Source organism: Phodopus roborovskii, unplaced genomic scaffold (assembly GCF_943737965.1).
Source record: "Phodopus roborovskii unplaced genomic scaffold, PHOROB, whole genome shotgun sequence".
NCBI lineage: Eukaryota > Metazoa > Chordata > Mammalia > Rodentia > Cricetidae > Phodopus > Phodopus roborovskii.
In genome coordinates, this window is record NW_026126636.1 from 15,669,344 (window position 1) to 15,807,115 (window position 137,772).

Sequence of the window (137,772 nt, forward strand, 5' to 3'; positions counted from 1 at the left end):
ACCTTTATATGCATATGAAGTAGTCTATAGAAATCTCGAGGGGACCAGTGAGATGATTCAGAGTTAAAGGTACTTGATGTCAGGGCTGTTAACCCTGACACCCACATGATCAAAAGAAGAGAACAGGCACTCTTTTCGAGACAGGGTTTCTCTGTTTAACATCTCTGGCTGTCCTGGAACTCACTTTGTAGACCAAGCTGGCCTCAAATTCACATAGATCCACCTGCCTCTGCCTCCCAAGTGTTGGGGTTAAAGACGTGTACCACCACCAAAGGGCAAGAACAGGCACTCTTACATTGTCTTCTGACCTCCACATATGCCCATGGCACATTCAGGCCCACATACATATGCATGTATACATACAATAAATAAGCATAATTTAAAAAAAAAATGTCCAAGGCACAACTTAGTGGGATGCAAAGAGGCAGACGCCTGAATCAGAAAGACCAAGTATAAAGCCCCAGGCCTGGTAGTTATTAGTTTTGTGACCCTGGGCAAGCCATTTCCTCTTCCCTTTTCTCATCTGAATATAGGAATAAAAGTTCCATATTCTAAAGGTTGTTGTCAGGACTCAAAATACATTTATTCAACAAATTTACTGAGAACTGCCATGTAGGAAACAGAAAAGCCAAATAAAATAAGAGCAGTCTCAACTCTGAACAAGCTCACAGTTTGGAAACAGAAAATACAAAACAACACAGGAAAACAGCCTTCAAACAGGAAAACAAAAAAGCTAAAAAGGATGTAGTGTTCAAAACTGTGGAATCAGGCAGGGCGGGAGAACACAAGCCTTCATGTAGACAAGCTGGGGTGACCATCCAGGAAGGTTCTTACAGCCCACAGCCACACCCCGCTCAGCCAGCAGCTCACTGCAGGCTGGCCCACTGTAGGGAGGTGTAGACCACCTTCCCATCAGGCTGAGGGGAGCAGAGAAGCAGGGTCTTCCTGACACTGGTTCCCAGGCGGCCGGCAGAGACCAGGTCCTGGAGAGGGATGGGGTCTTCAGCAGCCCAGCACTGAGCAATGTAGTGAGCGTGGAAACGCAGCGGGTCACCTGCGGGAAAGAGACATGTAAGGTTCCCACCTGCAGGGGCTGGGGCTGGGGCACTGACTGACATTTCATCCTTCGGCTTATTTTATTGCACATTTGATTCCTTTGCAGTGCTAGGTGTGGAAGCCAGGGCCTTGTGTAGGTTAGGTACTCTACCGCTCTCTTTTTAATCTATTTATTTGAAGGGTATGAGTGTGTGCTTGCTTGCATGTATATGTGTACCATGTGTGCTTGGTGTGTGCATAGCCAGGAGAGGGCACTAGGTCCCATAGCACTGGGGTTATAGGTGGTTGTGAGTCAGTACGTGAGTGCTTGTGTCCTGTGCAAGAACACATTTGAGGCATCTCTCTAGCTCCCTCTTTGTACTTTTGGAGACAGGGTTTACACTACACGTACTAGTCTTGAACTTGCCCTATGGTCCACACTCACCCTAACCCTGGCATTCTCATCCTCCTGTCTTAGCTTTCAGAGTAGCTGGGATCAGGAGTTACACAGACATTTTCAGCACACATTGAATATTTTGAAACACATACCCTTGTACCCAGCTACTCTACTTTTTTTTTTTTTTTTTGACACGTGGTCTCTCTATATACATATAACTCTGGCTGTTCTGGCTGTGGAACTCACTATAAAGACCAAGGCAGCCTCAAACCAACAGAAATCTGCCTGCCTCTGTCTCCTGAGTGCTGGGAATGAAAGGTGGCATGCAACACCACACCTGGTACAACTACTCTGAAGGATCTTCTCTCTCTCTCTTTTTTTAAAGATTCATTTATTTATTATGGATACAACATTCTGCCTCATGTATGTCTGCAGGCCAGGAGAGAGCACCAGATCTTATTACAGATGGCTGTGAGCCACCATGTGGTTGCTGGGAATTGAACTCAGGACCTCTAGAAGAACAGCGAGTGCTCTTAACCTCTGAGCCATCTCTCCAGCCCCAGACCTTCTCTTTTTATCTATCCACTTTCTCTATTTTTGTTTGTTTGCTTGTTTGAGACAGCTGTTTCATGTGGTCCAGGTTGGTTTTGATGGCCCCAAATGGCTTCACGATTGCCAGAAACAAAATAGAAAGCATAGAATGGGGGTCTGGAGAGATGGCTCAGTGGTTAAGAGCACTGGCTGCTCTTCCAGAGGACCTAGGTTCAATTCCCAGCACCCACATGGCATTCCACAAGTGTCTGTAACTCCGGTTTCAGGGGACCTGACACCTTCATACCCATGAATATACAATAAAGTTAAATTAAAAAGAGAGAGGGAGAGAGAAAGCAAAAATATGACTACCTCTGTGGTACAAGATACATGTATAAGAATAAACAATACACAACTATCATGATTAAAAGATATGATAAGACAAGCTTGTAACCTCAGGCAATTAAGAGGCGTAGGCAAGGGGACTTCTTGAGCTTAGGAGTTCACAAAGGCAACCTGGGCACCATACAGACATTTTACCATGCAGAAGGAAAACCAGGATTAAAAGATAAGCCACAGTGCTGGTATGTAGCTCATTAGTAGACCACTTATGGATCCTTAGCACCACAGCTATTAAACAAAAACAGAACCTATTTGAGACTTTAGTAGGCTAAACAGGAAAAGATTTTATACCAGGATAGAACAAAAATTAAAAGTCTCATACTAATCCCGGCACTCAGGAGGCAGAGGCAGGTGGATCTCTTTGAGTTCCAGGCCAACCTGGTCTACAGAGCGAGTTCTAAGACAGCCAAAGTTACACAGTAAAACCCTGTCTAGGGGGAAAAAAAAAAAACATACATACAACTAAACTGTCAATAGACCTCTAGTCGCCTCCCTCCACCCCCCCCCCCTTGATGGCTTTAGTTACTGAACAGCTGACAGACAGTCTGCCCCTGGGATAGGTGGAATCTGAAGACGACTGTACCAGAGGTTGAGTCACAGGCAAGGGAAATTGAAAACGGAGAGCCGGAGAGAAGGCCTTCCACTCTTCCAGAGGACCCCAGCTCAGTTCCCAGCATTCACACTGAACTCACAGCGGCATGTAACTCCAGCTCCAGGAGAACCCAATGTCATCTTCCAGTCTCCCTGTGCAGCCACACACATGCACACATACCAATGCAAAAAAAAAAAAAAAAAAAAAAAAAAACATCTTGAAAGGGGGTTGGGGATGAGAATCTAAACCATGAGATCGTGTGGCATTCTAGGAGATTGTTGCTATGCCCCTGCCTGGCAGCTGGGTCCCTGGCAAGAGGCTCCCTCCCCAGAAACGACAGCCTCTGGCTGTTAAAAGGCTGCAGCCAGCTGAGAGGAACACATCAAAATGCTTGAGAAACTAATCCTGTAACTGTTTTCCTGGCGGCTTAGCAACTTTGAGCCTCAGGCAAAATTTAAAAATAAACTTAGAATCCTTACAGTGATTGAGGCTCTGGACACAATTTCACAGGAGACAAGGACTGTACTAGGTGTTTTAGAAATATTGACATAGCAGAACTAATTGGTCAGTGCCAGACCTGAATGCTCATGCGTTTTAATCACCCCCACCACCCTCCTGTTTGAGGCCAGCCAGGAAAGAAGAGAGGCAGGAAAAGAACAAAAAGTTTAGCTTGCAGTTCAATTCAATGTGTAGAATTAAGAGCTGGATGTGGTGGCACACATTTTTGTCAATCCTAGCTCTTAGGAGGCCTAGGCAAGAAGATTGCTTCCAACTGTGTCATGTGGTAAGCTGGACACCAGGTTGGGACTCAATAGTGAGACTTTGCATTAAAAAAAAAAGTCAAAAGTCGAGGGCTGGAGAGATGGCTCAGAGGTTAAGAGCACTGCCTGCTCTTCCAGAAGTCCTGAATTCAATTCCCAGCACACACACACACACACACACACACACACACACACACACACAAAGCCCTGGTATGGTAGCAGATGCCTTTGACTGCCAGCACGCTGGAGACAGACAGGCAAATCTCTGTGAATCTGAGGCTACTCAGGGTTACATAGTAGAACTTATCTTTAAAAATTGTAAAAATGCCAAGCACTGTGATACAAGCCTCTTTAATCTGAGCACTTGGGAGGCAGGCTCTATGAGTTCGTTTACTCTTGTCTACATTGCCAGTTTTAGGCCAGCCAGAGCTATACACCAAAGCTCCTGTCTCAAAAATAAACAAGCAGGTAAGGTATAGGATTAGTAGGTAATTAACTGCTTTAAACTAGTTATTTTAAGCTGCAGTAGTTTTGTCCAGGCCCAAGAAATTCTGGTGCACTTTCTTAAGTAGCCAGGGATACTCAGACCTAGTTAGAATTTCGATGATCAAGTTATATAGTAAGCATGCGCCTGCATATCCATACCAACATATAATCTTCCCCATATTGTATTTTTCACATACATGACCCTACTTTTTTTTTTTTCCTGCCAGGGTCTTGATACCTAGTCCTGACTGGCCTGAAGTCACTATGCAGCCTATACAAGGTCTCAAATTTGAGGTAATCTTCCTGCTTCACACTCTCAAGTGCTAAGTAAGATTACAGGTATAGCTATCACATCCCATTTTTTTTTTTCCTTTGTTGAGATGGGGTATCATGTAGCCAAAACTAATCTCAAACTGGCTATGACTGCACTTATCATTAGAGACATGTACCATCATACCCAACTACAGTCCTACACATTAACACTTTGACAGTTAATACTATGTTTCTCAGACAACTAGTTTTTAGGTTTTTTTGGTTTCTGTTTTTCTTGTTTTGAGACTGTCTCCTGGCTGGCCTGTAACTCAGATTTACACTTGCCTCTGCCTCCCCAGTGCTGTGATTAAAAGAAGGGGCCACCTTTCTCGGTCTTAATTGCTGTTTTGTTTCTAACTCATCAGGGCTTTGTTGCTTTTAATCTTTCAGTTCTACAAAGAAACCTGCAGTGCATGTGCTCATGTTCTGTGCACATGGTAAGGATCTCTAAGTCAATCTTTCAGATCCAAACAGTATTTATGAGAAATTACTTAAACCAAGGCGGCTGTTAACACAAGCCTTTACTCCCAGCACCTGAGAAAGTAGAGAAGGAAAGACTTTGCATTCCAAGGCTAGCTTGTACAACACAGCAAATTCCAAGCTAGTCTTGGCGACGTGATGAGACCCTGTCTCAAAACAAGTTAGACCGCCCCCAGTATTTGCTGTCCTTCTCTGGGTCCCCAGGGCCCAGAGGTGACACCAAAGACAAAATGCAGAACGAATAAAAGACCACCAGGAAAGAAAGGTATAGCCACTAGAGCCCCAACCCGAACTCACCAGGATAGACCAGGAAGTCACCACCAAACTTCCCAGCTGCGCTGAGGAAGAAGCCTCTCTCCCACAGGTCTCTGTAGATGCTGTAGCGCAGCTCATGGGCAGGTCGGCCAGCATGGGGCCAGTCTTTGGACTGCACACGCCAATCCAGGGGCTTAGCCTTTACAGGCCGAGGCCTAGCAGTGGCCAGCTGGATGAGCAGGGCTGACCTGGGCAAGGGGGTCACCCCGTTTGAAGGCCCTGGTTGGGCAGATGAAGAGTCTGAGGTGGATGAAGAGTCTGGAGAAGGCGCAGAGAAGAATTTACTGAATCCACAAGGCAAAGACTCCTTGTCTCCAGAAAGATCCAACTAAAAACCTTCCCAAAGCTTCGGTCCCTCCTGCCCCAAATCTGAACTCCAAACCCTACCTTCACCTGCTGCTCCCTCCTGCTCCGCATTAGCCTGGCCATCACCACCAGCCTCACTCCCTTGGGCAGCTGCGCTTCCACTGGCTTCTTGGCCTTCATCTGCCCCTGAATCCTGTTCCAGCTTCGGCTTCTTGGCAGCCTGGCCCTCTGCGATCTTCTCTAGGTGCTCCTGACGCCGGGTCTCACGGGCCTCGGCTGCCAGAGTGCTCTGCTCCTGGAAACTCTGCTCTTGCTGGCGTTTGAACGACGCTAAGGCCTGAGAAGCAAACTCAGCTGGAACCCCAAGCAAGACATAGCCTGCGATCCCCCAGGAAAACAGGAATTCTGGCCCTGTCTACAACCTTCCAGAACAGGCCCTCCCAGGCCTTCCCACCACAAGGGCCTTTCGCTTCTTACCAAGCCATGGTTGCGGGGATCAGGGCGCGGGGCGCTGACCAGCGTCACGGCGCCTATCTCGGCCAGGAGCCTTGCTTCCTCGGGTAACAGCAGAAGCGGGAGGCCCAGGCGCGAGTTCTGGCGGGGCCCGCGGGGCAGGGCGCCCACCGTGCGGCCCCCGACTCCCAGGCGCTCCCGCAGCGCCTGCACCGCCTCAGCTCCCCACACCAGCGAGCGGCCATTAGCAACCTCCACCACCAGCATCCTCCTGCAAAGTGTGTGTGGGGTGGGGGTCCGTCACCGAAAAAGCCCCACGGACCCGACCGAAGCCTTCCGCGACCCCAGCGCAAGCAAGGCCCCGCCCCTGGACCCGAGCGGGGCGGGATGAGGCGGGAGAGGGAGGACAGGAGGGAGGCAATGCCACCTGCGCCCCAGGCCGAGCCCCACCCGGAAGGACTGCTGGAGACCACGCCCCTCGCCCAGGTCCCACTGCTCTGCTCCCGCGCAGATCCCGGCGACCATCAATCATCCCCGCAAACGCGTGCCACCGCGTCACGTCTCCTCTCCTCCAGAGACCTCCCGCCCCTTTGCGCAAAGTGGGTGTCTCCCTTCGGGCGTGCCCGTCAGGCCCCTCGGAACGTGGAGCGGCAGCTCGCCCCCCCCACACAACCCTCTCCTAGAAACTGGGGACCCGGCCGCTCCCATTTCGAATTTCCGAGGCTAGTCTTTGCCGCCCGTTCGCCTAAGCCGGACTTTAAAGAAAACCGGATCGTCTTTTCTTTGCGCAAGAGGTTCGACGTCCCTGCATCCCCGGCCCGGCTCACCCCACCCCACCCCACCGCACCCCCCGAGAACACGAGCGTGTGTGTCAGCCTTGCCCGGAGGCCTCGGCTCCGTCCAACCAGCCGCCCCGTTCCCAGAGAATCGCAAGGGGTCGGTCGGGGCGGCATTCGAGCCCCGGGCAGACCCGGGCATCCTGCAGCCACGGCCCCGCCCACCCCCTCCCTACCCAATTTCGGGAGCGCTGGCCCGTTCGCGCAGGAACGAACGCTCAGCCGCACTCCGGGCGCCCCGCGCACGTCTTGGCTCCGCTCCGCTCCCCTTCCTCCCCTTCCCTGCCCTTCCCTTCAGCCCGTCGCACTGCCCTCCGTCAGACCAGCCAGCGAGCCAACTCCTCCGCCGCCAACACTCTCAGGGGAGGCGGGGTCGGCTCTGCGCAGCGCGGCGCGGCGCGTCCTCCGTCACCCCGTCACGTCAGCAGGCCGAGCGGAAAAGCAGAGGCGAGCTCGCCCCGCCGCCCGCAGCTCGGTCTGCAAAGCGGGGGCCTTGGGGCGGAGGGGCGGGCCATCGCCCTTGGCCCCGCCCCCACGCCCAGAGGCCCCGCCCCGTCACAGATGATCACGCCTTGTCGCCTCTTCTCCGGCTCCGCCTGCACCCCCCCAAAAAAAGAAGTCTCGATGTTTCGAGAAGCTGTTGCCTCCGAGCGCCTGTTACACCCGGTTATTTCCAAAGTTACAGCCAGACTTCTGACCTCGCTGGCATGTGACGGTGACCTAAAACGTACCCAGCTCCCCGAGATAATCACAGGCATCCGGCCCCGCCCACGCCCTGCTCATCCTCCGACTCTCCCCCCACCCCGCCTGACTCCCGACCGTCTCCGAAGGGAGCCGAAGCACGTGGCCCCGCCCACACCGCGCGGCGTGGGTGGGGGGTGAGCCCGCCTGGTGCGTAAACGGAAGACTTGAGACACCGATTATCTCCGAATCACGCCGAAGCGTGCGGCCCCGCCCACATCCGGCCGAGTTCGTGCACTGATCTAATTCCGAACCCATCCCCCCCCGATTTCAGAACCCGACTGTCTCCGAAGCCAGCCGAAGGAAGCCTGGTGGCCCCGACCTCGGCGCCGTCCGCTCGAACGACCGAGGGTGCCCGAAGGAACCCGAGGCTGAGGGCCCGCCTCTTTCCGAACGCCGCGCTCCAGGTCCCACTCCCTTCTCACGTCTCAACCCGTTTCCTCGGGGACTCGGAGCCTTGGCCCCGCCTCTCCGACTCGAAACCCCGCCCCTCTTCACGTACTGGCAGCTCTTTGCCCCGGGGCCTCCCAGAAAGAACGCGGCCGGCATCATCGTGCGGCGCCCCGGTGTGGACTGGGTTCTCTTCCTACGGGGCCGTATCCTGCCCCGTACTGCAGCCGGTCTCTGGCCCGAGACCGCGCAGCCCTTGCGGGATCCAGCAGTGCGGGGGCGTGCTGAGCCGGGGAGGCGTGGCCCGAGCAGAGGCGGTGGCCGAAGAGGGCTTCTCCGCAGCCTCCCGGCCCCGCGGACGGTTCAGGTGAGCCCGGGGTGGACTTGTACGGAGGCATCGCTGAAGATCGTAGGGCGGCGGGGTGCGGGATCAGCGACCGGAGCGTGGCCCGGCTGGGTGGCGTAACTGCCTGTGGATCTGCTGGGGGCGGGATCGGATCCACGCTGGGCTGCGCGGGGCCGGGCTACGGAGGGAAGCTGCAGCTCAGACGGGGTCGGTCATTGCCTTCTCTCCGGGGTCTGGGTTGGAGAGGAGGCCAGGGGCTCTGAAGACATGTGGGTGCTAAATGCTGGATCCCTCCGGGCTGCATGAGGGTGGGAGTCTCGGGTTCTTGGGTCCTTTGAGACGTAGGGGAGACTGGGGATCAAGACAGGATTCTAAAGGGTTCCTGTGTACTCAGAGGAGGGTGGGGGTGAGGTGGGTACCTGGGCTAAAAGAGAAGAAGGGTTCTGCAAAGGATTGTTTTCCGGGCCGGAAGTTGTCTAGGTGACTGTGTCTTAAATGGGGGGTAGAAGTACTTTTGGTTTGTACATTGGCAGAGGGTTGGGGTAGAGGGGGCTCGACTCCTGGGTCCTGGAAGGAGGAGCGAGCTGGAGGCCTGGGTTCTCAAAAAGTAGAGGGTTCTGTTATCCTCTGGGGTACTGGGGTACTGGTTCTCACTGTGAGCCTTTCCTCCCCCCCAGACCATGACACCCGAAGAATGGACATATCTAGTGGTCCTCCTTATCTCCATCCCCATCGGCTTCCTCTTTAAGAAAGCTGGTGAGTCAGGTTCCCTGCCCAGTGGAAAATTAGGGTGAGGGAGGTGACATGGGGCATCGCCCCTCGCGAAGGTCCTATGCTTATACTTCACCTTTTCCTTTCAGGACCTGGGCTGAAGAGATGGGGGGCAGCAGCTGTGGGCCTGGGGCTCACCTTATTCACCTGTGGCCCCCACACTTTGCATTCTCTGATTACCATCTTGGGAACCTGGGCCCTCATTCAGGCCCAGCCCTGGTGAGAACTAAAGAAAAGAGGATGCAGGGGATACAGCAGCCAACCTGTTTCCTCTTTGGGCCTTCCATTTCTTGTCCTTCAGCCTTTTCTGCTGCCTCTTGTTTATCTTAACGTTTCTCTGTGCCTTGGCCATGTTTCTTCCTCTCCTACCTTGTTGTGTACTCTTGTCTCTGCGTATCCACCCCAGTCCTCAATATATCCACGTGCCGGTCATTCCTAACCCCGTCGTCTTGAGCTCTGGCTCTTGCAGAAGACTTAGCGATCCTTCTTCACACCAAAAAAAGCTTCAGCGTTAACTCCCCTCATCCCTGGCTGTGCCTCTTCTGTCGCTGCCACCCACCTGTCCTCTCTCCTCTTGTCTGTCTGAATCAGGGGTGGGGTCGGGCATAAAGTCTCGCTTGGGAGAAGGAAGCGGAGGCTCAGGTCCCTGCACCCAGCGTTATAACTTCCCACCTCTGTCCTAGCTCCTGTCATGCCCTGGCTCTTGCATGGACCTTCTCCTATCTCCTCTTCTTCCGAGCCCTCAGCCTGCTGGGCCTGCCCACTCCCACGCCCTTCACCAATGCGGTCCAGCTGCTGTTGACACTGAAGGTGAGGCTTGGGAAACACTATTCCCTCTTCCTGTCCTGAGAGTCCCTGGGGACAGAGCTCACCTCTCACTTACTCTGTAGAAGGTCTTCACCTTTCCGCTCATTCCAGGGTAAGGAGATATCCCAAGTGCTCTGTCACAAGCCACTTGGCACACCTGGAATATGCCTGCCCAGCATGCTTTGCCAGCATGCTTGTCTTGAGTCTGTAGCTAACCATCCTCCAAGGAGGAGGAAATAGCCCTGTGGAGAAAAGGTATCTGGCCCAAGGGCATAGCAGGGACTACCAGGTCTCATTTTGTTGTTTTGTTCTTAAGAAGGAGTCTCTTGTAGTCTCAGAAAAAAAAATGACTTTGAACATTTTCCCCCCTGGGTCTTTTGAGACAGGGTTTCTCTGTGTAGTCCTGGCTGTCCTGGATATGTAGACCTCGAACTCCTCCTCCCAAGTGCTGGGATTAAAGGCGTGTGCCACCACCACCTGGCAAGTCTGACTCTTAATCACCTAGGAAGAGGGCAAAGAGAGACTGGTCCTCAATTCCCATCCCAGACCACAATAGTGGTGAGCTCTTTCTGTGTTCCGGGCTCCAGCAACACAGGTCCGGACAGTCCTGCCAGGTTGTTTTCTCTAGAGTTCTTTGTTTTATGGCAAACTCAGCAGTGGGCAGTGATTGGTCAGCTATGAGTTGGAAGAAGAGCCTTTCAGGGTGCATGTAAACCTACACGTGTAGATAGGAATGTGGTGGGTGCCATGTTCACTTTCTGAATATCGTGCAATTGAATGGGCAGCAGAAGCCAGGCCGCAAAGGGCTCTGTTGGCTGTGATGAATATGGAACTCACTCCTAAATGAGACTGACATCCATCAGGAAGAAAGTTTTTCATTTTGTTTATATCATTTTGGTTTGTTGGCCAGGAGACTGGGATACAACAAATTTGCCTCTTCGATAATAAGTAGAATGGAATGAGAGGAGATAGGACCCTTTTATCAAAGTCAAGTGTGGGGGTTCATGGACATAATCCTAGCATTTAAAAACAAAACAAAAAAAAAAACCAAGCTGAGCATGGTGGCACATGCTTTTAATTCCAGGGAGGCAGATCTCCGAATTAAAGGCAGCTGGTGTATATAGAAGATTCCAGAACAGCCAGGGACATTTAGAGATAACCTGTCTCCAAAAATTAAAACACCCTTCCCCTCAAAAAGAAAAACAGGCTGGAAAGAGGGCTCCGTGGTAGAGAGTGCCGCTCTTGCAGAGGACCTGAGTTCAGATCCTGGCATCTAGACTGGGCGGCTCGAAAACAGCAGTAACACCAGCTCTAGGAGATATGACACCCTCTTCTGGCCTTTGGGCATCTGTGCACTCAAGCTGTATACACAGAGGCACAGAAATAAAAATATATTTTAAAGACAAAAAAGCTAGTGTGTTGGTGCACACCTTTAATACCAGCACTCAGGTGAAGGCAGAAGGAGGAGGAGTTTAGGATCATCCTTAGCTACACAGAGAGTTGCTTTGAGGATAGTTTGAGAAGTTTGACTTTTTTCTTTGTTTTGTTTTTGACGGTGGTTTGAAGAGGAGATAGTTTGTCAAACGAAAAACCAAAAACAACAACAACAAGAAACTTGGACCAGTAGCTGGGTCAGGGAAAGAATTACATGTCGTGGAGCCTAGAAGGGAAAAGTGCTTTTTAGAGCCCCTTCTTCCCCTTTGAAACCACCTAGTAGGGGAAGCCCTGCTTTACTCTCTTGCCTCTCTCTGACTCCTGGGGCCCTGTCCACGGAGCCTAGCAGGAAGCAGGAGGACACAGATGTGGCCATAGGAGTTTTGTCTATGGCTAAAATAGGTAGAGTATATCCAGAAGGGCAGTTGGGACATCTTCATCCCCAACCCCTACCCAGTGAAGTCAGAAAGGAACAAGCTTGGGGATAGAGAGATGGGGCTCCGCGGTTAAGAGCACTGACAACTCTTCCAGAGGACCCGGGTTCATTCCCCAGCACTCACATTGGCAGCTCACAACTGTGTGAACTCCAGTGCCAGGGGACCCACCAACGCCCATGGCAAAAACAGCAATGCACATAAAATATAAATAAGTAAGAGTGGAACAAGCTTGGCCTAGTAACGCGGTTATATTGTCTCAGCTCTCCAGGAGGCAAGCTTGGAGGATCACAAGTTCAAGGCCAGCCTAAACAGCTTAGCATGACCTTGTTTCAAGATTTAAAGGTGGGGGAGGGGAGAAGGGACTTGAGATGTGGCTCAGTTTTAGAGCACTTGGCTAGCATATGCAGGGCCATGTGTCAGAGCCTCTAGTACTGAGCCCTGGGGGGTGGCCACCAATTAGAGGTTCCTTCCACACTCTGCATATGTATACCATCCATCCCTAGCTTTAGGCTGAAGTGAAATGGTTGTGAGGATGGCCGCCTCAGGGCACTGATCGGGGCCTCCCTCTGTCTTCCCACAGCTGGTGAGTCTGGCCAGTGAAGTCCAGGACCTGCATCTGGCTCAGAGAAAGGAAATCGCCTCCGGCTTCAGCAAGGAGCCTACCTTGGGCCTCCTGCCAGATGTCCCCTCTTTGATAGAGACACTTAGCTACAGCTACTGCTATGTGGGAATCATGACAGGTAAGTGGCCCGCCCAGCACTGCTGGGTCACCTTCTGCCTCACTCCACCAGAGTTCTGTTCCTATTTATGTCCCCTGCTCTGTCCCAGACTACCTGTCTTCTGTCAGCTGCTGTCCTGTCCTGAGCATATCTGTCTACTGTGGGAACGAACCAACCCTAGAGGATTGCTTCGTCTTCGTCTATTAGGAGGCCGATGGGTGGAGCTAAAGGAGATATGCCTGTAAGCCAGGGGTTTCTTGTAGCTGGAAGGTTTCTTGTCCCGCCAGGTTCTGCCACTATTTAGCCCCAAATAAACACAGGGACACTGTATTAATTATAAAACTGTTGGGTCAATGGCTAGGGCTTCTTACTGGCTAGCTCTGTCTTAATTATTAGCCCATAACTACTAGTCTATGTATTTCTACATGGCCTTATCTTACCAGAGAACGCCTGGCACATCCTAACCGCCTGGTCTCTACAGGACATCCCTCTGGCGGCTTTTCTCTGCCTCCCAGAATTCTCCTTGTCTCTATTGGCCAGCGTTTTATTCATCAACCAATAAGAGAAACATATACAGAAGGACATCCCCCATCAGTGCCCACCATCCAGGGGACAAATATTTGCAGCTCAGGATCTCTCAGTTTCAGAAACAGAAAAATATATATATATGTATATGTATACATATATATATATATTTTTTTTTGGCAGAGGATTGGGGCCACTGTATTAAACATTGAACCTGGGACCTTGTACATGCCAGGCAAATGATCAAGTGTGGAGTTATATCCCCAGCCTTTTGGCTTTACCTTAGACGAGGACTCACTGTGTAGCCCAGGCTATTCTAAAACTCTCTGTGTAGCAGGATAGCCTCCAACTCACAGAGATCTGCGTTCCTCTGCCTCCCGAGTTAGATGAGGGCTCTGTATGTTTCCTAGACAGGCCTTGAACCTTTGATTGCCCTACCTCATCTTCCTGGGTAGGTGACATGGCAGGTATGTACCACCTGACATGAATCAGAATGTCAGGGTTTATTTGGTGCTAGGGACTGAACCCAGGGCCTTGTACATGCTAAGCAAGTTCTCTACCAGCTGAGCTACGTCTCCAGACCTACCTCATAGGTTTTGCTTTGTTCCTGTGTTTTTAATTTTTGGTTTGGTTTGTTTTGAGGGGGGGTTGTTTGTTTGTTTGCTTGTTTTTGCAGCAAGGTTTCTTTGTATAACAGCCCTAGCTGTCCTGGATCTCATTTTGTAGACCAGGCCGGCCTTATGACGCTGCTATTTACGTATGCATCCACTTAAAGTACTCCAACTCACTGGCTTTTATATATCCATAGAGCTGCGAAACCTTCACCAGAGCGCACTTGTTTGCAGGACAGCCTCCTTTCTGAAAAGGAACCACCCAACCTTTAGTCACCAACACCAAACCTCCTCCGTCCCTGACTGACACCGTTGACTTTTTCCTATAAAGACGTTTCACATAAACCGAGTCCCATGCTCGCGGTTTGTGGTGGACATACAAGGGCTTCAGCGCCCATCCTGCAAGTCCCCACTGGTGTTCTCTGGGCCAAACCCCATTGTACCTCAGGAACCTCGACTATCCTGCCCCTGCTTTTCCCCCTCCACCACCCAAGCCCGCTCAGCACCCAGAGGGGGCTGATGAAAAGTGGAAGCCAGGGAAATCTGCAGTGGCTTCCTGGCCTGCTCATCTATCCCCTCCCCTCCCCTTCAGGGTACTTTCTCCTCTCCCGTCAGCCCTTGTTCCTGAGTTCTCTAGGTTTCTCCCCTTTCTCTGTGGTTTTGAGCCTCTCCCTCCCTGTTCACAGACCTCCTGTCCTCAACAACTCCTCTTCCTCCCCTTCCCCCCCCTTCCCTTCTCTCCATCCTCCTCCTTCCACCTCCCATTTCCCCAGGAGACACAGATGGTACCCAGCCTCCAACCACCTGACCCTTGCCACCCTTCACAGGCCCATTCTTCCGCTACCGCACCTACCTGGATTGGCTGGAACAGCCCTTCCCGGGAGCCGTGCCCAGCCTGAGGCCCCTGCTGCGCCGCGCCTGGCCGGCCCCGCTCTTTGGCCTGCTCTTCCTGCTGTCCTCCCATCTCTTCCCGCTGGAAGCTGTGCGTGAGGACGCCTTCTACGCCCGCCCGCTGCCCACCCGCCTCTTCTACATGATCCCGGTCTTCTTCGCCTTTCGCATGCGCTTCTACGTGGCCTGGATTGCGGCCGAATGCGGTTGCATTGCCGCGGGCTTCGGGGCCTACCCCGTGGCTGCCAAAGCCCGGGCCGGGGGTGGCCCCACCCTCCAATGCCCAACCCCCAGCAGGTCAGGCGGCGGGAGGGAGGCTTCCCAAGACCCAGCAGGCCCCACCACCAAGGGTTGGCTCTGCCCCTAGTAGGGAGGAGAGCAGGGAGCAGGGTGTAGGGCTACCAGCTGTGGTTGACAGCCTGTTGCCCCCCTGGTGACTATCATCTGCCTTCCCTGGCCGCTAGGGAAACCATGTGTTCCTGGTACCTACAGATTGCCCCTTGTTGCTAGCACTTGTTACCCCTCAGTATGGCTAATTGCCCTCTATTGCTAGGCAAAGGGAAACGGTATCATAGCAACCACATGCCTACCCTGTGTTGCCATGGAAGTGTCACCGCCCCCCCCCCCAAAACCAGGTCATTCCTGGTTGCTGGGGATACTGTCATTTGGTAGCAGTGGGTCTACCTTCTGTTGCTAGGGAAACGGTTCCTTAGCAACTGAACTGCCCCTCTGCTGAGGAAGCTATATCCCTAGCAACCATGGCTCCTCCCTTCTTGCTGATAGCCTCGCTGTGTGTGCCTGTCTTGCTGAGAGCCAGCAGCCCATCATGGGATGTCCCCACAGAGCACCTTCCCAGTTGCCCTGTTTCTAAGGAAGTAGCATCCTCCAGCAGCCACGGGTCCATCTCCCCAGTGCTGAGGCTGAACCCTCTACTAGTAAGGCTACCCCACCACCCGCAGCACCATCATAGAGGGCGAGCCACAGAACTAGTCCCTGCGGGGCTCCTTCAGGTGCTTAGGAAGTACCACTTCCTTGTTGAAAGGAAAGTGGCATCCCTTGCAACCAGTAATGAACCAAATCCCGGTCTCTAGAGTCCATTGTCATCCTTCCAACCGGGGGATGGGGTGGCACCCATCCCCCAGTTGTATCAAACTGCCATCCTGGTGGGGGTAGGGACACCTCCAGGATGTGATTTACCACCACTGCCCGAGTGGCTGTGGGTGCACCTCATGCGGCTGGAGCGTGGGTGTTCTGCGGAGATGCGATGCTGTTTTAAGTCTGCAAGTCCCACTGGTGAAGGATACCTTCCCTCCCAAGTCCAGGAGCCACTGCAGGTTCACGTAGGCCCAGCATCTTTCTCTGTAGCCGATATCAATCAGTGGTGTCGGGAGCCTGGAAACCTCTGTTATTTCTGGAGGTGGCACTTCTCGAACAATCACAGGGACCAGGCAATAGGCCTGTTCTGAAAGATTTTTCTGAACAGCCTGGACCTTGTTGCTAAGGAATGCCTCTTCCCTAGCAACGGAGATCATTGAGAGTCACAAGGCCTAGAATATCTCCCTGGCAACCACGAACCACCTTTTTAGAGTGGATACTTCCCTGGCAGCTGCCTGGCCCCCACAGTTCAGGAGGGACCACGCTTGGAAACTATTCCCAACATACTGAGCTTGGTTGCCAGTGGACTCGATAGCTTAGCAACCATAGCCTTCCAAGGCTGTTTGTGGCTTTATCAGGCGGGCCCTATTAGTTACCAAGAGCACCCCACTATTAGTGAACTGTGCCCCACCCACCTGACCCCTTCTGGCCTATCCTCCTCCCCATTACCCTTGAAAGTTACAGCCAGAGAGAGAGAGGGAGCCAGGGAGCCTTCTCCTGTCCAGAACCCTTTCTTTAGCATCGGGCTGGGACAGCAGCAGGTGTCAGGAGGGGCCTGGCTGAGCTGCATGTCTGTCCCCATCCTCATCCTCCACCTCCCCCAGTCCGGAGAACGCAGCTTCCCTGGAGTATGACTATGAGACCGTCCGTAACATCGACTGCTATAGCACAGACTTCTGCGTGCGGGTGCGGGATGGCATGCGGTACTGGAACATGACGGTGCAGTGGTGGCTGGCGCAGTACATCTACAAGAGCGCACCTTTCCGCTCCTACGTTCTGAGGTGAGGGACCGCCACTGAGTATCAGAGACAGTGCAGAATTTCATCTCCCAAGAGGTCCTGTGCTAGTCAGGGGCTTCTCTAGCTGAGCCCCTAGCCCCAAGGTTCATGGGAGTTGTAGTTCTTGAGCCTGCTATGGTTAAACCCTCTGGACCTAAGGTCAGCATCATTCAACAGTGTAGTCATTCTGGGTCCCAGAGATTTAACTCTGGTCATCAGACTACAGGGCCTTTTACCCACTGGGCTGTTTTGACAGTTGTTGGTTCTCAGGCAAAGTCGCATGTAGGCCAGGCTGACCTTAATCTGAATTGGTACCCAACCATGACCTAGAATCCTGATCTTCCTGGCTCTGTCTTCCTGGAGTAGGTGTGCACTGCTATGCCTGGCTTCTTGCTTGGACTGTTTTGTTTTGTTCTTGAGATAAGGTCTCACTCCACAGCCCTGGCTGTTCTGGACTTGTTATATAAACCAGACTGGTCTCAAACTTCAGCTATCCTCCTGCCTCAGCTCCCTCAGTTTTGGGATTACAGGTTTGTACCACCTTACCTGGACAACTTTTTTTTTTTTTTTTTTTTTTTTAACTGTTTCTTTTCCATCCACCTTCTTCAGTTGTTGCTCTCATGTCTGCAGAACAGCTCTTGGCCATCCGGTGGTGGCTTCAACCCCTTCAGTGGCCTGAGCAGTGGGAGCTGCAGACCAGTCCTCAGTCTCTAGCTTTTAAATTGTTTCCATTCTTCCTGTTTTTTGTCTGTTGGCACCGCAAACGCTCAGCCTTTTCCGAACTGCCAGATGTGATCAGTGGGCACAGAGTTAGCACCTCCTGATAAGTAGTTAATGGTGGCAGCTAGATTTCCCTGGGCATCATGGGAACTATGGTTTAAAGATCCAGCCTGAGGGGCTGGAAAGGTGACTCCAGTGGTTAAGATTTTTGTTGCTGTTGGAGAGGGCCCTGGTTCCGTTCCCAGCACCCACATCCAATTTACTGCCACCAGTAACTCCAGCTCCTGGGGATCCAACACTCTGTGTTAACCTCCATAGGCTCTCACTGCCCTCACATGCATAACCCCCACCACACACACACACACACACACACACACACACACACACACACACACACACACTTAAAAAGAAATTTTTAAGCTAAGCCAGGCAGTGGTGGTGCACGCCTTTAGTCCCAGCACTTGGGAGGCAGAGGCAGGTGGATCTCTGTGAGTTCGAGATCAGTGTGGTCTACAGAGTGAGTTCCAGGACAGTCAAGGCTACACAGAGAAACCCTATCTCCAAAAGAAAAAAAAAAAAAAGATTCACTCTGAATCAGGCATAATAGCACACACCTGTAATGTCAGCACTCTGGAGGCTGAGGCAGGAAGTTTGACATCTTGGGCAACTTAGCGAAATCACATCTTAAAGAAACAAAGACGTGCTCTGTGTCTAACGTGCAAGGCCCCGGACTCCATCTCCAGCATCACACGCATGCACAGACAGACAGACAGACAGACAGACACAGACATGGAGAGGAGTCCCTCAACAGGCCTGATACTGGCTTTGGGAGGAAGAGCAGGGGCTTAGAGAGCCGAGCAGGAGCAGAGCAGAAATGAGCCTCGCTTCCCAGTACCCCACGGCTCAGCACAGAAAAGCCTTTCCAGAGAAGGGGGACGCCCGGCATGAGGAGCTGCTGGGACACGGGTGAGGAGGAAGACTTGAGTTTCATCTCACTAACGTGAAGACTATCGGATGTCACTGGACAGGCAGATGGTAATGTGATGCTGGCACTTAAGGGGAGAGGTGTTAGAAGTGGGCACCGAAGCCAACTGGAGCTGGGGTGAGGCCGGGCAGGAGGATTGTGAGCTCCAAGTCAGCCTAGATAACAAAGGGGCCAGTGAGGTGGCTTAACTGGAGAAAGTGCTTGCTGCCAAGCCTGGCCCTCTGCTCATCATCTCCAAGACACACATGGTAGAAGGAAGGACACAGCTGACTCTGCTGCCATAGTCTCTTGTCCCGCCGCCCTTCAGCCCCAAATAAACACACAGACACTATATTAGTTATGAAACTGTTGGGCAATAGCTAGCTAGGGATTCTTACTGACTAGCTCCATCTTAATTATTAACCCCTAACTACTAGTCTATGTATTTCTACATGGCCTTATCTTACCAGAGAACACCTGGAGTGTCCTCTTACAGGTGTCTACATGCTGCCTCCTCGAGATGCCTCTCTTCCCAGCATCCTCCTCGTCTCCTAGCCCCGCCTATCTTCCCGCTTCTACTGGCCAAGCAGTGTCTTATTCATCAACCAATGAGAGAAACATCCCCCATCGCTGACTACAGCAAGATGTTCCTCTACGCGCTACTCATGCTTCATGATACACAAGAGTACATGCATGCACACATAAACACACACAAGTGTTACAGGGGTGTGGGCTGGGGATGTAGCTCACTGGTGGTGTTTGCAGGCAATGCTGTACATGTGTAGTAACACCACTGGCAAAGTGCAGGCAGGAGGATCAGGAGTCTGAGGTAAGACTGGGCTATGTGAGACCTTACCCTTTAAAAGAGGACGCTTGAGTGTAGCAGTTACAGATGATACTGTTAAAACCCTGGGGATCCCGGTCAAAGCCCAGTGCACCTCAGTATCTTGGTCACTTATTCTCAATTAGGGGTAATTGTGCTGTGCCCTCGGGGGACTTTTCTAGTTTCCAGGGCCCCAGGCATACCTGGCAAGTGCTCCACCACTGTCTTAATTAGGTTTTCTATTGCTGCAATAAGACCACGACCAGCTTGAGGGAAAGAAATGGTTTTACTTCAGCTTATAGTTATCATGGAGGGAAGTCGAGGCAGGGACCGAAGCAGACACAAACTTTGGAGGAGCGGTCCCTGTGGATTGCTCAGCTTCCACCCCCAGGACCACCTACCCATAGTGGGCTAGGTTCTTCCACGCCGATCATTAATCAAGAAAACGCCCCACAGATGTGTATAGGCTGATTTGATGCGGGTATTTTCTCCATTGAGATTCCCTCTTCCCAGGCGACTCTAACAGGAGAACCACTAAACCGTGCCCCATGTCAGGAGCCTTTTTGTTTGTTTGTTTTAATGTTTGGTTTGGTTTGGTTTGGGTTTTTTGCTGTGGCTGAGAGATGTCCCTCTGCATCTCTGGGCAGGGACACAGCAGGATTCATTTCTGGTTTCCCCCTCGCCTCTTGTCATAGTGCGATCATGGTTGTTCTGCACTGCACTATGCTGGTGTGTCAGAGACAAGTCCTTAACAGGGAAAGAACCCAGGAGTGTCTGCTTCTGCCACAACGGCTGGTCACTGCCCAGCTGGAAAATGGAGTAGAGGGCCTGAATTTGTGGGCTGAAAAGTTAGGGCAGTAAGGTGTGGAGAGGTGGCTGAATAGTTAGGAGCACTTGCTCCTGCAGAGGACCTGAATTTGGTTTCCCAACACCCACATGACAGCTCACAACAATCTGTAACTTCAGCTCCAGGGAGCCCTCTTCTGCACTCAAAGGGCATCAGGCATGCACATGGCACACAGACATGCACGCAGGCAAAAAACACCCATATACATTAAAAAAAATTAGAGAGAATTTAATCTTAGTAAGAGAGTGAACCAGACAGGCATGGTGGTGTCACACATCCTTTAATCCCAGCACTTGGAAGGCAGAGGCAAGCAGATCTCTTACAAGTTCAAGGCTACATAGTGAGACCCTGTCTCAAAAAAAACAAAAGAGAGAGAGAATCAAACATTAGGGTCCACCAAGGAGAAGTGGGCCATCCCTGACTAGTTTTTAAAATGTATTTGTTTTAATGTTTCATAACTGTTTTGCATGAGTGTGTGTATGTGTACCACACGCTTGCCTGGTGCCTAGGAAGGTGAGAAAGAGGGCAGTTGGGCCCCTGAGACTGGAGTTAAAGACTGTTGCGAGCCACCATGTGGATGCCAGGAATCGAACCTGAGTGTTTTGCATGAGCAAGACCCGTGTTCTCAACAGCTAGGCCAACTCTCCAGCTCCTCCTACACAGATGTATACAGTATGCCTGGTTTACCTACAGGGTGTCTCATGCAGGCGAGGGGATCCTACAATTTATATCTCCCATCCAAATACTAACCTAACCTGTCTCTGTTTAGCTTGTGATGAGATTAGTTTTGTTGTTGTTTTTAAATTTTACTTTTTGTACCCAGGTGTTAGTGGCACTCGGGAGGCAGAGGCAGGTGGATCCCTGTTCAAAGCCAGCCTGGTCCACAGAGTGGGTTCCAGGACAGCCAGAGCTACACAGAGAAACCCTGTCTCATAAAGTCAATTTTGGGGGAGAGGGGGGCAGTGGACACAGGGTTTCTCTGTGTCCCTTTATGTCTTGGGATTCTATTTGTAGACCAGGCTGATGTCAGACCCCCATAGATCTGCCAGTCTCTGCCTCCCAAATTCTGGAATTAAAGCTGTGTACCACCATGGCCAACAGATTTACTTGTTTTATTTTATGTGTATAAATATTTTGCTTACATGTATGTGTCTGCACCTTGTGTGTGCAGTGCCTATGGAAATCAGGAGGAGGCATCAGATCTCCTAGAACTGGATTTTCACATGGTTTTGAGCAGCCATGTGGATCTTTAGGTCCTCTGTAATAACAGCAAATATTCTTTACTGTTGAGCCTTATCTCCACCCCGTTTTTTTAGACGAAACTCCGGCTAGGCTGGAACTCACTATGAGATCACATTGGCCTCACACTCAAGAGATCTGCCTGCTTCTGCCTCCCGATCCCAAGTGCTAAGATTAAAGGCCTATGCTACCAGATGTAGTTTAGAGTATATAATTTGTTTGCTTGTTTGTTTCCCAACACAGGGTTTCCCTGTAGCTTTGGAGACTGCCCTGGAATTCAATCTGTAGACCAGGCTGGCCTTGAACTTACAGAGATCCACCTGTCTCTGCTTCTCAAGCACTGGGATTAAAGACATGGGCCACCACTGCCTGACCTAGAGTTTATATTTCTAACAATCCCCCCCAACCCCCATGCAGGTGCTTAACCAAGAATCATATAATGAGAACCACCGGGCTCACGAATTGCATTTCTTGGTTCTGAAGGAGGATCCTACAATATAAGACGTTGGGTCTTTATAGGAGGAAAGAGCCAGGGGTAGCCTCAATGGAATCTACAAGGGGACTAGGAGCTTGTTGATCACAGGAAAAGAAAACTCAAGGTTGTCTCAGTATGTTGGAGCTGGAGAGATGGCTCAGCAGTTAAGAGCACCCCTGCTGCTCTTCCAAAGGACCTGGGTTTGCTTCCGGGCACCCACGTGGCAGCTCACAACCATCTATAACTCCAGTTGCAGGGGATCTGATGCCTGCTTCTGGCTTCCTCAGACACTGGGCACTCATATGGTGTACACACATATATTTTAAAAATGTAGTTTAAAGAAGCTGTCTCAGGAGCCGGGCTGTGGTAGCACGCCTCTAATCCCAGCACTCAGGAGACAGAGGCAGGTGGATCTCTGAGTTCAAGGCCAGCCTGGTCTAAAGAGCAAGCTCCAGGGCAACCAGGACTACACAGAGAAACACTGTCTGGGTGGGGGGGAAGCTCCCTGAGGATGCTGGTGATGCAGCTTAAGTGGTTCATTATTGCCTGGTATGTGCAAAGCACTGGGGTTCCGTCCCCAGGAACAAATAAAAACCTCAACACCCCCTTGACTTTCAGGAGGCAGGAAGGAGGAGTGGGCCTAAGCGCCACACTCTGAGGAGGAGGGCGTGAGACAGGGACGACCCAAGCCTGGTCACCTGTGTCCTGACTCACATCTCTTTCTCCAGGAGCGCCTGGACTATGTTGTTGAGCGCCTACTGGCATGGCCTCCATCCTGGCTACTACCTAAGCTTCATGACCATCCCGCTGTGCCTGGCCGCTGAGGGCTATTTGGAGTCAGCCTTGCGGAGACATCTGAGCCCCAGGGGCCAGCAAGCCTGGGACTGGGTGCACTGGTTCCTGAAGATGCGTGCCTACGACTACATGTGCATGGGCTTTGTCCTCCTTTCCATGGGTGACACACTCCGGTACTGGGCCTCCATCTACTACTGGATCCACTTTCTAGCCCTGGCCTGCCTGGGGCTGGGGCTAGCTTTGGGTGGGGGCAGCCCCAGCAAGAGGAAGACAGCATCCCAGGCCACCGTCAGCCAAGCCAGGGAAAAGCTCCGGGAAGAGTGAGGGAGCTGTGCTGTGCTGGCCTCCCAGCAGGCCACCTCAGGCTTTGTTTGGGAATTCCGTGAACCAGGCTATGTTCTCCTTTACCCAGCAAGCATCCTTGTTTGGCTAGGAGCCTGGAGAGGATTCCTTCTTCCCAGCTAACCCCCTGCCTCTGACTTAAAGCTAGAGGTACCCTTCTCCCAGGTGCTCACCGCATTCTGATTTTTCCTTTTCCAAACCTCCCTCTGCTGACGTCAGGGTATTACTGTCCACTCTGGTCCCTGTCTCTCCAGCAGTCTTCAGGTATTCAAAAGTGCCACTCTTCCCAGAATGCAAGGGCAAGGCAAGGGCCAGTGGTCATGTGGCATCTTGGACAAGGTCCCAGTGGGTTCCCAGTATTGGGGTAAGAGCCTCAGGGCCAGGTTCTGGGAAAGGGGAGGAACATCCTTCCTGTTTTATTCTTGGCTTTTATCATCAAATCAGTATTTCAGCGACCATGATCTTACACACCCTGAAGGAGAAAAACCGAGGTGTAAGTAAGCAGCCCCAGGGGAACATGCTCCTACAGTAGCTTCTGTCCGAGCCGTTTCTGGACCTCCACACAACCCGCCACCCAGTGTCATCCTTGGCCTGTGACAGGTCAGAATGTGTAAATCTTCCCCAATAAAGTGTTACACGTGCATCTGTTTGTGAGTGTATCTGTGGGCCACAAGGTACACTTGGCCCAGATTGCCTGTGTGGTGTACCAAGCAGGGCTCCCCGCTGCCGTGAAATTCTGCAATCTTAAAGGCTGTGAGGACTTCAACTCCCAGGACACCTTTTAAAGCAGAGGCCTGGCTCTATAGGAAGTGTACCGCAGTCACCTCAGGCCCCTAGTGGCCAGGTACATCCCCGCCTCAGGCCCCTCCCTCACCCTGGACAGTCCCCGCCCTGGGGGCCTCTAGAGACGGAAACAGCAGGTGCAAAGAGTCCATCTACAAACATGGACGAGTGTCCCAGGGAAGCCTGGGGCCAGTCCAGGGACTGGTTTAGCTCCCGGAAGTCAAGAACAGGTAGGAATGAGTCCTGAGAAGTCAGGTCCATCCACCAGGGAAAGAAGGAGCTGGGTTCCTGAAACAGCAGGAGATTTCAGAAACTCAGAAACCCTGAAGAGGAGCCTGGCAGATACCTAGAGTGTTGGAGGAGAGAGTCGGGCCCCAGTATCAGGCACAGGAAGGGCCGAGGTTCCAAACTCCGCAGTAAGGAAACAGGAAGTTGAAGTTCGGGCTCACACTTCATGTGGGAGAGATCTGGGGGGGGGGGTCACACTTGGGAACCTTAGTGGGAGAGTCTAGGGGTGTGGATGTCTGAGCCTGAGGTTTTGAAACGGTATGAGGAAGGCCAGAGCCTGGTCCTCTGGGGAAGAGGGATAAGAGATAGGACCTTGAATCCCCAGGTTGAGGGAGAAAAGATGGAATCTATAGTCCTGAGAGAAGAGAACCTGAATCTAGCTAGACTCCCGGGTCCAAGGGAGCTGGACTGAGACCTGGGGTCCTAGATCTGAAGGAAGAGGCTGGGGACTGCTCTCCTTAGTCTGAGGGAGGGAGGCAGAGGCCTGGACTCCTCGGTCTGAGGGAGGAGGCTGGCCTTGGGCTCCTGTATCTGAGAGAGGAAGGAGGCTGGGGCCTGGACTCATCAGTCTGAGGGAAGAGGGCTTTGCCTGGATTCTGGGTCTGAGGGAAAAGGATTGTAGCCTAGACTCTGCTTGTCTGCCGATCCTTCTGTTTCCGCGGCCAGGCCCATCACTGGCCTCTGTGCTGAATGACCTCCCAAGCGCTGCCACTCTTCGATACCGTGGCCCTGGTGTGCTCCCCTGGGGGACACATGAGGATGAGGATGGAGCAAGGAATCTTCCGGCCCTTGCAGAAACCGCCCAAATGGAATCTCAACCTCCCCGGGAACTTCCCTGGCCTATGCAGGCAAGGCGGGAACACAGGTGAGGGCCTCTTCTCTGACGCCTCCTTCTCACAAGTAACTTCCTGGTTTCAGCAGCTTCTTTTCTTTATTGCCTTGCCACTAATGAGGCTAAGGTTTGCCCTGGCTTGTTCTGAACTTTGTGTTAGAGAATCAGGAAGACTTGTTGTTGGTTTTCAAGGTGTAGCCTTGAACTGTCCTGGAACTTGCTCTATAGACCAGGCTGGTCTCACAGAGATCAGCTTACCTCTGCCTCCTGAGTACTGGGATTAAAGGCATGCGCCTCCACTGCAGGCTGAGAATCAGGAAGACTTAATCATTCATCTTTCTTTTTTAAAATTAATTTAGAAGCAATCTTACTTTGCATATAAATCCCAGTTCCCTCTCCCTCCCATCCTCTCACACTCCCCACCAACCCCCCCTCATCCCACCCCACATCCACTCCCCAGGGAGGGAGGGTAGGACCTTCCATGGGGGATCATCAAAGTCTGTCACATCATTTGGGTCAGGACCTAGGTCCTCCCTGTGTATCTAGGCTGAGAGAGTGTCCCCTCCCTCCATAGGGAACGGGCTCCCAAAGTCCATTAAATACTGGTTCCACTGTCACAGGTCCCATAGACTGCCCAGGCCTCCTAACTGGCACCCACATTCAGAGGGCTTGGTTTGGTCCAATGCTGGCTCTCCGGCTTTACATTATACAACTTTTGTGTTTTGGTTTTGTTTTGTTTTGTTTTGTTTATTTTAAACAGGGTTTCTCTGTAGCTTTGGAGCCTGCCCTGGAACTCACTCTGTAGACCAGGCTGGCCTCGAACTCGCAGAGATCTGCCTGCCTCTGCCTCCCAAGTGCTGGGTTCAAAGGCGTGCGCCGCCACCGCCTGGCCTTGTTCTTTCTTCTTCACATTTTGGTGAGTGTGCCCCTTATGGCATGTGCCTGGCTGTCTGTGGAGTTCCAAGGACAGATGGCAGCAGTCAGTTCTTCCCCTCTACCCTGTGGGTCTCAGGGATCAGACACAAGTTTTGAGTTGGTCACAATTGCCCTTGGTTGCTGAGCTGGTTGCACCAGCCATTTTGTCTGGTCTTGTTGAGGCAGGGTCTCACTGTAACCCAGGCTGGCCTGAAATCACTATTCACCCCAAGCTGACCTGGAGCTTGCACTAGTCCCTCTCCAAGGGGACTTCAAGCATGCACGGTGCACCACACCTGACCCCTTGCTTTCCTTTCAAAGGCATGCCACTCACGGGCCAGCCCAGCCTGTCCTGGGTCTCTCAGTCCCCCTGCCTCAGCCTCACTACTGGTGGGATCGCGAGGGTACACCACCGTACGTGCATGCTTCTGCTGATATTTTGTGCCCGGCTTCCTACACACAGAGTACATTTGTTTTAATTGCTACAGAGCATTCCACTCCGTGGATGCAGTGCACCACAATCGCTGTCTCCGTCTCTGGCTGGTTCCCACTCGGCAGTTTCCAAGCCCTTCATTCTCTGACTCTCCTTTCTTTCCAGGAAGAGCCAGGCTAGGGAGCAGGTGGCCTCTGGCTCTGGATCTAAGGCTGCCCAGTGGACCCGGCAGCTTTCCAGGACCAAGGGGAAAATGAAAGAAGGCTTTCAAACTATACAGCCCTGGACATGGACGCTGAAGAAGATTGGGGGTGTGGCCCGCTTTAAAGGATGAGGGCTGGGGCCTGGACCGCTGGGGTCTGAGGAAGGAAGGCTGGGGTCTGATGGACCAGACTGAGGAGCGGAGGATGGGGTGGAGACTACCCCTGGGCCTTAGGGAAGAGGGCTGGGGGCCAGGACCCAGTCTGGACTGTCCTGAGATCTCAATGCTGCCCCCTGCAGGCCAGTTTGGAGCAGGCACTGAGTCGTACTTCTCCCTGCTGCGCTTTCTGCTCTTTCTCAACCTGGTGGCATCTGTGATTGAAGTCTGCATGAAGCTGATCCCCGCCTGGGTGGAAGGGGCTCCTCCAGGTCCCCCTAGCCCTAACATCTCCTCACCCTGTGGTTTCTATACCCCTCACACTCAGGGCCTGGTCACCTTCCCCACTCAGCTCTTCAACTTGCTCTCCGGAGAGGTAGGTGCCACAGTCCCTGGCTTCCTCAATGGCCTACGGGGCCAGGTCACCCAGCTCCCTGATCCTTGCCTCCACCCAGCCCCACAGTGACCCTTGCCCTGCCTCTCCCTCCATCCCCAGGGTTTCCTAGAATGGTCCCCTCTGTTCTATGGGTTCTACCCGCCCCGATCGATCCTGGCCGTCACCTACCTGTGCTCCGTCTTTGTCATCGGCCTCATCTACTTGCTGTTCATCCTACACCGGTTAGTGACACCCACATCCTGACTCTGATAGGAAGGGGAATCTGGAGGTGGTATAGAAGCACCCTCCTCCCCCCAGGGGTCATTTCCTCAGCATTGATATCTACTGCAAAGCCAGGTATGCAGGCTCAAGCTGGCAGTCTCCCGTCACTTGAGGCAGGATGCTTATTTTGAGTTCAAGGTCAGCCTGGACTACAGAGTAAGTTGAAGGCCATCCTGAGCTACACAGAAAGATCCTGTCTGCCTGCCTAAGTATGTGGTCCCACTCCTTTAATCCAAGCACTACAGAGACAGAGGCAGGCAGGAACTCTGAGGCCAGTGTGGTCTACAGACTGAGTCCCAGGACAGCCAGGGCTACATAGATTCTGTCTCTAAAAAAGGAAGAGACAGGCAGACGGGAAGGAAGGAAGGGAGGAAGGGAGGAAGGAGAGAGCAGCTTATCTAGTGGTACCCTTAGGCAGGACATTTAGACCCAGAAGTGCTGGCCACTACAAGAAATGGCCATGGACCAGCTGGTGGTGGCACCCCACCTCTAATCCCAGCACTTGGGAGGCAGAGGCAGGTGGATTTCTGTGAGTTCAAGGCCAGCCTGTTCTACAGAGTGAGTTCCCAGATGGCCAAAGCTACATAGAGAAACCCTGTCTTAAAAAAACAAACAAACAAAACAAAACAAAACAAGATACAGAGGCTGAGGAGATGGTTTGAGGGATAAAGTGTTTGTAGCAGAAGTCCAAAGGTGGAGATTTGGACCCCCCAAAACCCACAGAAGAGTTGAGTGTGTCAGCAACACATATCTGTAGCCCCCAGCACCGGGAGTTGGGGAAGGCAGCAGAGATAGGAGGATCCCAGGGGCTCACTGGCCAGCCAGGCGAGACTTCACCTGGAAAAAACAAAACGCAGGGTGATAGACACCTGGCATACACACACACACACAGACACGTATAAGTGTACCCATATATTCATGCATACACCACATGCATGCACACACATATTCCCAAGTGCACCCCTACACTCGTGCATACACTAAACTTACACACACACACACACATTCCCTAGTATTTGTATGTGTTGCTGGAAGTTCTTTCCTAGACAGGACCTGCCGCCCTCCTCAGCCCCAAATACGCACACAAAGACTTACTTTAATTATAAATTTGTTGGCTGGTGTCTTGGACTTCTTACTGGTTAGCTCTGTCTTAATTATTAACCCGTTTCTACTAATCTATGTATTTCCACGTGGTCTTGGCTTCCTGGACAGTGCCTGGACCTGTTGTTACTCCTCTATGGTCTACATGTCAACTCTCTCGGAGGCCTCTCTGCCTACTTTTCCCAGAATTCTCCCATACACTCATGCATACACCGCATACACACACTGATTCCCACGTGCACCTAAACAGACACACACAGCTTCCCAGCTGGTTTGCCGGGAAGATGCTCAAATCTTGGGAGCTGGGAGAAGCTCTGTGACAGTTTTCTTTAAATACAGGGATTCCTTCTTATTTGCATAAAAATGATGCGCCCCCTGCAGGTTCAAATAGAGAGAATAGAATCTCTACAGATGCAGAGATCATGTGGGAACACTCCCTAGCTGTTCAGGGGAGTGAGGAGGAGCTAGTGAAGATAGACATGGTCTCTTTAGCCAGTTCTATTTTTCTCTGCTTTTTGTTGTCATCCTTTCTTCTTACTCAGTCTCTCACCCCCCCCCCCAAAAAAAAAAACTTGTCTTAACGGGCAGGTTGAGGCAGTTACCCTGTTACCTTGCATACCCGTTGGCTGGTCAGGTGAACTCACTATGCAGCCAGGCTGGTCCTGGAACATACCATGCAGCCAGGATTGTAGACATCCTCCTGACTCAGCTTCCTTTGTGCTGGGATTAGAAGCGCAATCCTCCTGGCTAGCTTGCCTTTCCTCTGGAGACCTGACAGCCTCTCCTAGGTTCTTCTGTCGCTTTTGGGATATCTGCTTCCCAGGATCTGTCTCAGCCTTCGGTTCCAAAGACGTTGTGTTTCCCTCCGGCGCCGGCAGATGGCACCTGATCACAGGTCTTTCAGTTGGTTACGGTGCCCCCACGGACACTCTTAACAAGCCCCATTCTCCTGGTCTCTTCTCTCAGTTCGGTGTCTGGGTTGAAGGAGACGCTGTTGGCCGAGTCAGAGGTTCTGACCAGCTACAGCCACCGGGTGTTCTCAGCTTGGAATTTTGGGCTCTGCGGAGAAGCGCACGTGCGGCTGCGCCAGCGCGTCATTTTGCATGATCTGCAGGTGCGCTCGGGGAGGCGGGGCTACAACTAGTTGTGGCCCAGACAAGATAAGGAGGGGCAGGGCATTGCTAAGAGACAGAGCGAGCTAAGGGGAAGCCACACTAGAAATGCCTGGCATGGAGGGGACTAGAGACTGGTCCAAAGCGAAATAGGAGCGTGACTTAAAAAAAAAAAAAAAAAAAAAAAAAAAAAAAATGTGCAGTGGCTCAATCTCAAAGGAGTGGATCCTGTGATTCTTGGTCCAACAGGGGAAGGATGGGCCTTGGACAAAAGATGGAAACTTAAAGGGATGAGGTTTGGGGTTCCGGGATAGACTTAGGAAGGGTGGACCGGGCTGCGGATCGTCAGTGGAGCAAGAACTAGATGGTCCCATGGACATCCCGGGAGGGTATGGATAAAAGGAGAGGGCTATATCGGTCCCATCTGAAGTAGAGCCAGGCCTGGAGGGATGGATCCCCAACAGCAGGCATTCCTGTTGGCCTCAGGTGGAGCTGGAGGAAGCCGTGATCAGGCGCCGTGCTGCTGAGCAGACCCTGGGCCAGCGAGCCAAAGTGTGGTCGCTGAGGGCTGTGCTCAACCTGCTGATCCTTGCGCTCCTGGGAGCGGCCTTCTATGGCATCTTCTGGGCCACAGGATTCACCGTGACGCTGCAGGTGCCGAGGGTCTTGGAGAAGTGGCCTAGGGTTCTGGAACTCAACATTTCCTGTGGGAGAGAACTGAGGTCTAGAACTCCTGGGATCTTAGGAGACTTGGGAAAGGGGAGGTGTTGGACCTGTGATTTTAGGGTCCTTTAAGGCAAAAAAGAGGCCAGGGGCGGACAGACTTTCAGCTTGCTTCTTTCCTTGTTCCACACCCCCTCAGGAGACATCCTTCGTCCAACAAAGCCCCATACTCAAGCTTCTGGTGGATTATCTTCCATCCATTTTCATCTCCGTGTTCAACTTGGTGCTGCCTCCCGTGTTCAAGTTCATTGCCTCATTAGAGGGCTACACTCGAAGCCGCCAGATCGTCTTGATCCTGCTTCGGTTCTGGACTCCTGGGATGGGCTGGGAGCTCTGGGAGAAGGGAGAAAGGAACAGGCAGAGAGAGGGTCTCTGGGTCTACAAATAAGGCAGAGAAGTGTGGGCCGGTGAGATGGCTCAGAGGATGAAGGGGCTTGCTGTGCATGTCTGGTGACATGAGTTCATCCCCAAAGTGAACGAAAGGCAGGAGGAGGGAGTCAAATGCACAAAATTGTCCCCTGATCTCACACAAGCACAATGGCATGGACATGCATTCAAGCTCTCGCACGCACGCACGCGCGCGTACACACACACACACACACACACACACACACACACACACAGAGTTTTGTTTTTAAGATAAAGGAGCTGGAAACACGGCTCAGTAGTTAAGAGCATTTACTGCTCTTGGTGAGGACAGGGAGTTGGTTCCCAGCACCCACATCAGAGAGCTCACAACTGTCTGAATATCCAGGTCCAGGGGATCAGAATCCATCTTCTGGTCCACTAGCATGCCTGTGAGAGAGAGAGAGACACGGAAGCCCCATGCATGTGAGATCCAGGGAGTTCTGGACCCAAATCCTGACACTGAAACACAGTTCCTTCCTTTGTGCAAAGGGGGGTGGGTGGGTGGGGGAGATCTCGAGCATGTACGCAGAAGGAGGGAACCGCATGGCCTGAGGTGCATCAGTGTGAGGCCTCTCCTCCGCCTCCATCTTGCAGGACGATGTTTCTGCGTCTGGCCTCCCTGGTGCTCCTCCTGTTGTCTTTGTGGAATCAGATCACGTGCGGGGGAAACATGGAGGCAGAAGGATGCAAGGCCTGTGGCTACAATTACAGAGAACTTCCGGTGAGATGGCAGTGCTGTGGGGGGGGGTGGCATTCTTGGGCTTTAGAGGTAGGACAGACACCATTGGAGCTGGGAGCGTCCTCCCTTGGCTCTGGAGGAAGCTGTACATCGCACGAGTGTTTATAAAACGCTGAAGCCCCCACCCGCGCCGTTAGAGAGTGTGTTGTTTTCCTATGCTTGCCGGCAATTTGGGGCCTCAGCTGCTTGAGCCTCCACGTCAGAGGGTCCGGTCTACCAGTTTCTTCCTTCTTCAGTGCTGGGAGACCCGTCTGGGCCAGGAGATGTACAAACTTGTGATCTTTGACCTGCTGATGGGCCTGTTGGTCATGCTGTTGGTCCAGTTTCCTAGGAAGTAAGTGTCCTGCCTCCCCTCTCCCCCCCCCAGCCCTGTCCTACTGGAGCAGCCCCCACCCCCATGGGACAGCTGTCAACTATTCTCCCTATTTTCATTTTGACTGGAGTCTTTACACGGGCAAGGCAGTTTGTCTCTGACTTAGATAGTCTAGCCCTCTTTATTATTTCGTTTGCCACATTTATTTGTTGCTATGCACGTGTGTTTGTGTGAGCATACGCTCTGTGCTTGTGTGCGGCCCTGCATGTCTTCCTCTGGCACGCTCTCTGCCTGTTTCTTTGAGGCAGGTCTCTCTCTCTCTCCCTGAACCTGGGACTCAACGTTTTCTTAGCTAGGCAGGAAGTCAGCAAGCCCAGGCAATTTTCCTCTCTCTGCCCCTCTCAGTGCTGGGGTTACAGCAGGCATACATACCACGATGCCTGGCTTGTTAAGTGAGTTCTGGGGTCTTAACTCTAACTCTGGTTCTCATGATTGTCCAGAAAATGCTTTGTACGTGTGTCGTCGTGTGTGTGTGTGTGTGTGTGTGTGTGTGTGTGTGTGTGTCCCAAGACAGGGTTTCTCTGTAGCTTTGGAGCCTGTCCTGGAATTCACTCTGTAGCCTCGAACTCACAAATATCTGCCTGTCTCTGCCAACCGAGTGCTGGGTTCAAAGGCGTGTGCCACCACCGCCCGGCTTGTATGTGTCTATTTTAAAGATGCATTCATTTTAGTTATATTGTGGAGTGCTGGGGTAGGGTGTGGGTTTGTGTGTGTGAATACAGGTGCCACTGGGAGCCGGAAAAGAGTGTGCCATCCATTGGAGCTGCAGTTACAAATGTTTGTGAGCCACTTGATGCAGGTGGTGGGAATTGAACTCTGGTCCTCTGGAAGAAGAGTCTCCTGGAATTATATATATTAGGCTGGCCCTGAACTCACAGAGACCCATTTCCCTCTGCCTTGAAAATGTCAAGAATAAAGGCGTGCGCCACCACACCTGGCTCAGTTTAGGTCCTTAACCACTGAATTCTCTCTCTCTCTCTCTCTCTCTCTCTCTCTATATATATATATATATATATATATATATATATGAATGAATGAAACAAGCTATTTTACAATCAACCCCAGTTCCTGAACTCTCCCGTTCTCCCCTGTTCCCCCTATCAACACCCATCCCATCCCCTTTCTGCTCCCCAGGGAAGGTGAGGCCTTCCATGTGGAGTCTTCAAAGTCTGCCATATCATTTGGAGCAGGGCCCAGGCCCTCCCCATGTGTCTAGGCTGAGGGAGTGTCCTTCTATGTGGAGTGGGCTCCCAAAGTCCATTCGTATACTAGGGGTAAATACTGATCCACTACCAGAGGCCCCATAGACTGCCCAGTTCTCCAAACACCACATTCAGGGAATCTGGGTTGGTCCTATCCTGGTTTCCTAGCTATCAGACTGGAATCCATGAGATCCCCCCCTGTTCAGGTCAGCAGTTAATGTGGGTTTCTCCAGAGTGGTCTTGACCCCTTTGTTCATCACTCCTCCCTGTCTACAACTGGATTCCAAGAGTTCGGCTCAGTGTTTAGGTGTGAGTGTCTGCTTCTGCTTCCATCAGTTACTAGATGAAGGCTCTAGGATGGCAGATAAGGTAGTCATCAGTCTCATTATGAGGGAAGAGCATTTAAGGTAGCCTCTCCACTATTGCTTAGATTCTTAGTTGGTGTCATCCTTGTGGATCTCTGGGCGTTTCTCTAGTGCCAGATTTCTCTTTAAACCTGTAGTGGCTCCCTCTACTATGGCATCTCTTTTCTTGCTCTCTATTTTTTCCCTCACTCAATCTTCCTGCTCCACCATGGCCTCCTTTCTCCATAACTCCCTCTCCCCCCCCACCCCCATGCTCCCAATTTGCTCAGGAGATCTTATCCCTTTCCCCTTCTCCAGGGGACCATGTATGTCTTTCTGAGGGTCCTCCTTGTTTCCTAGCTTTTCTGGCGGTGTGGATTGTAGGCTGGGGATGAATCCTTTGTTCTATGTCTAAAAGCCATACATGAGTGAGTACCCAACATGTTTGTCTTTTTGTGATTGGGTTACCTCACTCAGGATGGTTTCTTCCAATTCCACCCATTTGCCAGCAAATTTCACCATTCCATTCTGAACCGTCTCTTTCATCCCCCTTTTTAGTTTCCTCAGACACTGACTGTAGCTTAGGCTGGCCTGGGGCTCTGATTACCCGTCTAGGCATCTCTTTTTTGATTACTTCTGTCTGACTGCACTCCTATTCTCTTGGCCTTTTAGGCTATGCAACTTTGAAATCAGGTTCTGGAACATAGATCACAGACCTTAAAAGTCCAGCCCCTCACAATCCTTTACAAAATAATGGGCCGATGGTAAGGTTGGGAAGGCCAAGCACCTGCAGGCCTCTGACATCCCGCCCTGCCCTTCAGGATACTCTGTGGCCTCTGTCCTGGGGCACTGGGTCGTCTGGCAGGGACTCTGGAGTTCCAGGTTCCTGATGAGGTGCTGGGGCTCATCTACGCTCAGACGGTGGTCTGGGTGGGAAGCTTTTTCTGCCCTTTACTACCTTTGATCAACACCGCCAAGTTCCTGATACTTTTCTGTCTGAAGAAGGTGAGGCTGAGGACCGTCCTGGAGTCTGAGCTGATGGGTGTTGGGGACTGTACTTCTGGGCTAGGGAAAGGATGATGCCAGGGCCACTGTAGACTGCACCCAGCAGGAGGGAGGAGGGCGCTGGAAGTCAGTCCTGGGTCCAGAGATAGTCTTCCCTTTAGGGCTGAGCAACAGGTGGCTTAGATAAGATAATCTGGGTCCTGCCTCAAAGGAAGCCAAAACTTCCAAGATGGGAAAAGAGGAAAATCAAAGGATTGAGTCTTGGGTCTTAAAGCTCCATTTCCTGACCTCTCCCCGCCAGATAACACTCTTCTCCATCTACTCACCGGCCTCCGGCACCTTCCGGGCTTCCATGGCAAATTTGTTTTTCCCCCTGGTGCTTCTTCTGGGTCTGGCGATCTCTGCTGTGCCGGTGCTTTACAGTATCTTCCTGTAAGTACAAGAGCCACCTGTTTCCAGCTGCGTGGACACGGGCTCCTCACCCTGGCCCAACGTCATTGAGCCCAGTGTGTCTCTGCCTGCAGGATCCCACCTTCTAAGCTGTGCGGCCCATTCCAAGGGAAGTTGTCCATTTGGGACCACATCCCTGAGTCCATTGAAAGCCTCCCTCAGATTGCCCAGAACTTTCTCTACTTCCTGGGGACCCAGGCTTTTGCCGTACCCCTTCTGATCCTCTCTTGGTGAGTGGTTCCAGATTTTGTGGTCAGTTTGGATGTGATATGTGGTTTAGTGTTTGAAAAAAGGGGGGTGGGAGGTGGGGGCTGGACATCTGAGTGTTAAGAGGGGGGTTGCTGCCTGGGTATCTATGTGGGATGGAAGAGAACAGGGGTCTACATAGATCTGGGTTGGGGGTCCGGACTCCTGAGTCTAAGGGAGGAGGGCAGAGGTGTGGACTCCTGGATCTGAGGCAAGAGAAAATGGAAAACTGGCCCTTGGAGTCTCAAGAGGGTTTTGAGGGTCGTGATCCTGGTTTCTAAGGAGCCATATGATGAGTGTGTGTGTGTGTGTGTGTGTGTGTGTGTGTGTGTGTCTTTTCTGGAATGACTTTCATTCCTGTCTCCCTTAGCATCCTGATGGTGTATTCAGTAGCCCTGGCTAACTCTTACGGACGCCTCATTTCTGAGCTCAAACGCCAGATAGAGACGGTGAGCCAGGGTGGTTCCCCGGCAAGGGCTCCCTGAGAACATGGGAAGGGCATGGGTGAAGAGAAGGAGTGCCTCACTTCCACCCCTTTTTGCCCTCAGGAAGTGAAGAATAAAGTCTTTCTAGCCCAGCGAGCTGTGGCTCTGAGCTCAGCGAACGGAGGAGCTATCTGACAAGTCTTGTTGGAAATGCCGTCCCACCTTCAGCCCCTCAGACCCATTACACACCTCAGTATATGGTACCTTCTCGTCTCTAGGATCGAGTGCTACGCCCTCCACCACCACGTGCCACATTCTCAGTTGAACCGTATTAATAAACAACAGCCGGAGTCGCTATGCATTTTGAAAATGGTCCTGAAGCAGCGGACAGGGTGTTGGGTTGTGCCTGGGAGAAGGGCTAGCTAGGCAGACCCGGCATCATCAGCCTCATAGAGCAGCGTCCGGGGTGGAGCAGGTCAGGTTGTAAACATTTACGATTGGCTGCGGTGGAGAGCTTCTTAGCCAATCACCTCCAAACAAGGTCATGAGTGGGCGTAGCAACTGGCCCAGAACCAATGCGCAGGCAAGGGTGGGGCCTCGGGGCGGAGCATCCTCGCGCCAATCGGAAGTGTTGCAGAGTGGGCCTGCTGCTCGGAGGTCAGCGACGGAACCATGAATATCTTGCCCAAGAAGAGCTGGCACGTCCGAAACAAGGACAATGTCGCCCGCGTGCGGCGCGACGAGGCCCAGGCCCGGGAGGAGCAGAAGGAGCGTGAGCGGAGGGTGCTGCTCGCTCAGCAAGAGGTAAGCCTGGGGCTGGCCCGGAAGCGCGGCCGGCCTGTCTGCGGGTCTCTCGGTTGTCTGTGTTTGGCGATGTTTCTCCGCAAATCCTTTGCTAACTTCCACGAGACCGTCCTAGATCCCCCCCCCCCACTGGCGTAGTTGAAGTGAGTAGCACATAAGAGTGGGGGCAGATATTCTGATTACTTTACGGATTGTCTGCACAAGCTAATTACTGAGCAGCCGCTGTATGTGTGTCCCCCTCGAGCAGAGCGCTAGACTTGAGAAATCCCTCTCAGAACAACTTTGAGTCCTTACCTTAAAGGGGTGCGGTAGGCACTGACTGCAAAGGTCTAACGAGGAGGGCAAAGGGCGGGCAAGCTGGAGTCCACACCGTTAGACACGTTTTTCTCCATAATTGCCACCCCCACCCCCACCCCAGATAAACACACCCAGAGGCTTGCTTTCTTTGAAACGGGGTCTGTGTAGCCCTGGCTACCCTGGAATTGGCTATGTATTCCAGGCTGGTCTCGAGCTCTGAGATCTGCCTCTGCCATCTCAATGTGGGATTGAAGACCACACATACATGCACAGGCGTTAGTAATTTCTCAGTCATTTTGGTTTACAATTAAGTCCCTTGGCCAATCTGATCATGAAGTAGTGTGGGTTTTTAAAATTTTCGAGGCTGTTGGAAGCACGTGCCTTTAATCCCCAGCATTCAGGAGGCTGAGTTTTGCCTGATAAGCTGTATTTGGGAGTTTGTGCATGTGTATGCTGGGCTACCCAATATAGCCCAGTGGTTTTTGATAGTTGTTTTTCTAGCATCACTCCAGGCTGGGAAGCCTTCTGTTTTAGGTTGGGGAATCTCCCAACTGTTTAAAAACACGCCTTTAATTCCAGCACTCAGGAGGCAGAGGCAGGCGGATTCTCTGTGAGTTTGAGACCAGCCTGGCCTACAAAGTGAGTTCCAAGACAGCCAGGACTGTTTCGCAGAGAAACCCTGTCTCAAAAAACAAAGCCAACAACAAAAACAATCTCCACTCCAAATTCAAAATGGCGTCTCTTCTGGTTCCCAGTACCTCTCTACCCACCCCCACTTTTTTTTAAAAGGTTTTTCAGGATAGGGTTTCTCTGTGTAGCTTTGGAGCCTGCCCTGGAACTCTGTAGACCAGGCTGGCCTCGAACCCACAGAGATCCACCTGCCTCTGCCTCCTGAGTGCTGGGATTAGAGGTGGGTGCCACCAGCAACTGGCCCACGGCCCTTTCTTATAGTCCCCAACACTTCTAGGTTCTGAATGTCCTGCCCATAACTTTCTTCTCAGGCCCGAACAGAATTCCTACGGAAGAGAGCCAGGCGTCAGAACTCACTGCCCGAGCTAGAAGCAGCAGATGCTGGAGCTCCAAGTTCTGGCCCTGTGGACCTGTTTAGGGGGCTGCTGGAAGAGGGGGAAGGAGTACCCAGAGGCAATAAAGAGCATGAAGAGGAGAAGCGACAGGAGAAGGTAGGCTGGGGGCCTCTGTCGGCTGACTGGGGGTGAGGGCGGGGGCTCTGGCTGCGACTAGCTTCTCCGTATTGTTTTCGAGCCTATCCTGGCACCCAGTCACCACTATGCTTAGGCTGTTTCTGATGTTAACCTTACATAGCTGGTTTGAGATGAGACCTCAGCTAGAGACCAGGGTGCCCTCCCACCACCAACCCCCCTGCTTTGGCCTCTTGAGTGCTAGCCCGGTGTATGGACAGATGGCACTTGTGGATTGTACTGTGGCTCTCCTGCACCCCCCCCCCCTACTCTGAAGGTGCTGGATTCCACTGAAATCGCTCCTCTGCTTTGCTTTAATTTCCCTTAGACTCCCCTGCCCCTTGCACTGGCTACTCTCCTCCTCCTGCAGACTAGCCCTTGGCACTTAGCATTTCTGGTCCCTGGTCTGATTTCCCTTGTTGAATGGCTACCTACCAGGCCCGGCCTCTCTGGGAACTCAGGCCCTGGGTTTTCCTAATGCCATGTCTAGGGCACCCAGAGGAACTTGGAAAGACCATTTTGTCTTCTTGCCCCCACAGGAGAGGCAAGAGAAAGCACTAGGCATCTTGACGTATTTGGGCCAGAGTGCAGCAGAGGCCCAAACTCAGCCTCCTTGGTACCAGCTACCCCCAGGGCAAGGGGGCTGCCCTCCAGGCCCGAGCTCAGATGAGAAGATCAAGAACCGGTTGGACCCCTTGAGGGAGATGCAGAAGCACCTGGGAAAGAAAAGGCACAGCAGTGAAAGCCGTTCTTCCAGAGAGGAGCGGCTTCAGAAACAACGGCCCAAAGAGTAAGAGTGGATTCTTAGAGTGTGCTCTGGAGACCTCCTTAGAGACAGACTTCATTTAGGATTTTTCTTTTCATGTATTATATATAGTGTTCTGTCTGCATGTATCCCTGCAGGCCAGAAGAGGGCACCAGATCTCATTGCAGATGGTTGAGAGCCACCATGTGGTTGCTGGGAATTGAACTGAGGACCTCTGGAAGAGCAGTGGTTCTTAACTGCTGAGTCTTCTCTCCAGCCCCTTCCTTAATTTAGGGTTTTAAGAATAGCATCTCCTCTTATTGCTAAGGGTATGTGTGGATGCTTGTGTGCAGGATTTCTGTTTTTTCTTTTTTAATGTGCATGGGTATCTGCCATGTTTGCTTAAGCACCATATACAGGCTGGTGCCTTTAGAGTAGAAGGCACTAGATCCCCTGAAACAGGAGTGATACAATTGTGAGTCACTCACTATACAGTACTGGCAGTCAAACCCCTCTTCTAGAAGAGAAGCCAGTGCCCTTAACCACTGAACTACCCAGCCCCAGTTTTGTTTTGAGACAGGGTGTCTCTATGTAGCTCTGCTGACCTCTGCCTCCCAACTGTTAGGATCAAAGGTGTGTGCCACTGCACCAAGCTCAGTTCCTTTTCATTTCTAACCCAGTAGGGAGGGACATGTGAACACACAGATGCAACCTCCTGTCAGGTGCTGGCAGTGCTCCGGGGGAAGAGGACGCAGAGGCAGGCAGACCTTGAATCCAAGGCCAGCATGGTCTACAAAGTGAATTTCAGGACAGCCAAGGCTACACAGAGAAACCGTCTCAAAAAACCTGCCTTAAAAGATCTTTGTGACACTCAGGTTTTTATTTTTCCTCTATAAATGTCCTGTTGTGTTGCTTGTGAAGGCTAGACAAGGACACCAGGTATCTTCCGTATCAATTTCCATCTTACTCTTTGTACTGGCTAGTTTTTTTTTTTTTTAATTCTGCCTACAGGCCAGAAGATGGTATCAGATCCCATTACAGATGGTTGTGAGGGGAACCATGTAGTTGCTGGGAACTGAACTCAGGACCTCTGAAGAGCAGCCAGTAGTGCTCTGAGCCATCTTTTATGTTTCTGAGATAAGGTCTCATTATGTGGTCCTAGCTATCCGAGAACTGGCTGTGTAAACCAGGCTGGCCTTGAACTCATCTACCTTCTAAGTGCCCCTTTCTCTGGAACAGCAGAAGGTGGCACACACAGAACGGCCTCCTAATAACCTTGTTCTTTTGAGACAAGGTTTTACGTAGTCCTGGCTGTCCTGGAACTGGGATGTCTGCCTGCCTCCCGTGTTGGAAACGAAAGTTTAAGAATAAAAGCATGCTTCTGTCTGTAAGATGCCGGGTTCAGCAGGGGCTCTGTCAGGCTAACCTCTTTTTATCTGAAAATGGTGCAGGGGCCCCAGTATGCTGACTGCCCAGTGTGCTTGCTTGACCTGGAGGGTCCTCTAAGAACCACAGGCAGGCACAGCCCCAAAGTGAGTCTATGAATGTAAGCTTTCTGCTCTTGGTCTCCTCTCTGCAGGCCGCCTTCCCTAGAACAGCTCCGGGCTGAGCGCCGTCAGCGGGAAGCGGCTGAGAGGGCTCGAGCGGAGGCCCTGCTGGCCCGGGTACAAGGCCGAGCATCCCAGCAAGGTCAGGCAGAAGTGGAGGAGACAGATGAACGGAGGCGGCGGTACAACTCCCAGTTCAACCCCCAGCTGGCCCGGCGCCCCCGCCAGCAGAACCCCACTCCTGCCCACTGACTCTTGGGGGGATAGGAGGGGCTGCAGCTGCCAGCCGTCATATAAAACTATTTATTCATAAATATTTTCCAAAATGAAAATAGGTTTACCAAAAAATGTCCCTCACTGGGGAGGGGAGGAGGGGGCAGCTCTCGCCCCCAGGGTAGGGCAGAGAGGAAGAGAAAACCTCCCTGCCCTTTCCCTGCTTCCTGGGGGGGAGGGTGCCCCATGGCCTTGGGCCTCCCCCAGTCTTCCAGGGCAGGGCCCTCACCAGGGCAGGGGGATCAGCATGCGGGGGGAGGGGTCAGGTAGAGGGGCCGGTGTCACTGGAGGTCCCGGTCCTCCAGGTAGCGGTACTCAAAGGTGAAGCCTTCCTTCTTCCGCTGGCCCCACTTCTCGTAGTCAAAGTAGATGTAGGTGCCCTGGCCGGGGAAGAAGGTGGTCAGTGAGTGGGCGAGGAGGGGGCTAGGACCTGGGCCAGCTGTCAGGAACATAGAGGTGCCAGGCCAACCGCCCTACATGCTTGCAGTTGCACTCCACCCTGGGTGATTTTGGAGTGGAGAAGGGGGGACGAAGAGAGAGGGCCAGGCCCCAGGTGGGCCTGCATGCTTTCTTTACAGCTCTGGAAGGCCTCAGCTAAGTACCACACCAACACAGCCACGAGGCCTAGCTTATGTTCAGACACTGAAGGATCAGATGCAGCATCTACATCCTAGTGCTCTGCAGGGACGCACAGCACACTTCACTACAACTGAGATTCTGAGTGACTCAATGCCCTGAGATGTATTAATGTCGAGGACCAAACCAGGGTGGGAGAGGATACAGCAAAAAGAAACTGGCTGGGTCAAGTGTCTGAAATGCTTCCAAGTCGTCTGGAAGAACGTGAGGGACGGAACAGAGTTGTGTGACAATGGGGACCAATGAGAGTCAGCTTGGCACCTGGAAGTGTAGGTGGGGGGAAATGTGTACAGGGAAAGCCACTGTGGAGCACACCAACTGAAAACAATTAAAATCTCCACGACGCTCACTGTACAGCAGGCACCATTAGTACTGACATGTTATTAACTTATTTAATCCTTGTAACAACTGCAAGAGATGGGTGCTGATACTCCCATTTTTACAGATAGAGAAACAAATGAAGAGAGGTTGGACTGACTTGTCCACAATCATCCAGAGAGAGCTGGGCTCAGACCCAGATCAGCTGGCTTTGGGGTATTTGGGGGTGGACTTTCTAATGAACTAATGGCTGAGGCTTGAGAAGGCTGCCTAAGCAGACTTCCTTCCAAGTACGCACAGCCCCAACCAGCTCAGTCTGCTGCTTGCCGGGAAACGAAGAAGGGGCCACTGAGGTCAAGAGATGACAACTACTCAACCAAAGTGCCCAGGGCTGCATGGTGCAGGCAGTGAGCTGCTCTTTGGGAGAAGTTAACAGTGGCTCAGACCCCAAGCACTAGGAATTCAGCAAATGGAGAGGGGTAGCATCTGAGGCCAGTCTGGTCTGTCTACAGGACTGTGCTTAAAGGTCAAAGGCCAGAAGGACTAGGTCTGGGGACACTAGCCATACCCCAGTGGTACCAGGGTGGGCGGGGCCCTCACCTGCTCAAACTCATCTGTGATGGTCTTGGGCTCCTCGTGCCTCTGGAACCACATCATGTACTTGGTGTGGAAGCGCCAGGACTGCTTCTTCAGGGCCTTGGCTGCCAAGTACTGTGCCTTGGTTCCCTGGGGGGGGGGGGGGGGAAATGCACAGGAAGATTGGGGAGGGAGCAGGGGGACAGGGCAGGGTATCAGGGCTGGACCCAGGCCCCATCTCAGAGTCCACTTGGGGACAGTGCTGGGAGCACAAAACATACCACGGTCAGAAGAAAATGAGACAGGTGAGGAAGACCAGAAACTAATGCATAATGAAAGCTGAGAGGAGACTGTGTGTAGGAACTCAACTCAAGGGGAGATAGATAGGGAGGGGCTGAGTCACTGCAATCAGGAGGTCACACAGTTAGTTCCCAGAGGTCTCCAGGGAGGCCTTGAGAGCCTACTGCACTCAGGGGCTCTACCAGGAGCTGAGCGCTCTTGGCAGCACAAAGTGCACACACAGCCTAGGGCCTGCAGTCTCTCCCTGAGTCTGAGCAATTGGAATGTCTTGGGACTGGACAGGTTTGATTTGAGGGGGCCTGGGGTGGGGAGGGGTGCGGTCCCAGTGACCGCAGTGGGACACCCACCTCGCCCCTCCAGCCCGAGGGGGAATGGCAGCGGTGGCGGCGGAGCTGGGGGGCCCGAGGCTGCCCCAGGGGCCCTGCTGTACCTCCAGATAGTAGAAGATGAAGAAGAGTGTCTCAGTTGACAGGCGCTGGTAGAACTCCACGGTGTCCGAGTGTGGGGGTGGCATCTGGTGGTGGTAGGGGGGCGTCGGGCAAGGGTTCCGGGGGAGGTACTGCCTGTGAACCGAGAGGGTTTAGTACCAGGTGACTTCCAGTTCCTGCTCTGGCTTCAGAGGCTGTTCAGAAGCACACTTTAACCAAGCCACGTCCTCAGCACTGCCAGACAAGTACTCTACCTAGTCTCTCAGGACCCAGGAACCAGCTCCTCCCTCAGACTGGGGAGTCCCGGGCCCCAGCCCCTTTCTGCAGCCCCTCACCGAATGCGCTCGGAGTCAGAGGGGTGGGGCATGTGGTGCCAGGCGGCCTCTTCCATGGCCTGCTGGTAGAGCTGCTCCTTGGTGAGGGACACTGGCCCGAGTGGACAGACGCCCAGTGACAATGGTATGTTCACCTCTGACAGCTGCAGGGGTGGCTGGGCTGAGGTGGGGGGTGCTGATGTGCTGCTCAGGATGATGTCTGTAGGGAGGGATGGGGCACCAGGCCCCTCAATGATGAGGATGTGATCAGTTCCTTCTTGGCTTTTGCCCTCCCCACCATTCCATGACTATCACCTCGCTCTGTTAGGTGTAACGTTGGCACAGGGTCCTCAATACCAGAGCTGATAGCTGCCCGTTCTGCCATGGATTTCAGAGAGCTCAGCGGTTCAGGGGCCTGGGAAGAGAAGGGGGATGAGCCTCAGGACCAGGAGCAGAGACTGGGCTACAGAAAACTGCAAAGCCTGATGTGACGGGCACACTCTGCCTACTCTGCCGTTGCCGGTTCCCTATTTGCAAGATCTGCCCATATTATGAGAAAACATTGTGGCGGTAGGGAAGCTGAAATCTGAGGTCACCATCAGAACATGGTCCAGTGACTCTCCACGATACATTCCAGAGCAAACAACACCCTACAAAACACGGTGGACAGGCCATAGCATACACTTCCATAAAGACACTACGTGCTAGGGAAATAAATGCCCACTGGACTGCCCACAGTAATAAGACATCTTGAGGGAGGTGGCTGGCAGGATTGCAGGCTCTGCTGTTGCTTTAAGGGTTTCGGCCATCCCTTGGGCATCCAGTCTCCTTGGGAACGTCAGTGGGTGGAGCCTGCAACCCCCACACTGCTTTCCCGGATGAAGCAGTTTAGGGCTGGCTCTTCTACCCACTCTGTACAAACCTTCCGTCATCAAAGCCCACCCACAGACCTGCACCCCAGCGCTCTTGGAGGGACTCATTCTGTACCAGTCACAGCCAGTAAGGCCTAGTCCTTTTCCCCCGTCATCCCACCCACAGCCTCAGGAGCCTCTCCATAAGGTGTCACTTGTTTCTTCTCCCCGCACAGCACAACCATGCTAGAGCCCCATCAACCACTCAGAAGAGCTCTAACACACAGGATGGGCTCAGGGCCTGCCCGAGAGCTCACCTTGATCTCTGGGGTGGCGCTGAACTGTGGAGGACCATTGAGCAGGGTGCCAGCTGCCTTGGCCTCACTGAAGCTGGGCGTTGGAGAACTGGGGGGATTCACAGGCAGTGGCACCAAGAGGCTGGGTCCCCCTGAGTTGTTCCCTGAGCCTGAAGCCACATTCCCAGCCCCCGTTGAGGCTGCCGTACTGGATTCTTTTCTGCGTACAGAATGGAGACGACTCAGACTAAGGTCCCTATACAGAAAATGGGGTCCAAAGGGGGCAGCCGAAGGCAAAACAGCTGGGGCAGGCAGGGACAGAGCCAATCTCTGGGGTTCTCTTCGGTACAGCAGAGGTACTGAGTAGGGAATACAGGATTTTAGGATGGGGCACGGGGTAGTTCTAGAGCTGGCACTGGGGCAGACTGAGGCTGAATGAAGTAGCCTTGCAGACACACATAGTGCAATCCACTAAAGCTGCTCATGCCAGGGGCAAGGTGGCACATCTTTCCTTCAACATGTGTTTAGAAACACCTGGAGCAATCTGATGTCACTTGCAGAAATGGAGGACTAGGACATTTTACTTGGCAAGGGGGGAAAAAAAGCCCCCACGCCCATGGAAGACAGGTTGCTTCAGAGCAAAGAACAGAAACAGGGCCATGTGGTGATGGCCGCATGCCTTTAGTCCCAGCACTCAGGAGGCAGAGGCAGGTGGATCTCTGTGAGTTCAAGACCAGCCTGGTCTACAAGACCTAGTTCCAGGATGGACTCCAAAGCCACAGAGAGACCGTCTCGAAAAACAAAACAATAACAGAAACAGGGAGACAGCAATCTGAAACCTAGAGTAAAAGAACGAGAGAGGACAAAGCTGGGAAGTAATGTACACGTCCTGGGTGGTAAGAAGTTGGGACAGAAACCCTGCTGAGACGAAGGCAGAGTGCCCTGGACACTACCCAAAAAAGCGCAGGACTTGGGGCCGGCAGCAAGGGTGGCATGAGAGGCTGCCGAGCCCCACCTCACCCCCGGAACTCACGAGGTGATGGGAGCTGGGTTGTGAGGGCCAGAGGCGGGCCCCAGGGCCTGGCTGCTGGCACTGCTGCCCGCACTGCTGCTCAGCGCCACCTCTGCAGGGCTGTCTGCAACAACCGCACTGTAGCCTGGGAAAGAAGGGCAAGTGTAAACAAGCTGTAGCCACTGCCCGCCTTGCCCTGTCCCCCAAACTGGCCTGCACTTACTGGTGGCACCGTTCTGCTTGCCAGCCCCTCCGCCTGTGCCACTGTTACTATTGCTGCTGCTCCCTCCGCTGCCACCACCACTTCCCCCGCTCGGCTGGGCACTGGGGGGCCGGGGCTGGGCAGTGCTGGGCCCGCTGGCATTGGGTGGGGCCACAGCCTGGGCATAGGGGGCAGGAGTACCCGAGTTGTGGCTGGGAGCTGGACTGGCCTTGGGGCCCAGGGCACTTGGAGGTGCTGCTGGGGTAGAGGCCCCATTGTTGCCAGGGGCGGAGCTCAAGGCAGAAGTGGCAGATGGGGGGCCAGAGGGGTAGGTGGGCGGCACAGCCGGGGACTGGGGGTGCTGGTTGCTGTGGACAGGCTTGGAGCCGTTTTTGGCTGGAGACTGCAGGAAAGAAAGAACAAAGGGTCAGTACTAGGCCACCCTTATTATCTCCCATCTTCTCTGACCTGCTATCAATTGTCCACACCCTCCAAGGCAAAGAGAACTCAATCACCTTCATGTGTAAGAACTACTTATTTCCAGCCCACTCAGCTGTCCAAAGTTCCTGCTGGACATTGTCCCTTGTAGCCCACATGAATATGACAGGTTATTTCATTAAGACCCTCCATTTCAGACCTGGAGTGGTGGCTCATGCATGCCTTTGATCCTAGTACTTGAGAGGCAGAGACAGGCAGGTCTCTTGGGTTTGAGATCAGCCTGGTCTCTTAGGCAAGTTCAGCCAAGACTACACAGTGAGAAGCTTCACAAAACAAACACTAAACAGCCACCCACCACCAACAAAATCACCTCAATTTGGGATTGGTTGGAACAGCCTAAATGTTTAAAAGAGTAAGGGAACAAGGACAGGCAGGGTACTCCCAAATGTCAGCTAAAGGTCCACTTTATAGCCAGACACAGAACTGTAAAATGCAGTGCAGTGCTTCAGAGTGTAGTGATCAGGAAATCCCTACCTCAGGCAAGCTCCAACAACCAGGCTGCCATGCCTAACTGCCTCACACACTAAGTACCAAAGAGAACTGACCACTGACCTTTTTCCTGGGATCACTGCTGACAGTTAGGGAGCCTGGTAAGGTGGCAGAGCTGGGCCCACTCCCAGCAGCCCCTGCTCCCATCTCTCACTCCATGACCCTTGCTGTACCCCAACCTGGTGCCTCCCATCTGAGACTATTCCTTCTATCACGCCAGAGAGTCTTTGGGGTCCTTCTGCTCCTGCCATCCCTGTTTCCTATCTTAGAAGTGACGGAGCTAAGAGAGTTCATTCGCTAGCGTCACACTGCTTCCCAGGCTTGCTTGGTTCCTTCAGAGATGGCCTACACAGTCCTCAGTCCAGCAGCCTACCTCTCATACTCCCAAGTGTCCTGTCATAGCTCCCATGTGACTGACCTGATGCTGCCCACAGAACCACCTCTGCAGGCCAGGACACAGGCCACCTCCACCACAGCACCAGTCACCATCCTGCTTTCAGGGTGGCACTGTTGCTGGCATGCTACTGTCCCAAGAGCCCAGCTTTGTGGCCAGCACTCCAGCTTCAGTACTCTTAAGGCCCACTGAATAACAAGTGACAAGCCATCAGAGTCAGACTTGGACCCACCTGACTGACTTCACTGTCTGTTGAGCGGCCTCTCTTCTTATCATCCTCAGAGTTTTCCTGGGATAGGGGAAGCAGATTCAGAAACTGAACTCCAGGGCCCCAACACAAAGGGCAATCCTTTAAGGACCCAGGAGGGCCCTTACTGCTCTTAAATCTCTCACAGCCCATCTGACTCCTGTGACCCACAGCTGTTCCAACAACATTCAACCTAAATCTGAGCTCAGGAGTACCATCTTGTGGGCAGCACTCACTCCCACCCTATGGAGCACCTACTGTAAGGACTCAGGCATTATGCTGGCCTGCCCGTCACCTGGCAGAATGCACTCAGGCAGTATCCTGGTCAGACCAGGTGCAAAGGACCCCTTTAAAAGAAAGACCTCCACCCACTTATGCTCTTTTCCCTTTCTGTTTCCTGCTTTTTCCCCTGGAGCAGACAAGACATTTTCTGTCTCCTCCTTCTCCTCTGTCCTTTCTCTGTCTCTTCACCTCTTTTCTCCTCTCCCCCAGCCCCTCCCCTGTCTAATAAAACTTCTCACTTAGGCTCTAGCTGGCTGGCAGGTCTGTCCCTCTACCTCAGTTAACCTAGCCCACCACGGAATCTGCCAAGGTTCCTCACGCTTTATCATAACACCTAAGGAACCTTCTTTCTCTCTAGACTTCAGCCTGGATTCCTGTCAGAGCAAGCAGCCAGCTGCCCAGGTCCTTAAGCATCCCACCACCACCCAAAACCCACATGCATGCTAACCCTGAGTGGGACCCCAGGGGCCTATCTTAGGCTTTTTTATTTGAATTCCACACCAACAAGGGTCTGGAGCACAAAAAGCCTAGACCTCACTTCCTGAGCTGCTCTCTGGGTCAACACTGGTCTTCTGATTTCTCCATGCCCACCTTCTTAGGTTCATGCCCTTCTTGGGAACCCAGGCTATTAATAATGCCAGACCCTCACCGTAGTGCAGTTAGCTGGGCTGGGTGGGATGGGAGAGCTGGAAGTTGTTGAGGTGGGCGTGCTGCTGGACTGGTTGAAGATCTCATCCTCCATGTGGCTGTGGCTGGGTGGGGAGGTGGCGACCAGCGCCTGTGCTGTGGGGGCAGGGGAGCAGCATGCTTAGCTGGCTCAGCTACGCCTCCTGCCCTCACCCTCTGTGCCATGAAGGTCAGCCCAGGGCCTCACGAATGTCCTCGAGGTCCAGGTCGTCATAGAGGAATTCGTTCTCTTCAAAGTCAGGGTCCTGGGATGAGTCAACGTAGTATTCCACGTCATCCTTGATCTTTCGGATGGCGTCAACCAGGATGGAGTCATTATCCAGCATGCGCAGGATGGTCTCCAGCATGCGGACGTGGTAGCGGTGCTTCTCGATGTGCCGCTTCAAGCCCTCAATCCGGTCCTGCTTCTGCTGGCGAGCCCAGGGCCAGGCTCAGGGGCTGCAGAGCACCTGCCCGGCCCTCCTGCCCCCACAGAACCTGTCCTCAGTCCCCCGTCCCCAGGGTACCCCAAATCTCCACTCCAGCCCCTCCTCGTTTGGAGCAGTGAGGAGTCTGCCCACCCTCTGTCCCGGTGAGGACCAATCCGAGGTTTATGACATCTCAGGGACCCACTCTCCCTCCTCAAACCCCTGGCTTTGGGGATCCCTAGAAACCTGTGCTAGCTCTACAACTTGGCCTCCATCTGGCTCACATGTCAGCACGCCTCACCCAGGCCTCCTCCCACTCTCATGACTACACATCCCCTCTCACTGCAGCCGTAATGACAGTCTTAGGATAAGCAACAAGAGGAACTCCCGCTCCCCAAGGTTCCAACTCCCTTTACCCCTCACTCCTTAGTGCTAGCTCCAAATTCCTCCTTTTGTCCAGTACCCACTCTTTCCTCTCTCAGTCCCTGGCTCTCAAATGTCTCAGCTATTGTGACATGCCACTCACATTCCATCCCATCCCAACTTCCTTCTCTGCTGACACCATTTAGCAGACAGCCCTTTGGATTCATACCCTACAGTCAATCCTACAGGTGTAGGACCCAGGATCCTAACATATAGCTTTGGCCCAAACCATCCATCCTTTTCTGGGCATTCATAGCCATTGGTTTCTCAGGGACAACGCCCCCTCAACTAAGAACCTGGGATTTTAGGGGTGCTGTGTACCTTCCCAGTCTGGTTGTCCCTTCACGTCTCACTTTGTGGTCCCAGCTGAACCTAAGTCTAATCTTACCCAAAGCTCCCCCTAAAAAATATTTCCCAAGATCCATCCTGTCTTAGCTCTCAGCTGGCTAGGCTGCCTCATCCTGCTTCTCCAATCTCTACCCCAGGTGTACTGTAGGCACCCAGAACTGGACTCCCATAAGCCTCCAGAGGCTTCATGTTCACAGGCCACACCCACCCCTACCCTGGGTGTGCCTCTCCCCCCACTCACATCCTTGTCGCCCTTCTTCTTGCGTGTCTGTACGGACAGTGACTCCACCTCACTCTCAAACTGGTCCACCTGCATATTTAGGGTGTCAATGGTGTTCTGGGGGGAGAGAAGGGAAGAGGGGTTGTCCTCAAGTCCCTGACATACACTTAAGTCTGGGCCCATGTGCTCACTTCTTCCTTTGTCCCAACTCACTGTAAGCCACTGGCCAACCTCTTCTTTCTCCTTCTGGGCAGGGTCCACCTTCTGAGCCAGGCCTAGGCCCTCCTTGCTATAAGCTTTGGTTTTGGTCTCTCGTTCCACGACTTTGAACCGTTCCATTTGCTGTGGAGAGTACAATTCATGGAGAGCTCTCAACGGTGGGACAGGGGCTAGAAGGGCCAGCAATGCTAGAAACAGCCGGAGGGCCTCATCTCTGCTCTTCCCTTGGTTGTGGAGACATTACTCTTCCCAGGAGTCTGATCATACAACCACTCTACAGAGCCAGGCTTTGGTTTCTTACCGTTTCAATGAGCTTGCGATTTTCGATGAGCTGCCTTTTGTCCTTGATCTCGTTGGATGCTACCCATGTCTTGATCTGGTCCCTCAGCCGCTGAAGGAAAAAGCAACAAGGAAATCGGGCTGCAGGCCTAGGAACTGGGGCCCTCGGTGACCTCTTCTCCCTGGGACCCGGCAGTCCCCTCTCCCCACCCCTCCTCCCATAGGAGTCCAGCCCCAGGCCCCTCACTTGTAGCTTCTTAATCTCCTTCTTTAGGTCAGCCTCATACTTTTCTTTCTGGTTCGCGTTGGCTGCATTGTGGAGCTGAGGGGTGAAGAATTCAGCAGTCAATGTGAGTGTAGCTGCCCAGAACTCGCCATAGCAGTAAAGGTCCAGTCTCTTTCTTCCTCAGCTGGGAAACCTAAGGCCCTCTTCCCCACAGCCGCTCTTAGAGATGCTTCCCTGGTCACCCTGAGACTCTGAACCTCTTGATTCTCCTCCCCACAGACCCAGACTTTGAGGTACTTAGTCTGTGTTACCTTTTGCCAAATATCTTCAAACTGCTCCACGCCTTCGGACACCTTCTTGAGGCAGCGATCAATCTCACCTGGCCAGGGAGGAAGACTGTCAGGATCCTGCCAAGGCAGCAAATAGCCAAAGACAAGTTCCCAGAAGAGAAGGCATGTGGCCACATTTACAGTCGGCGGTCTGTTACCTTGGAGTTTGCGCTTGTCCGCCATCTTCCCTGCCCTACAGACGAACTCTCTTCATACTCTCTTGGAAACGGACGCTGCTGGAAAAAATTGGGTAGGACTTAACATCGATTCCTTGACTAGTCCAAACCCAGAGACATGGTGGGAATAATGGAGTAGGTAGGATGGTGAAGGAAGTAAACAGTTACCTGCCCTCTTCCCTACCTTCTTTCAAGCTACATCCCCATTTCCTATCTGGTAAGGGAGATATGGCCTGTTCTTACACTCCTTCAGTTGCCCAACACAGAGACGGGCAGACTAGATTCTGGAAAACCATTGAAACGAAGAGTGCTATACCTCATTTGTGGGCCTGACTTAGGGAAGCAAAAGCTTTCTAGAGTACAGAGTACCTGTTCTCTAAATGACAACACAGCACACAGGTGGACTGCTGGGATGCAGGCATGAGCCCCAGAAATGAGGGTTCTGAACGGGTTGGGAGCAGAGGTGACTGGGAGAGGCTACTCCAGGCAAGTCGGGAAATACATGAGGCTGGCGGCTCCTGGGAACAACAGGGTACTTCCCAACTATGAAAACCTGGACCTGTTCATACAGGAGGACAGGGCAGGATGTCAAACAAGAGGGTCTCACACTTCCAAGAAATATATTTCACAGAATCCTGGAGCCCCAGACAGATAATGCTCCTGACCAGAAGAGCCTGACACTAAAAACGGTTATAGAAACTTGGGAGCAGGAAGCAGCACCTCAGAGAGGGCTGGGGGAAGATAGAAAGCTTACAAAGATAAGAGAGTAAAGAGAGAGGCGCCTCAGATCTGCACACATGGAGGAATTCCATATCAGACAGACTGGCAATTTAGACTCAGAAACATGAACCCATGGAGCAGAAAACAAAATGCAGAGGGGCATCTACTTTTATTCTGAAGGAAGGTGAGCTTAACTAAGAAGGGCCCGAGGACAAAGGATGGAGAAGGGAGGTCTATACATAGGGAAAGCCACACCATAAAACTTGACTCTGAAACAGGACACCCTGGAGAGGGAGGGTCATGCAAAGAGTATTTCTGAGCTGCTAGTAGAAGCCATGTGTAAAAAAAAAAAAAAAAAAAAAAAAAAAAACTCTAAAAAACTAGACCATACAGGACAGGGGTGTCCCAAAGTAGCTCTTAATCATAAAGGCAGAAACAGCCCTACTCCCACAACCAAGAGCTTCAGCCTGGTGGGCAGCCACAACGAGGGTCCTTACTACCAGGGAAAGAAATACCCAGAGAACAGTTTTAACAGAAGATGCAACGTGGGAAATGTTCCAAAGTGCACTGTCAGGCTAATGTACTACAGCCAGTGCAATGGAAAAAGTGAACCTTTTCCTTTCTAAGACAGGGTCTTAAGCTCAGGCTGGCTTTGAACCCACATCCCTGCCTTGACCTCCCTAATGCTGAGGTTAGAGGAGTGCATGGCCATTCCTGGCTCCTTTTTTTCACTTGTACAAATTACAGATGGCTAGCAACCACTGCATTACAGAGCAGGCTTGAGAAAGAGAGGCCCAGAGAGGATGGGGCTGGCATCTTCTCAGAAAGGAATTAAAAAAAAAAAATAACTCTGTGGAGTCCTGCTCTGTGGGAAGGTAGGTATGAGTGGCACCTCAAACTCTGGGAACTTAAATCTCTTCAGTATAGGACCTATCAAACCCCCACCCCACCCCCAAAAAAACAGAACTCTCATCTGCGGACTGGCTGACACACCACACACCAGAATCTTCAGGAAAATGAAGAAACTAGCAAACGGACTCGGCAAAGAGCCCCACCAAGGAGATTGAAGTATAGGTACTTCTGATCCAGGGATCTTGCCTGGAATCAGCAAGAGGTGTTCAGGATCTTGACCAGGAGTGAAGCCTTGGCTCTAATATCCATCAGCACAGAAAGGCCCCTTTTTACACCAGGGAAGGAAGGAATGTTAAACAACAGCTTACAGTGCCCACTCTGTCCCAAGAGCCTACAGGAGGGCTCTGGGCAGACACTGCAACCTTAAGGAGGTGGGGCCCTACCCTGATTCCACAGTGAAGAGGCTGGGACTGCAGCACAAGGGAGGGGTGATACAGCCCTGCAGTGAGAATATGGTAAAAGACAAATCCTAACGGGGCCAGAAACAAGGGCCATCGAGTAGGATCAGCATAAACCAAGCCTGACAACCCTAAAGTCAATCTCAAGGATTCAACAGTAGAGACAGAGAATCAAGTATCAAAAGGTGCTCTCTACCTTTCACATACATGCTGGCATGTACACATGCACAAGAGCACACATACACACCACGTAATAAATACACTAGTGAATACAATGTTGAACTAGGGTTGGTCCTTTAACTCCACCCTTGGGAGACAGAGGCAGACTGATCTCAAGGCCATCCTGGTCTACACAGTGAGTTGCAGGTCACCCCAGATTACATAGTGAGACAAGGTCTCAAAAAAAAAAAAAATAGTAGTAAAAAATAATTACGGGCCAATTAGATAGCTGAGTAAATAAAGGTACTTGCTATGAAGACTGGTGATCTAGACTCAACCCCTGATCCCAAATAGTGAATGCAAAGAATCAATTTCTCAAAATTTTTCTCTGCCCCCCCACATTCCTGTCATGGTGTGCATGCGCATACCCAAAATAAAAAAAAAAAATCAACTTTAAAAATACATATAAGCATTTAAAAACTTAAGAACTGGAGACGTCTTGTGTTAAGAGTACTTGTTGCCCTTTTAAGACAATCCAGGTTCAGTTCCCAGCACCCACATGGTAGCTCACAACTGTCTCTAATTCCAGTTCCAGGGGAACCAAAATCTTTCTCAGGTACAGCACATACACAGTACACTTACCTGAGGGGACACAAGATACACATAGAATACAAACACATTTAAAAAAAAAAAAAAAAAAAAAAAAAGAACAGGTGTAATACTTGAGCCATCAAGATTGGGCACAGCTGTGATTAGAGAAGACCTTAACCTGACTGGCAAGAGGCCGCTGCTCCTAAGAATTTCTACTCCAGAGGCTGACACCTCAGCTGGAGGGGAGGCTATACCATCCCTCCACAGCAAGACTGTGCACACACCTGAGAAGCCAGGAACCAAGACAGTGCTGGAGCCTCAAACGAGAGGTGCCACCAACAGAAGACTCTGCCCATCCCATTTTCCAAGACTCTCTCCAGGTGGCCATCACCCCCTTCGGACAGCACAGAGGAGGCTGGGCCTCTTGGCCCAGATGGTGCCTCTGTCCAAGGCTGTGGCACATTCTCACATCAGGAGCCAACAAAACAATATCCACAACTTTTCCAAGATCATCATACAGAGAGCTGACGAAGGGTACAGCCTTTATGCTGAAGGCGGCTATTGTTGAGTGGCCACACAAGCGTCTTGGAGCACAGCAGAGGCATCTTGCAGCTACGAGGGTTCACACGGAGGCAAGGAGGTGGTGGCTGGCAGCACAGGAGGTACAACCCTGGCACCACTACATGGGGCTCTGTTAGCTAGACAAAGTGGGTCCTGGTAGGAGGTAACTGCAGTCCCTGGAAAGGCCCCACAACATACAGGCCGGGATGAGAAACCCTCGAAAAGTCACCCCCAATCTTTAGTCCCACGCAGTGACCACAGTAGTCTCTACCCCAAGTCCCACACACCGCACAAAAGAACCTTCACTTCAGACCCACAGAAAAACCACAAAGGAGAAGTAAATCCCACTAGTAGGGGTGCTCACACCCAAGAGTTGCCTAGCCTCACAGTGGGTACACAGGGGGTCAAACGCAGGAGAAGGGGGATGATGCCAGTACCAAAGAAGGCAGACACTTCTACCTAGCAGGTGACAACACCCTCCCACAAAGACAGCACAGCTACAGGGAGAAAGGATGTTTGCATCCCTGCGGGGTACCAGTTGTGTGAGATGGACCACTCTAGCTCTGGCACAACGCTTTCCTTCAGCCACTGGATTTCAATTACGCTCGAGAGAGATCACACTTACACACAGGTGGGTAGGGGAGGGTGCAAGTGTGCGGAGGTTAGCCACCCATGTGATGAGGGCTGAAGGTGAAGGCACAGATCAAATCCTAAGAAGAGATTGACAGTCACAGAACTGAGATGCTGCTGTCTAGAAGAGGTGCGCGAACTGTCCCCAACAGTAGCACACCAATAACAAGAGAGAGCTTGGGAGCTCACATTCCACAGACACAGACCCAGGGGAAGCCAAACCGCTCCCACCACACACGGCAACACCAGCAGACTTGACACCACCAGGAAGCCACATCCAGGGAGGCAGACAGCTTGCATCCCCAAAGCTAGAGGCCGCTGACACCCTACCTCAAAGATGAAAAGACCTGAAGCCAGGAAGTGAGCAATAAATACGGTGGACAGTCCTCCTGAATCCAACGGGGTCTGGGGAGGGAGTGTTACAAAAAAGAAAAGGAAAAAAAAAAAAGGAAAAAGCCATGCTTCCTTGAAAAGAAGCCCGGTGTTACGGGACGTCTAGGAGACTTCACTGCCAGAGCTGTGAGGACAAAACTTTGGCTTAGGCTCCAACTCACAACGGGGGCTGCACCCTCGCTCGGGTCTTGGGGACTTTTTCCTCCACCAGATCCATCTCTTCCAGAGAGGCTTCCCCCTATCGAGACACCAACAAGCTGGACTCTCTCTCGGGTGCACAGAGGCCACGCTCCCCGGAGGGAGCTCCCGGGGAGGGAAGGAAGGAGGGAGGGAGGGCACGACTGCGGGACTGGCCCCCACACCCACGGCAGAAAGAAAGCCCCCTCCTTCTCTCCTTCCCTCCCTCCCCGGTCCGCTGCGCGCCCACCGCTCGCCCCAAGCCCGGCCAGACGCGGAGGAGGGCGGGCACCCCGCACCCGGGGCAGGCGCGCAGCCACGCGGGAATCGGGACGCGGGAGGGAGGGAGGACTCCAGAGTGGAGGTTCCCGGCCCGCCGGCCCGCGCCGAAGCCAGCCAGGCCCGAGCGCGCGGCCAGGGCAGAGCCAGGGCCCGGCGGGCGCGGAGGCCGTGCCGCGACAGGCGCAGGCGGAGGAGGGGGTCGCGGGGCGGGGAGGCGGCCGACCGCGCCGAGGGGGAGAGGGGAAGGGGGCCCGGCCCGGTCGAGCCTGACGCTCGCTCGCTCGCTCTCACCGCAGGAGCTGGCGCCGCCGCTGCGGAGCGTATCGCGACAGGCGAGGAGGAGAAGACAGAGGCGAGCGCCCGCCCGCCCGCCCGCCGGCCGCCTTTTTTTTTTTTTTTTTTTTTCTTCTCTCTCTCTCTTTTTTTTTTTTTCTTTTTTTTCTTCTTCCTCCTCTTTCCTCGCGCCCCAAGCCCGGGCGCTATCGCGATAAGAGGGCGCGAAAGCCGGAAGTGGGGTTGGGTTGTTGATAGAGGAAGTGGGCCCGGGGCTGTTCTAGACGACCGAGTAGGGGGACTCGGGGCTCAAGGGAAGGCCCGGCGGCGGCTGCCGACGGCTCCACGGAAGCTGAACGGGCCCGGTCCAAGATGGCGGCGGCGGAGGAGGCCTCCCCTCCTCTCTCCTCGTCTCTGGCGCCGGCCCGCCCCCGAGCCCCGAATATAGGTCCGTCATTGCTCCCGCAGCACGTCGCTCTGCGCCGCAAGGCGCGTCCCATTGGTCCCTAGCGGGGATGCGGCCGGCCCCCTCGCTGGGATTGGCTGCCGTCCGCGGGGCGCGGCGTTCGATTGGCCTCCCGCTCAGCTGCCTGGGATTGGCTGAGGCTCCCCTCCCCGGCTCCTCCTCCTCCCTCCTCCCCGCCTCGGAGCACAACACGCCAGCGCGAGGCCCTGAGCGTCAATCAGGAGGCCTGTGTCGTGCTGATTGGACGTGTCCGCCCCCTTCTCCTAAGTCAATTGGCCGCGGGGAGGAGTCACGGTGAGGGGCGGGAAGTCGTCCGTCAAGTTCGAGGGCGGCTGTGATTGGTTGAGAGGTATGTCTGCCTCGCACTCATTGGTTGGTGGTGGAAGTGGGTGGGGGAAACGACGGAAGGCATGCAGCGTGGGTGTTAAAGGCCGAAGACAGACAGGTGACTGGAGTGGGGGGGGGCATTGAGCCCAAGTGATCTGCCAATCAAGACAGCCGCCAGGCCTAAGGGGCGGAGCCAGACGAGAAGCCCCCCCCCCCATTTCCCTTGGCAGTCCCGTCCGCTTGGCCAATGGGGTAGCTTTTCGGAGGATGCTGCCCACAGGTGTGGTTGTCGGAGCATCCTTCCCTATTCCTGCCGTCCAGGCTGTTTTCTGATCCTCACAATCGCTCCCCAGGTGCCTATGCTTGGCATGTCTCTAAAACTAAAACTCTAAAACTCAGTGCTTTCGGGAGGGGGAAGGAAAGGCGGAATCAGCAGAAGTGACTGAGAAGCACACAGCACAGGTCTGCCCTGCCTCCGAGTAAGTGAGCGAGCGGACTGTGTGTGGGACAGTCTGCCTCCGTTTCTTTAATGTTGCAAGGATGCTTGTTGTAGCTGCAGAAGTTGCAGAAGAAGCTGCGCTTTACCCTACCTCGACTACATCTGCAACGACTACTTATTAGAGCTCTATTATGCTTCTTTTCTTAGGTAGTAAACTTCCCTGACCACCCTTGCAGAGTGCTTAGGCGAGCCTCTCCAATTTTGTTCAAGTCCTGCCTTTTAAAAAAAATACTCATTTGGGTCTCCCTGTCTGGATTTATCAGTGTTTAGCACTCAGAACGCACTCCGTAGCCTTTTGCTGAATTAGTAGGTGAACAGTCCCACCAATGACTTGTGTTGAGAACTTCTTGAGCACCACGTTTTCATGAGTTGGGAAGCCAAATCTATCTCTGCCTGCCTGGGTGAAGGAAACTAAAATAAATCCAAACTTGAAGAGTCCCCACCAGAATGGCATGAAGCAAGAGAAGAAGAAATGGCTTATACAAAAATGTATCTTTGGGGGGGGGCATGGAAGGATGGGAGAGGGAACTGGGACTGATGTGTAAAATAAGATTGTTTCTAAATTAAATTTTTTAAAAAAGCGTATCCTTCTGCTGGAGTGATGGCTCAGCAGTTAAGACACACTTTCTTGCAGGACTTGGAATTCTGTTCTCAGCACCCACACGGTGGCTCACATGCCTGTAACACCAGTTCCAGGGTATCTGATTCCCTCATCCCGGCGCTGCTGGTGTACTTAAACTAACACATTCACACAAACACTTTTAAGATGCGTATTTTAAGGGTCACATAGACTTAAAGTGAAACCCAGGAACCTGCATTTGTCCAGACTTTCCTAACACCCACAGTCTTTTTAGCGTTTATTTATTCATACACAGCTGAGTGTGGAACGAACTGCTCCTGGCCTCGTCAGGAATCCCTTGTGGACTTGTTAAGATTCAGCTTATCTAGGTGTTCTTCAATTCTGCTTTTTCTAGCAAGCTCCCAGGGCATGCTGATGGCCCCAAGAACAGGACGATGATTCTCAGGCTTAGTTGCACGTTAGAATCACCTGGGAAGTTGGTTGGGGTTGGGTGGGGGATCCAAATACCCCAGGCTCAAGCAACAACAATTACAACCTCTGGAGGTGTGAATCCCTGAGAATTACAGCGTGCAGCCAGCCGATTTAAAAACAAACTCCTCCAGGCAAGTTCCTTTAGTCAGCACCATAAACATCACATGGAAATGCACTTTTCTTTCTCGAATCAGGGAGATTTTAAACCAGGGTGTCACATGATAGGGAAGCACCTACTATTGAGCTATCCTATCCCTCCCCGCCCAGACACCTCACCTCTCATGTAGGAGGGGCTGGACTAGAACTGGCTTTGTAGTGGAGGATGGCCTTGAACTCCAGGTTCTCCTGCTTCCATTTCCCAAGTGCTGAGACTACAAGTTTGTGCAGCCATGTATCAGCTTCCGCCTTTTTTTAAGGATCTTACTTGTACGCCTTGGAACTCACTATATAGACTAGGCTTACCTGCAACTCATGTAAATCTGATCTCTGCACAGGAGTGTTGGGATTAAAGGCGTGTGCTACCACACCCAGCAGCCATTTTAAAACACAGCTAGGCAAGTACCCTGAGGTGAACTGCTGCATTCCTGGCCCTTGAGAAACATTTACAGTCTCTCTCTGTGTGTGTGTGTCTAGCCTACCTGTATATCTATGCTAAATGTGTGCCTGGTACCCAGGGAGATCAGAAGTGGATGTCATATCCTCTGGGGCTGAAGTTATAGACTGTTGTGGGCTGCCACAGGGGTGCTGGGAATCACACTAGGGTCTTCTGGAAGAACAACCAATGTCCTTAACCACTGAGAAATCTCTCCAGCCAACTCCCTTTCCTGAAATTGTGTGTACATATATGCATGTATTAAATGTACCGTGTGTAGGTGAAAATGCTTCTCAGTAAGTTTTTCTTTTTCTTTTCTTTTTTTTTCTTTTTGGTTTTTGGAGACAGGGCTTCTCTGTATTGCTTTGGAGGTTGTCCTGGAACTAGCTCTGTAGATCAGGCTGGCCTCAAACTCACAGAGGTCCACCTGCCTCTCCCTCCTGAATGCTGGGACTAAAGGCGTGTGCCACCGACTATTTTTTAACTATAAGCCACTATCAGGACCTGGGACTCAAGGAGGCTGGAGGCATGCCCCAGTGATCCACCTGTCTCCACCTCCTCAGCATCGGGATGGCAAGCACATGCCATTCTTGGCATTTTATATGGGTACTGAGCATTGAATTCAGGTTCTTACACTGCTTTTGTTTTTTTGTTGTTGTTGTTTTTTGTTTTCTCCCCCCCCCCACCCCCAGACAGGGTTTCTCTGAGTAGCTCTGGTTGTCCTGGAATAGGCCCTATAGCCCAGGCTGACCTCGGACTCACAGAGATCCGCCTCCCAAGGTTTTTATGGTTTTATGAAGAGCACTTTACCAAGAGTGCTCTGTCTCCAGATCTTGCCCCAGCTTTTTTGGAAGCGGGGTTTTTTTTTTTTTTTTTTTTTTTTTTTTTTTTTTCCTCTACAGCCCAGGCTGGCCTTGAACTCACTGTGTATGTAGCCCAAGTAGCTTTGAGCTTCCAACCTGCCTGCTCAGGTCCCTTGGGTAGCTAGGGTTACAGGCTGCAATACATGTGTTTGAGCTAGACTTTAGCAAAACTAAATCTGGGACTAGCACCCATGTTTTAGAGACTCACATCTTCATTTTCTGTTCCACCCACCACTGGCAATGTCAGATACAAGTCAGGCAGGGACCACGTAGGGATTCTGGAGGGAGTGCTGGACAAAGAGCTTTCCCTAGCAGACACACAGGGGACTGGGATCAGGGTAGAGTGGGGTCCAAGACAGACCTGCCAAAATTATAAGTAAGACAAGTCCTGACCTCAGCAGCTGGGCCCACGTTCAGACCGTCAGAGTTAAGCTCAAGCTGAGAAAACTGGAGCCCAGCAGCAGCTCTCCCTTACCTTCTGCAGAGACAGATTCCTACCACACCAAACATGGTCCACCCTGTCCTACCTTGTCCCTTGGATGAGCACTGTTCTCAAGTCAGACTGGGTAGTGTGCGTTTCTTTTGCTTACCTGACATTTGTGCCCCCCAGGGCAGGGCAGGGCAGGGCACGGCACTCAGGCATGGCCCCCTCATTCAACATGGATTAAAACAACTGGCTCTCCAGTCAGCCCAGTGCTGGGCGCTTTCTGCAGACACTTCCCAGGTCCCAGGTGTGGATCACAGACCAAGGAGGCGTCTAGCCTGAGGGATCACAATAACCCTGTGGCCACGATGCTGGGGTAGGTTCTCATGGGTTGGGTGGAGATGTCAGGGATGGATGGGGCTTTTCTCTTCTTAGATGTCAGGACAGGAGCAGAAGAGAGCTGGGTCCATGATAGCTGGACTGGAAACCCCACAGCTCTGACTCCTCTGGGTCTTTCACAATTAATCTCACCCTCTGGTCAGAGCCTGACACTGAGCATTTAATTGTACTCTTTCTAGAAAATCACTTCCTTTCCCCATGTAAGTAAAAAAGATGAGTGTGAGGAAGACCTCGCCCACTTAACGGGGGCAGCAGTGGTCTGGGTGCTGGGGGAGGCAGACCAAGTCTCTTCACCCCTTTCCTTGGATGCTCTGGCCTTGGGCCAAGGGCAGGGCAGGGCAGGGCAGGCTGCCTCCACCACAGCTTCCCAGCTGGGTATCCATCACTTGAGAAGCTCCAGCCCTCCGTGTCCTTCCAGCGGGTGGCCCCTTCCCTGCTGGGTATCCATCACTTGAGAAGCTCCAGCCCTCCGTGTCCTTCCAGCGGGGGGGTGGGCCCTTCAGGTGGACATGGTGCCGCTTTTCTCACCCTTGACCTTGAGGAACTCAGCCATGCTGGAGAAATACTTCTGGTTGGCCTCTGCCACCTTCTTCTCCGCTGCTTGTGGGTTCACAATCTCCAGACCCTGAGTTGCAAAGGGAGAGGGTGACAGGTAAGGTGGGGAGGCTCAGGCCTCCCTGCTGTATGAGAACCAGACATGTCAGAGCCCCCAAACACCATAGCGGACACGGAACTGTTTGCAGTCCCTGGAGTCTCCCTCAGTTCGGGAGATTTTGACCCAGTGGGTGTGGGGGCAGGGCCTGGGTATCAGGATTGCTAACATCCTCAGGTGATGCTAAAAAACCACTCCTGTCAGATTCCGGATGAGGAAACTGAGCCTTAGAGGGACGTGACCATCCAGAGTGTCCTGCAAATCTCACACCATCAGTGATGATGATGCTGGCACCATATTGGCTGCTTCCAACCTTCTTGCTGGGCCTGTCCTGGCCTCAGCACCTTTCACTGCAGCTTCTCTGTGGTACCCATGGCCTTCTAATGCAGTGTATACTCGACTCATTCTAGCAAGCTTGTGACGGTACAGGACACATCTGCCTGCCTCTGTGGTGAGTAACAGGGGCCGTTCTGCTTCACACCGTTCAATGCCACTGGGCTGCGGTGACACTCAAGTACACCTTGGGTTACCCTGACTACTAGGGCCATCTCAAAGCAAAGACTAGGAAGCTCAGAGAGTACCTGGGCCACATGGACAGAGTCCTAGGTCCAGTTCCAAAGTTGGTCTGCGCTTGCCAGAGCTGTCACTGGCAGCCATCTGCACTTACTATGAGGCTCTGGCTGCCTCTGCTTTTCATGTGTTAGGTCATTGGGGCTCCCACAACAACCCTACTACATGCCTGGCAGGGCAGGGTTTGGTACCTGGAGTGGAGTGAAGGCCACACTGGAGGCTGTCCCTGAGGAGCGGTCACGGATGGTAGACTTCCCGCCGTACACCACACTCTGTTTCTGTAAGGTCCGCTGCAGGGAAAGGGGAGGGCCACGATGCAAGGCTCCCTGCCTCCATGTCCTACTTGCCTCCCCTTCCCATGGGCCCCGGCCATACCTGCAGGGTTTTGGAGATCCTGGCCTTGGTGGCTTCATTCACCTGTGTCTGCCGCACACGCCCACTGCCTGACTTGCCCAAGTGGCCCAGGCTAAAGCCCAAATCTTCTTGATAGGCATCCTCCTCAATCTGGTGAGACGGAAGTGGCCTGCTGTTAGGAAGCTGGCCACATTCAGCCAGTCCCCCAGGACAGTCCACTGAAAACCCAGGGACTCCAATCAGCAGATCTCATGGACACCCACTCAGCTGGGGGAACCGACTGCACTTAAATGACCTTGTGAGAGCCCAGCCCAACCCTGCTTGGGTATAGCCAGGAACCCTGTGAAGAACTGGGATGGGCTGCTACTGAGATGGCACCTAAGCAGATTCTCTCAGAACCTCGTGGATGATGGTCAGACATAGGTGCAGCGTGGGGAGCTGGGTGGCAGCCAGCTCAGCACTGCAAAGGTCACCATGGGGGGGAGGTGGCTTGAGCGGACAGGCTAGGCAGGAGGGAGGCTGGGGTAGCCCCATTTCTGCTCTGGGATTACAGGGTGGAGAGGAGGGATGGCAGCAGGATGTGCAGAGAGAACCCTCAAGGTCCCTCTGCTACTGTGGAGCAAGCCTGACCTCTCCAAAGCTCATGCGGTTGGCCTGCTTCCGGATCTCGGTCAGCCCTAGCCGCTCCTTCATCTTGCGGTACCTGGGGAAGGTGGGTGTCAATGGGATACAGGCAGTTGGCTGGGAAGGTGCCAGCCTCCTCCCCCACCCCCTCCCCACTTCTAGCCCCACCAGAGTCCTCACCTTCGGCCCCCTCGCTTCTTCCGCTGCCCATCAAGGGGCGCAGGCAGGGGCTTCACCTGCTTCACGGGTGGCGGCTCCTGCCACTTGTCAAACTTGCGCTCAATCTCATCCTTTAGTTCGTAGCCCACCTGGGCAGGGAGTTGGGGAGAAGCTGTAGCCAGCCATACAGACTGTTCCCCAGGTCACATGTCTGTGCATCATCAACCCCATATACTGTATATCTGTTCACCTGACAGTGGACCCTCCCCATGACTAATCTGTCCTCCTTGGGCCACGGATGCTGTCCTGCACTTGTAGCTCGGGGTTAGCTCTTACAACCAAGCTCTGCACTCTCTGAGTGACTGCTTCCTTCCCAGTCCTTTGAACATAAACGGGCCAGGCAGAATCCGTGTTCCCCAGTCAGCAGACAGCTTGCCACCCCACGCCACTCTCCCACCACAGAGCCCCCTGGCCTCTCAGAGCAGATCCCATCTGGCTTGCTTCTGTCTCTGCAGCAGCCAGAGGCCCCAAAGGTTACACACTATCGGCTCCTAGGTGCAGCAGGCTCTTCTCCCTGCTGGGGTCCACCCAACTCCAGCCCTTTGCACTCACTGTTCCCTCTGCTTGAACACTCTTTCAAGTGGGTAGCACAATATCCACACAACTGACTCTGACCTCACTCAGGCCCACACCAAAACTTCCTCAAAGCTCTTCCTCACATCCTAGCTGAGTCGGAACCTAAGCTTCCTTGCCCAACAAATTCCCCTTAGCATCCCTGGTATTCACACAGCACTGCTGGACCCATTGCATCTGTGTAATTCCCTGCTATAAAGCCTCATCTAGACAGTGGCAAAAGGCAGAGAGAGGGGGGAGAGAGAGAGACTGAACCCTGACTTAAGATGTGATGGAGTTTCTGGCAGAGTGATGCACACAGCAGAGACTCAGTGCTTCCTGAGCCCACCCAGGAAAGCAGAAGGTACTATTACAGTCATGTCTGTACTAGCGGAGGACGGGCCCTATTGTGGTAGGCAAAACACTGCCCCCCCCCAAACACAGTGATCTGCCTTGGTGTCCCGGTCTCTATAATCTGTAACTATAGATCACATGGCAGAGGATCTCTGCAGATGTGACAATACCTTGCATTGTCAGTGTGAGCTCAACAACCTACAAGGGGCCGCAAACTAGCAGAGTCAGAGAAGCTGGAGATGCTGTCTTGGCTGCAGGCCTCTGGTGCTGACAGGGGCAGGAACATTTCTGCCCAGCTAACACCCTGGTGTTAGTGCGGTGAGACTTTGTGTATGTGTGTGCACATCTGAGGCCAGGTTGACATCACCTGCCTTCTACACTCGCTCCTCAACTTATTTCTTGAGACAGGGTCTCTATTAAACCTAGAGCTTGATGATTTGGTTGACAGGCCCACAAGTCCCAGATACCCTCCTGTCTCCACCTCTCCAGCAATGGCATTACACGCATGTACTGCTGTGTTGCCTCCCCCCCCCCCCCAGCCAGTTTGGGAACTGAACTCAGTCCTCATGCCTGCATCCAAGAACTTGACTGACTGAGCCACATCTATCCTAGCCCTGTGCTTTTTTTTTGCAGACAGTGTCACGCTATGCAGTCTCATCTGGCCTGAAACTCATCATATAACCCAGGCTGCCTCCGACTAGTGATCTTCCTGCCTCTTCCTCTCAAACACTGGGGTTAAAGATAGAAGCTACCAGGCCTGGCAAACTTGTGTATGAAGCTACCCCGTCTACAGTGATCTGGTATAGCTGTCCTATACAACTGATGCACAGTGGGCTGCAGACACTGTGTCTGTCTGCTAGCCAGGAGAGCCCTCTCAAGTAGCCTCTTCTCATGAAAAGACTCCGAGCCCCAGGGACAGACGCCTGTCCCCTCCTCACCTTCCCCTCTGTGCTCTCATGGAAGCTGTCTACACGGGCTGCCAGAGTGCACTTGGCAGCCACCAGCCGGGCTGCCTTCCGCCGGAGATCCTGGAGCAATGGAAAGGGGAGAGAAAACTGTGAGCCTCTAGAGGCAAGGTAACAGCCAGCACAAACGGTCACTGCTCATCCGGGCCCAGCTGGACCCACGCTCTAGGAGGTGGCCCACGCCTACGGGCCTATCTACTAACATAACAGCCTCTTGAGGGTGTACTCTGGCTGCCCAATGGCAGGGTTCCCAGCGTCCAACCACCCACCATCCTCACTGCCAAGTGGTGGCCCCACAATTGTGTCCTTGCTACTCCACATGCTGCCCTATCCTCCAGGCTCCTGAGTGTTACTGTCAGCCAAACTAGACAAGGCATGAGGGCTGGGGACAGTGGACAAGGCGTAGGGCTCACTGGGGGCAGAGACTGCACGATGTCACTGTGGTAGATGTAGCCGGTGTGAGGCAGCACAGAGGTAGAGGAGAAACCAGACAGGGTCTTGCGCTGGGCTCCCAGCAGCATGATGTTGCAGGCAGGCATCTTGGAGAGGTTGGTTAGGCCTCCGGCCACACCTGCAACAAGAGGTGAGGTCAGAACACAGGGTTCACATCTGGGGGCTCATGTGTACCTTTGAGTAAGAATGTCCCCCACAGGCTCATGTATCTGAATGCTCAGTCACCAGGGAGTGACTCTCTTTAATGGGTTAGAAGGGTTAGGAGGTGTGGTGTGGCCTTGTCGGAAGAAGTGTGTCACTGGGGGTGGGCTTTGAGGTTCAAAAGAATGCCACATCCAATCTCTCTCTTTGCTTGCAGATCAGGATGTAGCTCTCAGCTACTTCTCCAGCAGCACACCCGCCTGCTGCGAAGCCATGATCAGCCTCTAAATGTGTAAGCAAGCCCCGAGTTAAATGTTTTCTAAGAGTTGCCTCGACAGTGGAATCTCTTCACAGCAACAGAACAGTGCCTAAGACAGATTTGCACCTTCATTTGTTTGCTGGTTTGAGACAGTAATTTACTTAGTAGCCAAGGCTGGCCCCAAACTCAAAGCAATCCTCCTTGCCTCAGCCTTCCAGACACTGGGATTCCTGGTTTAAGCCACAGCATCTGGAAGGATATAGGATCGTGTGTGTATGTGTGTGTGTGTGTGTAATGTGCATGGCAATCAGAGGACATTTATGGGAGTCAGCTCTCTCCACCTTCATGTGGGTTTCGAGGATCACACTCAGGCTGTCAGGCTTGGGTGAAAAGTACTTTTTTACCTGCTGTGCCATCTTTCTGATCCAGGACATAGAATCTTTAAGGAGAGGGTTAAGATAAAGTGAGGTCGTATGGATCCTGATTCTGTCGGCCTGGCATCCTTGTGGGAAGGGGAGATAAGGCTACAGATACAGCAGCATGGCTGCATGAAGACACAGAACACATGCCTGAGGCAAGCAGAGGTCTAGGGAGAAAGCAACCCCAGAAGCACCTTGGTTTCAGACTCTGAACAGCAGCCTCAGGAGCATAAGTGTCCTGGCCTGGAGGACTCAAGACCAAAGCTAAGAGACCAAAGATGGCGGCTTTCCCACATTCCCACTGTGAGCTCTCCCCGCAAGGAAAGGGAGGACTCTGGCTACAGGAGCTTCTGGGAGGAGGAACTGAGCACATGGCAGGATCACTGCCCTGTGCAGTAGGAAAGCCCAAGGGCCCAAATGGACCCACTGGCAGGAGGAGGATGGCCCACCATCTGTACAACCTGCTAAGCCAGCTGTACCCACAAGGGGTTGCTACACTTCTATTATTTGCTGTGCCAAGCTGGCTGGCTTCACTCTCCAGATGGCAACATAACAGAGCTCCTAATGTCAAACCCCACATCCCCAAAACAGCCTAACCAATCAGCTGAATATGGGACCCAGCTGGGAACTCACCCATGATCTTGGCAGCTGTGGATGCTCCAATGATGATGGACAAGTTGGGTGCGATGAAGGACATCCGGGACTCCACATACTCATAGATGCGGTGCTTGGAGGCATTCAGCTCCAGTGCCATGTCACAGGCCTCCTCCAGCCGCTCTAGCTCCTCGTCTGACAGCTGCTGCCTGAATCGGGAAGCAGGTAAGGGTTGGAGACAGCCCCCAGTTCTGCTGGGTACACATCTAACTGGTACTCAGCCCCACCCATCCTGTCGGCTTTGTATGCACGTGTGTTTGTGTAACTCTGGGGCTGTCCCGTTCTATCAGCCTAGGGGGCACAGTTCTGAGACAGCAGCACCCTCCCCGTGAACCCCCTTCTGCCCTTCCTGGTCTCCGCTGATAGCTGATAGCTGATAGCTGGCCTATGGTAGGCTTGCAGCACCTTACCATGTGCTATACCTACCCCTGGGTGGTGGATGCGGTAACACTGACAACCATGATGGTAGCATTGGTCAGGATTTGCTGGAGGTTCTCATTGTTCTTGCATTTGTCCAGGCTGTTGCCCAGCTCCTAGGGCGGGAAGGGGAGAAAGAGAGAGACCGTAGTAACCCCCAGAAGATGCTAGAAGCTCCTTTGCTGCAACACAAACAGAGGTCTCCCCTTGAGGAGCCTGGGAAAGCTAATACTGGAGACCATCTTGCCTTTTACAGGTTAACAACCCGGCTGCTTAAAGCACCAGCGCTGCCTGCTCTGCTCTGCTCTGCAAAGGGGCCTCCAAGGATGCTGCATTAAAGAAGCCTGCAGGAGCTCACTGGAGACAGACTTCCTCTGCTACCACCCTCACCGCCTGGACAGAGGCAGGGCCCCCACTCTTTCCCGTCCGCCTGCTCCCGTCACTTCTCCCAGAGGGGCCCGAGCCTTCCGTGCCCCGTGTGCTCTGACCTTTCCGACCTGTCCAAGCTCCTCTCCCTGCCTCTTCTCACTCCCTCCTTATTTGTCCCCACTCAGGACCTTAGCTCTTATCTAGCTGCGGCGTCAGATGCCAGTTCAAAGGACACCTGACCCAATGACAGCCAGTGGCAAGGGACAGGCCAATGGGGATACTCCCACAAGACCACGGGGAGAAGCAAGAGATGTGTGTGGGACACCCTTTCCAGTATCTGTCCCTTCCCACTGAACCCCCACTCATGCCTCTCCATCATTTCTAGGCCCGAGGGTTCACGGTCTAGGGCTTCAGTTCTTCCAGGGCCAGACTCCTCCCCACTCACCTTGACTGTGCGGATGTAATCCAGAGCGTTGGGGACCAAGGATTCTAGCTCAGGGAATCTCTTCGAGTACTTATCCCGGATGAACTTATGGATAATGTCTAAAGTGGACAGGGAGGGCAGGTGTCCACTGAGGGGGAGGCAGACTCTGCTGCTGTCCCCAACACCCACTCGCAACTCTAGTAAACAACCCCAAAACATGGGTTGGTGCATGGATGCCAGCATGAGGTCTACGTTTCCTAGCTGTCCCCAGTGCTATGTGCAGGCAGGAGTTTGTTCTCATGTCTACAAGATGTGAACTGAATTGGCATTTTCAACTTCCAGACCGTGGCCTGAAGGAAACAACCATGCCCTGTCTTCCCTCTCCATTTGCTGGTAGGGACGTGGAAGTGAAGCAATCATCCTGGAGCAGGAAATGGGTGGCAGAGTCTGGCCGCTGAAGGGGGTCAAAGGGTGACTCTAGACCTGCTCTGTTTACTCAGACTTTCAGGAAGGAGAATGCACTTTCTCCTGAAGTAAGTTAGTCTGTTACACAAGGTAAACCTGGTCAGGGCAGTAGTCTAGGAAGGCAAACAGAAGAGGTCCAGATTCATGCCCATTCTTCCCTTTGCATCACAGAGAAAGGGTGAAGGGCAGAAGCAGGGCTGTCCCCTGGCCCTTCCCATCACTCACTCAGCTCGTTTTCTATCTCCACAGTCAGGTTGTTGGCATCCACAATGACTCGGTACTCAGGGGCTGCCTCCACTGGTCCCATCACTATGAAGAAGAAGGAACAAGGATGAGGAGGGGACACAAAGCTGGGGAATATTGAGGCTGGATGGCATCAGAAAGGAGGGGCTGAAACATCACTAGGGGATTGGGAACCTCCCCAGGATCCTTATTCCTGCCTCTCATCTCTCCTGCACTCCATCTTCTGGCCTAATGTAGTCTTGACCTCATCTTGCTCCAAAACTAAACCCTCCTGTGGCGCTCTGAAGCCCAGAGGCTAACAAGCAAGAGCCTCAGACTGGCACTCAAGGTCTCCATCTAGATGGAGGCCCACAAGGGAGAGTATCAGGCCCCTGTTCCCTACACCTGCAACCTTGGCGCATACAGCACAGGAGTCACTGGGGGCGGGGGTGGTGTCGTTCACTGACTCATCAGCTCCACACAGCCTTTCTGTCTTCCGGCCTCATCCTCTCAGACACTCGACACTCAAGGCTGTTCCATTCCTCCTGGCCTTCATGAACACTGTCCCATCTCTATGGAATGTTCCTTCCTTGAGTCTGTTTCTAAAAACCTCAACTTATACGTAATCGTACTGACATTGAATAACGTGTGTATCAAATATCTCTTTAAGTCACTAAAACTCAGAGGGCAGTGAAGATACTTCCCTCCCCTTTTAGAAGGGTGAGATGTTTTCTCTCCATGTCACGACTTGGGCCACCTCTGCTAGACATGCTTTGTGTTAGATAGATACTGGATGTGAGCAGGTCTGACTCATCAGACCTGACATCAGGAAATGTCACTTTCTGTGACTTTCCTTGGGTCTATGGGGCAAGTAGCTTCTCGGCTGTAGAAGCTACTATTTCTCTGAGTCTCCTGGCACTCACAATGACTCAGGATTGGGGACAGACCAGGCTCCTTCCCAGGTTAGCACAAGTACTCAGACGCCAACTGAGGTGGCCTTGCTTCCCTGGCCCAATGCAGGGCCAGTCAGTGCCATCTATAAGGACTATAAGCTGGGTGTGGTGGCTCATGCTTGTAATCCCAACACTCAGGAGGCTGAAAAGGATGGATTCTGAGAGTTCAAGGCCATTGTAAGCTACCTAATGACATCAGAACAGCCTGGGCTACAGAGTGATACCCTGTTTCCATATTTAAAAATATATACACATACATATATATGGTCTATGGATGTGGGAAAAGCCCTATAGTTCAAGGAACACAGAGATAAATCCTCTCACAACCAGAAAACACATAAGGCGGCTTAAGCACCAGTTTTACAATACAATGTGTATATACTTCCTTTCTTTTTCTTTTTTTCTTTTTTTTTAACATAATGTAGTTTCTCACTTTCTTCCAAAAATTTTTATTTTATGTGTGTGTTTTGCCTGATGTGCATAATGTATGTACAACGCCCATGGAAACTAAAAGAAGGTGTTAGATCTCTAAGAACTAGATTTGCAAACAGTTATGAGCCATGTGGGTGCTGAGAACCAATCCCAAGTCCTCCGGAAGAGCAGCAAATACTCCTAACTATCTTTCCAGCTCCACATAGGTATGTATTTTTGAGACAGTGTTTTCCCCAGGCCGACCCTGACCTGACTATGTGGTTGAGGCTGGACTCGAACTGGTGCACCTCCTGTCTCAGCCAGTGAGTGCTATGGGGAAAGCCGAGGTGGGAGACATTCAGTTTTCAAAACGGCAAGGAGCAAAAGAGCCGTGGGACAAGGGCAGAGGAAAGGGGGGGGGGAGGGCGGGGCGCGAAGAGGTACCTTCTGAAGCTTTGGCTTGTTTGCTGATATACTCCTCAATCTTCATCATGATCTCCGCAAACTGATGGGGAAGGAGACCACAGTCAGAAACTAGGCTCTCGGAAAGAAGAATTGCTCTTCCTACCCCCTCCTCCTCCCGGGAACATTCACCATCCTGTACCCACCCACCCCCATCTCACCATCTTGCTATCCCATAGCTTGGCAATGCTCTTGACTGAATCCCCAGAAAGATCCAGCTGCGTCTCCTCCTGCACATCCTCGATTGCTGGTTCCTCCTCTTCTTCTCCATAGCTTCCTCCTTCCTCCTCTTCCGCTGCCTCCTCAAGGTCAGCCAAGAGCTCATCTGCCAGAGACATCCCAAGGCCTATGGGAGAGCGAGAATGGGTTCCCTAACAGCACACCTCGACTCCGTCCCTGTTACCAGAAGGAGCACCTCCTCCCCAATCCCCCGAGCTTTCCTCTTCTTCATCAGCTCCAACGGCATGCAGGCGTGTCCACGGCTTGCTTTGTTCATGGAGGACGTCTCCAGCTCCTTCCTACCCTCACTACCTACAGCACACCCCTCCAGGCGCCACCTGGCCTGGCAAACATTTCTGCACGCCTCTGCGTCTTCGGACAGTCATCTCCCTCTGCCTAACCTGGCTCTTTACCCTCACCCTGCCTTCAGCTCGCACGTTCCACCTGTCTCATTTAGTAAGAGTCCGCATGCCCCATTCCAGCCTGAGCGATGTTGTGATTTACGCACGTCCTGCTTCGCACGTTTGTGATGACTTGGGCTATGACTTCAGCTGGCCCCTTCCTCCAGACCCACCCAGTAGCTTGGCTTTCCCGCCCTCCCTTCTTCTCCATCACACTCACCGCTTAGATGCTCTCACGACCGTTTCTAAGAAATCCGCTCTTCACCAGCACCCCCACTCCAGAGCTGCCGGCGTCTTCTGATGACGTCTTTGCAAGGCGCCGGCAACCTTGCGTTCTGATTGGCCGCTCCCCGGGACGTTTCCGGCAGCGTTTGGACAACAACTTTATTAGCAGCGAGCGGCCTCGCTGGACGGCGACCGGGAGGGAGGGCCGGGAGAGTGGGGCTTGGCGTGCGCGCGCGACGGCGTGGGTTGAGCCTGTTAGTTAAGTGGAGAATCGCCTTGGCTCTGTGACACGGCGGCGAGACAGCAGAGACAAAGACGGTGGCAAAGCAGACGATCGGCGGAAGCGCCAGATGATATGTATATCTGTGTCTAAGCCGAGGGCCTTCAGCCGCAGTTGGCAGCCGGGTGCAAGCGAAGGTCGGGGCAGGAAGCTACAATTCCCCAGAAGAGATCCTGAGCTTTCCTGTGGTCGCAAGGCCTGATGGGACAGGTAGTTCCGTGCACGGCTCCACCTACCTGAGGCTTGGGGTTTCTCCTGACCCCAGACATGGAGCTGGAACAGAGAGAGGGGTGAGTGGCTGAGCTTTGCGTGAACGCAGCTGCGTGGTGTGCAGCGGTCGGCCGCAGTGATGGGGATTGTGGCTTGTGCGACTGCTTTCTTTTGGGATCTCTTTTTGGAGTGCTGGGGGCTGTACTGGAGCATCCTCGGGGAGAAGCCTAGGAGTTTGTGTGCCCCCATGGATCTGGAAGCAGGAGAGCGTGGGCTCTAAGGACCGAGGGAGGAGGCTAGGGCCTGAGTCCTGGGTGTGAGTGAGGGAGGAGGGTAGAGGGGCCTGGACCCCTGGGTGTGAGAGAGGGAGGAGGGTAGAGGGGCCTGGACCCCTGGGTGTGAGTGAGGGAGGAGGGGTAAGGTCTGGACCCCTGGATGTGGGTGAGGGAGGAGGGGTAAGGTCTGGACCCGAGCATCCGAGGAGGAACTGGGGAGCCAGAATGCCCGGTTCCTGAAACCTATCGACCCCGCAGGACCATGGCAGCCGTAGGCTTTGAAGAGTTCTCAGCGCCACCAGGCTCAGAGCTTGCTCTGCCGCCCCTGTTCGGAGGCCACATCCTGGAGAGTGAGCTGGAGACAGAAGTAGAGTTTGTGTCCGGTGGTCTGGGCGGCTCAGGGCTCCGAGAGAGGGATGAAGAGGAAGAGGCAGCCCGGGGTCGCAGGCGTCGCCAACGGGAACTAAATAGAAGAAAGTACCAGGCCCTAGGTCGGCGCTGCCGGGAGATCGAGCAGGTAGGTGAGTGTGGATTCCCATTTGGGGGTCCTCTGGCTTAAACTGTCTCCTCCTCCCGATTTCCTTCTCTTTTCGTTTCCTCTTGTACCAGAACAAGTAAATGAACAGATCCAAGAGGGTCGAGCTCTGCCAGGCACCCCGAGTGCTCTCTTCCAGAACATTTTGTGTTCATTACTTTTCTTGTTTCGTGACAAAATACCTGACAAAAACAACTCGAGGAAGGGCTTACTCTGGCCTAGAGTTTGAGGATACCTCATGGCGGGGAAGGCGTGACATGGTGGCAAGAGGGTGAAACAGCATCAGGAAGCAGAGAGAGAGAGAGAGAGAGAGAGAGAGAGAGAGAGAGAGAGAGAGGAGTACTGGTGCTTGGCTTGTTTTATGAAGTTCCAGATTTCAGCCCATGGAATGGCATTGCCCACATTTAGAGAAGGTCTTTCTACCTCAAGTAAACCAATCTGGAGACTCCCACAGATGAGCATAGAGTTCTGTCTCTCCGGTGTTTAGATCTTGTGAAGCTGCAAAAATAAGTAATAACCATCACAGCATCAGACACCCGATTTGACTTCCGGGGTGACTTCTCACTCCCTCGCGGAGTCAACGGCAACGTAGATAAGATAGGATCCCCTCCCTCTGACCCGAGGCTCCCCCAGGCCCACCTGCTCTGCCTCTTTTAAACCTCCCTCGGGTCCTTCTTCCCTCCATCCCTGAAACCGGTGTGTCAGATTAACTCACCCCACGAGTCTTTCAGTTCATCTCCTTGGTAAAGGAGGCGGGAGGGGCAGTGGGCAGAGTGTAGGTCTTAGTAAGCCAGGAACACCAGGTAAGAAGTTTGGAACCAGTGGGGCGGGGCCGGGTCTGAATGCCTGAAAGGCTCTACCGATGATTGCGTCCTGTGCGCGCTGGCTGGCTGCCGTGATAAAGTGTCACAGACTGGTAGACGAACAACTTTTCCTGACAGTTTTAGAGACATGGTCCAGGTGTTAGCAGGGTGTTTGGGGGCTGACGGAAAAGCAGTCCCGGTTTCCAGCTTTAACAGTCGCTGGAAATCTTTGGTGTTCTTTTGTGCCCAGAACCGTCACCCCATTTCGTGTCCTCATCTGCTCACAGATTCTCTCTCTCTCTCTCTCTCTGTGTGTGTGTGTGTGTGTGTGTGTGTGTGTGTGTGTGTGTGTGTGTGTTGGGGGTCATTATCTTCTTTCTGTAAGTACAGTAGCCAGGTTGGGCTTTATTCCATTGACCTCTGTTGAACCTGGCTGGCTCTGAGATTACCCTGTTTTCTTTTTTTTAATTAATTTTATTTTATGTACATTGGCGTGAGGGTTTCAGATCCCCTGGATCTGGAGTTACAGACAGTTGTGAGCCGCCATGTGGGTGCTGGGAATTGAAGCCGGGTCCTCTGGAAAAGCAGCCAGTGCTCTTAACCGCTGAGCCATCTCTCCAGCCTCACAACCTGTTTTCAAAATGCTCACTTCCTGAAGTAGTGGATTAGGATTCCAGCAAATCTTTAGGATTGGGGGGTGATAACCCATAACAATGATATGTGTGGGCTCTGGAAGGAGAGAAGCTGGGGAGCCGGGAGGTTGGGAAGGGATTCCAAACACTGTGTGGCAGGTGGGTACAAAGTGTAGATGGATACCAACGAAGGGCCATTGGATATCATGCACCTGGGTTACCCAGTGTGGGTGCTGGGGTCTGTAATCTGGTTCCCAGAGAGCAACAAGCACACTCTATACATAATGCTTTTTCTTCTCATGTGTATTATTATGAGTATATAAAAAATACTCATAAACATATATACATATGTGTAATGTACATACACATACATGTTTATATATAATGTTTATGACTATTTTGCATGCATGTATGTCCATGCATCATGTTGTGCCTACTTAGAACCTACAGAGGCTGGACTAGGACATTGGAGTTACAAATGGTTGTTAGCCACTATATGGGTGCTGGAAATTGAATCTGGGTCTTCTGGAAGAACAGCTAGTGTTCTGTATCAATGAGCCATCTCTCCAGTACCCCTCCACCCCCACCCAGTAAGCGCTCTTAACTGCAGAGCTGTTGCTCCGTCCCCTAAGCCTCCATTCTTAATCCACCTGCTAAGAGTAGATTTCACATGCAGAAACCCAAATTCAGGTAATTGGGCAATCTTCGAGACCCTGCAGGGCTGTTGAGTGGCAGAGCCAGGAAATTGCGTCTCTTTCTGGTCAGAAGGAACATATACCATATACTTCAGCCCATGTCCTAGACTCTGATTGTCTCAGTCACATCTCTTTCCTTCCACGTCTGGGCTAGAGTCTTCAGAAACTTTAGGGGCTCTTCCCAGATCCAGAAATGTTTTCTTCCCGACTTGCCACTCACTTGTCTCCTACTTACCATTCAGGTGTCGGCCTCATGGTCTTCTGATGGCCCTTATTACAGTGGCCATCTTCTGGTCTAATGCCTGCCATGGAGACTGTTGGTGTCTCCCAGACACGTTGCCGCTTGAATTAACGACTTTCACGTTTCTGTGACCCCCCCAGCACCCAACAGAAGCAACTTAGAGGGAGGAAAGCTTTATTTTGGGCCACAATTCCAGTGCATCCTGTCAGAGGTGCTCGGTGAATCGGCCCGGTTTGTGTATGTGGGGCATATGGAAGAGGCTTCTCACATCACTGCATACCTGGAAGCAGAGAGGAAGACAGGAACCACAGGCTGGGTATATATAACATTTAGAGGCCCAGCCCTAGTAATTGATACACTTCCTGAACTTCCTCAAGTCTCCCACCCACAGCTGAGAACCATGCTTTGAAAGCTTGAGCCCGTGATGGTGTGGCAGTTGAATGACAGTGGCCCTAGTAGATCATGTGCTTGGTCCCTGGTTAGTCCACTGCTTGGGAGGGATTACCAGGTACGACCATACTGGAGGAGGCATGTCTCTTGGGGTGGACTTTGAGGTTTCAGAAGCTGATGCCGGGCCCAGTCTCTCTCTGCTTGCTGACTGCAGATCGGGATGTAAATCTCTCAGCTACTGCTCCAGAGCCGCCATGTCTGTCCGCTTCCCACCATGATAATGGACTAGCCCTCTACAACTATAAGCAAGCCCCAGTTAAATGCTGCGTTTTATTGTTTTATACTATTGGCCTTGACGTCCTTCCTCCAGTAGGCCACACCTCCTAGACCTCCCCAAATAGTGCCAACTGCTGGGAACTGGGTCTTCAAATGCCAGAACCATTGCCTTCCTTCTGCCTTCCTGCAGGTGAATGAGCGAGTCTTGAACAGGCTCCACCAGGTGCAAAGGATAACTCGGAGACTCCAGCAGGAGCGCAGGTACCGTTCTGCACGCGCTGTGGGACCCAGTGTCTCCGTTCCCACACGTGCCTACCGCCTTCACAAGGCACAGGGGCAAAGCTGAGGCTAAGGGCCCAGAAAGAGATAAACAGAGAAGTGGGATTGGGTCTTGGAGAGAAGAGCTGGCCCCTGGGACTGGGGTCAGCGGCAGGACAGAGTGTTTGCTCTATGTAAGTAGAGAGGACAGCAGGAAGTAAGCAGTGGCACACACCTTTAATCCCAGCACTCAGGCGATACAGGTAGGTGGATCTCTCTGAGTTGGAGGCCACCGTGGTCTACAAAGCAAAAATAGCCAAGGCTATTATTACACAGAGAAAACCTGTCTTATAAATAAATGAATGAGAAGTTTGGGCCTCCTAGCTGAGCGGTGCAATACTTGTGAAGCATGTTCAAGGCCCTGGATTCAGTCTTCATTCATTACCAACAACAAAACTGGAATTCAGTGGAATGTTCACCAGATGCCGACAACCACACTGTGAACTTAGGAACAGTCTTACAGCATCTAGCCCCACCAAGGGTGTCAACTGTCACTCACAGACTTTGGGTCAGACGGGTTCCCGGGCGGTGCTCTCAGGCTCCAGAGCTCCAGACCTTTCTAGTTTGGGACAACTTTGAAGTAAAGGGAGATCTGGGCTTCTTCGTCTGTTACTTCCCTCCCCCAGAAGATAAGATGCCCCAGTGCCTGCATCTCTGTGCACACAGGTTCCTCATGAGGGTGCTGGACTCCTACGGGGATGACTACCGGGCTAGCCAGTTCACCATTGTGTTGGAGGTGAGCTCTGGTCTCCAGGCAGTTTGGGGTAACCAGGTGCGGAGTCCAGTTCAATCTTCAACTGCCTCCAATTCTCATCTTACCAGGATGATGGCAGCCAAGGCACAGATGTCCCCACCCCAGGCAATGCTGAGAAGGAAGGCCTTTCCCCACCCCAAAGGACACCCGTACCCCTCGACCCCAGCAGTCCAGCCCCCGGAGAGGGGCCCAGTGGGCGGAAGAGGCGGCGGGCACCACGGGTGGGAGCTTCGTTGACCCCAGAACTGGCCCCAGTGCAGGTGGGAGCCGAGGGCTGGGGCCAAGGCGTGGTGAGAATCCGGAGCTGGGCGTTGAGCGGTCGGGGCTTGGGGAGGGCTGGGCAGAGTGGCAGCAAGGAGGAGGGCACGTAGGATAGGAAAGAGGAGTTGGAAAATTTAGGCTAGAGTTTGAAGAAGAGAACGACTAGCTACAGGAACACAGGGAGAAGGGGAGGTCAGCTGCCGGATGCTTTTCAGGGTTGCCTGACAGTGAATGGCCTGGGAAACCAGTGCCCACAGGCTGATTGGGCGTTTGGGGTGGGATGTGACTCGTCTCCATATGCACTCACATCTCGTTATCTTTCCAGATTAAGGTCGAGGAAGACTTTGGCTTTGAAGCAGATGAGGCCTTGGATTCAAGTTGGGTTTCTCGAGGGCCAGACAAACTGCTACCCTACCCTACCCTAGCCAGCCCGCCCTTTGACTAGCCCTGTCTCCCCAATAAACAGACCCCATCACCACCACCACATAGACCTGTCTAGACCACTGTCTGCTGCTTCCATCCCTGAAACGCTCAGGTACTGGGACTGGAGGCCCAGGCGGAAGATCGCCATTAGTGTATGAGGCCACCCTGGCTGCACACTTGAGTTCCAGGTCAGCCTAGGCTACACAGATAGTGAGACTTCCATCTCTCAAAACAACAAGCAAAAGACTATGGAGTTTGTCTTCACATTTTAATTGGGGGCCAGCAGGGAAGAATTCCATCAGCAGGAGTATTCACAGGTTCTTCAGCCATTCCAGGCTTGGGCCCTGAGGGTCCTGGGGGTGGCTGGGCACATCGGGCATGTTCCCATCATCTCGAACAGGCACTGGAAAACAAAAGGATGAGCTACTGAGACCAGCAGGTCCCTAGGGTCCTGTAGAGCGCAGCTAGCCTGTCTCTATATTCAGACACAGTACAGAACTCCAGGTGAGAAAAAGGAGCGTGAGGGCCAGAGATTCAGCGGAGGCAACAGACAAATGAGGGAGAGAGGTATCTCTAACGGGTGGAGGAACCCAGAGAGGAACAGAAACCTGGAGAGAGAAACTCAAGGCATGTTAAAAGTACAAAGGACATCCCCACGCAACAGGGACTCTCCCACACAGCTGTGTCTGCCCCTCCCCGAAGCACAGGTCTTGGCTCACCTGGGTAGTTGTAGGGTGTGGCCCTGTTGATCATGCTGGCATACTTGGTGTAGGGGCTGATCATGGGCATAATTATAGCTGGAAAAAGACAAGAATGTGAGGCCCAAGGATGAAGCGGCTGAGGAGAGCAGGAGGGCCCTTTGGTGGGTCCCTCAGCACTCCACCATTCCCACTGACGGGGTCAGTGTAACTCCTGAGACTGGGGAGTATCGGAGAGGTCCGAGCCTAGCACTTAGGAAACCATGATGCCCAAAGGTGGTCGCGGGTTGATAGCTTTTGGATTAGCCAAGGGGGAGTATAACAGGAATGCTAAGAGGCCAGTGTTGCTGACTTGACTTTACAGGGCTGGAGATGGCTCAGTAAAAAAGAACTTGTTTTTGCAGAGTTTGGCTCCTAGCACCTAGGCTGGATGGCTCACAACTTGCAACTGTAACTCCAGCTCCAGGGTGTCCAACAAACTTCCACTCATATGGCATACAGAAACACTCCTACACAAAATCTATTGTTAAAAGGTGATGGTATAAAGAGCTGGCTCATCAGTTAAGAGCACTTGCCGATCTCCCAGAGGACTTGAGTTCAGTTCCCAGCAGCCATGTTCATTTGCTCACAACTAACCCGTCTATAACTCTGGCTACACAGGGTGTTGTGCCCTCCTCTGGACTCCATTGGCATGCATGCATATGCACGTACGCACGCGCGCTCGCGCGCGCACACACACACAGATTTGCAGGGGTGGTGGTGGCTCATGCCTGTAATATCAACAATTGAGGAGCCAAGGCAGACTGCTTTGAGTTTGGGGCCAACTTGGGCTAAATAAATTCTGTGTTCCCCTATAAAAGAAAAAACTGAAAAGGTACAAATAAAATAAAATCCGTCCTAGGAAGTATTTAGCCTTGGAGTTGTGAAATACTTTCACCTGCTGGCAAGACTGAGTTAACCTGAGTTAAACCCCTAGGAAGGAGAGAAAAGACTTCAGCAAACACGGGCGCGCGCAAGCACATAAGCGCGCGCTCGCGCACACACACACATACAGTTTCAAAGAACGAATTGCGTATGCTTCAAATCGTTATCCCAACATATTTGCTACATTAAAGCCACATAACTTTAGAGCACTCTAGCTCTTTTGAAGTCATGGGTGGGTTCTAGAACTTCAATATCACACTTCGGGTCAGCAACATCGACAGTAACTGTGGGACCGCGGTAACTGTCAAACCCCCAGACCTTCAGAACCAGAGTCTGCTTCACAGGTCGCCCCCGCCCTCCTGGGCTTCAGCGCCTCCGAACGGTGAACAGCCCTGTCCCACAGCAGGCTCTTCACCAGGGAGTCTCGCTGGGAGATTTGCTCCGACAAATTCTGCACTTCGGAGTCAAGGCGCAAGCAAGGGTGAGAGGTGCTCTTGCGTAGATGTGCGTAGGGCGGCGAGGGAAGGGGGCTGCAGTAATGTCGGGGTAGAACGGGCAAAGGAGTGTGCAAGATGAACTGTGGAACACTGACGACTTCAGGGAGGAGGATGCACATGCGCTCCTGGGGCACTCACCCAGGCCCCAGATCGAGAAAGACACCACCAGCACCGGCTCCTTCGCCCAGGCATTCTTCAGGTAGGTGGTGAGTCCTGGAGAGGTGGGAGAAGAGTCACTCTTGGGGGCTGCTGCGGTGACCTCTAACCGTCTCCTACCAGCCCTGCTCTGCAAGAGCACCCTCGTGACCGCCGCGCCCCTCTCCTGGGACGGATCCCACCGCGCCCCAGAGCTCTCCTGAGCCTCAGCCACGGGCCAGCCCACGGCCCCCTGGAACTACCCGAGCCCCGCGCACCCCGGGGCCAGTACTCACTCGTGGCCATCTTGGTCTTGGAGGCGACAAGGAAGCAGAGGTCTCTGGGAGTTGTGGTCCCTTTCCCTGCGCGGGGCTCCGCCCCTTGGGCCGCGGCTTTCGGAGTAGGAAGGGCGTGAAGGCTTTCGGGAGTTGTAGTTCCGGAGTGAGGTTCAGACGACTAGAACAGAGAACCTTGGCAGCAAAGATTTAAACCACGGGGACTTTTCACACCTGCTGGTCACAACTTTTTACTTTAGCTTAAAAAACAATCAATCAGTTAATCAAACAAACAGACGCATCAAACTAGCACTTCGAGTTTTCCTACAAGAAATTCCGTTTCACATTGAAGTCACAGCTAGTCATCCCCTCATTCTGTAAGTTCCAAATTGATACCAAATAGATTAAGGACTTTCTGTGTTTTATGTTACTAGCGTGCAGCCTTTTTCCCCCCTCCCCTCGGTTTCGCTGGAGATGGAAACCTCTACCACGCCTCCAACCCCTCGTGCTCTGACCTCAGACTCACAGAGATCCACCTGCCTCTGCCTCCTGAGTGCTGGGATTAAAGGTGTGCGCCACCACCGCCTGGCCTGCCCTGTCTTTTGTTTGTTTATTTTTGTTTTTGTTTTTTATTTTGAGACTGAAATCAGGGCAGGATGGATACCACTGAGCCTCTCTTGCGCTACACCTGAACCACGCCCTCAGGCTTTAGCTGGTGGATTCTAGACAAGTCCTTTACTATGTTGAAGGCACATTTTCGTGCCCCCTCCCCCCGTCTTTAGTTTTTATTTTGAGACAAGGTTTTATTAAATGGCTAATGTTGGTCCCTCAAGCTTTGAATATGTGGTTCCTCTTGCCTTGGCTTTCCAAAGTAGGTGGGGTTACAAGCCCGAGCCTCCAAGACCGTGCACATCACTAAAAACAACAACAAAGAAGGTATTTGGCTTAAATGAGCGAGACCCGGAACTGTGAGGCAGTGATGGAGTCTGAGCCTTCTCTTTTCCACCAGCATAGTATATATTGTGCACCAAGGATATTTTCCCCTCTCCTCCTTTTCTTTTCTCCTTCCCCCTCCTCATTTTCTTTCTCCTCTCAGCCCCTGAACTAGAACACACTGGGCTAGCAGTCTCTCACTTAGCTACGATATTCCCCAGCCCTCCTCCCCTACTTTTAAGATGCATTAATGAACACCAGAGGCTATGACTGTTCTCTGGCAACTTTTTCCAAGACAGCAGGACTATGACACAGGGGCCTCCTCCACCTGACTCCTCTCTTCCCTAAACTGGGTTCTCACGTGGTTTTCTGGTGTCACTTCATTTCCCCACCAGACAGAAGGCAGGATCAATCCTTTTCCCTAGCTCCACGGAACGTGTCCGCCATGACCCTGTTGCTGATACTCCAACTGTTGACTCTCTGTGAGCTGGCCCTCCCATGAGTGTGTGTGTGTGTGTGTGTGTGTGTGTGTGTGTGTGTGTGGATGGGGGTGGATGGGTGGGTGGGTCCTTGGCTGGACTGAGAGCTGTATCTGATCATCTGGAATTCAACATCCAGTTTAGAAAAAGGAGTCAGGACTGGTACCCAGATACCCGAGTCCTAAATGGGGGAAGACAGACTGCTGGATTTGGGGTGGGCGTAGGTTTCTCTGGATCTCCAGGCAGGAGGAAAGTAAACAGTATGTATGGTCAAGGAATATACTCAGTTCTCACGGCAAAGGGGCAGGACTCCTGCCTTGGAAAGAGGGTATCCAGACTTCCAGACCCCAAGGGGGAGAGCAAAGGTCCTCTTGAGTCAGACCACTGGCTTCTCAGTTCTGGAAGTCTGGAGTTTTGCTGGATCCTAAAAAAGGTGGGGATAGGATTTTTAGTTTCCAGAGGAAAAAGAAACTGCATGATCAGATTCTAGGGTTCTTAGTGAGGGAAGGCAGGTAGTCACACGCTTTGTGAAGAACTGACTCCTAACCTTCTGCAGGGCCTGCCTGTCATTCGGACTTCACAGGAACCGGTGAGTGGCACACCCCAAATGCCCTCCTTTGTGCTGCCCACGCCCCACCTCCAACAGATCATTTTACCTTAATGCCCAGCTTCGCCCCAGATTTCTTTGTTCCCCTCTCCTCCTCTCCTTCTCTTTTTCTCCTTCTTTCCATCCCTTCACCCCTACCTCCCCTGTTGCTTTTCTTTCTTCCTTTTCTCCCGTCTCCTTTCCTCACTTCCTTTCCTTCTTCCTCCTTCCTTCCTTCCTTCCCTCATTCTCCTTTCCTCTCCTCCCTCCTTCTCCTCCTCTTCTCTTCTTTACTCCTTTCCTCCTTGCTCCCTTTCCTCCCCTCTCTTCTCCCTCCCCTTTTCTTCATCCCTTTAGTGACCGTTGTGAGTATAGAAGACCATGAATGTGGATATTAAGGAGACCTAAACTAGACCGTCATCTTTCATTGACTTTTTTTAAATTTTAAAACAATCTTTTCTCATTTTACATACCACTCCCTCCCCTCCTCCCACTCTCCTCCCTCCCCCTCCCACCCCACCCCATCTATTCCTCAGAGAGGATAGGGCTTCCCATGGGCAGTCAACAAACTCTTTGAGGCAGGACCAGGGCCCTCCCGCTTATATCTAGACTAAGCAAGGTATCCCTACAAAGAGAATGGGCTCCAAAAAAGTCAGTTCAAGCACTAGGGATAAATCCTGGTCCCACAGCCAGTGACCTCACAGACTGCCCAAGCCATACAACTGTCACCCACATCCAGAGGGCCCAGTTTGGTCCCATACAGGTTCCCCAGTCCAGAGTCAGTGAGCTCCCACTGGCTCATAGACCATCATCTTCATTCCACTGCCTTAAACAAACCAGGGATCTTGAAGACTCCATTTCCTTCTCTGGAAAACAGGCTGCGGTAAAGATTTAATATAATTACATAGGTAAACTGTAGGCTCAGATCTTGGCATAGTCCAGGGCGCCAGCCAGACATAGGATTTCCTGCAATGCTAGTTACATCAGCGCTTCTCACTGGAGCCATAAAAGGAGGGTTCCCCTACCCCAAGATGGTTTCATCTTGGACTTTCTGATGGAGTTGATGCTTCCTTTCTCCTTAACTTTCTTTCTTAGATTCCAGCTTTGAACGAGAGCCACCTGGGAAGCCATTTGTATCTGAGTCGTCAGTTAACTTAGTTCTGTTTCGTGTGTATGACTGTTTTGCTTGTATGCCTGTATGTGCACCTCAGGCATGTCTGGTGCTGGCAGGGTTCAGAAGAAAAGCTGTAGGATTCTCTGGGGCTGTGGTTGCAGGTGGTAACCACCATGCAGTGCTGAGAACCAAACCCCAGTCTTTTTCAAAAGCAGAAAAGTCCCCTTTACTGCTGAGCCTTCTCTCCAGCCACCCCCCCCCCGTCTTAAATTCGTTTTATTATATTACTTAAAATGATTAGGCTAATGGGTACTCCTTGTTACAAAGACTTGGCCACTACCAAAAGAAACAACAATCTTCCCCTTCCCCTTCCCGTTCCGTGTTCCTGAAACAAGCTCCGGCTCCTATAAAAATTTTTCCACGCATTCATACACATCATGCATTTACACACTTCCTCCTTTTCTGGCCACATCAACGTTGGCATTTTGTGACCCATTCTGTTCTGGATCCTAAATGTTAAACTTAACAATCTGGTTGGAGCTCTTTCCCAATCGTTACAGTTACTTTTTCTTTTTTTCTTCTAAAATTTATTAACAAATACGTTTGCCTCCAGTGAGGCAGTGGGGTCATTGGGTCATTGCTCATGTTATGTTTTTGGTGTTTGGATATGTACTACGGATGGTTTGAACCTATGGTCTTGTACATGGTGGGCTAGTGCCCGCTTACTCAGCAATACTCCCAGTCCCTCACTGAGGCATTCTAAGGAGGTGTTCTACCACAGAGCCACACTCCCAGCCCCTCACTGAGGGATGGATGACTACACATATACCACAACACCTGGCATTCTACTCTACCACCTACTTAAGAGAAAGATTTATTTGTTTTTTAAATCACATGTATGTGTTTATCTCTTTGGGAAAGTATATGCACATGAATGTAGGTGCCAGAGGTGTCAAGATCCCCCGGAACTAGAATTACAAGTAGTTGTAAGTTGCCCAGTGTGGGTCCTAGAAACTAAACCTAGGTCCTCTGCAGGAGCAGTAAGCACTCTTTGGTTTTTTTGGTGTCTTTTTTGTTTGTTTGTTAATTTAATTTTTACATTCCAAGCCCAGTTCTCCCTCCCTCCTCTCAATGCTCCCACTCCTCCCTCCCATCTAAGAGCAGTAAACACTGAGTCATCTCTTCAGCTCTCCTATTACCTGTTAAGGACCCACCTTTCAACACTGTTCAAACCATAGCAGTAATTATTGACATGTGGCAAACCATAATCGCTTATAGTACGGTGTGTTATCATCCTAACACTTGGAAGCCTAGGCAGAAGGATTTCAAGTTTGAAGCCAGGCTGCAGCACTAGCGAGCTCTAGGACAAAACTGGGCTACAAAGTGAGGCTTTGTCTCAAAACAAACCCCAGTAACAATAAGACCAAACAAAACAAAGTAACCATTTATGGTATGATGTTTTGAAACAGTGCCTTAAAATTGTGGAGAAGGGGTTGAGGGTTTAGCTTGGTTGGTAGATGCCTTGCCTAGCATGCCCTGGTATTACATAGATGGGGAGGGGAGGGGGTGGTCCTGATGGTGGCGCATGCTTATAATCCAAGAGGATCGGAAGGTCAAGGTCATTTTGTACTACATAGCAAGTTCAAGGCTTGCCAAGGTTACACGATACCTTGTCTCAAAAAAAAAAAAAAAAAAAAAAAAAAAAAAAAAAAAAATTACAGAGGCAGTTTGAGGCTGTATCTTAGTGGTAGAGTGAGTGATTACCCACAATGCATAAGGCCATGGGTTCAATCCTTGGCACACAAACAAATAACTACTGGTAAAAGCTGTAGTCAGACCTTCATTTGGGCTGCTAGTTCACAAATAATGACAAAGAGACTTCTTATTAATTATGAAAGCTTAGCCATTAGCTTAGATTTGTCCCACTAGCTCTTATAAATTAAATTTTCCCATGTTTTTTATTAATCTATGGTCTGGCACGTGGCTTTTATCTCTCCCATTCTGTGTCCCCGACTCTTCCGAGTCTTAATGGTGTGGCCACTTTTCCCTTTCCCAGAGTCCTCTCTGTCCCTGGAAGTCCCTCCTTACCACTTCCTGCCTACCTGTTGGCCATTCAGCTCTTTATTAAACCAATCAGAACATGCCTTGGCAAAGACACAAATATTCCATAACAAAAAATTCAAAGTTAGAGGTGGACATTCTTGGTACTTGAGGGGAGGAGGATTGTAAGATGAGGGAGGGGTCCCCTCTACTCTCTTCCCCACAGTTCCCCTGGGGCAGACAGGACTTTTCCTGTCTCCCCTGTCCTCTCTCTGTCTCTTTACCTCTTTTTCCTCTTTCCTTCCCCCTCCCTCCCCATTCTAATAAACATTCTCACTTAAGCTCTGTCTGCCTGAAGTATTTCTCCCTCAGCCTCCGCCAACCTCTCCCGCCATGGAATCCACCAAGGTCCCCCATGCAAAGTTCCCCTCATGCTTTATCATAACAGGAATGCTTGTGCAAGCCTTTAATGCCAGCACTCAGGAGGGAGGCAGAGGCAGGTGGATCTCTTTGAATTGTAGGCCAGCTTGGCCTACAGAGCCAAATTCCAGTACAGCTAGAGTTGTTGCACAGAGAAACCCCGCCTTGAAAAACAAAACAAAAAAGCTCAAAGTTAGAGTACTGTAATTTCCAGCTAGTTTGGGCCAGCTGTAATTGTACTCTGGGCCCTCCCCTCCTTTATTGAGATTTAAGATCAAGAGAGATGGGTGCCTACCCACCTTCCACTTAGTCTCCCGAGGCTGCTGGAATGAAGGATCCTGAGAACCTAAGCATTTTTCTTTATTAAGCACCCCCAGCCTCATACCCCCAGCCATGGCTAGGGGCTAACCCTGCTGCAATTGTAACTCCTGGAGTCAACGTGACCTTGAGGTGCCGCGCACCCCAACCTGCCCGGAGGTTTGCACTCTTCAGAACTGGTGTTGCTACCCCCCTGCACTTCCGGGACGTGTCCACGGAGCAGGCTGAGTTCTTCCTGGAGGAGGTGACTCCGGCCCAGGGGGGCAGCTATTACTGCCGCTATCGCAGGACAGACTGGGAACCGGGTGTCTGGTCCCGGTCCAGCAGTGTCCTGGAACTGCTGGTGACAGGTGAGGTCCGGGAGGGATGGGGAGACGGGCACAGGAGTGAGATTAAGGTGAAGGGTAGGAGTGGTGTGGAAGAGAGACACGGGGAGAGAGACGAGACAGGTCGATTGAGAGCCTCTTGGACATATGGGAAGAAGAGGAGGGTGAGTCTGGGGGATGGGAAGAGAGGCAGAGGAGGAAGGGGAGGACGAAGAGAGACCAGCCTACCCAAGACCCTACTTATGTCCCACAGCTCAGCTGCCCAGGCCATCACTGGTGGCACTGCCTGGGCCTGTGGTGGCCCCAGGAGCTAACGTAAGCCTGCGCTGTGCAGGCCGCATGCCGGGCATGAGTTTTGCGCTGTACCGTGTGGGCGTGGCGACCCCTCTGCAGTACATCGACTCTGTGCAGCCCTGGGCTGACTTCCCTCTGATCGGCGCCAGTGCCCCGGGCACCTACAGTTGCTATTACCACACGCCCTCTGCCCCCTATGTGCTGTCGCAGCGCAGCCAGCCACTGGTCATCAGCTCCGAAGGTGAGGCGTTCTGGTCCTTCTTCAGACCCAAGGGTCCAGGAGCATCAATCAACCCCACTCAACTTAGAGACTTGGGAGTTGAGTCTACAACTCCACCTGGGTCTCAGATACACAGAAGAGCGTCGAAACTCTGGGATGACCAACAAACAACCCTGTCTCCCTCTCTTTGTCCTACAGGCTCTGGCTCCTCAGACTATACTCAGGGAAACCTTATTCGTATGGGGTTGGCCGGCCTGGTCCTCGTCTGCTTGGGCATCTTAGTTGCTTTTGACCGGCATAGCAGGAGATCTGCTTTTGTTGGCCTCCTGCCCCAGCAAAACTGGATGTAGCCACGTGGGATGAGAAGAGACTGCCTGGATACGGGCAGCGAAGCCAGGGTCCTTGGTGACAGGCCAATGCAGAACGTTCCAGGCCTCCAGACTGTACTAGATTAACCATTCTTCATCTTTTTGCTCTGTGGCTTCCTGCTGGGTCCACTCCTAGACCTCTGAGGGGAGTGGACAATACCACTGTATTTTCTTTGATTGTAGAATGGTTTGATAACACATTATTACGGTTGTTGAAGGATTAAAAGCAGTGACTGACATCTATGGTAAATGATGTTCAGTTAATGTTAGTGACTTTACCTTACTTTGAAAACCCCTTGGACCCTCATGTCTCTTTCTTCTCATCTCCATCCCATCCCCCTTTTATCCCCCCCCCCACCACGTCCTTTTTCTTTCCTATGGCTGTGCTGTGAGCATAGGTTCATTCTACCACACTCAGAAATATATATATATATATATATATATATATATATATATATATATATATTTATATGAATGTACACACACACATTATATATATACACACACACATATATATATATATATATATGTTAGATTGTTATATTTATTGATATTTCCAGTGAGGGTTTCTCTGTGTAACTTTGGCTGTCCTCTGTAGACCAGGCTGGCCTTAAACTCAGATATCCACCTGGCTTTGCCTCCCAAGTGCTGGGATTAAAGGTGTGTGCCACCATCACTCAGCTGCTATGATTATATATTTTAGGGGTGGCACAACATGCCTCAGCATGCTTGTGGAACTTTCACGAGTTGATATTCTCTGTGCATCCAGTGGGTCGCAGGGCTTGAACTCAGGCTGCAGGCTTAGAGGCAAGCATGTTACCCACTGAGACATCTGGCTGGCCCCGGGCAACTTACTTTGTTTATATGTATGAGTGTTTTGCTTGTATGTATATCTGTGTATCACTTGCAGGCCTAGCTCTCTGAGGAGGTCAGCAGAGGACATCTGATCATCTGGAATTGGAGTTACAGATGGGTGTGAGCCACCATGAGGGTTCTGGGAGCTAAACTGAGGTCCTCTAGGATAGATACCAGTAAGACCTACTAAGCCATCTCCCCAGGTCCCCAAATTTGTAGATTAAAGTGCTAATTTCCCCCCAATATTTTAGTTTTTTGCTTTTAGTGCACGGTACTAAACCCATGTCTTTGTACATGCCAGGCAAGTTCTTTACTCCTAAGCTACAATCCCAGGCCCCTGGCAAATTAAAAAATAAAAAAAATCAAGAATTAATTTTGGTGTTATGGAGACAAAGAGTCTCATTCTATAGCTGAAAATAGCCTGAATTTGCAGAAATGCTTCTGCCTCAGCCTCTTGAGTGTAAGGAGTAAGGTTTTTCTGCCCGCTGCTGGTCAGGTACCGCTGCCGCCACCGCGCCAGCCCCAAATAACACACCGAGACTCTGTATTTGATATAATGCTGTTGACTAGTTACTTGTTTCTTATCGGCTAGCTCTGTCTTAATTATTAACCCATTTCTGTGTATTTCCACGTGGTCTTACCAGGGAGAGGCGGCTGGCGGTTCTGCCTTCTCCAGACTCTCCATGCTGACCCCTCCTTCCTACTTCCTCTTTCCTCCTTGTCTCCTAGTCCCTCCTATCTTCCTTTCCTATTGGCCAACAGCGCTTTATTCATTAACAAGTATGAGAAACATATATACATAATGGTATCTCCCATCACTTGAGTGCCAGGATTACAGCTATGAGCCACCTTACCCAGCTGGAAAACTCTTTTTGACAAGTGTTTATTGTGTTGGAATTTAAAATAAGTTTTTTTTTTTTCTGTGCAGTAAACCATTTTATCTATACATTTTTGTCTCTTTTTTCTTTAAGATTTCATTTATTTATTATGTGCAGTGTTATGCCTGCATGTGTCCCTGCAGGCCAGAAGAAGTCACCAGATCTCATTACAGATGGTTGTGAGCTACTACGTGGTTGCTCAGTGTTGAACTCAGAACCCTTGGAAGAGCAGCAGGTGCTCCTAACTGCTGAGCCGTCTCTCCAGCCCCTCCCTATACATTTTTACACTCAGGCATTCATTACGAAGAATCTTTGTTCTGATTTGACGCCCTGGTCTGCACCATCAACACCAGGCCCTTCCAGGGACTCTTCCTGGACATCCCATTGCTGCCCTGTATCCTGCAGCCCTGGGTTCACCCCCGCCCCTCTCTAGCAGATAACAGATGGCGTGGTGGATGTTGGGGTTAGCCTATGTATAACCCTGGTTCTGGGTCTTGGTAGTTGGTTGCAGGGTTGGTCAGTGCACCAACTCCCCCCTGTCTTCACCAGGGTGAGGTCTCCAGCATTGCTCAGGCTGGTTTGCCCCTTGCAGAGAAAAAGCAGGGGACGGGGCCAGTTCTCTGGCTTTCGTGTCCTTGGGGTCCGTTCTCCCACATTACACCTTCAGGGAGAGCCAGCTCAGTGGCAACACAGTAGTGTTGCCCAGGTGAGGTGTAGGGGTCACTCCCCCAAGCTGTGCAGCTAATGAGGGGCAAGGACTCAGGGCTAGCTCTTCCATTTGCCTCAGGCATGGACCAGCTGGGTTTGTGGGGAAGGGCATCTCTCCCCGACCTGGCTGCCGCATGACAGATAAGCAGTACGATAAGGTTTCACATGTTAAATATGCACATACTACACTTACACTGGATTAGGAGATACTGGGCTATGTTGACCCCGACCAGATGCTGCCTGGACAATGGAAAACTCCACTGGAAAAATCATTGAGCTCACACACTCGACAGAAACAAAGCATGGACTGTTTATCTAGGCCTGTGGCTTGAGAGGATTCAGTCCGTGCACTTGGCTCCGTGTTTCTGCGCTGGTTGAGAAGTAGAATGATACAGCGAAGAAGCTTCTTCATGGAGGGACAGGAGGCAGAGGCTCCATCGTTTCTTTTAGGATGTCTCCCTTGTTTGCCAACCAAACCCTCCTTCTCCCCGACCTTACTTCAAAGTAGACCAAACACAGACCAAGCAAGCTCCCACCTCAATTACAGCCACATTTACATGTTACAGGAATTCTGTTATGGTCCCATATCTAACTGGAAAAAGCATTTTAGTCCGAGAGGCAGATTTTACACTGGGGATGGGTCTGACAGAGAGAGAGAGAGAGAGAGAGAGAGAAGGTAGAGCGTGAGGTTGCTCAGCCATTTCCAGAGACGTAGCTGGCCTGTGATTCGGCTGAGGTTCCCCCTTTTGTCCTTTACTATTTGTGCATGGATTTTGTGTTTTAGTAAGCAATAGAAGAAACATTTACATTTGTAAGCGGCCCATCTAGATCCGTCTTCTCCTCCAAGGCAGCAGTAAATAGACACTTTCTCTTTTGGTCTGCTTCCCACTAGGCTCTTGGCTGCCCTCAAGTTGTAAAAATAACACAAACAATTCTTGCAGCCTGTCTTCTCAACATGTTACGTCTCTTACCTACCAGAGCGTGGCTGCCTTCCAGTATCTGCTGACTTTATTAACTTTTCTTTATCTAATTACACAGTGTTTTATTGTTATCACACCGTTCCCTACTGTTATCATATTGTTCCAGACACGAGTCTGGAAGCAGTTTTGTTATCCACTCAGCATTCCTGCTGACTTCTGCTCCAATTCTGGTGGAGCACATACCCTCTCCGGCTTTGTGATGCTCACCTTCCACCCCATAGCTTTCCACTTCATGGAGGCGAAGATCAGATTTGTGGTGGGTTTTGTTTGTTTGGTTTGGTTTTTTTTGAGATAGGGTTTCTGTGTGTAACAGCCCTACGCCCTAGCTGTCCTGGAACTTGCTCTGTAAACCAAGCTGCCCTTGAACTCACAGAGCCTGCCTCTGCCTCCCAAGTCCTGGAATTAAATGCATTGTTTTGTTTTGTTTTTAATGCAGGCTTTCCAACACATGGAAAAAAGCCAGACATTTCTCCCCTTCTCCTTTCTTTCTTTCTTTCTTTCTTTCTTTCTTTCTTTCTTTCTTTCTTCCTTTCTCTCTTTCTTTTCTTCTCTCTCTCTCTCTCTCTCCTCTCTCTTTTTCTTTTCTTTTGAGATAGGTTTCTTTGGTAGCCTTGGATGTCCTAGAACTAGCTATGTGGCCTCAACTCACAGAGATCCTCCTGCTTTCCCAGTGCTGGATTAAAGATGTGTTGAACCCTAATTCCGGGGTCCTGATGGGCCGATGGGAGAGCCCCGCGACACAAACACCAAAACTAGGAGTTGCAACAAGCAAGAGGTGTTTATTGAACGTGTGCACTCAGGTGACAGCAATCTTGGGGAAAGCTGCTCACCCCCCCCCCCCGAGGGTTCAGGCTCCTTTTATAGAGAAGACCACAAATCAGCATACATGCATGGGGCACAAGGTGATTGATTACAAAGTATGATCTCATGTTTGAGAGATCACCCAGGTATGACCTGTTCTTATTCAAAGGATAAACCATAGAATGACTTGGAAAGTCCCCAGACTGTCTGTTGGCCAGGACTGACCCAGACAGGGCAGCTCATCTGGAATCATTTGTTCCAGGATTGGGGGCCTATTTCCTTGTTGTGGGCCAAGACCTGAGAGAAACTTTTTTCATACTCTGGCTTTCTCTTGGCTGTATATTTAGAGCCTTCAGTTATTCCACAAAGATTTGATGATTTAGTAACTAGCCCTATTTAACAAGATCAGCCTAGCATATAACCACTAGCCCCATCACCATAGTAACTCTTCTTGTTCTCATAATTCCTATTTTTTCCTCCAATGTCAACGTCCATTTCTTATGATTTTTCTATATTCCACTTGCAAGAATTATTTTCTTTCCTACATCCTTCCTCTGCAAACTAAAATCTTTCAGATGTATGACACCACTGCCCAGCTCTTTCTTTTTTCCTTCCCTCCTTCCTTCCTTCGTTTCTTCCTTCCCTCCATACCTTCCTCCCTTCTTTCCTTCCTTCCTTTTTTTTCTTTTCAGACAGGGTTTCTCTGTGAAACAGTCATGGCTGTCCTGAAACCCTCTCACACATATCAAACTCCAGATATCTACCTGCCTCTGCCTTCCAAGGGCTGCGATCAAAGGCACGCGCTACCACCACCCAACTACTTTCTTTGTTTTTTTTTTAATATTTTAATGTTTATTCTTGGACAAGGACAGAGTAAGGACAAAGTTTACATCACAACCCGATATACAAATTTTCCAAATATGAGGGCTGGAGGGGTGGCTCTAGGTACTGGTACCACGTTTGCACAGGATTCAAGTTCTGTTCCCAACATCATCCATGATAAGCACCTCGTATCACCTGTAACTCCAGCTTCAGGGGATCAATGCCTCTCGACTCAACAGGTGCACACACATGATTAAAAACAATACAAACAAACCTTAAAAGCAAATCATCGTATGTAAGATATGTAGTGTGTAAAGTCAAATTACACACACACGCACACACACATACACATATATGTATATGGTGATCGTGTTCAGGTTTCTACATGCTTGTGCACTGTCATAGTCTCACGTGCATAAACTGCTACTCACAAGACTGGAGAGACAGCTCAGGAGCTCACAAACTGCTCTTATAGAGAGAGAGCTCAGGTAGCTTCCAATCACATGAACTGCTGTAACTCCAGCCCAAGGAAAAACCTATTAGAATTCAAAAGAAAAACTCCAGGATAGGCAAGCTGTAAATCTCAGCAGCTGCCCAGAGGAGGAGAATGGAGAAGAGAGACAAAGCCCATGCTGTTTGAATTAAGACAGCATGAAGATCAGCCACAGTGTGGGGAGAGGAGCTCTAGGGGATAACCCAGGGAAAGCACACTCAGGCTTTGGTCGCTATCCAAGAGAAGACAGAGCAGAGCAGAATGTAAGTGGAGTTTTCCTGTCCCGATAACCCACTCCCAAATAACCACTCATAATCTTAATGATAAATGCTTGGATGACAACTCAGGCGTATTTCTAACTAGCTCTTACAACTTAAACGAACCCGTTTCTATTCATCTATGTGCTGCCCCAAGGCTCCTGGCTTATACCTCTCTGGCAGGTCTTGCTTGCTGTCTGGCTGACCACTCCTCTGACTCGGCCCTCCTTTCCAGTGTCCTTCGTTTTCTTCATCCTACCTATGCACTTCCTGCTTGGTTATCTGCCAACCAACTTTTTATTAGGCCAATCCAAGTGACAAATATTCACGGTGCACGAAAAAGTCTGGATTCAGAAAGGTCGGCAAACCCAACTAAGCCACAGGATACCTTGTAGGGACTGCGGCAGAACAGGGATTCTGGAAAAACAAAGTACAGTATCACATTAAAGGTATAATTACTACTCCTATCCCTTTAGCATGGTTTAAGGCGGATTCACCTTCCTGATAGGTGGAACCTTAGCCCGGAGATTGATAGAGTTAAGTCTTTTAAGTTAAGAGATGGTGGCATGTCTCCACCTAGTGTTAGATCCCATTCTCTATTATCACACTACAGTATGACCCCATGGAGGGCAGAAGAGTTGGTTCTCTCTGACAAAGCAGGGTAAACAGGAGAGGATGGAGTTAACTCCATCCCAAGAAAAAGCCACCTTGAGAAATCCCCTGCATGGCACAAGGCTTACTCAGCTCCAGCCAAGGAGCCATAAACAGTTCTAAGAAAAAAAAAAAAAGACAAACTGTGCCTGCTCTAGTTCCAAAATCCGAACAATGACTAATTCGGGTAGACAACATCTACTCGCCACAAATGTCCTTGTGGGCAACTGTTAGTAACAATTTTGAAATTCCCCTAGACCCCAGTCAGTGGATCCAAAGGCCACTCACTCTTACTCAACCCTGAACAGCCAAGGCACAGACGTTGGCTTCCAGGTTTCCCTTTTATAAGCCACTTGTAACAGAGGCCAGGACCTTTTTTCCTGCATCTGCTGCACCAGTTACTGGACAGGGTCCCTGCCCAGGCTTGTAACTCAACAATAAACCTTGTGCGTTTGCACCCAGGAGTCAGCTTCTTGGTGGGTTCTTTTTGGGGGTCTCTCGAAATGGGCATAACATCTCCTTCAACCAAAGAGGTCTAGGGTATGGAAGCCATGTTGTCAATGTTCTGTTGTTGTGAAGAGACACCATGGCCATGGTAACTCTTAGGAAAGAAAGCATTTAACTAGAGGGTTTGGTCAAGGTATTATAGGCTGGGAGGTGGGTGTTTTTTTTTTTTTTTTTTTTTGGCTTTGTTTTAAGACAGGACCTTTCTAGTCCTGGCTGTCCCGAACTCACTATGTAGACCAAGTAGACCTTGAGCTCACAGAGATCCAGGTGCTTCTGCTTCCTGAGTGCCGGGATTAAAGGCGTGCTCTACCACACCTGGCTTGGGCTGGGCATTTCAATGGGCTTCTTTCTTTTCAGATGGAAGTACCGGCATGGATCACAGAAAGCAAAAGTTGAATATTGCATAGATGATAAATCTCAATGTGTCTCCAGATGGAGAGCCATAGTGAAAGCAATTCATTTTCCTTTTGGGGCTGATGTGGAAGTATCCATAAGTGGCCTCAGATCCTTTGGTCTCTGTGAGGCTGTCTGTCACTTTCTCTGAAAGCTCTAATCCTGCCCCCATACAACTACACCATCTGGGACTCAGGAAGCTTCAGGCCAGGCAAGCAGGAATCTTGTAAATCTGGTTTAGGATCTTAGGCGAGGCCAATGGTTTCTATAAAGGAATGTTGAAGGGTCCTGGGGTTAGATTTGACAGTAAAGTACTGTTGTGAGACGGACTTTTCCTGGGTAGATGCAAAATACACCACACATATACACACTCACACACATAGGTGTGAGGGGTCATGGGGGTTACTGACAAAGGATCAGGGATGATTCAGAAGGAGCTGCCTCTCCAAAGCATCTACCCAATGTGGTGAAGACCCCGCACCACTCACAGGCATTACCTCAGATCAGGGTTAGAGTCTCCTCCCCAGCCATGGTTTGCTTTCTGTGAAGCTGGGAAGGGGTCTTCTAGAATCTTCCAAGTGTTCATGTTCCCAGGCAAGTGATCTTTTGTTTACCCACCCCACCCTCTCTCTCCTTGGGAAACCAGCATAGAATAGTCAGCAGAGGTAAAAGTTGGGCTTGTCTTTGTAAGTAAGTGCTGGGGACATTTGTTGACTCTGTTATCTGAGATCCAGCGAAAGGTCTTCCATTCAGAGTTTCTGGGACCTGGTGGGGCATGTAAGACACACCCAAGATGACAGCCACAGCTGTGGTGGAGTTTTCCTGTGCCAGCAGCCACTCTCCGAGAACCACTTAGAATCTTAACATTAATTATAAATGCTCGGCCAATAGCTCAGGCTTGTTACTAGCCAACTCTTACATTTTAACGAACCCGTTTCTCTTTCTTTCTTTTTATCTTCCCCCCCCTCCTCCTCCTTCTTTTTGAGACAGGTTTCCTCTGTCCTGGAATTCACTTTGTAGTCCAGGCTGGCCTTGAACTCACAGAGATCCTCCTGAGTGCTGGGATCAAAGGCATGGGCCGCCAGCGCCCAGATAATTAACCCATACCTCTTATCTATGCTTTGTCACAGGGCTTTGTCTCAGGCCCATCTTGCTTCTCTCTGCTGGCTACTCCTGGCTCTGTCCTCTTCTTCCCAGCATCCTCAGTCTGCCTCCCCCGCCTAACCTTACCCTGTCCCACTACTGACCAGTCAGTTTCCTTGTTAAACCAACCACAGCAACATATAATCGCACACTGTAAAGTATTCCACAGTGAACCCCATTTCACCGGGTTTAATGACTTATCATTGGACTAGGACTGGTCCTAGTCCAGCTAGGGCAGAGAGAGGTCCTCAATCTGTGGGTCTCAACCCTTTGTGGGGTGGGGGAGTTGAATGGCCCTTGCACAGGGTTACCCCAAACTATCTCCACATCAGACATTTACATTATGACCCAAAACAGTAGCAGAATCACAGCTATGAAGTAGCAACAAAAATATTTTTATGATTGGGGGTCACCACAATGGTCACAGGAAGGTTGGGGACCCTGGCTCTAGGTCATTCAGGGCTCATCCATAGAGACAGAGAATATAGTGGCCTGTATGGCTTGAGAGCCTCAAAGGGAAGGAAACTGCTGGACCTCGTCACTGGACTCCTTGTGGTCTGGGAACAAAGTCAGGGATGTTTGTCCTCTTGTGTAGGTCTTTGGATGGGGGTTGGTCTTCTCTATGAAAGCTGGAACACATTGTCACTCCAGGGGTCCCCTACTTTGTAGATTGGATATGGTTCTAGAGGAGGCTTATGTAGATTGATGGGCCTCAGGTCTTTCTTCCACTATTCTGCCGGTGTACATTTGAATTTTTTTTAATTTAAAGAATATTTATTATTTATTTTCAGTATGCATGTATGTGTGTGTGAGCACACGTGCACATTCCAGATCACACGTGGAAGTCAGGGGGACAACTGTGTGAAGGCATTTCTTTCTTTTCTTTACATGGATTCTGGGAACAGACTAAGGCTGCCAGGTTCATAGGGCAAGCACCTTTAAACACTTAGCTGTTACTACTCCCCCCCCAAGACTTCTTTTCTCTCTATGTTGTACATTTATTTATTTATTTACTTATTGTGTGTGCGTGTGCATGTGTATGCGTGCACGCACATGTATTTATTTGCCATAGCGATCACACAGAGGAGATCAGAAGTCAACTTTAGGGAGTCAGTCAACTCTTGACTGAAATGTCCTGGCTGACCCTAATGATAACAGGAAAGAACTTTCTGACACAGACTAGATTAATTCCTTCGATTGGTTCCTCGCGCTCACTTGCATCTTTCCAATAGCCAAATAGCACAAACCTGTCAAAACAGCATCCAAGTTAACATGCTACTGCCCCCCTGTGGCTTATTTCTGAACAACATTAGAATCCCGCCCATCGATCGCATCCACGCACATCATTAGGACCGTGGTTGCTAGCTGGTGTTGTCTTTTCCGGACAATGGTTGTGACAGGTGGTGATAGCACTCTCAAAATAGAGCATGTAATTAAAAATCTTCCATACCATCTGTCCCGTGCCCTGGGTACAGCGACAGGCTGAAGGCGGGGTGTTGATGAGTTCACTAGACCCAAGGTAAATGATAAATGGGTGTTTTACTGGGGAACAACTTACACAGGTAACAGCAAAAAATGCTGCGGAATTCCTGCCCCAGAAGATGCAGTCTCTGTCCTCCCGATCCGATCTGCGACCAGGCCGAGAGAGAGAGGGGGGAGGGAGGGAGAGAGGGAGGAGAGAGCGCCCACCCCACTTGTGCTTCTGCAACTTCCAGTCACCCGAAGCCACACCCAAAGAGGGCGTGGTCACCAACACCAATTCACTGGCAAGACCTGATGCCACTACAATACCCCTTTTGGGCTAAAGAAGAAAGTTTTAAGCCGGATGCAAAAACTATATACAATGATAAAACATGTCAAGTATATTCCAGGGAAAGGAAAGGTTAAAAAAAATCACACACACAAATTAAAACCTCCAACCAGCAATTGCAACACTGAGCGGCAGACACACACTACAGCAGGCTGGGCTGGGCGTCTCCGGGATGAGCCCGATAGAATACAGGAAACTACCTAAGGGGATACTCCATCTATGCAGCGGTTCCTGCAGACTTCCCAGTGCTGCTGGCTCGGGGTCACCCATGCTTCTGACTGCACCCTCTTACTCGTGCTTTGTAAGCAAGGCTAATAACTCGATGGCTTCCCAAGTCAACTTTAGTGAAACTGTATTTTGGTTTGTTGTTGGGACGCTGGGGCAAGGGCAGTGGATGTTCTTTATATCTCTCCAGGGAAAGAATTTTCCTAACACGCAGGCTTTTACTACTTCTGCGGGGCTTAAGTCTTTTCCTAGAGGTGTTAATCAATGTTACCTTTTTTCTGTTTGTGCATCCATCCCAGTCTGCCACAATCACCATAGACAATATGATTAGTGATCCTAAATCTGGGCATCTGTCTGGCATCATGGGGGTTCTGGTGAGGGTTGGTCACGGATTGTAGATAGGCACTGCTTTCTTGTTGTAGGAAGGGTACAGAGGGGGAGAAGAGAGGGAGTGAATATCTTCCTTTTCTTTTTTCCTTCTTTTCCCTTTTCTCTTTTTTCTTTTCTTTCTTTCCTTTTTTTCCCCTATGAGACAGAGTCCAGGATGGAGCTGGGTCTGGTAAAGTGCCTGCCTGGCATGATGAAAACACTGGGTTGAATCCTTAGCACCTGATGAACCTGGGCGTGGTGTCACAAGCCTGTCATCCCAGCAAGAACTATTTGAGACTCTTGTCTCGAAGACAAAATAAACAGCCAGGCAGTGGTGGGACACACCTTTAATCCCAGCACTCTGGAGGCAGAGGCAGGTGGATCTAGGTGGATTCTCTGTGAGTTAGAGGCCAGCTTGGTCTACAGAGAAATTTCCAGGACAGCCAGGTATACAGAGAAACCCTGTTTAAAAAAAAAAAAAGTAATTTATCTGTGGATTATGATGTGTGTTATGGGTTATGAGTGTGAGTATGTACGTGTGAATACAGGTGCCTCAGGAAGCCAGAGACATTGGATTCCCCTGCAGCTGGAGTTCTGTGCAGTTGTGAGCCATCCAAATGTGTGCTGGGAACTGAACTTTGGTCCTCTACAAAAGCAGTAAGCACTTGTAACCACTGAGCCATAGCTCTAGCCCCAGCATCCAGGGATTTTTAGAAACAGATTAATTAGTTAGTTAGTTAATTTTATTGCGTTATGGTGGAAACCTCACCTCAGCACCTGTCCTCCATTACCCAAAGAGTCTAGGATATTATGGTGTAAGCTCCACCCAAGTCCCCCTCCCCCATCTCCCTCCAAACCCTGCTGCATCTCAGAAAGCCCATTAAATGATGGCCCCTACCCCAGAGATGCTCAAGACCACTCCCACAGGCTGTTTTGGATTGCTGCATCAGCAGAGAGGCTTATCGGGGTGCAGAAACTTTTCACACGTGTGTGTGTGTGTGTGTGTGTGTGTGTGTGTAAGAGCACATGTGAAAGTTGGTCTTTCCTTCCACCATGTGGGTGCCAGCACCAAATTTTAGCTCATTAGGCTTGGTGTCATGTGCCTTCACCTGCAACCCAGGTTCCCATACACAAATGCTAGGCAAACACTCCACTTCAGAATTACAGCCCCAGCCCTTTTAAACTTTTCTGAGTCAGGATCTCCCTACATTTTCCAGGCTGGCATTGAACTCACTTTGTAGCCTAGGCAGGCCTTGAGTTTGCTGTCCTTCTGCCTCAGCCTCCTGAGTAGCTAGGGTTTACAGCATGAACCACCAGAGCCACGTTATCCTTATTTATTTACTTATGCATTTATTTCAGACTCTGACAATGTCATATTGTCTCTAATGTATTTTAGCCATTTGTTTCCTCTACCCCCTCCCTGTCCTACCTTCTCTCACCACCCTGCCGTTCTTTTATTTTTGTGGGATCAAAGACATTAGATGCCCATGAAAATCAAAAGCACCCCCCCCAACAAAGCCCCAAATTAACAAACGGCACAAGTTAGCTCCCATTTCTTACCTCAGATGTATCAGCCTTACTTTAATATTTTAAAAGATTTATTAATTTTAGTTTGTGTGTGCACGTACATGGGTGTGTATGTGTGTATGCCTCTTGTGTACCAAAGGAGGCCAGAACAGTGCCTGTGATCCTATAAAGCTAGAGTTACGGGTGGCTGTGAGATGCTCTACCTGAGTGCTGAGAACCTAACTCAGGTCCTCTGGAAGAGCAGCAAGTGCCCTTAACTGCTGAGCCTTCTCTCCAGTCCCAAATGAAGAAATGGTTTTTAATTAGTATGGTGTTTTATTTTCTTTCTATTTTGTTTTGTTTTATTGTTTTTTGAGACAGGTTTTCTCTGTGTAGCTTTGTAGACCAGGCTGGCCTCGAACTCACAGAGATCCACTTGCCTCTGCCTCCCAAGCGCTGGGATTAAAGGCATGCGCCACCACTGCCCTGTGTTTTCAAGCAAAATTAGTTTTTGTCGATTCTCCTCTCATCCTTTCCATTATGACCAGTTTTATTTTTCCGGTAGTCCCCCCCCCCCCCATATTACTCTCTACTGCAGCCTGTTGCTGTATCTCTTTTTTTAAACCTTGTTTTTAATCCAGCTATATACATTCCCCCCCATTTTCTCTCCCCTTCCATCCTCCCCTTATGCCCCCCCCCCACACTCCCAATTTACTCAGGAATTCTTGTCCTTTTTTCTATCACCCTGTTATTCTTGCAGAAAGAACCCCAGGGCTTACTTTTCACACTAGGCTGTAGTGGTAAGGAGAGTGTATGTTGAGGATCTTCAGCCCTTCTGGCAGTTAGGATGACAAGGGGTTGTGGGATCTGTAGACAGGTCAGGAAGAAATGTGAGTAACAGGGAGAGCCATGACTTGCCATCGACAGCAGATGTGGGCGGGGCCTAGGAGGACAGAGCCCTCAAGGAGTGTCTGCATGAAGTTCAGGGAGTTAGTGCCAGAACTGAGCCTAATGCTTGAATACTCCAGGTAGCGCCTGCAGTGAACTACAGACCCTCCTTATCTAGAGAGGCAAATGCTGCACTTGCGGCGTCAGATTCATTGTGGCTAGAGAAACAAGTTTCCTAGCTCCTGCTAACACTCACAAGGCTGTCGTAGGACTGTCCGGCTGTCTCTCACTTACTGTTGTTGCTGTATTGCAGATTGGAGACTCAAGATCATAGAAATGCTTGTTTGGTCTGCAGATATCTGTGTGCTCCAGCATGAACTCTCTCTCTCTCTCTCTCTCTCTGTGTGTGTTTAGTTTTTTTGTTTTTTGTTTTTTTTGTTTTTGTTTTTTTCTTGAGACAGGGTCTCTATTGCGTAGTTCTGGAGCTCTGGCTGTCACTGAACCCACGATGTAGCTCAGGCTGGTCCCGAATTCACAGAGATCTGCCTCTCTCTCTGCCTCTGGTACCCATTTTAATGATGTACTTTTGTGAGGAAGGATTAACAGGAAGCTGACAGCCCCGACTGACTTATTCTTCTGTTTGTTCTCCAGATCTATTCATTTCCGGGGTCCCATGGCCACCCACGTGCCCATCAGCATCCAGGCAAAATGCCCAGTCATCCCTAGTATTAGCATTTGCGAGGCTGGCCGCTCATGCACAGTCAACATTTAGGCAAACTGCCTAGTTATCCCAGCCCTTATGCGCACGCGCAGCGTGGGCACGTAATCCACATTCCTCTGTAGTACCTAAGCCCCTAAACACATGTGCATGCATGTCCTAAATGACCTTTAAAAGCAGATATTCCACACCACTTCCTCTCTTGCCAGGTTTCTTCCAGACAGGCCTGTGCACACGCCCTTCCCTTATTTTTTGTTGTATATCTTGTGGTCTGTTCTCGCACACGGTAAATAACATACACAATACCCTGTTTAGGTCTAAAAGGGTCATCTGGGGTTGCAGGTTGTGGGTCAGCAGCAAACACTCACCTAGAACCCACCACTGAGGGCCTGGGGGGGGAGTGTAGCTCTGCAATAAGTAAGGCCCTGGTTTCCAAAAGGGTCAACTCTCTATGTACTTGGTATGGTGGCATTGAAAGACCCCCCAAGAGACCCCAAGAGTTTGGAGCCTGTCAGGGGGAAGGCCCTTGCCCCCAAGAGACGAGACCAGACCACTGGATGCAAGTGCAAGAGGTTATTTATTGTTTACACAGGTACCTGTGGACGCTTCAGTCTTTCGGGGGACTGAGCGTGCCGAGGTTAAAACTCGGGCAGTTTATATAGGGTTGGGGGTGGCAAGAAGCAGGCTTACAGAAGCAGAAGCATGGTTACAGGGATTTCATCGTTTCATCTAAATGTAGCAGTTGTAGTTAACCAAGGACAGTTGGTTATTCGGGTTGGGCACAAAGAATACAAAGAATTCAGTTATGACTCTCTCAGCATCCCGGATACCGTCCTGCTGACCTTGCTTTGGTCCAAGCTGCAGACCACAGATATCTGGTTGGCATTGGATGAGAGCAGCACCTGGTTCCCTCCTGTACTTTTCTCATAACTTGACCTTGGCAAATTAGCAAGAGCGGCTCAAACAGGCAATAAGCATAGTGGGGGTCTTTCAGCATATGTCTGCAATCTTCCCTTGGGAGGTGGAGTTCTTGTGCATGTCTTTTTCTGTCCTTCCAGCCTACTCCCAAATCACGACACGGAGACTTAATATTACTTATGAAAACTCAGCCCATAGCTTAGGCTTGTTACTAGCTAGCTCTTTCTTTGTTTGAGACAGGGTTTCTCTGTGTAACAGCCCTTAGCTGTCCTGGAACTCACTCAGGCTGGCCTCAAACTCACAGAGATCCACCTGCCTCTGCCTCCCGAGTGCTGGGGTTAAAGGTGTGCACCACCACCACCCAGCCCACTAATAAGCTCTTATAACCTAAATTAACTGATTTCTGTTCGTCTATGTGCTGCCCCAAGGCTCATTTACCTCATCTACAAATGGCCCATCCTGCTTCCCTGCTTCCTCTATGCCCATTTTACTCTCATGGTATCTCTGCCCCTTTTCTTTCCAGCGTCCTCTCTGCCCCTCCCCCCATCCTCCCTAGCTATTGACCATTCAGCTTTTTATTAAACCAATCATAGTGACATATCTTTACACGGTTGTTACTAGTTTCCTGCCGGCCTGGGCCCACAGCTGTGCCAGCTCCAAATAAGACACAGAGACGCTGTATTAGATATAATGCTGTTGGCCTGTTACTAGCATTTCTTATCGGCTAGCTCTGTCTTAAATATTAACCCATTTCTATTAATCTAAATGTTTCCACATGGTCTTGGCTTACCAGAGAGAGGGCCCAGACCTCTGTTCTCTCCAGTCTCTCCATGTTGACTTCCCCCTACTACTTCCTTGAATCCTCCTTGTCTCCTAGTCCCGCCTATCTTGCTTTCCTATTGGCCAGCAGGGCTTTGTTCATTAACCAATAAGAGAAACGTATTTACAGAATGACATCTCCCATCACACAGTGTAATCAAATATCTCAACACAGGAGTCAGGAAAGATCTCAAGGCCTGCCTGAGGTACACAGTGAAGCAGTGTCTGAAAAAAAAAGAAATACCTTTTTCCAAGTTCTTGTATATAGCTATGAGTAGTTCAAGGGACATGGGCCAGTGAGATGATGGCTCATAGGTAAAGGTTCTTGCTTCCAAGTCTGATGACTCCCAGGAAGCAACTCCTGCAAATCGTCCTCTGACTTACACACACACACACACACACACACACACACACACACACACACACACAATAATGTGATACAAAAAACAAAGCAAAAAAGTATAAACAAGAGATTAAGAAGAAATTTTAAAAATAATTATGGTTATTATTATCGTGTGTGTGTGTGTGTGTGTGTGTGTGTGTCCCTGTGCCACAGTGCATGTGTTGTGGTCAGGTGACAACCCTTGGGAATTGGCTCTCTTCTTCCACCAAGTGGGCCAAGGGGCTTGAACTCAGGTCTCTCAAGCTATCTTTCCCTCCCTTTATTTTACAACCATGGGAAGGGAGGACGAAAGAAGAGGAAAGGGGAGCAGAGGGGGGCAGGAGAAGAGAGAGAGAAGAGAGAGGAGAGGAGGCTGTGGATAAAGAGATAGACTCTCAGGCCTTGAGACAAGCTCAAGAGTCCAAGTGGATAAAATGATAAGCTGAAAATATCCAGAAAGACTATAAATGTGCTTTGTAGTCCCACGCAGTGTAGAGAGTTGCTGATGCTAATTACGGTTGTCAATGCATTACCTTCTCCAGTTCTATGAATCTGTCATTTAAAGCATAATTTGCACAAAATAACCTTGCAGGAGTCCAAAGGCATTAGAGATGGTGGTCCTCCCTTGATCTTCCGTTGCCCTGGTAACACTGTTACAATTGACATCTCTGAGTTGCCAAGCATCAGAAAGTCTGGTAAAAACAAGTCTGTCAGATCCGAAGGCACTCATTAGCACACCATGTTGGCTTTTTTTTTCCTCCCACACTTACGATGCAGAAAAATTAAAAGATTCAAGACAATGTAAAAGATTCCTTTCTCGTTGTTTCTTTCTGTTTTCCAGTGTGGGAATTGAACCAACGGCCTTTACACATGCTAGGGCTCACACAAATGCTCGCACTCTGAGCTACACCCCCAGCCCTAGATTTCTTACTTTAAGCAGAGTGTATTTCATTTCAGTAAGAGAGTCAATGACCGTGTAAGACTGAGGGAGAGTTACTCTTGGTTTTGGTTGTTGTGAAGAAGAATGGGAAGACCTTAAAAAGGCAGCGATGCTGGTGAGTTCAGTGCAGTTGTAGATGTTAAACTCGGTAGAGGAAGTCAGCTGGCACATGCTTGTAATCCTGGCATTTTGGAGGTGGAGGAAGGCAGATCATCAGTTCAAGGTCAACCTGTCTCTATGCAGAGCTTGAGGCTGGCCTGAGCTATATGATCTCTTATCTCAAAATAAAAACACAAACATAAAAAATTTTCCAGTATGTAAAGTAGTGTCAGGGAAGCCTTTACTGAGGAAAGAATACCCCCTCTCTCTCAAGTTTCTCTCCCTTTTGTGTGTGCTCGTTAAAAATTTTCACTATGTGTATTTACTTATTTGTACACATACACACAAACACAACACAGACTGTGATGTACATGTGGATGTCAGAGGACAACTTGCAGAATGTGGTTATGTCCTTCTACCCTGTGGGTACCAGGGGTTCCAGGGGCTGATCTCGGGGGTCAGGCTTGGCTGCAAGTACTTTTATCTGTTGGGCCATTTCACTAGCCCTCACAGACTTTTTTTTTTTTTTTTTTTAAAGACAGGCTCTCACCATCTATCTAGCTCAGACAATCCTTGAACTAGAGATCATCTTGTCTTGCTCTCCTAAGGTGCTTGCTGGGATTACAGGCGTGTTACATAGCACTCAGGTGAGAAAAGGATTCTTTTTTATAAGATTTATTTATTATGTATACCGTGTTCTGAGCATCTGGATCTTATTTCAGATGGTTGTGAGCTACTATAAATGGTTGCTGGGAATTGAACTCAGGACCTCTGGAAGAGCAGCCAGTGCTTTTAACCCCTCAGCCATCTCTCTAGCCCCCAAGAAAAGGGTTCTTTTAAACTGGTTTCTGGAAGAGACGTAAACAGTAGTCAAACAGAGTTAAGTGAAAAAACTAAAGGTAGAAGAAACAGTATATCTTAGAGCCCGAGACAAGAAGGAAGTGATGTGTTCCAAATGAGTGGCTCTCAAGTATGTTGGACCAGTGAGTCTCCTAAGAACATTTAGAATGTACGGAGAGGTTCCCGGGTCTCATAGCGTGCCCCTAGTTAAAAGACAGTAACAGGCTGTGTGCCTTTCTGCTGGAGAGCTGGCTCACCCTGCTGAGAGTGCTTTCTGCTATTGCAAGGACCTGAGTGGCTCCCAGCTGCATGTGACTCAAACTGCAGGAGAATTTATTACCCTCTTCTGGTCTCCATGGGAACCGCACTCATATGCACCTACCCCTTTGAAGATGCACACACATAGACATAATTAAAAATAATAATAAAAAAATCTTTCAAAAGGATGTGAAGAAGATAAGCCAGCAGAAAGTAAAATTAAAAGAGTTTCCTCGGACCTTTTAAAAACCTGCCATCTGAAGGTAGCATTTGCCTTTTTATGGGTGGGCATACACATACCCTGGCACACATATGGAGACTGGGAGACAACTTGGGGGAGTCAGTTCGCTCCTTTTTCTGTATGAGTACCATCCCCAAAATTGGGTCATCAGGTTTGGTATTGCCCATACTCAAGGTGGATTTTTCTGCTTTAATTATACGGTCAAGGAAATCTCTTTTAGTCAGTGGTGGTGGTAGCACACAGCATTAATCCCACCATCCAGGAGGCAGAGGCAGGTGGATCTCTGATGTTGAGGGCAGCCTGGTCTACAGAGTGAGCTGAAGGACAGTCAGGGTTATAAAGAGAAACCCTGTCTCAGAAAAAGAGAGAGAGATAAAGGAAGGAAGGAGGGAGGAAGGAATTAAGAAAGAGAGCGAGCAGAGGAAAGAAGGTAAGAAGGAAGGAAGGAAGCCACTTATAGATGTGCCCAGGAACTTTTCTCTTAGATGATACAGACAAACTGACAACCAAGATTAGCCATAAAAAATATGGAGTACTAGTGTGTCCTTATGACACAGAATATAAAAATGCCCCTATCCAACCCCTCTGACCCCTCTCACCATGCTCTGGTGCTATTCAGAGTAGTGTCCCTATTGGATACCAAGGGACAACTGCACATTATGTGATGGCAGACGTCTCTGTGTCCTGGTATGTACAATGGACAAGTTTAACAGCATCTACCTCTGGCTCTGAGAACAAGATGAGTTGATGCATGTTATGCATATTAAGAGGACTGTTGGACTTGGGAGGTTGCTCAATGGGTAAAGTGCTAGAGAGGCAGGCAAGCATGAAGACCTGACTTGGAATTGCCCAGAACCCATGTAGAGCTAGACATGGGTAAGACGCATGCCCACAGCCCTAGTGTTCCTACAGCAAGATGGGAGGGAGAGACAGGAGAATCCTGGGATGCTCATGGACCTGAGCATGAGATCCTGCCTTAAACAAGGTAGAAATTGGGACTGGAGAGATGGCTCAGCTGTTAAGGGTGCTTGCTGCTCAGATGTCCCGTGTAGGGTGGCTCATGACTGCATGTAACTCCAGCCCCAGGGGATCTGACACCCTCTGTGGTCACTGCACATGTGGTATACATTCACACTAACATAAATAAAGACAAATCTTAGAAAAAAAAAAAGAAGCCTCTGGAGGGCTGGAGAGATGGTTTAAAGGTTAAGAGCACTGGCTGCTCCTCCAGAGGTCCTGAGTTCAATTCCCAGCAACCACACGGTGGGTGGCTCACAACTTCTATAATGAGATTTGGTGCCCTCTTCTGGTGGGCAGGAATACATGGAGGCAGAATGTTGCATACACAGTACATAGATAAATCTTTAAAAAGAAAAGAAAAAAGAAGCCACAAGTTTGAAGGTGAAAATCAATACTCTAGGTCATTCACTGATGTGCATGGTGGCAAGCGTGTGACTACTCGAGTGCACATGCACGAGCACACACACACACACACACACACACACACACACACACGGGGGTGGGGGTGGGGATGAATGACTGAGAGAACACTGGGCATCATCTGTATATGGACAGATAATTATTGTCACATCTATCTTCTTTTTTTTCCCCTCTGTTGCCCTGGCTGTACTGTGACTGGCTTTGTAGACCAGGCTGATGTCAAACTCAGAAAAAATGCCTGCCTCTGGCTCGCAAGTGTTGGGATTTAAGGCATGTGCTACCAGTGCCAGGCCCCCTACTCTTCCACATTCAACAGGCCAAATCCTGCTTGGCCCCTACTCCATTAACAGAACCTACGAGTTGATTAAAGCAATTGCAGATGCCCATGTTTATAATGTCCATTTCCACGCCAGAAAAAAAAAAAATGTTCAGCAACCATCTATAATGGGATCTGATGCCCTCTTCTGGTCTGTAGGCATATGAGTAGAGCACTCATACTAAAAAAAAAAAAAAAAAAAAAAGACCCACACCAAGCCTGATGACCCGATTTGGTACTTATTCTGTAAAAGGAAAGAACTGACTTCCCCAAGTTGTCTTCTGACCTCCATTTGTGTGCCACGGCAAGTGTATGTCTTCCCACAAGTAAGCAACGTAATAAATAAAAACATACATCCATTGTTAGTAAAAGAAGTGTTAAGAGATACAGAAATGTCATCTTCCTCCCCCCTCCCAATATTGCATCAGAAGACAGACTGTTTTTCTGAGCCCTAAAACTAATTTAGGGAATTGATTTGATAAGGTGTTGAGTTGAGAACATCCCCAGTCAAGAATATCAATCTTGTTTCCTGGTACAATATGGAGAATGTCATGAATATTCATGATGTTACTAAATTATTCCTTTCTCTGTTGAATAAATCTGTACACTGACATGTCGAACACAAGGGTCTTGAGAGCGTCTTGGACCTTTAAAAATAGCTACCTCCTCTTGTGAAAGTGACTTCCAAAGAAGCACCTGTAGTCATAATTGGTTTTACTCCCCGATAATCCATTGCTTTGCTGATTTTGTTTTTCTTTTTCTGTATCTAAGAAGTCAGACAAATCAACTCCATCAAGACAAAAGACCCCGAGGGACATTTTGCTCTTCCCCAAGATACAAGCTGGGAGAAAAGCAATTAAAAGGTATGACTCACTTGATTTCTTATTTTAACAAGATCCTGGAGGTTGTTTTCAATTGAATTAGCATATCTGGGCTGGAGCTGTAACTTCGCTGATGGAGTACTTGCTTTGCATACAGGAGGCCCAGGGTGTGATCCACAGCAACCTTGCCCTAAACAAGCTTTGGAGGGACCAGGCCCCCACTTTAGCAGCCATGACAGGCTGCAGAAAAGACACGTAGGCCTCTGATTCAGCACATGTCTGACCTTGCTGGCCTGCCCTAGTCACTAGGAGGTCAGATACCCCCCTAGAAGCGCTGGAGAACAGCGCGGGGACACACGCTTCAGGGTTTCCCCCTCACAGCAAGAAGGAGCTGAGGAATTTCTTCACCTGCCCATGGCATATGCTGCTGGTGGCTGTTTCCAGGGTCATTATCTTCCTGTCACGTTCACACGTGGGTTGAGTGGGTTTCACCTGAGAGCCTCCAGGCATCAAAAACCAGGGGCAAGCGGCTGAGCTGGCAAGCCAGTTAGCATCCAGGAACACCTTGGCCCCGCCCCCTGGGAACCCTGCAGTATCATCACCCCACGTGCAGATGGCAAACAGTCCCCTGGCTGTATGCAGGTGCAAAAGGTCCCTTTAAGAGGCAAGTTCTGCCCGTGCCCGCTCTCCATTTCCCACTGTTCCTCTCCAGGGGCATGCAAATCTTTGCCTCTCTCTCTCTCTCTCTCTCTCTCTCTCTCTCTCTCTCTCTCTCTCTCTTCCTCTTTCTCCCCTCTCTCTCTTCCCTCACTCCCCTCTTCCTCCCCTTTCCCCACTCCCTCCCCTTCCCCCAATAAAACTTCCCACATAAGATCAGCCTGCTTGGTGTATTTATCTCTCATCCGACATGGGATCCGCAAAGGTACCATCTGTGCCACGATGCCCTCAGATGCAGTCAGGAATCAGCCTACCTGCTCACCTGGGACTCCTGCTCATGGTGTCCTTTGCCCTCTCCTCTCTTCAAGTTATGTTGTTGTTTGTTTTAATGTATATGAGCGTTTTTGCTTGCATGTATGGCTGAGAATCCCTCCCTAACCTTGGCTAGTGATTATTACCACTCTGGAACGGTCAACATAAAACCAGCATCTTTCTCCTAGAGCTGCACAAAACCCACCTTGTTGTAAAAATATAAGGTCTAGTCCTCTCTTATTTGCAACACTGCTTCTGCCAGAGAGGTTAGAGACGCCTGTAAGTGGGCAATGGAGTTCTCTAGCCTTTCTATATCTAGGTCAATGGCAACCTGTAACTTATTATAATGTCTACCTTGCATGGCCAGCAATGTTACCCCAGTCTCTGCACCTGCTAGGTCGAGGCTCAGGAGAACACCCAATGTAAGGGTGGTTGCAGATTCCCTTTTTTAGTTGGTTAGTGGTTCTTGTAGTCTCTGGTACGTCTCTCTATCTGCATGGTAAATTATCTTAGGGGTCAGGTGCCTTGGTGATGCAAAAGTCCTTAGTCTGGCTTAACACTTGCTCATGAATGCGGGGGTCAGCCCGGAAGAGCATGTCCACTGATTGTCCTCTGTAGCAAAGAGGAACTTGGGAGGGGTTGTTTGGACCATCCGATTGCACAGAGGTTTATAGGTCTCAGGTGCAGTTCCTAGTCAAATACCAGTTCCCTTAATTGACCCTAATGGGAGCCTGGCTTCCCCCTTTTGTTACCAGCGGCATTGAGAGGGCTGGTCAGATTTTATGGAATGTCCTTTTACAGTCACCCCTTCATAGATAGGGGGTTTCGTGTCATGACACAACCTGCAGGATCAGGCGAGGTTTGGTCTAGTAGCATTGAGAACCTGGTAGGAGGCTTTCAGCAACCTCAAAAGAGGGTCTGACCCTAGAGTGGCTGGAGCAGCTGATGCAATGGAGTGGTTGCCTGATGTTTTGGTGTTGGGGAGGGGTAGAGCAGGCTTAGCCACCATCTTGTTGGGTCCTGTCTCTTGGGGATTCTGCCCTCTTGGGGAGCATAGGAACCATGACAACCAGTCTTAAGGTGAACAAGGATGCTGTGTGGGATCTCTCATATACACTGATGCCTCACATTTCCCCTGTATCCCAGTCTGTTGCGTTCATTCCTTGGCCCATAAAGACTATTCCTACTGGTTTGCAAAGGTGAGGGGCAGGCTCTGGACAGAGGATGCTGCATGGGTATAGGCTATTGGGGTTGGTGGGGACACTGGTTGATGAGGTCCTGTTGTAACCAGGGTCTTCCACAGCCAATGTACCAAACGTTACACCCTAAATCCAGAACCCGAATCACCACCATGAGACCTGACTCCGAAGCAAAAACAAAGATTCTTTACTTGCAAGCCTGTCTGAAGCAGCTGCAGCAGCAGCAGAGCAGGAAAGGAGAGTGAAAATTTGTACTGCCATTTGAGAAATCAATATGGTGATAGGGAATTTTTTTCCCCAATGCAAAAGCAAAGACTCTTTTATTACTAATGAGTTAACTACTTAACCCGGGACCTTAGTCCACCCAACACAGTGGCTGGCATGAGAAGGACCGGGGAATATTTCTTTAAGCATCTGTTTGACTCTGTGAATCTGTGTTACTGTGCCTGTGTAAAACACCTGATGGTCTAATAAAGAGCTGAATGGCCAGCAGTGAGGCAGGAGAAAGGAACAGATGGGGCTGGCAGGCAGAGAGGAGAAGTCTGGGAGAAGAGTACCTAGGGATCTGCGAACGAGAGAGGAAGCAGGAGGATTTCAGGGGCCAGCCACCCAGATATACAGCCAGACACAGAGTAAGAAGGAAAGAAAAGGCATACAGGAATAGAGAAATATAAAAGCCCTGAGCCCAGAAATAGATAAGTTAAGAAAAGCTGGCAAGAGATAAGCCAAGCTAAGGCTGGGCACTCATAACTAAGAGTAAGACCCCATGTGTGATTTAATTGAGAGCTGGGTGCTGCCACCCCCCAAAAGCTGAAAGAGTAAAATATCACACAATATGGCAGTTTCTCAGAAAATGGGGAATCAATCTACCTCAAGGGCCAGGACACTGACTCAACTATGGCCTTTATTAATTAATAATATCCAGACTCTGGAAACAACCTAGATGCACCTCAGCTGAGGAACAAATAAAGAAAACAGGGCATATTTAAACAATGGAATGCTAATCAGTTGTTAAAAACAATGACATCTAATGCTGGCATTGACCCATCTGTTCTTCCAATAGGTGCAGGTGCTGCTTATTCCTACAGGGGGTGCTGTTCCTCCACTTGATGCATGTAGCCCTTGTGCCCACAGGGTATGCTGATGTTTCATGGGAGGTCTGTCCATGGGGAAGATGCTGGCATAGGTGTGGTTGGGTAGCATACTACATACAGAGCCCAGGTCACCTGAGAAGGTACGTAAGTGCATTATAAGGGAATTATAAAATAAAGCCTTATAGATCATACTAAGGTTAATTGTGGACACAGAAATAAATCCACAGTACGTGGGCTTTGGTTGTTTCAGGCAGCTTGCTCTGTTCATATGGAGAAATACAAATGCAGTTTCCGTGTAGTAATTGTGAAGTGTGACGTATGAATATGGAGATTTCTAACCCACTTTGCCCCAAATAAACACACCGACGTATTAATTATAAAACTGTTGGCCTGTGGCTTAGGCTTCTTATTGGCTAGCTCTGTCTTAATTATTAACCCATTTCTATTAACCTAAGTATTTCCACATGGTCTCATCTTACCGGAGAAGGGTCTGGACTTGTTACTACTTCCTCTGCTACATGGCTTCTCTTCTAAGTGCTCTCTGCCTTCCTCTCTCCCCAGCATCCTCCTCATCTCTTAGCCCTGCCTATCTTCCTGCTCTACTGGCCAATCAGTGTTTTATTCATCAGCCAATAAGAGAAACATATATACAGAAGGACATCCCCCATCAGAAGAATCCCGTGAGCGTCTGTGCCCAGGTCTGTCCTCTGTGCCGTGGGAAGAATGAAGAGACGCAGCTGCCATCCCGTCCTGGACAGCTCTCACAGAGTCGGCAGTGCAGACTTCGTAGCTTCACAGAGAACTGAAGAGCTGTTTGTCCACTTTGACCAAGGTTTCATAGCGGCCCTGGGGTGCTGCAGGGCCTGCAGGGAAATAATTGATTGAATAATGTTAACTCTTTTGTTATATTTAATTACTTTATATGCTTCCATGCATGTGATTATGTGGCCGAACGTGCCAGGGTCAGGGCCAGGGCCAGGGCCATGGTGGCCATGGCAACGATGGCAAGGGCCACGATGGCCAGGGCCAGGGCCATAATGAACAGGGCCAGTGCCATAATGGCCACGGCCAGGGCCATAGTGATCAGGGCCATAATGGCCAGGGCCATAGTGTCCAGGGCCATGAACCCAGGGCCATAAGGGCCAGAGCCATGATGGCCAGGGCCATGATGGCCTAGAGCATGATGGCCAGGGTCATGATTGCCAGGGCCATGATGGCCAGGGCCATAATGGCAATGACCATAATGGCCAGGGTTATAATGGCCAGGGCCATAATCGCCAGAGCCATAATGGACAGGGCTATAATGGCCAGGGCCATAAAGGCCAGGGCCATAATCGCCAGGTCCATAATGGCCTGAGCTAAAATGGTCAGGGCCATAATGGCCAGGGCCTTGGCCATAGTGGTCTGGGCCAGGGCCATAATGGATTGGGCCAGGGCCATAATGGCCAGGGCCAGGTCCATAATAGTGAGGGCCAGGGCAATAATGGCCAGGGCCAGGACCATGGCCATAGTGGGCAGGGCCAGGGCCATAATGGTGAGGGACATAATGGCCAGGGATATAATAGCCAGGGCTGTAATAGCCAGGGACATAATGGCCAGCGCTAGGGCCATAATGGCCAGGTCCAGGGTCATAATGGACAGGGCCAGTGCCTTAATGGCCAGGGCCAGGGCCATAAAGCCAGGGCGAGGGCCATATGGCCAGGGCCATAATGATCAGGGCCATAGTGGCCAGGGCCATAACAGCCAGGGCCATAATGGTTAGGGACATAATGTCCAGGGACATAATGTGCTGTGCCCTCCCCCAGGAGTCACTAATCAAGAAAGTGCTCCACAGGCTGGCCCACAGTCCAATCTCAGGGAGGCTCCCTCCTCTCAGATGACTCAAGCATTCAAAGCTGACATGAAACTAGTCAAACACAAGAGAATACAAAGATGTGAGGGGGAACACAAAGAAGGGAGCAGGAAATACTGGGGTGTAGGCTGAAGTGGGAGGAGAGAGGGGATGGGTGTGATGGAGATGTATTGTTTACATGCATGAAATTACCAAATAATAAATAAAAGATACTCTATTGAAACAAACCAACCTCTCCCCCAAGAGAGTCAGGGGACATGCTAATTCATATTTGATTAGCGTTTTCTCAGAAAATTGGGCAGAACACACAAATAAACTTATAAGTAAGTGGTCTGAATTCTTTCCATGTGGCGAGAGCTCCAAGGCAGTAGGAAGCGGTGTGATATTGCAGAGATAACACATCCTGATTATAATCATGAAACAGAAGCTGTGGGTTATCTCTGAAGACTAAAAACTGAAGGAAGGCCATTACTGCTGGTCCCAGAATTAAACATATGCAACAGGCTGTGCTGAAGAGGCATTCTTGGAAAAGCGTGTTATTTAGGGGCATCATGAACTCTCAATTCTTGGTCTTGTTCTGTCTCGGTAAGTCTGAAGGGCACATGTCTGTTTGTGGTTAGCCAGGGGATTATGGAAGCAGTTGCAGTTGGTGAGACCAGAAGAAGGTAGCTAGTGAGGCTGTAGGATAAGTGAATAGATTTTATTTTGTGAATCTTGCGTGAGGAATGTGCTGGGCGCTGTACACACATTTTCCTGTCCCCTCAAGATCAGTAGGTTCTGAATTTCTCAATCGCTTTCTGCCACATCAAGAGGACATTACACTCTTTCTTTTGTATTTGGTGTGTGTGTGTGTGTGTGTGTGTGTGTGTGTGTGTGTGTGTGTGTTTTCCAGGGATATAACTCTGATTATCTAACAAGTGAGTAATCTGGCAAGTAACTTTACACCTGAGCTATACTGCCAGCCCTGAGTGAATCATTATCATGTGCTTGATATGGAGCCTGGCACCCAGCACATACAGACACACTTGGTACTGGCTGTCCACATCTGGATCCTTTTTTTCCTTTCTGGGTGGACTCATTCTATAAAACAATGGTTCTCAACCAGGGTTGGTCATGGCTTCAACTTTGCTGGCTCCACCCAAGGGAGCATGCTGGTGACATTTAGAGGACCCAAACCAGTACTGCTTCTGGATGCCCTACTCCACAGTGAAGAGTCACCTGGCCCCATATATCAAAACTTGAGGTTGAGGCATCATTGTGCATGTACTCACATATATCCAGCCTTGCCAACCAGATGAGTACAGATGACTACAGCTATATAGTTTATTTATGATTAGCCTGCTGTATTTCATTTGTCTTTATCTGAGTTGGACACACACACACACACACACACCCCACAGCACATCTACGGAGCTCATAGGAAACTTTCAGCAATAGGCTCTCTATTTCCACCATGTGGGTCCCACGTATTGAACTCAGGTCGTCAGACTTGGCTGCAAGTGCCTTTACACAGTGAGCTATGTCTCTGGCTCTGCTGTAAGTTAGCAGCTGTAAGGATTCTTCTGGTAGAATCTTTAGGGTCTTCTACACAATACAATAGATTGTGTCCTGGAGAACCTGGAAAAGAACCCACCCTAGACATCTTGTTTTCAGCCACTTAGAGCCATGTTGCCACCCTCTTTTGGCCTTCTTTGGCAAGGGATTCATGGCACAGTGGCAGAGAACAGACTTATGATGGCAGGAGAGTGAACTCATGGTATTACCCACTGTCCGGCAGATAATATTTGTTACAGTATCCCCAGGAAATGGACACTCGGGTTGATGCTGATGGCAAATGTGTTTTCAGGGAGGAGATGGGCTGTTGGTGAACATGAAACACGCCAGAGTCCAGCGTGGTGAGCACAGAAACTTCTGGATAAGTGAAGCCAGAGTCTGAGCTCAGGAGTGGATTGTTGGGATCAGGGAGGGCAGGCACTGTGTCTTATGAGTCATTCTCTTGCAGGGCTGTGTGTTGGTCAATCAGACATAAGTGGGGACGGTAAGTGTCTCTTAAATCAAGCCCTCCTTGATCCTTCAACCCAAGTGTTTAAATGGCTTCATCACTTGTTTTAAATGGTTCCCAGGGAGCAGGATGATATGTCATATGCAACTCTGATATTTACTTTCTTTCAGAGCCCTTACCCGAGACCATACTCAGTGCCTGGCCAAGCTCTGTGGTTCCCAACAGGGGCAATGTGACACTGGACTGTAAGGCTTTTCTGAGAAACTCAAAATGTAATATAACAAGGAAAGATGTTAATTCTGATCCTAGGAAACCTCTTAGGTTGACAGATTGGTCATCTAAATTATGTTTAATTAAAGTGGTTTCAGGTTGGTTTAAATTCTACCTCTTTGAGTTAGAGGAGAGTGATGCTGGATACTACACCTGTGAATGCGATGGAGGAGACAAGAAGGATCTACCAATGCAGTACAGTGAACCAATTCTAATATTGGTCACAGGTGAGGAGGGACTTCCTCAGAATGACCCGTGTCAATCTATCAGAGGGAGACAGGAAGGGAGAGGAGGCTCACCATTTTTAGAGCAGTTGAGGAGGGTAGGGAGTGACGGTGACAGAAATGAGTACTTTTAGTGTTTTCATTTGTATGTGATGTGTGTACTGTGGATATGTGTGTGCATATTACACGTGTGTGGGGTATGTACACCTGTGTGTGCAAGCATATGGAGTCTGAAAGGCAACAGTTATTCTTCAACCTTCTTCATCAAGGCAAGACCTCACAATAAAATCCTACATCCAGGATATGGTTAGATTGGGTAGCCATCTTACTTCATGGGACCCCCCATCTTGGTCTTCTGAAGCTGGAGCTACAGGCAGACCACTCAGAAATTGCATGAATAATGGGGAACCAAGCTCTGGTCCTCGTGCCTGGGTTGTATAGGGATAAGAAAGAATTAAGACTATAGGACAAAGGTGATCCACCTGTAACCCAAGGATAACTTGACTGATGACAGTAACTGTATCCAGGAGCTCTGATTTCGCTGTGAGGTCCTGCCTTGGTGAATAAGTTGGAAGAGCAATTGAGGATGAATCTGAGCATCACTGCATGCACACATGTGAGGTTAGCTGCTTTCTTAGAGAGGTTGGTTTCAATGCCAGCATCTTTGTATCTCCCTACAACCACCCAGTGAGTGGATGAGGAGGTCAGCTGCTTTTCTTTTGTAGTCCCCAAATAGCTGACTTCCTGAAACCTTGAGCTCAGCTGAGGGTCTTGGCTTTTTCTTCCCCCACCCTGTGAGAGTTCTTTTTGGACAGCAAGTACTCTCCTGGCTGAGCCATCTCATCGAGCTTATATTTGAGAATCGATGGAAGGAAAGAAATCTCCATTTTCACCAGGTTTGATCTGACTCACACCTTTGATCCTAGTACTCAGGAAGCAGAGACAGAAGAATCTCTGTGAGTTCTACATAGTGAGACCCAGGAGAGCCAGAGACACACAGAGAAATCAGATACACAGTGGGAGAGATCAGGCATCATGAGAACAAGGATGGGAGTGTAGCTCAGGCTTTCCTCACCATGACCACAGGATTCTTCTGTCTCAGGACATTTTCCTAAACCTTCCCTCCAAGCTCACCAAGGGAGCAAAGTGACAGCAGGAGGGAATGTGACTCTGCAGTGCCAGAAGCCAGATAATATGACTGACTACAAGATGTTCATGCTACTGAAGGCAGGAGCCTCATCACCTGTACAGGTTCAGAGATCAGAAAGGAACAGAGCAGACTTCTCACTCCATGATATGACACACATGGACACAGGAAACTACAGCTGTGTCTACCACCAGATAGGGGCCCCTTTCTGGGCCTCACACCCCAGCGATCACCTTGAGATCTTGGTGTCAGGTAAGCTTTCAATGTTCTCCTTAAAATTATCTGTGTAGTTACTGTGACTCCAGCTCTGCATGGGTTCTTAGCCTGTCTTCCTGACACGTTGGACACCTGCACTCATGTACATTCCCACATATAGACACACAGTAATACAGACACACAGACACCCCCATCTCTCTCTGTCTTTCTCTCTCTGTCTCTCTGTCTGTCTGTCTGCCTGTCTCTCTCTCTCTCTCTCTCTCTCTCTCTCTCTCTCTCACACACACACACACACACACAAATGCACACACACAGGTCCCCAGGCAGAAGACACACAAAGCTACTCACCCCACCCCACCAAGGGAGCCCAGCGCACACCAAAGAGACAGTTGCAGTAAACGCTCACATTGGTGACCAGATGTGTTTATACTGGAGTTACTAACAGGAGCATGGGTGTGGGCTTCTCACAAAGAGCAGGGAAGACTGCACAGCAGCTGGGTCATCCGAAAGCCCACTCCAGCCTGCCTGATGACTCATGGACGCTGACGGCCTGGAGCTCTCTGCACAGCTTGCAGGCAGCTGGACAGCAAAGCAGCAGCTTCTCTCTGTGGTCGGGCTGCTCAGGGTCTCCTCCCCCGGCAGTCACTGACCCTTTCTCTATGCTGGGGTGGCGCCTTTGAGGGTCTTCCCTCTGCCACCACCGTGTCCTCCTTCTTCATGGAATGCTTCAGTGTGGATAAACCTACAATGGCCCATATGTGCTCTATTTTAGAAAAAGCTATTATGAAGAATGTGTATTTCAGTGCTGTTGGGCAGAATATCATTTATATGTCTGCTAGGTGCATTCATTTGTGTTGCAGTGGAACTCTGGGGATTTCTTTTGATACTTTGGATGATGTATTTGGAGATAACAGTGGTATATTGAAGTCACCCAGGATTCTTGTAACTGGACATGTCTGTCTGTTTAAGTCCACTAGTATTTGATGGGGGAATGTCCTCCTGTATATATGTTTCTCTTATTGGTTGATGAATTCAACACTGGTAGGCCATTAGCCAGACCAGAAGTATAGGCAAGTAAAGTGCTGGGGGACAGAGGCAAAAAGAGGCCACCTGGAAGAGACCAGAAAGATAAAACACACCAGGCCTTCTCTGGATCAACCACACGGGTCCTGAGCATTCAACACACGTGTTCTATATTTCCTTCCCCGGCTTCCTGGGAGCAGGTGAGTGTGTCAGATGCACACTGATTTGTTTCCCTCCAGATTTCCTTCCCAAACCCAGCCTCAGTGCTTGGCCCAACTCAGTGGCGCCGGAGAATAGCAACGTGACACTGCGATGTGTGAGTCCTACACCAAGCACACGACTTGTCCTCACAAAGGGAGCTGTGACTTTGGATTCCAGGCTTCCACATCATTTGACAGAGGGGACAGCTGAGTTTCACCTGACTAACCTTCAGCAGAGTCATGCTGGGCATTATACCTGCGGATACCATTTAAAGGACTCCCCTGACAAAATCTCACTTTCCAGTGATGTCCTCTTACTGTTGGTGACAGGTGAGGAGAGGCCACTGCAGAACAAAATGCAGTGATTTTCAAACAAGGGTGAGCATGGAAGCTTGAGGATGAGGGTAGGACAAAGATGACATCATGCAGGACCAGTGAGATGTCTTAACTGGTAGAAGCTTCAGCTGCCATGTCTGCCAACCCAGGTTTGATCCCAGAGTCCCACATGGTGGAAGGAGAGACATTTACAAGTTGTCCTCAGAACTTCACATTCATGACATAGCATGTACTCCACCCAATAAATAAATATAAATGTAATCTAAAAAGAGTTGCTGCCTCCAAGACCAGTTGGGGAGGACATGAGTTGACCAGGATTGAATACCTCTGCCAATCCTCAGGTCTGCAGGAGTGAAAAAATAATAGGGATGTCCTTCTGTATATAGTTTCTTTTATTGGTCGATGAATACAGTACTGTTTGGCCAGTAGAGGCAGGAAGACAGGTGGGGCTAGGAGATGAGGAAAATGCTAGGAAAGAGAAGGCAGAGAGAAACTTTGAAAAGATGCCATGTAGATTCCTGTAAGATAGGGTGCGCCAGGCATTCTCTGGTAATATAAGGCCATGTAGAAATACATAGACTAGTAGTTATTGGTTGGTAATTGAGACAGACCTAGCCAATAAGAATCTCTAGCCATCAGCCACCAGTTTTATGATTAATAAAGCATCCATGTGTTTGTTTGAGGCTGAAGTGGCTAAGGGACTGGGCTGGAAAGAAACTCCATCAACAACCACAACAATGTCTGTCCTACACTGGTAACACACAAGAATGGCCATATTAACAGTTAATCAAGGGAGAGATACGTCTTACAGGGCCCTACTCTGTATGGCTAAACCAGTGGTCATGGTAGACCCTGAGAGAAAGGACCACTGTCTTTAGTTTTGTGCCTTCCCCTGAGCCCACTACACTCCAGCAGATAGCCCCTAACCAGTGGCCACACAAAAGGCCGTGCTTAGTATTAGTGGGTCTCCATAAAAATGAATAGAAACAAACACAAGAGAGATATGTGGAGATGAAGTTGAAGTATGGAAAGGATGAATACAGGACTCTGGCTTGGCCCCTTCCCCTTGGATCTTGTTTCTCTTACAGGATACTTGTCCCAGCCTTCCCTCCAAGTCCAGCACTTGGGTCAGGTGACCACAGGAGAGACGGTGACACTACAGTGTCAGAAGCCACAGAATTCAACAGAGTATAAAATGTTCGCTCTGCTAAAGGAGGGAACTTCCTCCCCCATACAGCTTGTGAATTCAGAAAATGACAAGGTTGAATTCACCCTTCAGAACGTGACAGTCCATGATACAGGGAAGTACAGCTGTGTGTATGCCCAGGCAGAAGCCCCTTTCTGGGCCTCCCATCCAAGTGGTCATCTTGACATCTCAGTGGCAAGTAAGGATTTTATGATGATAGTTTTTGTTTTTCCCAATAAGACATCGTTTACCCCTTAATTTTATTTCTGCATCACTTGTACTCTTTCCTCTTAAAAAAATAAGACTTATTTTAGTTTTGGAAGGTGTGTGTGTGTGTGTGTGTGTGTGTGTGTGTTGGTATATGCACATGAGTGAGATGGACACGTGGGCCAGAAGAACGCATTGTTTCTCCTGGAGCTGAAGTTACAGGTGGCTGTGAATTACCTGAGGTTGGTACTGGGAACTGGAATCAGATCTTTGTCCATTTCTATATATCCAAATGTTTTCTTCTAACAGTTTCAGTTTCTGGTTTTTACTTAAAGGTCTGTGATTCGTTTGGTGTTGATTTTTGTGTGGGGTAAGTAATAGGGATCTGGTTTCATTCTTTGTGTGGGAGTCCAAGTTTCCAGCATTTGTTGAAGAAGCCATCTTTTCATTAGTGTGAACCTTTTGCATCTTTGTTGACAAATGTCTGCAGCCGTGTGGGTTTCTGTTTGGGTTCTCTGCTGTGTCCCATTGATCTTCGTGTCTGTTTTGTGCCACAGCCATAGTGCAATAGCCACTCTTGAGTGCAGCCGGGATTCATAGTGGTCCAGGGTCTCAGACGCCAGGTGAGGTTCTGCTGTGCTCGAAGACCGCATACCATTTTGTAGTCTGGAGGGAAATGCTGATCTGCCTCAGGTTTCTGCGTTCCATGTTTCCCTTTGATCTATCTTTTGCTTATAAGAGTAGCCCTTACAGTATTGGTGGAAATGGGGGGAAAGAAAGTAAGTGAAAGCACAAAAATGAGATAAAGAAGCCAGGTGGTGGTAGTACAGATACAGAGACTCGGGACTCAGAACCAGGCAGATTTCTGGGTTCAAGGCCTGCGTGTTTTACAGAGCTAGTTCCGGGACAGCCAAGGCTACATAGAAAAACACTGTCTTGAAAATGCAAAATAGGAGAGAGATAATGCTAAAATAAGCAATGGATAAGAACTAAGGCAACTGGTGGTTTGAATGAGAATGGGCCCACAAGCTCATTCTTTGGAATGCTTGCTCTCTGACTGGTTGAACGGTTTGGAAGGATCATTTGGAAGGAAGACATGCCGCTGCAGGTGGAGAGCCCATGCCATTCCCAGGCAGCTCTTTCTGTCTGTGTTTGTGGGTTGAGTTGTGAGCTCTCAGCTCCAGCTCCAGCACCATGTCTGCCTATTGCCATTCTCTCCGCCATGATGCCCACGAACTCTAACCCTCTCGTACACCGAGTGCCAAATTAATGCTTTCTTGTATGCGTTGCCTTGGTCATGGTTTCTTATCGTAACAATAGAAACCCTAATCAAGACAGGCAGAATCCTAGTTACCGTTGGTTGTCAACTTGACTCAGCCTAGAGTCATCAGAAATAGGAGGCCTCGGTTGAAGAAATGCCTAGGTCAGATTGGTGTGCGAGCACGTGTGCGAGAGATTGCCCTGATTATTAACGGATGTAGGAGGCCCTCGCTCACTTTGAGTGACTTGATTCGTAGGCAGGTCATCCCGGGCTGCATAAGAAGCAGTTAAGCAAGAGGCAGAGGAAGCTTGAATGCAGGGTTTCTTTTTCCTTTCTAAAGACTTATTTATTTCGTGTATATGAGTGTTTTAAGCAGATATATGTCGGTGTGCTACATTCTTTCCAGGTGCGCAAGGAAGACAGAAGAGGGCATTAGAGCCCCCTGAAACTTCGGTGATGGGTGGTTATGAGTTAAATATGGCTTTGGGGAGTAGCCCTGGCCATCCGAAAGAGCAGTCAATGCTCTTAACCACTGTGCCATGTCTCCAGCCCTTCTCTGTGGCTTCTACTATCAGCTTCTGCTCTGACTTCCCTTCACAATGGATTGTAAGCTCTGTGATCAGATAAACCCACTCTCCCCTAAAGCTGATTTTGGTCAGGATGTTTTTTTAAAAAAATAATTTCATAGAAAACAAAGTAGAATAGACGGAATGAGTACACAGAAAATAAGGCTTAAAAACAACTCCATTCATTTGAGCTCTCATAAAACCTATACATTTTGTGTTCAGGGGTTAACAAAGAGTGGACAGCTGCCCACCTGCCAGTGTTAGAGTGCATAGAAGACAATTGGATCTGGTTGACTCTTCTGAGGAGGAAGGATGCTCCTTACAAACAGTGTTGATCGTCTTGTCTCTTTCAGTTACTCCAATCACCTTAGCAGAATGTTACACCGAGATTAATCTCATCCGGCTCGGAATGACCGCCATGTTTGTGGTGTTGATGGCAGTCTTCCTCGCTGAAGCCTGGTACAGCCAGTGGGTGTCACCAAGCAGACCCAGGTAAAATAATGGGGATTATTCCCTATTTCATGACTGTTGGGTGGTTGAGGAGTTATTGGCCACCAAATTAATGGAGCTATAACTGAGAAGTAAAAGCGGTCAGGAAGAAGCAGATGGATCCCTATGATGGGGGCCACACACATGCACACTAAATAAACTAAACATAACCAAAGACGGAGTATTTATCAACTAAATTCAGGTCTAATCTTTCCCCACAATCCCTGCAGCACCCCAGGGCCGCTATGAAATCTTGGTCAAGATGGACGAGCAGCTCTTCGGTTCTCTGTGAAGCTACGAAGTCTTCACTGCTGTCTCTGTGAGAGCTGTCCAGGACGGGATGGCAGCTGCGTCTCTTCATTCTTCCCACGGCACAGAGGACAGACCTGGGCACAGACGCTCACAGGATTCTTCACTGATTCACAGTTACTACACTGAAGCTTTAGTTGTATTTCTCCCTATGGTCTCCCTATGGACAGGGCGAGCTGCCTGGAGCATACAGAGCCCACGTGCTGTGGATCTGCTTCTGTGTATGTGATCATGTGTGTTAGTACATGACCTATATGGCTTTATCATTTCTTTTTGAATGATTTTGGTGTGCTTTCTCAGGCGTCCTTGCTTCAATGTATGTAGTATGAAAATCATGTGTTTGTACCTTTAAGCAGTATAAATGACATGTATGTAATATACCACAAATTTTTTTTCATAGGAATTTTTTTTTCAAATTACAAGACTTTTTAAATTTAAACTATAAACAACCTTATTTTACATATCAATCACAGTTTCCTCTCCCTCCCATCCCATGCCTCCCCACCAACGCCCATCCCATCCCCCGTCTGCTCCCCAGGGAGGGTGAGGCCTTCCATGGGGGATCATCAAAGTCTGTCACATCATTTGGGACAGGGCCTAGGCCCTCCCCATATCTCTAGGCTGAGAGAGTAACCCTCTATGGGGAATGAGTTCCCAAAGTCCATTCGTATAATAGGGATAAATACTGATCCACTACCAGAGACTCCATACTGCCCAGTCCTTCTAACTAACACCCACATTCAGGTCTAGGTCAGTCCTATGCTGGTTTCCCAGCTATCAGACTGGGGTCCATGAGCTTTCCCTTGTTCAGGTTAGCTGTTTCTGTGGGTTTCCCCAACTGAGTCTTGAGCCCTTTGCTCATTACTCCTCCCTCTCTGCAACCGGATTCCAGAAGTTCAGCTCAGTGCTTAGCTGTGGGTGTCTGCTTCTGCTTCCTTCATCTACCGGATGAAGGCTCTAGGATGGCAGATAAGGTAGTCATCAGTCTCATTATTGGGGAAGGGCATTAAAGGTAGCCTCTCCACTATTGCTTAGATTCTTAGTTGGTGTCATCCTTGTGGATCTCTGGGCGTTTCTCTAGAGCCAGATTTCTCTTTAAACCTGTAGTGGCTCCCTCTATTATTGGTATCTCTTTTCTTGCTCTCCTCTATTCTTCTCCAGACTCATTTGCTTCTGATAAGTTATTGAGTTGATGCTTTGCCACTTTGTATTCGTGTGTGTGTGTGTGTGTGTGTGTGTGTGTGACAGACAGAGAGGGGGGGGGACCATCTCATCTTGGAAGCTGCAGTGTGGCACAGGGAGCCACACAGTATATGTACCCTCTATAGTCCATATATCTTTACTTAGAAGTGTTCATTGCAAAGAGTCATTGGTCCAGTTTGAGGCCTTTGGTTTCTGCTACACTATTGATACTGGGCCCTCACTGGGACCCCTCTTGGATGTTCTGTTGTTACCTTGTGTCATGGAGATCCTGTAGCTTTGGATCTGTAGGACAGGCCCTCCAGCAAATATACAGGGTGGATGTTTCTGTTCCATGAATCGGGCAAAGGCCTAGAGACTAAAATAAGAGACAAGACAGGCGTTCGATGGCAATGTCAGAATGCCAAATACCGAATACCATTTACTGAGGGAGAGGATGGAGTGGGCTTATATACTGACTTACAGCATAGTGGAAAATAACAGACTTATCAGGCTTAGCTCCTCTCCACCAGGTGTGTGTTAGCAAAACAGAAAGAGTGCCAATGACAACTCGGGCGTGGGGGAAGAAGGAACAGGAAGATTATCAATAGCATCTTTGGGGCAAGAAGTTCCAGCCAACAGCTCCAGGCTTGCTCAAGGTGCCTCGGGGTTCCACGCAGGGCCCTACAGATGTTGAGATGGGCCAACTCATATCCATCCCTGTTTCTTGGGCTAGGTGGTTACAGCATCGGTCAGCCCACCAGCTGTCCCCCATCTTCACCACCAGGGTGAGCTCTCCAGCTTTGCTCCAGCTGGTTCACACTGTACAACAAGGAGCAAGGGGCGGGACTGGTTTTCCTGCTTTCACAACTCCAGGGACAGCTCACCCACAACTACTCCACCAGGGGCAGCTCTACTTGTTACCCAGACCCGAGGCAGGATGGAGCCACTCTCCTGAATGCAGCATCTGTTGTGGGGCAGGGAGGGTTCTCCATCTCTCACGGCTTTAGGGCCAGCTCTTCCAAATGCCGAAGGAGGTGAGAGGTGGGGCGGGGGGAGGGGGACATCTGTCCCGTGCCCATGCCTCATTATGGCAGGTGAGTGGCTGGGCGACATCACCCACGCTGGCATTCTTGGGGCCAGCTCACCCTCATCCCTGTCTGCACGGTGCTGCACAACCGAGGTACAGGACCTGCTTTCCCATGTACTGCAGCCGTTAACGGGGAAGGCCAGCAGCTCCCTAGCCTGCCACGGGTGCTGAGTTCTGAGGGCGAAGGGGATGGCATTTCATCCTCGCCCATGCCGCCTTGCGGCAGGTGAGGGGTGGGGCCAGATATCACACATTCACTTTCTCAGGGCCAGCTCACCTGGGACACAGGCAACGGGGTCAGCTCAAGTGTGCTCCCTAGGAGAAGTGCAGGGCCTGCCATCCCGGGTGATGCAGCCTTCGAGGAGCAGGGCCAGCTCTGTACAGCTTTATCCTCTTTGGTTGGAATCAGGAGCCAGGGGCGTCAACATCAACAAAGACTGCAGTTGCAGCAGGGCCATGGACCCAGATGGCAAGAAAGATGCCCACGTCAGACCGCTCCTCACTGCGTTCATCTCTTCAGATCTGTCACTCACCACTGTGTGTGTCTCTCTCTGTGTCTCTCTGTCTCTGTCTCTCTGTCTGTCTCCCCCTAATAACCACCAGATACGTGCTCACCGTAATAGTCTCCCGGGCATGTGTTGTGTGTGGGTCTCCTTTCCGTGCTCAGCCATAGTGGCACTGGGCAGGGTCCATGATATCCCTTTAATACTAAAGATTTTGGTCTTTGGTAAGAGACAATGATAAAAAAAAAAAAAAAAAAAAAAAAAAAAAAAGCCTTTTAAAAAATATGTACACTTTTGGTGACCGGTTACAGGGTTAATCGGGTAAAGCCACTCACCACCAAGCCCAGTGATTTGAGTTTAATGTCTGAAAAGGGATAATTGTCTCTTACGATTTGTCCTTGCAGCTCCACACACCCCCATTACACGTGTGCATGGACACACACTAAATAAACACATGTAACAATAAGAATAAATCCAGTTTTTTTTTTTTTATTCTGTCAGAGAGATCATTGCCTTAAACAGGAGGGCTCTCAGTCTGTCCTAACAGGAAACCACACGCAGGGGCTGGAGAGATGCTTCATCTTTCAGAGGACCCAGGTTCAGTTCCTGGTACCCACATGCTGACTCAGAACCATCTATAACTCCACTTCCAGGAGCTCTAACAACCGCTTCTGATATCCACAGGTGCCAGGTATACCCATGATGCCCAGACACACACGTAGCTATTTCTGCCCACGCCAGGAATTGTAAGTGGCTTGATCTTGGGCAGTAGTATCCACAGTTGCTGAGGTTTGTTGTGTAGATGTAACAGCCACACCTGGTGTAGAATGCAGCATTTGAGAGCTCTCCTCCCGTCCACAGGCATTTGCATCTTCTCTGCCGCCTCCTCTTTGATGTTGCCCGTGCCCATCTTGACCCCCAGTTCTGGCACTGTGGTGCACCTGTAATACCCACAGGCAAATTCTCCTCCCAGGCTTCTTGCTCACCTTCAGGATAAAGAACTCCAGGCCTCCAGAGCTGAAGGAGCCTGTGGAGCGACGTATGTAGAGTAGGATACTAGAGCTATGAGCGAGAGACCTTCCGGAAGACCGGCCAGCCTCGTGACACTGTGCCCGCTCAGTTCGGAAGGAGTAGAGGAAGAGGTGGACCCCGAGGGAAGGCATCAGATGATAAAACATGGGTGGCCCAAAAGCCACATCCGGGTTCCCTTTCTTGGAATCTCCAACAAAGGTTTATTTCCTCCTTGTAAAAAAAAGGGAAAATATTTTTTGACTGGAGAGACGGCCGAGATTAAGAGCACTGGCTGCTCTTCCAAGGGTCCTGAGTTCAATTCCCAGCAACCACATGGTGGCTCTCAACCATCTATATAATGGGATCTGGTGCCCTCTTCTGTTGGGCAGGTAGACATCATCCTACAGGCAGAACACCATGTACATAGTAAATAAATAAAGCTCTCAGAACATTTAGAAAAAAATATTTATTTACTTTCCTTTTTTTTTCTTTTTTACATTTTCACTCATCTACTTTTAAAGAAAGCTTTTTATTTTTGAGCATGTGTGTTGTATAGGACTATCCTTTGAGCTGAACTGCCACTATCTTCACGAGTTCAACAACAACAATAAAACCATCACAACTGGGCTTGGTTGTGGGAAGGAGAGGTTGGGGAGTGATGGCACCCTCACCTGAGTATGCAGCCATCCTGAAAACGGCTTATTATGCAATTCTGTCTTGATTGTATATAGCTTTAGTGAGGTCTAGAAATATGTGGGTTGGGAAGGACTATTAAGGGATACCATCTATGCAGGTACCAGGAAGTCATCTCCATGCTGGGTGAAGACCTCAGAGTCTGACTACTTTAAGGTTGCTCATGGTCCTGCCCGCACCCTTTCTTCATCAGGCTTCATCAGGGAACAGGCATTCAAGATAGAAACTATGACATGTATATCCTGTATGTATGTATGTATGTATGTATGTATGTATGTATGTATGTATAACCTCCATTTTCTCTCTACCTATCATCTGTCATCCATCTATTTATCTATCTATTTATCTATCTATCTATCTAATCTACCATCATTTACATCCAACCATCTATCTGCCTATCATCTGTCATGCCTTTAACCTATCATATCTCTCTTTTACGACTCGGTGTACTAATTGCATATATAAAGACTAGACTGTTTTTAGCTCTCCCAAAAGTTCCCTTGGTACTCTTTCCAGTCAGTTTCTGCTTCCTCTTAGATAATCCATTCTGGGTCCCCCCCCATGACTGAGTTTTGTCTGTTGTTGACCTTTGAATAGCTAGTATTATATTACAATTATATTATATTACAATTACCTTATGTGTCTTGGTCCTTCAGCTCCATGTGGCTCCACAGACTTCATGGTCTTACATGTATTTTGTTCTTGTTGAAGCTTGGGATCATTCTGTTATAGGATTACGTTGTGATTTGTTTATCATTCTCATTGCCTAGACTATCCTTCTATAAATAACGCTACCATGATCATTCCTTTCTGGGATTATTTTCGGTGATGGTTCTGGGGATTAGACTCAGGGCCTCATGCATCCCAGACAAGCACTATATTCCTGGCCCTATTCTTTCCATGAGCATCTTCGTGCATTGGGTGGCTTCCTTGATTGAAAACTTTGTCCAGAACCCACAGTAGATAGGAGTAGAAGAATAAGAAGTTCAAAGTCATTCTCACCAACATGGTAAGTTTGAGTCTAGCCTCAACTTCATATTGAGACCCAATCTCAAAGACAGCGATGATGACGACAGAAAGACTAAACTAAACAAAATTCTCATGACAAAACCAAAATCAAATTTACAAGCGCAATCTTCATGACCACTACTCACTCATGTAGCTTGTATGTCAATACTGAGATTTATGTAAAGTGAGAGGCAGATACGTTGGTCACTAAACATTGACCAATACACCTTTCCTAATAGAGGTGACCAGCCTGTTGTTACTGAGAATGAGAAAGATTTACACAACACAGACATTTCCTTTCTTTCTTTCTACACACACACACACACACACACACACACACACACACACACACACACTTTTTCTTTGTGTTTGAGACATACATACATCTCAGAATGAACCCAGCAAGCACAAGCACAGCATTAGTCCTTTAGGAAGTTGCCCATGTAAGGCCTGAAACTTGAGTCTCACTTGGCCCTCTTGTTGCAATAGACGCCATCTACACATTTCCTGAAAGTGGGTGTGGCAGGAAGGATGTGAGAGAAGCAGCTCAAAACCAGTCCTGCCTACACACTGATGCTGGAGAGGCTGCGATACCCTGGTCCAATTCTTCTGCTGATAAGAGATTTGAAGACGATCCTTGGACAGGTTGCTGAGCCACCATGATCCCTAGGCTCCTTTCCCTTCTCTACCTCCGTAAGTTGCTCAGGGTCATCCACTTGGTCTCCAGGAAATCATAAAAGTGGTGAGATACTTGGATGGGAATTGAAGCCAGAACTCATACCAGATCAGTATGCTGATCCCATAGGATGAACTGGAAACCTTATTATACAGGTTAGAGCAAAACCAATGTTCAATATGTAATACACATATATGGGGGGGACAGGGCCTGGGGCTTTCTATAGCTATATCAGCAGGGTGCTTGCTTACCTAGTGAGCACGAAGCCCTACATTCCATCCTCAATGCTATAAACCAGTTGCGGTGACACAAATCTATCATGCCAGTGCATGGAAGGTGGAAACAGGCATATCACAAATTAAATCTCAGATAAGTGGGGCATTCAAGGTCAGCCTGAACTGCTTGAGACCCCTACACACACACACAGAGAGAGAGAGAGAGAGAGAGAGAGAGAGAGCAGAGAGTAAATACAATACAGATATAATGTAAACAAATGAAAACTGGCAAATCCTATATGCTGTTGCTAGCCAAGCCTGGGTCATAGCAGCCATTTCTTTTCTGTGGTGAGAACTTGTTATGACTGAGACACAACAGAGGCCAACCTCAGGAAGAACTTCTTGTTCATTACATTTAAATTGTTTTGAGTCAGGCTTTTACTATGCAACCTTGGGTTACCCAGACGGAACTCTGAACCTATGCTAGGCTGGCCTTGAACTCACAAAGATCTTCCTCTCTAGAATCGCAAATGATGAGATTACAGATTGTGGAAACTTGCCTAGCTCTTTCCGATATAATAATAACTACAATAGGTGATGAATGGTATTAACTCCTGACCAGGTTGTGGTGGCAAGCAGGAGCTTTGGAAGTTTAAAGCTCAGCAGTTAAGAGCACTGTGCTTTTCCAGAGGACCCAGGTTTGATTCCCAGCACCTACCTGTCAGCCCACAGCTGTCTGTAGCTCCTGGGTATCTGATACCTTAATATAGACATAGGTGCAGGCAAAACACCAATGCATATAAAGTAAAAATAAACAAATTATTTTTAAAAGAGGAAGTTCAAAGCCATCCACTTATATAGTGGATTTGAGACTGCCTGGGTTATATGAGACCCTAGTCAAATAATAATAATAATAATAATAATAATAATAATAATAACAATAACAATAACCAGTAAAACAATAAAACAGTAAACCAGGTTTAGTGGGACATTTTTAATCCCAGTACTGAGAGCAGGAGACAAGTGGATATCTGTCTGATCTACAGAGTGAATTCCAGGTCAGTCAGGGCTACACGCAGAAACCCTGCCTCCAAGCACCAAAAGAGAAAAACAAAAACAAAACAGTCATGAGCACAGGGCCCACAGCGTCTTGCACTGGGCTCAAAATGTCTTTCCCCAATTCATGATAGCTTCCTTTTTCCTTTAAGGTGGTGTGTGTGTGTGTGTGTGTGTGTGTGTGTGTGTGTGTGTATTCACATGGGTGCATCTGTGTGGGGAGAGGAGACGTCAATCTCTGGTGCCGCTCTGCCGCTCTTCACATACTATTCATCTTGTTTTTCGAGACAAGTTCTCGTTTTGGTCTGAGGTTGGGCTAGATGGCTGGCCGCTGAGCTTAAGGGGCCCTCCTGTCCCCACCTCCCCAGCACTGGGATGGCGAGCATTACACCGCCACAGTAATCTTTTTCACGTGGGTGTTGGGCATCACACTGACAGAACCATCTCCCAAGCCATCCTCTACAAGGACTTTTCTCTCTCTATGTAGTCCTGGCTGTCCTGAAACTCACTATGTAGAACAGGCTGTCCTCAAACTCACTGAGGTCCTTCTGCCTCTGACTCCTGAGTGTTGTGATTAAAGGCCTGCACCACCACACCCAGCTGGTCCTCGATACCATTAGGAGTAGGCTCACTTCTTATCTCCCCAGTGTCCTACAATGCTGTTACCCCTTCCCTGGAGGAGAGGTGATGACCCGAGCAATGTGACCCACACTCCAACGGAGACGGTGACTGTAGGAAGCTCAGGGGTAGGGGTGAGAATTGGAAGGGTTTGTGGGAGTTTGTAGAGCTGAGGTGGGGCCCTTGGAGTAAGATCAACAAGATGGTGATGGCCAACCTCAGATACAAGCTGAAGTGGCAGCCCAGATGAGAAGGAGACACGAAGTGACAAGATGGCAGTGTCCCTCTGGACCAGAGAGGGTGACTAGGTGACTCATGTGTGTTCTTTTTATTTCAGGGCTCTGTGTTGGACAAACAGACATTTCTGACAATGGTAAGTGGGTCTCCAGACAAACTTTCAAATACCCGTTTCTCCTCCCCTTTTATATCTCGTGTATGTGTGTGTGTGTGTGTGTGTGTGTGTGTGTGTGTGTGTGTGTCCATGCGCACATGTACACACATGTGCGTGCATTCATGTAGAAGTCAGAGGCCAACAACTGTTGTGTTTCCCGACGCCCGAGGCACTAGCCTCCAGTAGCACCCAGCTCAAAGGGACATCTGGGGATTTGGTATACTGTGTCTCTTTTATCTGAGGGGGTAAGAGAAAAAACACTCACTGGCTCTCTTGATGGATTCCTTCTTTATTCTATCACTGTATTCTCTTTTTGGCAGCTTATATGCCTGCCCCCAACAAAGTTTTTCAGGCAAGGTAGGTGTTACAATGTGGTTACATTCTGTTTTTCAAGTGAATGATTCAAATGAATACAGGTAAAAACATGTTTTTCCTCTCTCTCTCTCTCTCTCTCTCTCTCTCTCTCTCTTTCTCTCTCTCTCTCTCTTTGGACAAGCTTTCTCTGTGAAACAGTCCTGGCTAGCCTGGAACTCACTCAATTCACCAGGATGGCTTCAAACTCACAGAGATCTGCCTGCCTCTGCCTTCAGAATGCTGAGATCAAAGGTGTGTGCCACAACCACCTGCCATTTTATTTTAATCTCTTACCTGATTAAAACAACGTCATCCCATGAACCCACATAGATTTGATCTAAATAACTTGTTACAGATTAACAGAGTGTGAGCAAGCAGGGGATATTTTTCTCAGCCATCTTCTACTGGCAGGCTGCATATTGGGATTACAAAGAAGGAATCAAATACTTTATTATTTATCTTGAAAGGTAATCTTATAAGAAATCTTTAAGGAATCACAAACCTAAACTTTTATACATAAATAACAACCAGTCAGCTCTTCTTCAAATCTTACACACACACACACACACACACACACACACATATTACATAGCTTTAAATCTTATACATACATACATATTACATATCGATCCCAGTTCCCTCTCCCTCCCTCCCTGACATGCCCCCCACCCCCTCCCATCCCATTCCCCCACTCCACAAGGAGGGTGAGGCCTTCCAGGAGGGATCATCAAAATCTGTCAAGTCATTTTGGGTAGGGTCTAGGCCCTCCCTCCTGCCTCTAGGTTAAGGGAGTATCCCTCCATGGGGAATGTGCTCCCAAAGTCCTTTTGTGAACCAGGGATACATCCTGGTTCCACTGTCAGAGGTCCCTTAGATTGCTCAGGCCTTCTAACTGAAACCCATGTTCAAGGGTCTGAGTTGGTCCTATGCTGGTTTCCCAGCTATCAGTCTGGGGGTCCATGAACTTCCCCCTTATTCAGGTCAGCTGACTCTGTGGGTTTCTGTAGCCTGGTCTTATCCTACCCCTCTGCATCTGGATTCCAGGAGTTTACACTGAACCAAACTTCTTTAAGTCTTTAGGGTGCATACCCACTCATTAATAGTTTCTTATATCAGGAAATTGAAGGCAAAAATAGGTACAAGGAATTAGTCATCACCTTTGATCACCAATCAACCCTAGCAGGAAAGTACAGCCTTTAACAACAATTGGGCTGCTTTGTATTTTTGTCACTAACCTAATGAATCTATAATTCAGCTATGTGTCCTTGTGAAGTTTAGGTTGCTTCATAGGGTTTTTCATCTCAAAGCTATTATCCAAGCATGTAATCTATATTGAAGTTGTTTTAAGGCTTTGTTTCAGCTATGATGCACCCCGAAACCTGTGAGGGTATCTTTTAGCATTAAGATTAAGATAAGTCAAGCCAGCCTGGATTCTGGGACTCAGCTGCTTTCCTTAATCATTAACCTGAACTGTGATCTATGCAGCTCTTTAGGTGAGATTCATGGGCCCCAGCTGTGTGACATTCCCTGTAATTTATTTTTAATCATCAATATTCTACTTAGACAACATTACCATTATCAACTAGACAGTACAACTTGGAAAGAACTCACATTCATAATAACCCGCAGGCAACAATGCCCAATAGAACGAGATGCTTCCATGAGATAAACACTCTACATCACAGGCAGTGAGGATCTCCGCACACCCATTCACGCCATGCCAGATACCAGAGAATGATGGCAGCAGCAAACATGTGGAAGGCACAGCGGAAGCAAAAGACATTCTGGGGCCTGTGGCCTTGGGGTCCTGCCTATCCCAGATTCACCCATCATGGATTTGCCTCCTGGTGGCCCTCGAGAACTTCAGTTGCCACCTGCTCTGCTGACATTGTCACCAGCAGGTGTAATTTCCCAGGAGACCTCCATACGTACATTTTTTTCCATTTTATTATAGGGATTTTTGGAAATCTTTTCCCCTTTCTCTCTCTCTCCCTTCCTTCCTTTCTTTCATTTTCTTTTCTTTTCTTTTCTTTTTTTTGAGGCAAGTTCTTTCATTTGACCTGGGGCATGCCAATAAGGGTAGACCAGATGACCAGGAAGCCCCATGGGTCCAGCTATCTCCCCTTCCCCAGCCATGGGATTGCAAGCATACACTACCACATTCTGGTTTCTGTGCAGACTCCAGGAGTCCAACTCAGGTACTCAAGCTTGCATAACAGTCACTTTACTAACTGACCTACCTCTCCACGGTGCTTTCTTCCTCTCTACAGAAAAGAAGGGGGAGGGGCTCTGGAAGCAGGTAAGTATGTCAGATGCAGCCCTGGTCTCTGTTTGCTTCCAGGGTCCCCTCTCAAGCACAGCCTCAGCGCCTGGCCCAGCTCACTGCTTCCTAGCAAGAGCAGTGTGACAATGCGGTGTAAGAGCCCTGCCCCAAGTGAATTCTTCATCCTCAAAAAGGAAGGCTTTGTTTTCGATGTCAAGAAGTCATATTATTTGACAGAGGCTGAGTTTAACATCACCAAGATACAGCAGAGTTATGGAGGGTACTACACCTGTGAATCCTACAGCCAAGGGCCCAATGTCACAAGGATACAGCCCAGTGACCCACTTCTCCTACTGGTCACAGGTGAGGAAGGGTCTGTCTCAGAGAGATATATGGGATCGTCAGACAGGGGTTGACAAAAGGACTGGATGAAGGGAGGATGAAAGGGGGTGGGATCTCCAGAGAGAGCAAGGGATACAGGAATAGGAAGGGGGCTCCACCCATGATTTGTTGGAGGGGAAAAATCTCTGTCCTAGAGTCACAGAACACAGTGAGAGGTATGTGGCTCATGACATAGCTCCCAAAGAATAAGACTGAAAAAGAAAATACTTCTCCAGGCAGTGGTAGCACATGCCTTTTATCCCCAGCACTCGGGGAGGCAGAGACAAGTGGATCTTTGTGAGTTCAAGGACAGCCTGAACTACAGAGCTAGTTCCAGGACAAGGGCTACACAGAGAAAATCCTGTCTGGGAAAACAAAACAAACAAAATAAATAATAATAAGAATTGCCCCAACCAGTGGGGCAGTCAACGAGGAACCGGGGATACAAGGGATACAAAGAATGGATGGCAAGACAGTACTCTGATGAAGCTGACAAATTTTATCTTCTCGGGGGAGGCTTATATAGGGCCGTAGGCAGGGCAGTTGCATGTAGGCAGGGTGAAGAGGTCAGTAGAAGGAATGTCCTGAATTAATCTTTAACTGGCTGTAAAACTGTAGCGGAAGAGATAGCCCTGAGCTGGTTAGCTATTCTTTAACTGGCTGTAAAACCGCAGCCTGTATCTCAGAATGCTCTGCTGAACATTCTGCTTATTTCTTAAGAGGCAGTACTTGTCTATCTCAGAGACCTGAGGTTGTGAGGATGGTGATGGTCCCCGAGGAAGAATGCCACCAACAAAGAATAGGAATGTGCCGGGGGCCTACAACTTCTTCCCTTGAGTTCAGGCGCTCTTTCTTGTCTAGGGTACTTGCCTAAACCTTCCCTCCAAGCCTACCAGTGGGGCACATTGACTTCAGGAAGCAATGTGACATTGCAGTGCCTGAGGACAGACAGTGTGCTCGGACCAGTAAGGTTTGCTTTGCTGAAGGAGGGACACTCATCTCCTCTGCAAATGAGCAGATTAGCAGGAATGGAGCTGGACTTCTTTCTTCTGAACGTGACAGCCAGAGACTCGGGGAAATATAGCTGTGTGTACTACCAGGCAAGTCCTCCCTACCGGGCCTCAGCCCTCAGCAACCCCCTTGAGATGGCTGTGACAGGTAAGGGTTTGTGTGATTCTGCATAGTAGTTTGCAGGCGTGTTTGTTTTATTTCCCTGTGCAATGTTAATGTTTTGGTCCCTTCTCCTTCCCTGCCCTATTCTTATTATCATGAATAATACTGTTTTTGAGACCAGGACTCACTATGTGGACCAAGATAGCCTCAAATTCACAGAGACCTGCCTTTGCCTCCTAAGGCTTGGACTGGAGGGGTGCACTTCTACTCTGGCTGCACGCTATTGTAATTAGTCTTTTGTGTTAATATAAAGTTAATCTTAATGGGATATAGAATTGATGGGAGATGCCATTATGTATATATGTTTCTCATACTGGTTAATAATAAAGCACTGTTGGCCAATAGGAAAGGAAGATAGGAGGGACTAGGAGACAAGGAGGAAATAGGAAGTAGTAAGGAGGAGTCAAGATGGAGAGTCTGGAGAGAGCTGGACGCCAGCCGCCTCCCCGGTAAGAGAAGGCCATGTGAAGATACATAGAAATGGGTTAATAATTAAAGGCAGAGCTAGCCGATAAGTAACAAGTAACCGGGCCAACAGTATTGTATCAAATACAGAGTCTCTGTGTGTTATTTGGGGCTGGTGGCGTGGCAGCAGGACAAGACCAGGCAGCGGGAGGAAAAAACCGTACTCCTTACAAATGGCGCCCAACGTGGCTAAGAACTTATACTTAAAATTTAACAAAAGCTTAAAAAAAGGATTTTAGAAACAAAAGAACAGAGACAAGTAAGGTTTCTTGGTATCAGCATTTTTCTCTGTTGGACTCTGCTTTGCAAGAGACAAGCAGATATTTGTGCGGCTCCTTTAAGGGAAGGTTCCTGACTCAGCATAGGGAAAAAAAACCTCAAGGCTTTTAAAAAGCACAGCTAACAATTTATTGGTGTGTATCAGAGTTGGCAATGGCAGTGACCACATCTCCAAGCTGGCAGCATGCTTGCTAGACGGCAGCACAGACAAAGGCAGTGAGCGCAGCTCTCAGTGCTGGCGGTAAAATAGCCGCCTCCAACTTTTATAAACCGCGGCAGAAACAACAAAGACTTTCATTTTAACAATGTTGTTTAACAGATAAAGACTCATGGCCAGACGAAGATAAAGATTTACAGTAAAGACAGATTCATATTAAGAAAAACCTCTAAAGGTTTACAGTGTGTTTTAAAATATATGTAGGCTTGGGAGAAGAAAAAAAAATGGTTTTAAAAAGACAGGGGAGCTGGGTGTGGTGGCACACGCCTTTAATCCCAGCACTCGAGAGACAGAGGCAAGCAGATCTCTGTGATTTGCAAAGTAAACCTGGTATGCAGAGTAAATTCCAGGATAGATAAGAGTTACACAGTGAAACCCTATGCCAAAAAAAAAAAAAAAAAATAAAATAAAATTAAAATAAGCAGAGTAATAATAAAGGCACGTAAAGATGAAAAGCTCAGAGAGAATCTGGTTACTGTATGCTATTGTGTTGTCTCTACATTGTTTGACTGCTGAGAAAATAACAACTGATAAAGGAAATGCTGCTGGATTAATTCAATTTATATATTTTAAAAATGTTTTGACTCAAAAATTTAAGTCAAAGGACAAGTTACTTGGGAAAAGTATTTCTATTTTTGTTTCCACAGAAAATAAAAAGCTGTGGATTTCTTCCAGACTAATGTGGTTTGATCAAGCCAGGCCCCCTGAAACAGAGTTCCTGATGATCCAACATTCAAAACAGCTTGAACAAGGCAGCCATGCAGACTACTGCCATCTTCTCAGGATTCCCCCATGACAGCGCCCCCTGTCAGCAGGAAGTAGTTTGGAAAGAACGACGCCCAAATTCCCAAATATTGTTTATAAATGTTTGTTTTCATTTAAATGGACTTGGTTATAAATGGGTAATGATCACAGCCAATTCTTTTTAAAGGTAAAAAGGGAATTATGGTATAGATATGCATAGTTTGTTTTGGAATGGATTTTCATTTATTGATACAATTTAATGTCAATTTTGTGATATGTATATTTCTCCTCTTGTTTAGGTATCGTGTTTATTGAGCTCAGTTAGAAATGTAATGTACAATATAGTACCGATTATAGATAATTACCTATGATAGTCAAAGCTTAGAGATTAGTTAGGTTTTTCAAAATACACAGAGATGTATTTGAGATAGATAGGCATTCTTCAAACCTTTCAAAGACCTACAGAATATGGCATTTAAAATGTTTTAGGGTTTTTCTTGACAGTGAGACATAATTGCTCCTGGCAACGCCACCTGGGTCAGAAAAGAAGATGGACATTAAAGAAACACGTTATGGAGTTTACTTCCAATATGGCAAGACTAGCCATTTGGACAAAATACTGCTCTTGTCTGGACTGTTTGACTTTGTGCTATATAAACTGGACATGCAGGGCCCACAGAAAAGTGACTGCTGATTCACGATGGACATTGCTACAGAGTTCCTGCTTCATGGAAGAGTCTGCGAGACAGTATGCAGGACACAGAGAAAAGTGACTGATAAACTGCCAATACAAGAAGACAGTTTAAAGTTTCCTGCATTGCTGAAGAGTCTGCCAGACACACTATGGCCTATGGGCTGAAGATGGAAGATTACAAAAGAACTTTGGGTGACCAGGCAGTGAGTTGTCTCTGTCATTTCTAGAGTTTATACTATCCTTCTGTGGTCTTTGAGGGACTTGAAGACAGCGAGTTATGGTTACAGTTTTCCTTAGTATTAAAGATAAGTTACATATAGAACTTTAGACTCACAAAGATGGAATAGATGATGGAACAGTTTCTTAAATCTTGATAAATGTTAATGGACTAAATATTGTTAACTGTGATTCTTACTTGATAACTGTTGTATAATATATTTTGCTATGTTAAGGTTAAAACCCTTCTTTTTATTTAAACAGAAAAGAGGAGATGATGGGAGATGCCATTATGTATATATGTTTCTCATACTGGTTAATAATAAAGCACTGTTGGCCAATAG

The 137,772-nt window shown here is 49.9% G+C and overlaps 10 protein-coding genes across 13 annotated transcripts in view; 6 read left to right on the plus strand and 4 right to left on the minus strand.

Moving 5' to 3' along the window:
* Positions 1-558: 558 nt before the first annotated feature.
* Positions 559-6,619, minus strand: Tsen34 (tRNA splicing endonuclease subunit 34). Its single transcript, XM_051207755.1, has 5 exons — positions 6,498-6,619; positions 6,095-6,341; positions 5,698-5,954; positions 5,294-5,586; positions 559-1,054 (listed from the first exon to the last, which is right to left on the minus strand). The coding sequence occupies exons 1-5, from the start codon at positions 6,593-6,595 to the stop codon at positions 867-869; spliced, it is 1,083 nt and encodes a 360-aa protein (XP_051063712.1). The 5' UTR covers positions 6,596-6,619; the 3' UTR covers positions 559-866.
* Positions 6,620-8,186: 1,567 nt separating this feature from the next.
* On the plus strand, positions 8,187-23,574 carry Mboat7 (membrane bound O-acyltransferase domain containing 7). The gene is made up of 8 exons (XM_051207745.1): positions 8,187-8,404; positions 9,061-9,139; positions 9,244-9,373; positions 9,838-9,964; positions 12,413-12,572; positions 14,515-14,875; positions 16,558-16,734; positions 22,528-23,574. The coding sequence occupies exons 2-8, from the start codon at positions 9,064-9,066 to the stop codon at positions 22,916-22,918; spliced, it is 1,422 nt and encodes a 473-aa protein (XP_051063702.1). The 5' UTR covers positions 8,187-8,404; positions 9,061-9,063; the 3' UTR covers positions 22,919-23,574.
* A 300-nt stretch (positions 23,575-23,874) lies between these two features.
* On the plus strand, positions 23,875-35,701 carry Tmc4 (transmembrane channel like 4). Its single transcript, XM_051207743.1, has 15 exons — positions 23,875-23,949; positions 24,674-24,872; positions 26,353-26,498; positions 26,689-26,921; positions 27,042-27,163; positions 29,271-29,418; positions 29,903-30,070; positions 30,279-30,442; positions 31,142-31,268; positions 31,523-31,620; positions 34,027-34,210; positions 34,512-34,642; positions 34,735-34,890; positions 35,277-35,355; positions 35,455-35,701. Exons 1-15 carry the CDS (start codon positions 23,880-23,882, stop codon positions 35,524-35,526), a joined length of 2,097 nt encoding a protein of 698 aa, XP_051063700.1. The 5' UTR covers positions 23,875-23,879; the 3' UTR covers positions 35,527-35,701.
* A 243-nt stretch (positions 35,702-35,944) lies between these two features.
* Leng1 (leukocyte receptor cluster member 1) lies at positions 35,945-40,255 on the plus strand. Its single transcript, XM_051207746.1, has 4 exons — positions 35,945-36,135; positions 37,434-37,613; positions 38,171-38,421; positions 39,956-40,255. Exons 1-4 carry the CDS (start codon positions 36,004-36,006, stop codon positions 40,173-40,175), a joined length of 783 nt encoding a protein of 260 aa, XP_051063703.1. The 5' UTR covers positions 35,945-36,003; the 3' UTR covers positions 40,176-40,255.
* Positions 40,213-55,586, minus strand: Cnot3 (CCR4-NOT transcription complex subunit 3). 3 transcript variants are annotated; one of them, XM_051207742.1, is made up of 18 exons: positions 55,468-55,586; positions 50,336-50,410; positions 50,160-50,227; positions 49,870-49,944; positions 49,645-49,734; positions 49,338-49,466; positions 49,146-49,241; positions 47,914-48,133; positions 47,689-47,822; positions 46,743-46,799; positions 45,151-45,532; positions 44,949-45,072; positions 43,937-44,135; positions 43,084-43,183; positions 42,790-42,988; positions 42,457-42,589; positions 41,751-41,876; positions 40,213-40,576 (listed from the first exon to the last, which is right to left on the minus strand). In XM_051207742.1, exons 2-18 carry the CDS (start codon positions 50,358-50,360, stop codon positions 40,478-40,480), a joined length of 2,256 nt encoding a protein of 751 aa, XP_051063699.1. In that variant the 5' UTR covers positions 50,361-50,410; positions 55,468-55,586; the 3' UTR covers positions 40,213-40,477. The 3 variants fall into 3 exon arrangements, with proteins under 3 accessions (XP_051063699.1, XP_051063697.1, XP_051063698.1); XM_051207740.1 differs by having other exon boundaries at positions 47,914-48,136; XM_051207741.1 differs by having other exon boundaries at positions 47,914-48,136; positions 50,336-50,413; positions 55,468-55,584.
* Positions 55,587-60,209: 4,623 nt separating this feature from the next.
* On the minus strand, positions 60,210-70,898 carry Prpf31 (pre-mRNA processing factor 31). The gene is made up of 14 exons (XM_051207744.1): positions 70,850-70,898; positions 70,171-70,355; positions 69,992-70,052; positions 68,187-68,270; positions 67,518-67,615; positions 66,713-66,819; positions 66,266-66,435; positions 64,774-64,931; positions 64,334-64,423; positions 62,451-62,578; positions 62,277-62,349; positions 61,668-61,796; positions 61,484-61,582; positions 60,210-60,695 (listed from the first exon to the last, which is right to left on the minus strand). Exons 2-14 carry the CDS (start codon positions 70,345-70,347, stop codon positions 60,570-60,572), a joined length of 1,500 nt encoding a protein of 499 aa, XP_051063701.1. The 5' UTR covers positions 70,348-70,355; positions 70,850-70,898; the 3' UTR covers positions 60,210-60,569.
* A 189-nt stretch (positions 70,899-71,087) lies between these two features.
* On the plus strand, positions 71,088-77,006 carry Tfpt (TCF3 fusion partner). Of its 2 annotated transcripts, none has more exons than XM_051207747.1 (6): positions 71,088-71,424; positions 71,878-72,136; positions 75,382-75,452; positions 76,176-76,245; positions 76,332-76,553; positions 76,850-77,006. In XM_051207747.1, the coding sequence occupies exons 1-6, from the start codon at positions 71,402-71,404 to the stop codon at positions 76,967-76,969; spliced, it is 765 nt and encodes a 254-aa protein (XP_051063704.1). In that variant the 5' UTR covers positions 71,088-71,401; the 3' UTR covers positions 76,970-77,006. The 2 variants fall into 2 exon arrangements, with proteins under 2 accessions (XP_051063704.1, XP_051063705.1); XM_051207748.1 differs by having other exon boundaries at positions 76,332-76,523.
* A 188-nt stretch (positions 77,007-77,194) lies between these two features.
* On the minus strand, positions 77,195-79,593 carry Ndufa3 (NADH:ubiquinone oxidoreductase subunit A3). Its single transcript, XM_051207753.1, has 4 exons — positions 79,498-79,593; positions 79,205-79,279; positions 77,667-77,744; positions 77,195-77,350 (listed from the first exon to the last, which is right to left on the minus strand). The coding sequence occupies exons 1-4, from the start codon at positions 79,505-79,507 to the stop codon at positions 77,259-77,261; spliced, it is 255 nt and encodes an 84-aa protein (XP_051063710.1). The 5' UTR covers positions 79,508-79,593; the 3' UTR covers positions 77,195-77,258.
* Positions 79,594-80,839: 1,246 nt separating this feature from the next.
* Oscar (osteoclast associated Ig-like receptor) lies at positions 80,840-86,577 on the plus strand. The gene is made up of 5 exons (XM_051207749.1): positions 80,840-80,891; positions 81,445-81,477; positions 85,417-85,716; positions 85,946-86,227; positions 86,405-86,577. The coding sequence occupies exons 1-5, from the start codon at positions 80,855-80,857 to the stop codon at positions 86,554-86,556; spliced, it is 804 nt and encodes a 267-aa protein (XP_051063706.1). The 5' UTR covers positions 80,840-80,854; the 3' UTR covers positions 86,557-86,577.
* A 41,693-nt stretch (positions 86,578-128,270) lies between these two features.
* Positions 128,271-137,772, plus strand: part of Tarm1 (T cell-interacting, activating receptor on myeloid cells 1) — a 15,726-nt gene continuing 6,224 nt past the window's right edge. The window contains exons 1-4 of the mRNA XM_051207587.1: positions 128,271-128,379; positions 130,589-130,624; positions 133,338-133,622; positions 134,502-134,798. Coding sequence (XP_051063544.1) covers positions 128,346-128,379; positions 130,589-130,624; positions 133,338-133,622; positions 134,502-134,798 — 652 coding nt within the window. The 5' untranslated portion in view covers positions 128,271-128,345. The remainder of the gene's footprint in view (positions 128,380-130,588; positions 130,625-133,337; positions 133,623-134,501; positions 134,799-137,772) is intronic.

Excerpts from the sequence above, each read along its gene's own strand:
- Ndufa3 (XM_051207753.1), bottom strand. Across the intron at positions 77,745-79,204 it reads TTTCTCGATCTGGGGCCTGG|CTATAATTATGCCCATGATC; the intron begins GTGAGTGCCCCA and ends GTCTTTTTCCAG. Across the intron at positions 77,351-77,666 it reads CACACCCTACAACTACCCAG|TGCCTGTTCGAGATGATGGG; the intron begins GTGAGCCAAGAC and ends TTTGTTTTCCAG.
- Tfpt (XM_051207747.1), top strand. The coding sequence starts at position 71,402 with ATGGAGCTGGAACAGAGAGAGGG. Across the intron at positions 76,246-76,331 it reads AGTTCACCATTGTGTTGGAG|GATGATGGCAGCCAAGGCAC; the intron begins GTGAGCTCTGGT and ends TCATCTTACCAG. Across the intron at positions 76,554-76,849 it reads AGGGCTGGGGCCAAGGCGTG|ATTAAGGTCGAGGAAGACTT; the intron begins GTGAGAATCCGG and ends TTATCTTTCCAG.
- Oscar (XM_051207749.1), top strand. The coding sequence starts at position 80,855 with ATGACCCTGTTGCTGATACTCCAACTGTTGACTCTCT. Across the intron at positions 80,892-81,444 it reads ACTCCAACTGTTGACTCTCT|GGCCTGCCTGTCATTCGGAC; the intron begins GTGAGCTGGCCC and ends AACCTTCTGCAG. Across the intron at positions 85,717-85,945 it reads CCTGGAACTGCTGGTGACAG|CTCAGCTGCCCAGGCCATCA; the intron begins GTGAGGTCCGGG and ends TATGTCCCACAG.
- Mboat7 (XM_051207745.1), top strand. The coding sequence starts at position 9,064 with ATGACACCCGAAGAATGGACATATCTAGTGGTCCTCCTTATCTCCATC. Across the intron at positions 9,140-9,243 it reads CTTCCTCTTTAAGAAAGCTG|GACCTGGGCTGAAGAGATGG; the intron begins GTGAGTCAGGTT and ends TTTTCCTTTCAG. Across the intron at positions 14,876-16,557 it reads CAATGCCCAACCCCCAGCAG|TCCGGAGAACGCAGCTTCCC; the intron begins GTCAGGCGGCGG and ends CACCTCCCCCAG.
- Cnot3 (XM_051207740.1), bottom strand. The coding sequence starts at position 50,360 with ATGGCGGACAAGCGCAAACTCCAAG. Across the intron at positions 50,228-50,335 it reads GGACAAGCGCAAACTCCAAG|GTGAGATTGATCGCTGCCTC; the intron begins GTAACAGACCGC and ends CTCCCTGGCCAG. Across the intron at positions 47,823-47,913 it reads CCTGGACCTCGAGGACATTC|CACAGGCGCTGGTCGCCACC; the intron begins GTGAGGCCCTGG and ends CTGCCCCCACAG.
- Prpf31 (XM_051207744.1), bottom strand. The coding sequence starts at position 70,347 with ATGTCTCTGGCAGATGAGCTCTTGGCTGACCTTGAGGAGGCAGCGGAA. Across the intron at positions 70,053-70,170 it reads AGCTATGGGATAGCAAGATG|TTTGCGGAGATCATGATGAA; the intron begins GTGAGATGGGGG and ends CTTCCCCATCAG. Across the intron at positions 68,271-69,991 it reads ACAAGCCAAAGCTTCAGAAG|TGATGGGACCAGTGGAGGCA; the intron begins GTACCTCTTCGC and ends TCTTCTTCATAG.
- Tmc4 (XM_051207743.1), top strand. The coding sequence starts at position 23,880 with ATGGACGAGTGTCCCAGGGAAGCCTGGGGCCAGTCCAGGGACTGGTTT. Across the intron at positions 29,419-29,902 it reads TCATTTTGCATGATCTGCAG|GTGGAGCTGGAGGAAGCCGT; the intron begins GTGCGCTCGGGG and ends TGTTGGCCTCAG. Across the intron at positions 34,211-34,511 it reads TACTTTTCTGTCTGAAGAAG|ATAACACTCTTCTCCATCTA; the intron begins GTGAGGCTGAGG and ends TCTCCCCGCCAG.
- Leng1 (XM_051207746.1), top strand. The coding sequence starts at position 36,004 with ATGAATATCTTGCCCAAGAAGAGCTGGCACGTCCGAAACAAGGACAAT. Across the intron at positions 37,614-38,170 it reads AGGAGAAGCGACAGGAGAAG|GAGAGGCAAGAGAAAGCACT; the intron begins GTAGGCTGGGGG and ends TTGCCCCCACAG. Across the intron at positions 38,422-39,955 it reads CAGAAACAACGGCCCAAAGA|GCCGCCTTCCCTAGAACAGC; the intron begins GTAAGAGTGGAT and ends TCCTCTCTGCAG.
- Tsen34 (XM_051207755.1), bottom strand. The coding sequence starts at position 6,595 with ATGGTCGCCGGGATCTGCGCGGGAGCAGAGCAGTGGGACCTGGGCGAG. Across the intron at positions 6,342-6,497 it reads GGGCTCGGCCTGGGGCGCAG|GAGGATGCTGGTGGTGGAGG; the intron begins GTGGCATTGCCT and ends CACACTTTGCAG. Across the intron at positions 1,055-5,293 it reads TGACTTCCTGGTCTATCCTG|GTGACCCGCTGCGTTTCCAC; the intron begins GTGAGTTCGGGT and ends TCTTTCCCGCAG.